General features: G+C 33.1%; 3 protein-coding genes across 7 annotated transcripts; 2 read left to right on the forward strand and 1 right to left on the reverse strand.

Annotated features, from left to right (window-relative positions):
• Positions 1-4,223: 4,223 nt before the first annotated feature.
• LOC140434589 (peptidylprolyl isomerase domain and WD repeat-containing protein 1) lies at positions 4,224-82,255 on the reverse strand. Its single transcript, XM_072522961.1, has 6 exons — positions 81,561-82,255; positions 78,585-78,808; positions 74,183-74,382; positions 65,242-65,521; positions 56,286-56,693; positions 4,224-4,560 (listed from the first exon to the last, which is right to left on the reverse strand). Exons 1-6 carry the CDS (start codon positions 82,103-82,105, stop codon positions 4,253-4,255), a joined length of 1,965 nt encoding a protein of 654 aa, XP_072379062.1. The 5' UTR covers positions 82,106-82,255; the 3' UTR covers positions 4,224-4,252.
• On the forward strand, positions 17,722-69,979 carry LOC140434592 (DNA-binding protein Ewg-like). 4 transcript variants are annotated; one of them, XM_072522968.1, is made up of 6 exons: positions 17,741-17,932; positions 17,996-18,037; positions 23,294-23,356; positions 34,293-34,387; positions 47,096-47,320; positions 69,872-69,979. In XM_072522968.1, the coding sequence occupies exons 3-5, from the start codon at positions 23,347-23,349 to the stop codon at positions 47,318-47,320; spliced, it is 330 nt and encodes a 109-aa protein (XP_072379069.1). In that variant the 5' UTR covers positions 17,741-17,932; positions 17,996-18,037; positions 23,294-23,346; the 3' UTR covers positions 69,872-69,979. The 4 variants fall into 4 exon arrangements, with proteins under 4 accessions (XP_072379066.1, XP_072379069.1, XP_072379068.1 ...); XM_072522965.1 differs by lacking the exon at positions 17,996-18,037 and having other exon boundaries at positions 17,722-17,874; XM_072522967.1 differs by having other exon boundaries at positions 17,741-18,037.
• A 145-nt stretch (positions 82,256-82,400) lies between the features above and the next one.
• Positions 82,401-89,749, forward strand: LOC140434591 (large ribosomal subunit protein eL6-like). 2 transcript variants are annotated; one of them, XM_072522963.1, is made up of 5 exons: positions 82,401-82,514; positions 82,895-83,181; positions 86,984-87,144; positions 88,183-88,367; positions 89,465-89,749. In XM_072522963.1, exons 2-5 carry the CDS (start codon positions 82,895-82,897, stop codon positions 89,624-89,626), a joined length of 795 nt encoding a protein of 264 aa, XP_072379064.1. In that variant the 5' UTR covers positions 82,401-82,514; the 3' UTR covers positions 89,627-89,749. The 2 variants fall into 2 exon arrangements, with proteins under 2 accessions (XP_072379064.1, XP_072379063.1); XM_072522962.1 differs by lacking the exon at positions 82,401-82,514 and adding an exon at positions 82,535-82,646.
• The last annotated feature ends 36,879 nt before the right edge of the window (positions 89,750-126,628 follow it).

Consider the following 126,628-nt stretch of genomic DNA (forward strand, 5'->3'; position numbering starts at 1 on the left):
ATACAGCATTATGTGTAAAGCTTATAGGTAAAGTTTGTTTAGCAGTAAATGGTTGACTTCAATTAGTACTGACCATAAACATCTTGGGTTAACCGATAATAGTATAAAAGGCCCGGTTTAAGGTAAAATTTAAATATGTTTCCTGGTAAAATTTGTCAATCTTCATTTCTTAATGTTGATTTAATTGCGTACAATCGAAACTCATTATAATTTCATTAATACAGATAAGTCTTATATTGACGAAACTGTACTGATACACAGTAAACAGAATTTAAATACAAGTTCTTGATAAAATTTGTTTGTCTTTATGTATCACGGGAAGTGATAAGTAGTATTACTGATTTTATTCATTACGTTTTCTATCATTATGTGACGTCCGTGAGATAATAATAATGGGGCTTCCTCTAGTGTTCCGGCAAGGAAGAAACAATTATCTGTAGATGCAAAGCAAATTGTAAAAACTATATACAATACCTTACTTAAAAGAGGACTTGACACAACTTCCGCTACGAGTGAAATATGCGATTTGACGAAAATATCTCTGACCACAGTAAAAAAAATTACATCAATTCCCAGAGAAACAAGAAAAAAACATAAAGATTCCAGTTCCACCAAATGTATGGACGAAGCTGATAAGGACTTGATACGTCGAAAAGTCTATACCATGTACGAAGAGCAACGCATACCTACATTAAGAGCTCTGAAGCAACGGCTTAATATTGACGAAACCCAAATAAGCTGTAGCCTCACCAGCTTATGGAAAATTTTGAAAAGTAAAGGCTTTCGATATCGTATAATTGACAAAAGACAAGTAATTATGGAATCTCATAGATTACAAAAATAGCGTTATGAGTATATAACTTCGATAAGAAAATTCAGTTCTGAAAATCGTCCGATAATTTACTTCGATGAGACATGGTTTGACACACATTCAACGCGACCTAAAGGATTTGCCGATTCCTCCGGTAAATGTAAGACAAAAGCTCCGTCAAATAAAGGGAAAAGAATAACGATTTTACATGCTGGATCAGAAAATGGTTGGGTTCCAAATGCCCTGTGGCTTTCTGCAAAGAATATTGAAGACTCCTGCGTCGACTACCATGAAGATACAACGGCAGAACTTTTTGAAGGATGGTTCAAAAATAATCTTATACCAAACATTCCTCAGAATAGCGTGATAGAAATGGATAATGCAAGCTATCACAGTGGCCAACTAAGTTAGGCTCCAAACTCAAATAATACTAAATTAGAAATTCAAAATTATATCGAGACGAATGATATGTATTTTGAAGAATGTTACACCAAACAAGAGCTTTTAGTAGTTTTAAAGGCATTTTCTATAAAAAAAAGTATATGTTTGTGATACAATAAAACAAAATAGAATTTCATATTCAAAAAATTATTTTCTAGTAAATTATTAAATGAAATAAACGAAAACATGGCACATAATTTGTTGCCAAACACATAACATGCTCGAATTTGTTCTTTTTCAGCTTTCTCTTTTCATTGTACAACTTACGGTCATAGTTTGGTAAGGTCAGGGGCTGAAATTTCCTCTTATCTCGTATTTCAAAAGTATTGAATATAATGAAGTTGATGGTTTTGCTACATTTAAAAGTTATTTCACTATCTAATTTTTCATATCGCATGACACAAATTTTGAGATGGTAAATTGGTTGTTCTTCCGTGAAGGATTTTTCACAAAAAAATGTTACATTAATAACTTGAAACTTTTGTTAAAATTATTAATAAACACCTTGAATTACTCAAAAAACAACAGCTTGATGCCAACAACAACACAACGAATCATAACGTATTTGACTGAGAACTGAGAGCACTGTGCAAAAACCAATCAAGTCCAGGACTTGACCAGTTTATGCAAAGTATCAAAATGCAGGCAACACATTATACACTCTACTATTGATCTTTTTAATCCTACTCAGTTGCTTTATGCACTGGAAGAAGTAGAATTTTATGTTGTGCATGAATAAACGCTTAACTCATTTGTCCAAAAAGTAAACTTGCCTGTTCTATGCATTGGACCTTTTAATTTAAAAATTATTTCAGCAGCCCTATAGAGTCACTTTCTTTTCAAGTGAAACACATTTTTCTTAACATGTATTTCATACACGTAAACATACAATAAACCATAATGTACGCATTATGGTTTATTTTTCAATCTTATAAAATTGTGTATTCTACCTACTTGCTAAATAAAATAAATATGCAAAATATTTACTTACTTGTTTCTTCCATTTCCAGTGCTATCGCTTCCCATCCCTTTTTTATTGTGACTCTATTATGATAGTTTGATGTTTACATGTTTGATACAACAACGGCTTCCCCGATTGAACACATAAAATTAGCTTTTCAAAGTTTATTTTAACTAAATCTTTTAACAAAATCTCAATTATTATTTAATACAGCCACAGGTGACTTTTTATATCGTTAATATCGTAAGATGTGCCGAGAAAAACAAACGCGATCGTTCTCGCCTAGTCGGCCGACATCGTACCATAACTTCCGACTAAAACGCAGTTAAGGTAAACGCACACCTTTAAATTAATAAGTTTTCAATGTAACTATTCTGTAAGTCTGCAACAAGAACTTTATTGATTATTCACATTAACTCCTATTTAATTTGATTCCTGCTCACGATTCTTTCAATGACTAAATAGTCCAGTCGTCAGAGATTTAACCCCCAAAAGTCATACGAACAAGCTAAATTTTGCCGAGAATATTAATTTTGGGGCCCCAAAAAAGTTGCAAAAAAGTTTACCACTTTTACACCCGTGCTTTCCCCTAAAACCCCCCAGTACAGGAGTAATAACTCAAAAAATGAAGCACTTTTTCTGTAGAATGAACCCATCCTCTCAGAAATAACGCTCGAAGCGACCGGTGATTTTGATGTCTATCAAGTCGACGGTAAAAATTCGATATCTTTTGATCAGAGTGTCCTATCGACAAAAATCAAAATGCGTTTTAAAGGTAATGAATGCAGCTTTCTTGTGAAATTTTTGTATTTTGCCGCAAATGAAGTCAGTTTCTATAAATCTGGTCAATAAATAAACGTTGCGCGATTTTTGCCTTTCTGTACAATTCTCGTGAGATCAATAAAATTTATCAGTTTAATAGAACGGTCATAGTGAAATTTCGATTTTTAGAGAGCAGTGTTTAAAAGCTATAACATGAAATTTGAATTTTGAGTTGTGGCAACAAATATGAGGCATTTGAAATATGACTAAAAAACGCAGAATTTAAACTTTTACATTCCAAACAATCGCACGTCACGGGAGATACCTTCAAGAAGATGGTTTTGAGTGTAATTTGTAGCAGAAGATGGATAGTTTTAAAAAACTTACTGGCGTAATTGAAAAAGATCAGTTTTAAATGTTTTAGATCGTTTGTAATGTGAAAGTTTAAATTCAGCGTTTTTTATGCATATTTCAAATGCCTCACATTTGTCGCCAAAACTCAAAATTACAATTTCATGTTATAAGTTTTAAAGATTAGGCTCTAATTATCGAAACTCCTCAGTGGCCGGTTAATAAAATGGATTAATTGTGTTGATCTCATAAGAATCATAAAAATTGGCAAAAATCGCGCCACGTATATTTATTTAATGCCTTTATAAAAACTCAGTTTATTTGCAGCAAAATACAAAAATTGCATACAAAAGCTGCACTACTTACCTTTAAAATGCATCCTGATTTTTGTCGATAAGACACTCTCATCAAAAGACATCGAATTTTTACCGTCGAGCTGATACACATTTTATTGAACATCGATTTCGCGTGCGTAACTGACATTCAAAATTGCTGATCGCTTCAAGCGTTGGTTCTGAGAGAACGGTTTATTCTACACAAAAATGCTAATGAACATTTTTGTTCAAAATTATCTTAGCTACATTTTTTATTTGAAATATTTTTTTCTATGACGTACAGGTTCTTGGTAAATCGATTTTTTCCGTTTTCCCCCCTCTACGAGGGGGGTTTTAGGAGAAAGCCCGATGTTAAAGGTGGTAAACTTTCTTGCATTTTTTTTGGCGTCCTAAAACTGACATTCTTAGCAAAATTCAGCTTATTCGTATGATTTTTAGAGGTTCAGTGGCATTTTGGTCTCAAAATTCAATATAGTCAATAGTCATTGCTATTTCCAGCTTTCTATTTTAGTAGCAAAAGTAAAAATACTAACTTAACTAAATAAATAATTCCTATTACAAATAATATTAAACAAATAATTTATTTACGTATTACTTAACAGTTACAGATACAATTCGAATATCATCATATGGCTTATCAGTTTTTACATTGGTCTTAACATTACTAATATTTTGAACAACTTCCATTCCTTTAACAACCCTTCCAAATACTGTATGTTTGTTATCCAGCCAAGGAGTAGGAGTTAATGTTATAAAGAACTGACTTCCATTTGTATTGGCCCCTGCATTTGCCATAGAAACTGTGTAGGGTCTATCATGCTTTAAGTGTGGTCGTAGTTCATCTTCAAATTCGCCACCCCATATACTTTCGCCACCTGTACCGTTACCAGTCGGGTCACCTAAAAATTATCAAAGCAGGATTTAATATTATATTAAACATTAACTTCTAAACAGAATTTATTTCTACTTTGTAAGTAAGTTCGTGTAACCTTCTGGCTAAGGTCTAGTGTTAAGCTTTTTAGGTCACGCAAGCGCCCCTAACGTGACTGAACGACCACTTACGTAGCCGAGACCGGCGGCTTTACTTGCCCTCCGAGCACGATGGCAGCTCAGTTAAATTATAAATTGACAAATTCGTCAGTGACGAGATTCGAACCTAGGACCTGCAGCTTGTTAAGGCGGTAACATAGCCACTAAACTAAGGTTGTCACAATGTACTGAAGCAATATTGCAAATTGTGCAATATAATTAATCGTCTACGGCTAATATTGAAGATTGTGCAATAATTGAACGAAATTTTGAGTGTTTAATTCTTATTGTCACATATTTCTCCATTGCATAGTGTAGGATCAAACTACAAACTATTCTCCGACTGAATACCAAAAAAAAAATTAACTTATACCCGATAATCCGTGATGCAATCAAATGAGCATTGGTGGTGCAAAACTTTTGCGGTTTATTTAAAGTTTATTTAAATTTTAAAAAATTGTAGATGTTTCAAAACCTCGTGGACCTCGTAAATAATTTTTACCACACATTCATATGAAATTGGGCGACAGGGTAGGATTTGCACGTGCTAATGATGTTGAGTATTTCCAATAAACATGACATATAAATATTTCGCTAATCTTAAACATTTCAATTAGTCATCGCATTTTTATTTTATCCACATTGAAAGATGTAATAAAAATTTACGACTTCTCGTCTTCACTGCCGATAAGAATTGCTGTGTAAAAATGTAAAATATTTACATTGCACTAATTTGGCTAATAACTTATAAATAAACCTTTTAAGAACTGAAAAAAATCTAGAGGACAAATAAATAAATAACAAATTAATGTATGATAGAAAAATAATAGGATTTTGGTTTTAAATTCAGCAAAATACCTCGAATTCCTTTCTTTTGGATATTCCGTCCATTGTTTAATAATGGAATTATCTGGAAATGTCAAACTAAAAACTCACCCTATATATATATATATATATATATATATATATATATATATATATATATATATATATATATATATGTAGGGTTTTTCTTTGTCGTCTAGGGTTTAATAATTATAGGCCACGGGTCGATCCGAATTGAAACAAACACTTTATTGTTTAACTTGTAAATTACAGAAATGAATAATGCAACTAACGTAAACAATAACTACTTATAACTTAAAATAGGTCCGCGGCTTAATAGCAAAAATATTATCGTCTTTCGTCGTACGTCGTATAGAGATGAGATGCCGTCATATGCATATCAACTCTTCGTCTTGAGTGCTCTACTTACACTGTGTACTCGACCCCCCGTCGAGCTACCATCATACCGCGTTTTATGTTTTTTCAGCCATGGTACTTTCGGCTTTCGGCTCGCGGTTCGTGATAAATAAAAGTTATTGGTAACGGAAATAACGGAAATGGAGTTTATTTGATGACGAATGTAATCCTACACTCGGCCATCCTCTTCAGAATCCGACTCGGATTCGTCGCTTTCATTGTCGACCCACGGTTTAAGATACTCAGCACACGTTGATGTTCGCATTGGTCCCTCATGCTCACCAATCTTAACAACATCGTAACGATCGTTATCTTTAACCTTGACAATCTCGTATGGACCTAAGAACTTTATCTTGAGTTTAAGTCCTGGGCCGAACTGGGTTCTTTTTATTGCAACTAAATCTTTTTCCTTATAAATTTTTGCACGTTTTCTTCTAGAATTATACCCTTTTTTGTTTTCAGCTTGTACCTTACATATTTGTTCTTTACATCTTTCTCGAAGTTCTTTTCTTTCTTCATCATATATTTTAATCACCTCTTCCTCTATGAGTTCTCTGATTCGAATATCATCTTTATTTTTCATTTTTACGCCAACCAATACTTCGAAAGGTGTAGTACCTATACTTCGTTGATAGGTAGAGTTCAATGCATTTTGTACCCTGTCAACATTTTTATACCATTTCGTAGGTTCTTCTAAACTCAATTTGGTAAGAACAGGGATGATTGTTCTATTCACTCGTTCAACCTGACCGTTTCCTCGTGGTACTCCAGTTGTCACTAGAACATGTTGAATGTTTTCTTCTTGGCAATATCTTTCAAATTCCTCTGATCGAAATGCTGTACCTCGGTCGGTTATCATTCGAGAAGGGTTTCCAAATATTCTTCGTTGCTTTTCAAGACAACTTATAACTTCTTTCGTCGTTGTGGACTTCGTCGGGTAAAGCCAAACAAATTTGGTAAAATCGTCTATAATTACAAGTATATGCTGATAATTCTTACTTGTAGACTGCAATGGACCCAAATGATCCGCATGGTATGTGTGCAGTGGACCGTCTAGTTTTGGTATGGGGTTAAGTGTCCCTTCCTTTTTTCCTTCCTTTTTGCTTCCCAGTATACATGCTATACAGTTAGAAATAACATTTTTAACTTTTTCTTTTATCTTTGGTATATAAAAGTCTTTAGCTATTACTTCCTCAGTTTTTTTCTCAGAAAAATGTCCTACCTCGTGACTTCTTCTTATTATCTCAGTCTGCATATTTCTCGGTACAACTAATAGTTTTAATCCATTGACATACTTGTATAATATTTCGTGCTCTAAGTAAAAATCTTCATATGCTTCTGTCAAAAGTATTTGTTTTATCGCCTTAATGTGCTCATCTTTATCTTGAGCCACTTTAATTCGTTGTATTACACCATTTTCTTCTGTAACCGTTAAAACTTTTGGATACCGGCTAAGGGTATCCACGTGAGACATCTGAGCACCTTTTCTATGCTCAATTTCATACTGGTACTCCTCTAGCATCAGTGCCCATCGTGCAACTCTTGTTGTAAGGTCCTTCTTGTCCATAGTTCGCTTAAAGGCGTCACAATCTGTAACAATTTTGAATTTGTTCCCAAGTAAATATATTCTAAACTTCTTTACCGCTCTTATAATAGCGAGTACTTCTAGCTCGTAACTGGTGTACTTTTCTTCTGCAGGTGTGGTTTTTTTACTCATGTAATATATTGGGTGGAGCTTGGAATCGTCAATTGATCGCTGTAGTAAACATGCTCCATAACCATGCTGGCTGGCATCAGTATGAAGTTCCGTATAAGCACCTTGTCGATAAATGTGTAACACCGGCTCACTTATTAGTTTTTCCTTTAGCGTTTCAAAAGCCTTTTTTTGCTTATCTTCAAACCTAAATTCTTCATCTTTTCTTAGTAAGTCACTTAACGGTTTTGCAATGTTTGCATATCCGGCTATAAATTTTCGAAAATAACCTGTAAGCCCTAAGTAAGATTGAACTTGTTTCTGAGTTTTAGGTTCAGGAAATTTCTTTATTGCTATGACCTTCGCATCACCTGGTTGAATTTTTCCGTCTTCCACAATAAATCCTAAAAATTCTACCTTTTTCTGCAGCAATTGGCATTTCTTCTTTTTAATTTCCAGTCCATATTCTTGTGCTAATTTCAATACTAATTTTAATCTATATATCCCTTCTTCTATATCAGAGCTCAGAATGATAATATCATCCATATAATAAATTACATATTTTTTAGCCGTCAATTCTCTAAAAATGTGAGCAATAAACCTCTGAAATACTGCTGGGCTGTTACATAGTCCAAATGGACACTTGAGGAATTCAAACTGTCCGCTGGGCGTCACAAACGATGTGTACTTAGTACTACTAAATTCTACGGGAACATGAAAAAATCCGTTCTTTAAATCAATAGTGCTAAAAATTTTTGCACCTTGTAAACAGTCAAGCACGTCTTCAACAAGGGGAAGTGGGAATCTGTCTCTTATTATGTTTTTATTTACTTTTCTATAATCGCAGCAAATTCTTGTCCGACCGTCCTTCTTCTTTACCAATACTATTGGGCTGGCAAAATCTGAGCAACTAGGTTTAATTATACCTTCGTTTAACCATTCATTTATCTGACTGTCTACCTCTTCTTTTTCAGAAACAGATAATCGTCTGGGTCTTTCATAAATCGGTTCCTCGCTTTTAAGGACAATTTTCATTTCAATTTCTGTCGTCTTCGTTTTCTTTGGTTCATAACTTTCCATTAACTGTCTAACAATTTCTCTGTGTTTTTCGTCTTCAATGTGTGCTACTTTTACTTCATCTTCTTTATCTTTTTCGTCAAGCATAATGTGCATAATAAAGTTTTCGTTCGTCCTCTTATGCATTACTATCCCATCATCTCTTATACTAACATATGCTTGTTGTAAAATATTATTTCCAATTATTGCTTGAAAAGATGTCGCGGCTTTTGGGATAATATGAAATGTTAGATCAAACTTCTCTTCGTTAACGTCAGCTTGTGTAGAGAATGATCCTAATGTGTTAACTTTCGCATTTTGTCCTAAGCCTTTCAAAATTATGGTGTTGGGTGTTAAACAAATATCGTTAAAGAATGTATCGTAAACATCTTCTCTTATCGTACATATATCACTTCCTGTGTCAAATAAAGCTGTTAGTGTGATCTGATTAATTGTTAGCTTAACCGCTGTTTTTGGCTGAACCTCAATTACATTTAAAGCTGTGTTTTCTGTAGTAGCCTTCGTCGAATTTTTATTGGGACATTTACTTGAAACATGCCCATATTTGTTGCAACCAAAGCACTTCGTTCCCTTAAACTTATCTGGGCAATCCTTAGATTTATGACCTCTACTTCCACAATTAAAACAAGTAATGTTGTTTTCTCTTTTCACGTCGTTCTTCTCTCTTTTGTCCTTTCTAACGATGTCTTCGTTTTTCTTAAATCCTTCTTTATTTGCTCTAAAGACTTGAGCTTGTCCAGTAGCCTTCTTACCGCGTATCCTCTCATATAGTTTAATTTTCTCCTTAAACTCTGCAAAATTTTTTGCTCCATATAGCACTAGTTTATTGGATGATTCGTCTTGTATTCCATCAATTATGTATTGCATAACAACTTCTTGTTCTAAGTAAGCTCTATTAGCTATTTCTCTCATTTTAATCATGTATTCTTGTACAGTCTCATCAAATTTTTTTCGTCTCGTCATCAACATTTTATGTATCTGCGCACTATTTACCTGTTCTCCAAATTCTTCTATTAAACGTCTCTTCAATTCAGGCCAATTTCTGATGCCTTTTTCTGACTGCACAAACAATTTGGCGAGTCCTTTTAAACATTTTTTTGCATAGATTAATTTTTGCAGGTTGTTCCACCCTGTTATCTCAGCTACTTCTTCAAATTCGATAATCCACGTGCGAATAGGATATTCGTCTTTTCCATCAAATGATCTTATGCTGTCCTCCACGTCTCTAAAACTTAATGCAAATGATTCTTGTCGTCTTATACCAGTCGCTCCAGTATTCACGGATCTAACTTCAGCGTCATTTCTTGCGCTATAACTCCTTTGTCCAATTTCTTCATGTATGTAAATATCTTCGTCATCTCGCCTTTCTTCGAATTTTCGTCTCTCTTCGTCATTATTTCGTTCATATCTACGTCTTTCATCACATATTTGTCGTCCTTCGTCATAATTTCGCCCTTCGCGTCTTCGTCTATCCTCGTCGTTTCTTCTCTCACGTCTTCGTCTTTCTTTTTCTTCACGTCTTTCGTCTTCCGAACGTCTTTCATCGTCTTCTCGTCTTTCTTCTTCTAATCGTCGTTTTTCTTTTTCACGTCTTTCATCGTCTTTCCGTCTTTCTTCTTCCAATCGTCGTTTTTCTTTTTCACGTCTTTCATCATCTTTCCGTCTTTCTTCTTCCAATCGTCTTTTTTCGTCTTCCAGTTGCCTTTTTTCGTCTTCCAGTTGTCTTTTTTCGTCTTTCAGTTGTCTTTTTTCTTCCTTTCGTCTTTCGTCGTCTTCATCCATATCTGATACGTCATCCTCCTCTTCGTCGTCTTCAGTTTCGTCGTCGTTAATAAAGGTATTCAAAAATGAACAAATACGGACAACCACGTCATGCTTTTCATTTTTATAATTTAAACCAAGAATTTGGCATACCGCAATTAAATCAGGAAGATCAAAATTTTCACTTACGTCTTGACATTTACTCAAAAATTGTTCGGAAGTGTCGTCAAGCCGAAATCCAGGAAAAGCACGCAAAGCTTTTCTAGTTTTTCGAGGTTCACCATCAGTGGTAAAACAAATATAATGTAAAATTTTAGCAACTCTCAATTTAGCATGAGTAATATTATAGCCAATATTACCGATAGAACCCAAAGTTGCCATAATAATAAAATATTTTTTTAAAAATATCCAACAATACCGAAAATATATGTAACTACATATAAACTATAAACATACAAAAAATGAAACCTTTTCAAAAATGATCATTGTCTTTTAATAACCATAATAACGCATATTTGTGCTATCAAACCTACATAAATTATCGTTTTCCTAATCTAAAACAGAAATATATCGTCGACAAAAAATAGGAGTAATAAAATTTTTATTATAATTGATTTCTATTTATTACGGAATTCACTCTTAAGACTCATAAACGTTTAAAAACCGGATACCATAAATGTTCAAATGTATCAAAATGTTTTTATTATAGTCACAAAATTAAATCTAGGTCAAATAAAAATAGTTCATTCATATAAGAAACACGTGCGTCTTTACTGAGAGTTCATCTACTATACTATTAATTCTGTTATATAATCAAATGCAAAACTTTCAAAACACAAATGTCATATAAATATAAATAACGTTATCTTCTTTGTCTTTATTTGCTTGGTAGAATGTTGAAAAATAACTCTTACCTTAGCAAATCATCTTTAATAGTTTTTTAATTCGTTACCATCTTTCATCGGTTGAGATTTTATCCTCTTTGCTCCTGTTTCTCGTTCTTGGCACATCTACTTGAGTTGGTATTGGTAAACAAGGCGTTGTTGTGTCGTCAATCATATAATATCCTGTTCCTCTATCCTTTATCTGCTATCCGCTATCTGCTATCGTTCATCGTTCATCGTTTATCGTTTATCGTTTATCGTTTATCGTTTATCGTTTATCGTTTATCGTTCATCGTTCATCCCGGTTGAGCCCCCAAAATGTAGGGTTTTTCTTTGTCGTCTAGGGTTTAATAATTATAGGCCACGGGTCGATCCGAATTGAAACAAACACTTTATTGTTTAACTTGTAAATTACAGAAATGAATAATGCAACTAACGTAAACAATAACTACTTATAACTTAAAATAGGTCCGCGGCTTAATAGCAAAAATATTATCGTCTTTCGTCGTACGTCGTATAGAGATGAGATGCCGTCATATGCATATCAACTCTTCGTCTTGAGTGCTCTACTTACACTGTGTACTCGACCCCCCGTCGAGCTACCATCATACCGCGTTTTATGTTTTTTCAGCCATGGTACTTTCGGCTTTCGGCTCGCGGTTCGTGATAAATAAAAGTTATTGGTAACGGAAATAACGGAAATGGAGTTTATTTGATGACGAATGTAATCCTACATATATATATATATATATATATATATAACCACAAGTTTATTATGGCTGCAGTCAGAAGGTTGGCCGAGATGTTAGAGAAACACTCTTTTGACTTTTTTTCGAGCTTTCGGAATGGTTTTATTCCTTTTTTCAAGACACTGTAATAATATATATATTGTGTTTTGGAGAAAGAGTTGTTGGTATGCTGATAGGTTGATACTTAGAACGGAGAAGGCTTTGATTGGTAGCCTAACATAATCAACAAGGGGGAGCTGTTTTGGTCGAAAGGAGACATCGTCGTATGTGAATTAAAAGATCAGTCAATAATTTTTTGTGACAGAATTTTTTTGTTTGTTTCAAATAAAAGACTCTATACCATCAGAAGATAAAAAAATTATCGCTATATTAGAATACCATAAATTTTATAAAAGTTTAAAAAAAAAGGTTTTCTGATTCACATTGCAAATATCATAAAGTTTTTTTAACGTCAAAGGATACTTATTAATATTGCTTAATAATTTTAAAAAGTTACTTTTTATAATATTCAGAATTTTACTTTTTTTTTGAGTACAAAAACATATGAACAAAGATTCCAATATTTCAAAATTTTCATAGGAAGTGTAATTATTTTACGAATATCCAAATTTCTTATTTATGTTGTTTTATCAATGTTATAAAAAAAAACAAACCGATAAATATTTGGTAAATTAAAATTTTTTATGTGGTACAATTTTCATCGGGACAGTTAAGCCCATGGAATTTATTTGATAAATTTTCATATTATTTCTTTTGATAATAAAAGATATTTGTATTTGTTTATTTATGTTATTTCTATTTATTTCCTTTTCCTATTTTATCCCGATAAGGAACAACTAAGAGATACTGGAAGCCACTAGAAAAGATAAGTATAACCTAAGCTGATTTATTTTTTTTTTATAATAAAATGGCACCCTGAGATTGTTTTTTTTATGTATGATTTGCGACACTTAGATAATTAATTAAATAAATAAAAAGTTAATATAAAAGTAAGAAAAAGCAGATCATAGTAATATATATATATATATATATATATATATATATATATATATATATATATATATATATATATATATATATATATATATTCTGATACGGTGAACTTTGTACCGGCTTAAAATTAAATATGTTTAATTAACAGAAAATAAAACAAAAAAAAACACAAACATATTATGCATGAAAAAAGTTGAATCAATTTAATACTTTTTGATAAAAATATTTTTATTTTTTTGTGTTAAATAAATACACAACGATGACGGTTTTCAGACATACGAATAATTGCCCAAGCGCGAAACACGGAAACTCTAAGTTAATTCTGCAAAATTCCAACGGTTGGCTTTGTAATTTGTTTACAGAAGCCAAATAATTTCTATCAACCCTGAAAGTTCCACAACCAAAAGTATTCCTCTCTAACAAACCTTTTAATAAATCAAATGAGGAAAAAGGTGTCAAAATAAACACAGTATCTCTTATACCACAAAGGCTCAATTAGTTGTAAAACAACCCTCTCTCCCAGGTGAGGCTCTGACATTGTACCTTGTTTTCCTTGATAAATCTAAAATGAAAGCATATATCCAGTCTTGAAATAAGCAAGGGCCCATACTTTTATTCCCCGTTTGATTGTTTTTTTTTCTGCATATGTTGCTTTAGTGTTGTTCGACCCTTGACAGCAACCATGCTTTCATGGACAGCTATATGTCGGTAAGAAGTAAATAACTTTTTAAAATTTTTGTTTATTATGTTACGGTTTAGAGGCCTAATTTTGTAAAGTTTGTCAAAATTAGGGTACCCTCCCTTGGACATCGTTTCATTATTGTTTATCTGCAAGAATCTTAAAATTTGTATAAATCGCTTTTGAGATATAAGCGATACTATCAACTTTAAAGTTTTGATCAGACGACCAGTACATGCGTAAGCTCGGTAATGTATGAATAGTTCTTCCAACGTTAGATTTAAAGTCCTTCCAGTCTAATTTGACTGAGCAACAATCAACTCCAAAGTGTCCAAACCAATGGTTTTTTCAAAAATCTTAGACGGCGAATATTAAGAAATATTCGTGGCTCCAGGTTTCTAGATGAAATTATAATTCAAAAATATTTTGGGATTAGTTGTATTCTTAGAAAAAATATATTTTTCTTCAGCGTTTCTATCCGCATCAAGGCGTTCATCCAATTCTTGGTCTGAGTTGCTTTCTGGCTCTTCCAGTTCTGCATTCAAGAGAACAGCTTCTTGATAGATAGATAGATATGGCATAATTTGGATCTTGAATGGAATCATCATAGAACGATTCTTTTTCTGAGTAACTTACTATGTTTCTTAACGAAGTGTGATTATCTACTTGACCTATAAAAAAATTAAAAATTGTATAATAAAAAACCTCTTTTATTGTTGACTATAATACCTAAAGAGTTATAAGTAAACAATGTTCTCCTATAAAATTCTAATTGTTCTTCCCCGTCACTGTCGCCACCCACATCCGAATTATCTGCTTGCTCATTATCAATTCGTTCAAGCCAATTGGCATTCTCATTGGAATCAAGCTTCGAAACTTGCTCCAAACTTATTTTAGAATTATTTTAAAAATTTATTTATTTTTAAAAAATAAAAAAAATATTTGGAATGGACCATCCTTACGCCTTAGGGGTATGAAAAATTGATCACGATTGATTCTCATACCTACCGAATTTAAATATAAAATTTCATCAAAATCGGTGAAGCGGTTTCGGAGAAGTATGGCAACTAACTCTGTGACACATTAAAAATAGGGGTTAGTAATAGAAGGTTGAAAATTAAAGGCTATTGTATTTCTAAATGCCACATCATAAAAATGTAAAAATAAAAATTGTTGTAAACAAAATAAAAAAAAAAATGTTAAGGGTGACTACTCTTACCCCTTATGGGTATGAAAAATAGATTACGACCGATTAACAGACTTACAGAATATACATAGAAAATTTCATAAAATTCGGTCAAGCCGTTTCGAAGAAGTATGACAACTAACTCTTTGACACTAATATGTCAATTAAAAATAGCGATTAGTAATATTAGGGTATATATTTGATAATATCATAAAAAAAAATTTAAAAATATTTGGGGTGGACCATTTGTATCACGTAGGGATATAAAAAATATATTACGACCGATTATCAGACCTACTTAATATATACGTAAAATTTCATAAAAATCTGTCCAGCGATTTCGGAGGATTATATGAAAAATATATTACGACCAATTATCAGTCCTACTTAATCATCACCATTGGTGCTACAGCCCTATAAAAGAGCCTCGACCTTCCCAAGTCTATTACGCCAGTCAGTTCTACCCATTGCCAATTGTTGCCAGTTTGCTGCGCCTATTTTTCTACCATCCTCATCTACACCATCCCTCCATCTGAGTTTTGGCCTACCCCTACTTCTACTTCCCACAGGTTGTGACATAAGGATTCTTCTAGGAGGGTTGTTCTGCTGTGATCTTGCCAGATGTCCTGCCCATCTTAGTCTTCCTATTTTTATAAGGGATATTACGTCTTTACCACCAAATATATGTTTATATCTGTGATATATCTCGTAGTTGTACCTCCTTCTCCAAACACCATTTTCACAAATGCCACCGAATATGCTTCTCAGGATCCTTCGTTCAAATATATGCAGGAGGTTTTCATCTGCCTTGGAAATGTTCCACGTCTCCGACCCATATGTCAACACTGGTTGTGTAAGGATTTTGTATATGGTTATTTTTGTTTTTTGGCTTAAGTTCCTTTTATCGCGAAATGTATGAGAGCACCGACGAAAGGCAAGATCAGCCCCTGCCCAAAATCACGAACCAGGGATCAGAATTAATGCCAGAAATATCTCCATACGAAATCAAAACGGCACTATTAGAAATGAAAAATAACAAATCCCCTGGCGATGACGGAGTAGTGATCGAAGCGATCAAACTAGGTGGAAATAAAATTATCCAGGCTTTGTTCAAGCTTTTCACCGAATACATCTACCAAGGAAAGACTCCTTCTCAATGGAATAATGCAGGCATTACTGTATCACACAAGACTGGATGCTAAATTAGACTTCTATCAGCCTAGAGAACAAGCTTAATTTAGATCGAGATACAGCACTAAAGACCACTTACTAGTGATAAAGAACATAATAGAGAAGTCTGCAAAATACAACAAATCATTGGCACTGATATTTGTCGACTACGAGAAAGCATTCGATACCATAAGCCATCAGAAAATGTTAAAAGCATTGACAGAATGCCGAGTAGACCATCGCTACACTAACATAATTAAATATATCTACCAAAATGCCACAGCTAGCGTAAAAGACTATCTGAACAAGAAACTAATAAATTCTGTATACAGCGAGGAGTACGGCAAGGAGACACAGTATCTCCAAAGCTATTCACGACGCTTTTAGAACATACTTGTTAGAAGGCACATCTGAACGAGCATGGTATTAACATAAATGGAGAGAAGCTCAGTCATTTGAGATTTGCAGATGACATCGTCCTTATAGCCGATCATACGGATGATGCAATAATAATGTTTAAAAAATTATATCACGCTTCTTTGGAGGTCAGACTAAAGATTAATATGAACAAGACGCAAATAATAACTAATCTTGTACTAAATCGAAATATTGCTGTTGATGGAAGGGATATTGTGCAGACTACATCGTATAAGTACCTAGGACATGAAATTCGGTTGGGCAGAGATAACCAGACATGTGAGCTCCCACGTCGCATAGGATTAGCCTGGGCAGCGTTTGGTAAATTAAACTATGTATTTAAATCGGATCTACCCATATGCCCCAAAAAGAAAATCTTTGACCAATGTGTGTTACCTGTATTCACTTATGGACATGAACATTAACCCTCACAAAAAAGGTAGTTCACGTGACTCAGATGGCTATTGAGCGCCACATACGTCGAAGAACAAAAACAACAGACACTATCGAAAAAATCGCGTCGTTAAAATGGAATTGGGCAGTACACGTCGCCAGATTATCAGATAACCGATGGACAAAAAGTATTTTAGAGTGCAGACCAAGGCAAGAAGCAATACGGAGCAGAGGACGCCCACCAACTAGATGGACTGACAACCTGAAGCGTGTTAGCAATAACTGGATGCAAGCCGCACAAGAGAGAGACAGATGGAAAGAGCTGAGGGAAGACCTATGTCCAGCAGTGGACGCATACAGGTTGATGATATATATATATATATATATATATATATATATATATATATATATATATATATAACATATGAATCACTATTTTTCTGGGCCACATCATAACTTGAGACCGACTTTACGAATTTCATTAGTCTTTTTTATGTTTTCTAGACCTAGAAGGATCTTATGGAGAAGAGAACATTGCGCTGAAAAAGTAAAAATTTTCAATTCATTTTCAAATTGAAATAAAAATGAAAAAAAAAGAAAAACGATTTTTTAAATTTTGCGCGTTTAATAATTTCGCGTTTGACAGTTGCCATGTAGCCATTGTCGCCTAATAATAGTAACCCAAAATATTTATATCAGCACGTTACAACACTTGACAAACGTACCCGGCACGCTTCCCACTTTTTCGAATCTTGCGATTGCGCAGCCAACAAATCCTGAACGTGCGCACCCAGCAGTGAGCAACCCCAGCTAAGGACTCACTTGTCTTCAACTCTTCACTCTTACTCTTGAGGTAGTGGTAGTGCATTAAAGCTCACTTTCTTTGAAAATCTCGAGGTGGTTGTGTTTTCCGGTGTGCTCTAACGTGGTGTTAATCTAGGTGATTAATCCAGGGAAATAAGCAAAATTTTCCGTGACCAGGACTTTGCAATAGCCAGGTATTTGACGAGTTTTTCAATTAATATACAGCTATAGTAAGAACACCTATACTTTTTCTGCAGAAGTTTCGGCGTTGTTAAGAGATAGAAAACCTTTAAAATTGTGTAAGTATTCTAAAAATTTCTAAATGAATTTCTTGTTCCAAAAACAGCAAAATCGTTAATTTTTTATAACTGTTATTTTGACAGATAACAGATTTCTTTTTTTATTATTACATAACTAATATTTCCTACTATTTTATAAAAATTATCAGGTAAAATCGCGATTAACATTTGCTTCGTAAAAAGAAATAATACAATTCTTTAGTTCATCGTTGGATTAAAAACCTTATTTTTCTCTAGGAAATAGACAGCTGATGTGGGATCACATCCAGTATAAATATGACCAAATCCAAGGAAGCACTTCAAATTTTTATGACTAAAACTAACCGAATCGAATATTTCTTTCTTTTTGCAGTCTTGCTACGTCAATTGTTTCTTTAATAAGGCAGGTTTATTTTAGTTTTCATATAAATTTAGTTTAATATAAAAAACTGATTTGATAAAGCTAATTTGTATAATAAAACAAATTAGCTGCGAATTTAAAAAAATGTACTTTTTACCTAATCGTTCTAGAATAACTTTTTTTTGAAGCGAAGCTTTACTGGCGTTGTATTAATATGAGTCAATTTACTCGAAAAAGAGGAGTTCAGTATAAAACATCTAAACCATCGAGCAAAAGACAAAAATCTTCTTGCTTCATGATCTAAACATTTCAGTGTTTATTGTTTTCATCTCTGCTGTTTCTAACATTATTTTTGTCCTCTCTGTGTCAGGTCTTGTTTTTGCCGCATATGTCATTATTGGTCTGATGACTGTTTTGTAAATCCTGCCTTTCGTTTCTTTCCCGATATTTCTATTTCTCCATGTTGTTCAATTTAGGCAGTCTGCGGCTCTGTTTGCTCTACTCACTTGATTTCGGATTTGAGCTTTCCGTAACTAAATAGTGCAATGCCTAGATATTTAAACTCCTTCACTTGTTCTATTATCTGACCTTCCAGCTCCAATTTACATCTTAGTAAATTTGCTGTTGTAACCATGAATTTTGTGTCTTTTGGGGAAATTAACATGTTAAATTTTCTGGCTTTTATATTAAATTGGTGCATCATACGTTGTAAATCATCTCCATTTTGAGAGAGTAGCATTGCGTCGTCTGCATAGCAGATTATTTTAAGTTGTTTTTCTCCCATTTGGTATCCTTTTTAGTTCCTACTTTTTTTATTGTCTGTTTGTTTATTGCCAGCTTTAATAGTGTTGGTTAGTTCTTCTACTTTTACTTTCATTGTGTTGTTTTATTGTGTAGATATTTTCGATCGTTTTGATTATTCCTAGAGGTATCTCTCTTGCATACAGTCAGTGGATAACGTCTTTTAATTTGACCCGGTAAAATCCCTTTGTAAGGTCCACGAAATATAGATATGCCGGTTTGTTGTATTCTAATGATTTCTTTTGCACATGCCTCATTATAAATATAGCGTCGGTGCATGATCTTCTCGACCTAAAACCTTGTTGTTCTTCTGCTAGTGTTTCTGATATAATTTCATTCAGTTTATTTGTTATCACTTTGGTTGTTAATTTTAGTGTTGTGTTTAATAAATTAATTCCTCTGTAATTTTCCGGGTCCAATTTGTCTCCCTTTTTGAAGAGAGGTATTAGGATGCTTGATCTCCATTCTTGAGGAATTCTGTTTTGTTCTATTATTTTTTTGATTAGTTTTAATAGTTGTTTGGTCAGATCTAATCCTCCGTACTTTAGTTCGTTCGTTCGGTATTCTGTCCTCTCCTAGTAATTTTCCATTTTTTAATTTCCTTAAAGCTTCCTTTACCTCTTCCTCCTTAATATTTATTTCTTCGTTTGTCGTCACCTCTGGTGTTGGTGGTTCATTATCGTCAGCTTTAGCAAATAGAGATCGAAAGTAGTCTACCCATGTTTCCTTCTGAATGTGTTTCGTTTTTATTAATTCGTTCATCTCTTTTCTTTGTCCTCAGATTGTTCTCCATATTTCTTATTGTCTTCCGTAGAAATCGTGTTCCATCTGTTTTGAGAAACTCTGCCAGTGTTCCTTTTTTATTTGCCTAACTAAAGTATTCATTTCATTTCTGATTCGTTTATAGTGGTTGTATGCCTGTTGTCAGCAATTCTGTCAGCAAAAATTTGCTGATTCTGTCAGATATTTTTCTGATAGTTTCTGTCAGAAACTATACTTAGCCTCCCTACAAGTAGGATTAAAAATCAACCACACAAAAACACAAATCATGACAAATCTTGTGTTAAGCGAAAAGATTTCAGTAAATGGCATGCATATTGAAGAAACCACCTCATATAAGTACTTAGGACAAGAGATACGCATAGGAAGAGATAATCAAACGTGCGAACTAAGCCGCCGCATAGGACTCACTTGGGTGGCAAGCTAAGCTATGTTCTTAAATCAGAACTGCCTATGTGTCTTAAAAGAAAAGTCTTTAATCAGTGCGTGTTGCCAGTACTTACATATGGTGCAGAGACATTAACAGTAACCAAGAAAGTAAGAAATAAAATTTGTGTTACCCAAAGAGCCATGGAACGATCGATGTTAGGCATTTCTCGTAGGGATCGGATCACGGACAAGGAAATAAGACGGAGAACAGGAGTGACAGATGCCATAGAAAGAATTATGACCCTTAAGTGGAACTGGGCGGGGCACATAGCTAGAATGTCGGATAACAGATGGATACAGCGAATAATACAGTGGAGACCGAGACAAGAAGCACATCGAAGTAGAGGTCGTCCACCAACAAGATGGTCTGATGACATATCTCTGTTGTATATCTCTGTTGGTTATCATAATCATATATCATCAACATAATCTATTATAGATCTTTGTCCACGGGTGTTATTAAATGTATATTTGTGTTGGTCTTTGTGGTCAAAAAATGTGTTGTTTATTCTTAGTTCGTTGTTCGTGCAGAAGATGATCATCAGTTCTCCATTTTAGTTTTTAACATTCTCGTTATGTTTTTGTTTAATGCCGGGTATTACTTGATTGCCTATTCGAGCGTTAAAATCCCTCAATATTATCATTTTTCCTCTGACTTGATCTACTAATTGTTGTAATTGGTCATAAAACGCTTCCCTTGTTGTTTGAGGCTTGTTATTTTCTGGGCCGTATACTCCGATGATATTTAGGTCTTCCTTCCCCATTCTTATCTTTGCTGTTACTATCCTTTCTGATATATATTGGCACTCTTTGATGTGATTTTGGTACCTTTGGTGTATTAGTAAGGCTACACCTTCTTTGGCCCTGTTTTCTTTTGCTACTCCACTGTAGATTAGTATGTATTGACCTAATTTTGATTGACCTTTTCCTTTCTTTTTTGTTTCCTGTAGAGCACAAATGTCTATTTCTTCCTCTTTCAGCACTTGCGTTATTTCTTGGTCAATTGAGTTGAGTGATCTGATATTCCAAGTAGTGGGTTTTGGATGTTTTTAGCTTGTCCTTATTTCTTGCCGTAGTCGTCTTCATAGTATCAATGAGGCTGTACATTGTTTCTTTGAGCAGTATTTGTTTTTACGATTGGTAGGTTGCTAACCTTGCCAATCACCCTCCACATTTTATCCGGGCTTGGGACCGGCTGTGGTAACAGCAGAGTTACTCAATCCACCCTGCAATCACCCCAGGCAGTGTTGAGTTAAACTTGCTGTATTAAATCAACAAAAGAAAAACAATGATTACATATTTTTATTTATTGTTTATAAACTTATTTTCAAAAACTTTTAACAAGAAAGTTATGAAAAATGTCCATTAATTGTTATTTTCAGTTAAAATTTCTGTATTAAAACTAAAAAAAATATTGCAAAATTGTGTTTATTAACCTATATTTTCAACAATTTAAATAGGAAAATTATTAAAACTGGCCATAATTTGTTGTTTTAAGTTAAAGTTTACGTAATAAATGTAAAAAACAAATAATTATTGTTTATAAACTTATATTTTCAGTAATTTTAATAGGAAAATTATCAAAACTGGCCATAATTTGTTATTTTGAGTTAAATTTTAGGTATTATATCTGAAAAACAAACAATTACTATTTATTTTAAAATAATTGTTTATAAACTAGATTATCAACAATTTTATTAGCAAAAACTATCAAAACTGGTCAGAATTTGCTTCAGCTTTATTAAAATCGATAATACGGATATTAAATAACAGTGGTTTTATGTAATTCCTAAATATTATTTTTGAAGCGAAAATTTAAATAGCTAATAAATAATAAAATTAGTTTATTCAATTTTAAAAATATTATTTAATATTTAAAAATGCAGAAAACATAGTACGAATCTTCGTGCTTGTCTACAGTACCGCATACTATACCACTTTTTATTTGTTTTTAAATTCATTCGTGTAATAATGTCAGCTTTTCAAATATGAAAAAATATTTCAAAGATTTTATTAAGTATAATTATAAATGATTTTAATACAAAAATAACAGTAACTTATAAAACGATTGTTAGTTATAAAAATGATTTTTAACTTTTTTTGGGCATATTAAAAATAAAAGTCTTCACCTTTCATACGGTACCCGTAGAATTACCGTATCTTCAGTATTTTATGTATTATTCAGCATTAGCCGTTTTGATGCACTACTGAACATAGGCCTCACGTAATAATTCCATTGCATCTGATCTTGATCCAGTTGTGCTGGGTGCGCTTGATATCGTCTGACCACTTTGTTGGAGGAAGTCCTCTTTTAGGATAAGCATCGTGTCTAGGTCTCTATTCTAAAATTTTCTTGGTCCATCTTCCATCTCGGACTCTGGCAACATGTCCTGTCCAGTTCCATTTCAGCGTTGTAATTATTTTTATTGCGTCCGTAACACCAGTTTTTCTTCTATTAATTTTATTTATGTCTTATGCTGTTACAAAAAATGACAACTTTGAAATTAACTGATAGACCGAGCTAGAATTTCGAAAGTTTGTTAACACTACAAGCCCTCCATTTGAAAGCATCATAAAAGTGTATGTTAATTTTTACGAAAGTTATAACAATTAACGATTTTGTCTCATTTTTATGTTTTTGGAGCACAAATTAATTTAAAAATTTTATAATACGCCGTTTTGGTGAATAAATAAATGTTTATATTTAAATATAAATAAATAACTTTTTTATGGTAATCAAAAATTCTAAAAATCGCATTTTTTGCAATAAATTGTTAATAATTAAAAACAACACCGATATTTCTTTTAAAAGCGTATACGTTTTCTTACATAGGTATATATTAACAAAAACTATTGTCAAACACCTGGTTACTGCGATTCCCTTTTAAAATAGTTTTTATTTACAGGTTCAAAGTTGAAATTATTATACAGTCCAATCACTTTATCTTCGTAATTAAGCATGGGAAAAGGTTAGTATACATTTAATTTTATTGCGGCCTTTTTATAATCGAGGTATAAAACGAATATGAAGTTTTGTTTTTAAAATTTTCACAAATGTGCGTTTGACAATGTAGATTTTAAATTATTAGGCTTCTTTCAGCTTTGATTTTAATAAATGCTGATTAATTAATAGTTGAATAGTATCTAATACATCCAGTTTAGTTTATGTTATCTACTGATTTACGATAAACGCTGAAAATGACACCTAATATAATTTGCGATAACCCATGGTCTCACCAAAACAGTATGAACAAGCAATTTCTTAATTTATTTTTTAATTCATTCTGCTAAATTTCATTTCAGCTGAAACTGACATCTAATATAATGCTGAGATAACAGCTGATAAAGTACTTTTACCCTATGACGGCCGATATGCAATTAAGATATGATCATATTTAATTCCGATCGCTTGAAAAGTAAAAATATTTAATTTCCTGTATTTTATGTTCAGTAATAATATTGGATTTTACTGTATCAAAGGCAAATAAAATGAATATAACATGTATACGAGGGTGGATTGATATAAAACTAGCCTAGGATAGAAAAAAAAAACAAGATTTTTGGAATTAAATCGATTTATTTCTCAACATAGTCCCCTTTTAGTTTAGATACACTTAGTAAGACAACGTTCCATTTTTTTTTATCTTATCCGAATAGTACTTTTGCTCGAGCTTCAAAATATGAAGAAGTGTCAGCGAAGACTTCATCATTTGTTGCGAAACGGCGTCCTCCGAGCCATTTTTTTAGGTTTGGAAACAGGAAAACATCGCTGGCGGCAAGATCTGGGGAATACGGTGGGTGTTCAACCAATCCATAGCGCAATTCGTGTAATTTTGCCATGGCGCGGGCCGATCGGTGAGCTGGTGCATTGTCTTGGTGAAAGAGCACTTTTTGCGTTCCAAACCAGGGCGTTTTCGACGCAATTCGGCATCGAATCGATCCAATAATGCTGCGTAGTATTCACCATTGATTGTTTTTCCTTTTCCCAAGTAGTCGATGTGGATGATGCCCTTCGCATCCCAGAAAGCAGTCGCCATCACTTTGCCGGCGGAATGTGCGCTCTTTGCCCTTTTCGGCGGCCCTTCGCCGCGTCTGCGCCACTGTTTCGACTGTTCTTTGGTTTCCGATGTGTAATAATGTACCCAGGTTTCATCAACGGCGATAAATCGTTTGCATTTGATAGATTGTCAGCAAACGCGGCACCCAACGCGCGGATAGCTTTTTCATGTGCAAATGATGGTAAATGATGTTGTGCACGCGTCCGTAGGAAATGTTTAGGACCTCTATTAACTCGCGGAGCTTAATTCGACGATCTGCCATAATCATGTCATGGACTTTGTTGATCATTTCCGGCGTGGTGACTTCATTTGGCCTCCCGGGACGCTCATCATCAAAAACACTCGTACGACCACGAACAAATTCAGCTTTCCAAAATTTTAATGTGGCTAACGAAGGTGCAACCTCACCATAAACTTCGTCCAGGTTGGCTTTGATTTGCACATTCATTTTACAGTTTTTGTGGAGGAACTTAATCACCGAACGATACTCGACTTTTTCCATTTCTCCGAAAACACAAAATTTGCTATCCGTTATGAATGTTGGCGATCATCATGACAATCTTTATCTTATCTGCAGCAGCGCGGAAAAGCTGCACAGATGTTGTATTGAACCTAATTCTAAAGTTCTTTAAACAAAAATTTCCTCTTCCTGGATCTCGCTTTCCAAATATTTTTCCTTGCAGGTTGGGTTGAAGGAGAGCATATCTGGATTCATTTCATATCATCGCAGCATTCTTACTTTTGTATCAAGGGAGAGGTTGTGACTCTTGAAGAAGGCCCCCATCCGATTGAAGGTGAATCTAGCTTTTCCGATGTGTGCTCTAATCTCCTGGTCGTTGGTCCATTCTTCATTTATTATGGTGCCGAGGTAGTTGTAGTGCGTTACTCTTTCTACAGGGGATTGGTTGACGTAGAGTTAACCTTCTGTTATCCTTTTCTTGCTAATTATCATAAGCTTTGCCTTCTTAACGTTTATATTGAGCCCATATTGTTGACTGTAATACGTGATTTTGTTCATAAAGACTTGTAGGTCTTCTTCTGCATATCTGATGTTGTTTAGCCGGTAACCATTTAGTAGAATACCTTTTTCAGTTTCGTGCAAAGCTTGGATAAATATTCTTTCAGAGTACAGATTGAAGATTGGATGAGACAAAATACAGACTTGCCTCACTCCACGCATGATTTTCACATAGTCGTGTTCACCTTCAACTCTGAGATTTGCTGTCTGATTCCAGTAAAGATTTCTAATTATTTTCAGATCTTGGTTGTTAATTCCTGCTTCTTTTAGTACTTGCATCATATTGGCGTGCTGTACTCGATCAAACGCTTTCTCGTAATCAACCATACATGCGTATACGTCTCAGTTGACGTCTCTGCATCTCTGGAATAAGACTTGTACTGAGAACAAAGCCTCTCTAGTACCAACAGCATTTGTGAACCCGAACTGGTTGGGGAAAATTTGACTTTCACACAGCTTGTAGATGCTCTTATGAATTATCTTTAGGAACAATTTTATTTGAGATGAGATGACTCATGAGGCTTATAGTACTTTATCGTTTAACTAAAACACACCACAAAGTCCGAATTGAATTCCCGAAATACTTTTTTGTTACTTCTTTTTAGCAAACGATTTGTCCTATTTACTGTCTGATATTTTACTATCAGAGTAGTCACTATCTGAATTGTCTATCCGAATAATTAGAGGCCGGACCTCATCTATAACTCGCTCGGTTTAAAAAGACTGAACCATTATGTCTTCCGTATGTCTAATACAATTTTGCCATTTAATTACTATTTAAATGGGAATAAGCCACAATTAAAGGTTAAAATACATTTATTGACGTTTCAATTTCCACTTCGGAAATCGAGAACGATTTCCGAAGTGGAAATTGAAACGTCAATAAATGTATTTTAACCTTTAATTGTGGCTTATTCCCATTTAAATAGTAATTAATTTAAAATGCCACAAGAAAATAGCTTCAGAACAATTTTGCCATTGTTCTGCTTTTATTTGTTCTAGCGATTCTTTCCATAAACTAAGAATGATAGCAGCATCTGTTGTTTTGGATGCATGTTTATCATAAAAATTTTTGGCTATACCCCAAACTAACTAAATTGCATTATAGTGGCAATGGTAGGGTGGAAGTCGAAGGACTTCATGGGTAATATTTCAAGAGCCATTTGATCAGTAACAAATTTCTTTTGAACTTTGTGCTCTCCGAACCTTTAAAGTAAATCGACTTTTAAAAATATGTCACTTTGATAAATTTTCTTTTCTGTCAACCACAACTTTATTTCTTCTTTTGTCCAGCTGCTTGAAGGAAATCTCTCTTCTACTCTTGAGTGGTAGGATGCATTATCCAACACTATTATGGATGAAGGCTCCATTTTTTTTAACAAATTTTCTTCAAACCATTCTTTAAAAATATTTGCATCCATATTTCCATGGTAATCACCTGTATTCTTTGTGGACGAAAAAATTTAATTAGCGTCAGGAATAAAACCCTCATCATTTCCAGTATGAAGTATAATGTAGCTTTTACCATTACCGGAACTACTAGAAGAATCACATTTCGTGTTGCCATCTTGCCAGGATGATTTTGACATATTTCCTTTAGCGAAAATCCAAGTTTTATCTAAAAATACAACTTGCTTCGGACTATCAGACATTTTATTGTTCATGTATTTTCCTAAAAAATGCCATGCCATGTTTATTATTTGTCTTTTTATATCGAAAACCTAAATGTTTCGGCACTCTCCACAAACTTGTTAAACTAATATCACACAGTTCCTTGTCTTTTATTTTTTGTAACACAGCACTAATTGTTACATGTTCTTTGGCTTTATACATATTATACACTCGCGATCATAAAATCCGGGTCATCTTGAAAATTTCAAGTTTCTTAAATATTTTTGCCTCTGGTGCAGTAATAACCTTTTTTTTGGCTAAGTTATTTTTTATTTGTCATCAATGTTTGTTTTGAAAGAAAAAAAAATGGTTTTTTATTGTTTTTATTGAAAAAAACAGAAAACAAATCAAATTGTTGATAAAACAGACATACGAAAAAAAAATGGAAAATACAGAACGTGGTAAAATGTCAGTGAAATTTCAATGACTAATATCGTGTATTGCTTCCACTTACTCTAATAACCTCTTGCAGACGACGGGGCATACTCTCAATTTTTCTCTGGATTACATGTTGTGGTATGTTATTCCACTCTCTCACTAACAGATCCTTAAGCTCCTGTGCGTTGTTAGGAGGAGGTGTATGGGTTTGAATATGTTTTTTTAAATCGTTCAAGAAATGTTCGATGGGATTTAGGTCCGGAGACCTAGCTGGCCAGGGTACCCTCGTAATTCCAACTTCGTCCAAGTATTACATACTGATCCTGGCAACGTGCAGTCGCACGTTGTCCTGCATAAAAACGGCGTTTTCTCCAAGCCCTGCCATGTTGGGGATAACATGTTCTTCCGGAATCTCCGTAATGTACGTTCGTGCAGTTAGGGACCCATTTTCGATGAAGGGTAATTCTGTGTGGAAGTCGGAAGATATACCTCCCCAAGCCATGACTGAGCCTCCACCAAATGGCATTCTTGGAGCAATGCAAGCTTGTGAAAATCGTTCATTAGTTCTCCTCCAAACTCTTACACGTCCATCGGATCCAACACTTTGATAAAATCGTTAATCCCCCAATGCGCGTATTGTCGAGCAAAAGCTAGTCGGGCAACTCGAGGCACCCGGCGAAGTGGCGGTCCTCTAGCCATTATCCGAGAAGATAGTCAAGAAGAACGAAGTCTTCTTCTGACTGTTGCAACACTAAAATTGCGATTTCGTACTTCCTCTAGACGATTTTGATGCATAACCGCAGTTGAGGTCCGGTTTCGCAAAGCCTGAAACACAAGGAAACGGTCATCTAGTGCCTTGGTCGTTCTTCTTCGTCCAGAGTCAGGTCACCTGGTTAGCAAACTTGCCTCCTGAAAGCGTTGAAGCACTCGTTGAACCGTAGAAAGGCTTACGCCAACAGTTCTTGCGACTTGCCGTTGAGTGTGACTGTCTTCCACAAGTGCAACAATTTTTGCCGTTTCAACAACAGCCAAAGGCATTTTGTCAAAAAATAAACACTAATAATAGCACTAATAAACACTAATGGTGGTAATAATAAACGTTTGTCCGTTGCATTTGAACAGAAAGTCGAAGTACAAACGAGACATTTAAAACAAGAGGAGTTACAGGTAGCGTTCATTTTGGGAAGTGTGCACTTTACTGCGAAATCGGCACTATTGGAATTCTTTGTTACAAAAGAAACCACAGCAATTCTCAGAAACATGCATTAGTTTGTATTTGTGTTATTATTATTTACGATAAAGCTCGTTAACAATGAAATATCGGTGATTTTCAAGGTGACCCGGATTTTATGATCGCGAGTGTATATAATATTTTTAATTGCAAGTTTAATTGACTGGTGCAAATTTAAAGTTTCTGGATGTAGACGATTTCTCTTGTTTACTTTATTTATTTCATCCTCACTCATTTTATTAATTCTTCGGAATGTCCTCTCTGAGATACCGCAAGCATCGCATGTGCGTTTCTTAACTGCCATAACAGATGTCAATGGACCCATATTATTTTTTTCCAAATTAAAATATTTTTCGAGTTTAAGAACTAAACGCCATTCTTCTGGAGATAACACTCTACGTTTCGACTGTATTTTATTTTCTTCCGAATTACTCATTTAACTTTAAAGTACCGCTTCACTACACTACTATAAAAAAAATAGGTACTTATATACAACTACTACACCCTAAAAAGGACGAGGGTTGTAAAACAAACGAAATAATCGAACACAAATTATTTAACAGCCAATGCTAAACAAGCATAAACACTGCATTGATTGTGATTGCAAAAACCGTTCGCATGTTTCAAAAAAGATTTTTGCTGATTATGTATTTTGCTAAATTATTAAATAGCACCAATACAACCTACGACCATTAATTAATTTTTAACGATAAACAGAATTGTAATATGATGAAAAGTTTGAATTTGATCTACTTTGTCGATAACAGAAAGATATTTTTAAATAGCATGAATCATTTTTCAATGATTGTGTGATTTTAAGAAAAACATTACTAAACCAATTTTTAAAGTGTGTATAAAGGAGATTACAATTATTATGACACATGGTACTCCTTATTTTTCAAATAATATGTTCTTGTAAAGGCATAACTTTGATTATTGGGTAAACCTACAGTATACGATACGCCAGAAGAAATTTAAAAAAATTAACATGTAATAAATTCACTGTCTAAATAAATATTTCGTATTCGTACTATTGCAATAAAATATTAAAACCAATAAACGATAACTTGTTGAGCAGCGCTAATTGACACAATAGAGCAGTAAAATTTTCTTCATAAAGGTAGTGTAAAATATATCGCCGCTTATCTGGCCCGCTAGTAATAAAGTTACCAGCATTTAATTGCAAAGCGGTCTTCTTAGGTAGAAAATACTTTATACACTTTTATAATTTTATTAATATATTATATATATTTTTTTAAAAACTCGAAAACGACTTTTAATTTCGATTTAAAATATTTGTATGAAATAAAATAAAATAAATTAAATAAAATTCAATAAAATTACATAAAATTAAATCAAGTTAAATACAAATAAATAAAATACACTTAAGTTATATAAAATTATAAAAAATTATAAGTTGAATAAAAATAAATAAGATTAAAAAAAATTAAAACTTAAATAAAATTAAGCAAAATTCAGTAAAAGTAAAATTGTAAAAAATTATAAATGATCATAAAAAATTATAAATATATTAAATTAAATTAAAGACAATTAAATAAAATTATGTAAAATTAAATAAAATCATATAAAATAAATAAAATTATAAAAATTCAAATAAAATTACAAAAAATATATAAAGAATTATAAAAATTATATAGATAATAATGAAAATGGATATGATAAATAAATTCTATATTATGTTAAACACATTTTAAGAATTATAAAATTATTTCAACAAAATTTTTAAAGAAAAAAATTAATTTTTTAAATTTTAAAGTACTTAAATATGTAGTGGAATTTCATTATCCTAGATATGATAATAACACACTATAAGAAGTATTCACTTCTGTCGTCCGGAACTCTCCAAGTGCCAGGCTATTTTTTTTTTAATTCATTATGCTATCAACAGCACATAACACATTAAGGGAAGTAGTAGCAGGGCTGCGGATAGTAGTACTTCATTTATCTGAAGTTTTTGAAATAAAGCATTTTTTTAAAACAAAGCTTTGCAGCTTTTGTTCTTGCAAGCAACTCAAAATCTTTCGAGAGGTTTTTAAATATTCAATTTTAATTTCACTCCTGTTAAGTCTCCCAAGGTATGTATTTTATACCCAAATCCTTCTCCTGCCTCCCTGCTAAAACTCTTCTTAAGCGAAGCACCCAGAATTACCTGTGAACGATACCTTGAGTGCTTCGCAGAAAAGTTATTCTTCTCCTTGCTACTTCTTCTTTATAGCTCTTAAAGTCTCTCATGCGCCTTCGCTTCCCTTAAAAAGTCATTCCTGCGTTTCTCATTCAGGCCCAGTCTGTTCCATGTCATTATTCCCAGTACCTATAGGTCTGTTTCCGCATCGTCCAGGAAGTGTTTTTGGTCTTCCGCGTGGTCTCTGTCTTACAAGTTTTTCAAACATCTATTTCGGAAGCATGTTTTTTCGGCAAAACTATCTAGGGCATATAATTTTTGAAGTGAATACTTCTTATCGCTAGGTATGATGTTTTGCACAGGCCAGAAATCCTATTTAGCGTATCTCGAAAAATCGAAACGAAAAATAAAATAAATTAAATAAAATTAAATAAACATAAGTGAAATTCTAAAGATATTAAGGTTAAGGAGAGAGACATCGATAGGAGAAGAGCAGTTTGGATTTATGCCAGGAACAACGGATGCATTGTTTACGTTGAGACAGTTGATTAAGAAATACAGCGAGAAAAAAAGACAGCTACATTTGATATTTATAGATCTTGAGAAGGCGTACGACAAAATTCCTAGACAAGAGCTATATAGATGTATAAGAGAGATGTAAGTAAGGCTCGTGAAGGATATTTATGAGAGAGTGTACACCAAAGCAAGGACTGCTGTTGGATTGAACGAGAGTTTTCCAGTGACGGTTGGTGTGCACTAAGGCTTTTCACTGAGTCCTTACCTCTTTAATGTTGTTATGGATGTACTGAGAGAAAGTAAGGGTCCATGGTCGATGCTCTTTGCTGATGATATCTTGTTAGTAGAGGAGAACAAAGAAATGTTGCAGGAGAAGTTGGAGCGTTGGAGAAGGGCTAATGAAGACAGAGGACTTAAGGTTAGTAGGTCGAAAATGGATTATATGTGGTTGGGAGGACGAGGAATGGTTGGGGACGTAGAATTACGTGGAGAAAAGCTAGGACGAGTAGGAGAATTTAAATACCTGGGCTCCTACATAACGGAAAATAGGACACTAGATCGAAAAATTGTCCACAGGATACAGGCTGGTTGGTTTAACTAGAAGCGAATGAGTGGGGTACTTTGTCATCGAAAAAGCGGGGAAGGGCTGAAAGGAAAGGTATACAAGAGTGTGGTGAGACCTACATTGATGTACGGCGGTGAATTGTGACTTATACAGATGATCCAGGAAAAGAAGATGGAGGTGACAGAAATAAAAATGTTACGGTGAATGTTGGGTAAGACTAGAAGGAACAGGATCAGAAACGAATTGATTACAGAAAGAGCCGAGGTGACTACAGTCTCAAAAAAAGATTCAAGAACAAAGACTGCAATGGTTTGGTCATGTCAGACGTAGAGATGAAAACTATATGGGAAGAAAGATAGAACTGTTAGAAGCTGATAAAAGAAGAGGTAGAGAAAGGCTTAGCTGAAGAAGACCCGATGGACAGAAAGACAGAAATGAGTGGCAACGAATAGTAAGGAACAGCGACTCCTGAAAAGGGAAAAGCTGAACAAGGAGAAGAAAAATAAATAAAATTATATGAAAATCATTAAAATTAAATAAAATTCGATAAAATTAAATAAATAAATAAAAGTATAAAAAAAAGTTATAAAAATGAAATAAAATTAAATAAAGTTATAAAAAATGATAAAAAAATTAAATAAAATTATATAAAAATTGAATAAAATTAAATAAAATTGAATATAATTGATTAAAATAAACAAAACTTTATTTTACATTTTTTTTTAGTCGGTTATAGATAAGTATTTACCAATGGAAAGTTTTTAGTGAAAATTAGTTAGGTAATATACCTCCCATTATTCATGATTCTTTTTAGAATATAATGATAATCAAAATGAAATAAATACAAGATAATAATGAAAATGTATATGATGAATAAATTCTATAGGTAGTATGTTTAACAAATTCTGAAAATTACAAAAAAAAAATTTTAAAGAAAAAATTAGGATTTTTTAAATTTCAAAGAACTTAAATGTGTAATGTTATTATAAAAAATATAACACGCTATAAGCAACATTCACTTCTTTTGGCACTTCCCAAGTGCCAAATACAAATGATTTTCCATTAAAAAGCTTTGCAGTTCAGCTTTCTTTGAAGATGTATTTGGTATCTTAGTGAGCTATCGAGTATGATATGAAGCGCTGTCAAGCACTATTACACTATTTGGCTCCAATTTTGGGATCAGTGTTTTTGATCCTATCTTTATCTAATTTTGAAAAGTTTTCTCATAGCAGCTCATGTTCCGACCGGTTGTTTCCAATTACTTTTTTAAAATTCCTATTGTAGCGTATATTGTAGTTGCCAATACTTTTATAAGAAGTATGGTTGTAGTTGGTTCTACCAATAATTTTTTATCGAAGCCGAATTTATTTCATAGTTTTGTGGCTTCACTGACATTGACACTTTCTACAAAACTAGTGTTGTTATCGTATGCAATTTTCAACCACATCGTCCCCCGAACGCCACATCACTATTCAAAATAATTAAATTTCAGCAAGTGACGCTCTACACTACTAACGAACTGCTTCCCAACTAAAACGCTTAGCACAGGCATCCAGGCGGTTGTAAAAAAGATAAGATAAGATGGGACCAAATTTCGTCGCATTTAAGGCGTTCTACAATATATGTTACCGCGACTATACATTTTTTACATATTTTGGATATACACAATAAAGTTTATTTTTTATCCAAACGAAATACTATACGAATACGAATAACCCAAAAATTATATATCAAAGAAAAAGAAACAATTAATACTTTTAATGGTCAAATTAGATTTAAACTTGACGTAAAACTACAAAAAATGTTGAAAACCTTATTTATTCAACTCTAGCCATACGCTGATTTTGCTCTGCAACAAACAAAAAACTTTGAGTAACATTTCTAGTCATCTTCTTATGTTATTTTGATGTAATTTCTTTCTAGAGTCTTTCCAGATTGGCAATGGGTGTTGAATGAGTTAGACTTTTTACAAAGGCCCGTACAAAATTATGGCGAATCGTTAAATCCAGTTAGAAGTGATTTCTATGGTATTAAATATTCTCAGCTGCATACTTAGGCCATTATCCACTTAAATTTTTTTAAACCTTTAAACACTTTAATCTGATATTTGTAAAAGTGTACAGAACTTGTGCATTTATCAGTATTTATGAAAACCTGTACAGAATTTGCTTATTTGCTAATATTGCCACTCCCTATTTATTTTTACGCGAACAGTCGAATGTAAACATTGGTATATTTTCGAAAATCTAGAACGTACTGTTATTATACCGTTTACTTTCTTCAATTATTTATTTTTCATTGAAATAAACTTTAAACAATTTCCAGAACTGGCTGGTGTAGCAGCAGCTGCCACTGTTTCATCGAAAAACAGCGAGAGGAGGAGAGAGCGGGAACGAAAGAGACTGTTAAGGAAAATAGAAGTAAGTTTTTTAATATTTAATATATATATATATATATATATATATATATATATATATATATATATATATATATATCTGTGGCTTGGTACAAGAAGTGCCTAAGTCACTTTTTTGCACTTTTGACATTTTCGGTCTAAGTGTCTTAAAAAACCCCAACGGTTTCAGTGTAAAACATGCCTAAGTCTATCTAACCTTAAGAATTACATTTTAAAATCAAGAAATAGGTACCAATCTCTTAAAGTCTCGTTTAAAATTAGTACTAGAAATACCTATGTAGACATAGTTTTTCTGGTTAAACTGAAACTTTGTACAAGAAATGTATAAGTCGACTTAGGCATTATTGAGATTTAAATTTTTAATGTCAGAACTGCCTATGTCGTAACAGTCACTTTTGCACCGGCAACATCGCAACGTTTGCATAAGGGTTATTTTATATTTGAGATTCGTGTAGTCTCTATGACAAATTTGAAGATAATAAAGTGCTCGGTTTGTTTTTGGTTTTTGCCATTAAATTGAAGTTATTTTTGTAACTAAATTAAGTTCGGTATAAAAAATTGAAATAGACAAGAAGTGTATACAATGTATTAACGAGGAAAAACTTTAGAACAAATTTGTATAAGGAATTCTGATAATGGTAAGTTGATTTGATTTGATCTCAACTGGATTACATTGACCATCTATAGATACTAAAACATACGAAGATTATGAGGACGCTGACGTGCACAATAATTTGTATTTGTCTGATAGTTCAGATGTTTGTGAACCATCCCATGCTTCGTCATCTGGTGATGAGTTAGTTGAGAGTCCTTCCAATACTCGCATAATAAAGGCAAAGGAAGAAATTTATTGACAAAAGAAAAGAAAACAAGGAAGAAAAAAAGAAATCCAAGTGATTGGAAGCGTAATAAGCGCCGGGATGCAAGGAATAAGGGAAATCCTTATTTTTCAACGTCAAATAAGTTTGTTCCTGGAAAATATCTAAAACCTGCTTGCTCATGTAAACAGAAATTTTATGCACTAGACGTAAATCCTCAAAATCAGTTTATTGTTCAGAATTTTAATGAAGTTGAAAAAAAGACTCCGACACAATCGCCAAGCAAACACAGTTTACACATTTTTATTTTGTAAGTAATGAGGGACAAAAAGTTAAAGTTTGCCGTACTATGTTTTTAGATGCTCTCGATATAAAAACAGGAAAAATAAAAGTATTAGCTAAGAAGAAAAGAGACTGTACAAGTAGTATCTGCTCTGAAGACCAAAGAAGAAGGCATAGACGAAAACAGAAAGTCACTGACGAAGCAGTTACAACAATGGAAGACCATATTAAAAGTTTTCCATCGTATGTAAGCCATTATTCAAGATCGCATTTTATAGGAAAATATTCGCCGAAAAATTTAACCTGTCATTTCACCCTCCTTCTAATGATACTTGTATAAAGTGCGATCGGTATAATTCATTAATTGATACAAGTTATGATTTGCAAGAACAAGCAGTTCATAAAGACAATTATAGCCAGCATCGTGCCATAGCAGATCAAGCATACAAAGAGAAGAGTCTTTTCTATTGTGGTAGTTAACAATCTCGTTTATAGCGTTTTCGTATGGCTCTTTCTTTTTCCTTCTAAACGTCCTTTTTTCTTCTCGTCTAAGATTTTCCTAGTCTTCACAAAACAAAGCATAGTAAAAAAACAATTTTGAAAATAAAAAACTTTATTGCGCTTTTCTAGTTAATAAAAAGTTGTAACTACAGTGGGTTGTAAATAAAGCCATGTTTTTCATATTAATTCTATTTGGATATAGATGCGTGGCACTGCATATCATTCACAAGTATTTCATATGATGGTACGTAATTACGGAGGGCCAAACGCAAGCATGAAGAGAGATGTTCGTCAGTTAGCCGATTACGATATTTTGATTTCACTATCTTCATTTGGGAAAATGCAGACTCACATAAGTATATTGATCCAAAGAATGCTGTGAGCTGCAGAGCTACCTGTCTCAAAGACGGATATTTCTCAGACGATATGAAAGACCAAAATTTCGTATCGGTCGCTCTGGATTTAAGATGTACCGGGTGGTCCAATAAGCCGATCTCTCGGCTATAAATCAGAAACTATTCATGTTATAGCTTTAGGAGAAAAAATTCCTTAGTAAAAGTGGCCAAGAGAAATCGCTGGAAATAATTTCCAAGTTTCTGGGTTAACCGCTAGGGGGCGTAACCTGTGAAGAAATCTTTGAAAAACAGTTTTTTGGAAAATATGCCCAATTATACCAAGTGATAAAATAAGTAAACTAGAAAGAGGCCTAAATTCTGCATAAAGTTGTTCAAGTACTTTTTTTTTATTTTTTCAAATAAAGGGTGAGGGAGAGTGGGAAAGTATTTGTGGATAAATACCTATAACTTTTGTTTGGATTAACCGATTTTAACGAAATTTGTGTCATTAGAAAAAGTGTGGATGAGTTAATTTATATCTACTATTCGCTCCGTGCGTGACCATGGTAGGGGTACTTTGAAACGATGCCAGCGTGCGTAGCGGCGAAATATGACAAAATTGGCCCTACTTTTTTACGCATAAATTTTATCAAAAATGTGTGCAAATACATATTGCGTATTTAATTGTGCTAATAATAGCAAAAATAGTAAGTGTAGTTTTTATAGGTTCCCAAAGATTACATATAAATTAGAGAAAAGAAAATGATGGATCCGTGCTAATAATATGAAAAAGTAAATATCACAAAACTTCATTTTTATGCAATTAAAATAGGACAAATTTAAATAATCTATCTTAAATGATATTTTATAAGGCTTCAAGCTAACTGCAGAGTGCCTGATGACTTTAGCTTTTATATTATAACTTTTACTATTACTGTTTTTAAATATATGATCTTTCACTTGAAAAACTTGATTTGTCAGTACTAGATTTTTCCCTTTCTTTTCCGTTTGTGGTTGAAAAGATATATTATGATGAATTTTGAGAAACCCAGTTTTTAATACTACATTTATTTTGTACATAAACTAAAAAATATAATTAAAAAGTTAATTATTAATAACTGTCAATTTCGCATATATTTAACAATGTCAAACATATGTCATATGTTTAACCTGAAAATTGGTATGTAGGTCCAAAACTGTCAGATGAAGGCGGAAGGTGTCGCGTCAGTCACGCACGGAGCGAATAAAATAATTGCATTTAGTTTTAATTGTCATAGGTATAGGGTACTTTCAAATAGAAAAAATTAAAATTTGTTTTTTTTCAAAATTTTTAATAGAAATACCTATTTATTGTAAATTATAATGAAACTGGATTAAATTCATAATAAAATGGCGCAAACCACATGTTAATATCTTTTGTCAAACTCGAGATATGGATAAAAACGCATAAACATAAGTAGGTATTGACTCACCCTGTATTATATATAAAATTAAAAATAAGTCAGTAGGTACTTTCAAAATTTTTTATAGCAGAAGAATCTTAATGTTGATACCTATTTTGACCATTAATATTTCATATGATTAAAAATAGTTTTTTCGAAAGTAAGAATTTGACGGGGAGTTTATATTGTTTATTTATTGACAGCAGTCAAAACATTGTTAAGAAGTGTTATATATTATAATTCGAATTAAAGATTGCACTTTTTTCAATAGATATTAATATTGGTAATATTAGTAATTAATTACCAGTATTAATAATTCATGATGAGTATATCAAATGCAGAATTGTATGATATGATTGGAGTTTATTTCGAATGTCACCAAAATGCCCCTATTGCCTCACGTATATATTCTGTAAGATATCCTGACAGGAGACGTTATGGCAAAGAAGTATTTGAAAGAAAGGCAAGAAGATTAAGAGAAACTGGTAGTTTTCGTCGTCCTTTTTTTAAACGACGTAGCAGAAGTATGACCGAAGATAATTCAATCAATGTTCTTGCTTTAATTCAACAGAATCCACATATAAGTAGTAGGCAAATCTCTATAGAATTAAACATACCTAAAACTACTGTTCTAAGGATTTTAAAACATCACAGGTTGGTTTTTCATATTATAAAGTGAACGTTTAGGTCACAAACTTGGAATTCCCTTTTAACTTTAGAATCAACTGTTATTTTAATATTCGGATAAAAACGGCAACACGGCGCTTTTATCCTTTTATCCGTTTTTTAAAAATACTTATGCACGATTTATTTTGTGAAACAATTGTGGATTTTTCAAGATTTTTTGAGTTTTAGTAAATATAGTGGTTTCTGTTTCACCAATATTTGTTGTTCTGTTTTTTAGACTGCATCCTTATCATGTAGTTCTCCATCAAGCTTTACTTATGAGAGAGATTTTGATGCAAGGCTGGATTACTGCAATTGGATGTTAGGTCTACTAGAAGAACAACCGCATATCATGTCAAAGATTTTGTGGACAGACGAGGCTACGTTTAATAGTGCGAGTGGTGTTAATCTGCATAATATGCATTATTGGGCTGAAGAAAATTCGCACTGGATACATGAGGTGCAGGTTGAAGGTAGATGGAGTCTTAATGTTTGGTGTGGTATAGTTGATGGAAAGATCGTAGATCCATATTTTTTTGATAGAAGTTTAAATGGCGAAACATATTTGGATTTTCTGGAAAATCAGTTGCCTGTTTTATTGGAAGATATTTCGCTTCAAACAAGAAGAGATATTATATTACAACATGACGGGTGTCCTGCGCACTTTTCCAGACGAGTTCGAGATTATTTGTATGCAAGTTATCCAAATAAATGGATTGGAAGAGAAAGTATATTTTCATGGCCAGCTAGATCTCTAGACTTAACATGTCTGGACTTTTATCTATGGGGAAGATTGAAGGGCTTAGTGTACCAAACTCGACCAACTACGCGAGACGACACGAAACAGCGCATTATAAACGGAATGTACCCTGTACCCTGTGTAGGAACCCTGTACCTATGATAATTAAAACTAAATGCAATTATTTTATAGTAGATATAAATTAACCCATTCACACTCTTTCTAATGACACTAATTTCGTTAAAATCGGTTGATCCAAACCAAAGTTATAGGTATTTATCCACAAATACTTTCCCACTCTCCCCCACCCTTTATTTGAAATTTTTTTAAAAAAGTACTTGAACAAATTTATGCAGAATTTAGGCCTCTTTCTAGTAAACTTATTTAACACTTGATATAATTGGGCATATTTTCCAAAAAACTGTTTTTCAAAGTTTTCTTCACAGGTTGCGCCCCCTAGCGGTTAACCCAGAAACTTGAAAGTTCTTTCCAGCGATTTATTTTGGCCACTTTTACTAAGGAATTTTTTCTCCTAAAGTTATAACATGAATAGTTTCTGATATATAGCCGAGAGATCGGCTTATTGGACCACCCGGTATATCTGTCAGTTTTTTTAAATCAGCGAATCGTCTTTCAAACTCACCATGAAGTGTTTGCAGCTCCGTTTTGTAATAAACATAATTTAAATAAGCGGCTACCCTTTTTTTCAACGATGGAAAGTTGTTTAAATCCTTTCTGCTAATTTGATTAATCAATAATTTCAATTTATTGATAAAAGACTGTATTACGCTCATCATATCGATAATTGTTTTATTTTTACCTTGTAGTTCAAAATTAAGGAGGTTTAAATGATTTGTTAAATCTGTTAGGAAAGCTAGAGCACTGAGCCATTTTTCGTTTTGAAGTAGATGAGTGTCGACTCCTCGTTCTTCTAAAAAATAAATTATTTCGGGAAGTAGCTCCTGGAACCTATCTAAAAATTTTCCACGGCTCAACCACCAAACATCTGTATGCAGAAGTAAATCAGTGTGTTCTGCAGAGTCGCTATCTTCCAATTACGCTTTAAAATGACGTCGTTGCAAGTTTCGCGCTCTGATTGAATTCACAATTTTTGTTGTCATCTTCATGATGTCGTCCATATTTAAAATTTTGGAACACAAAACTTGCTGGTGAATGATGCAACGAAATGAAAAAAACGATGGAAAGTCATCGTTAACTCGACATAACAAATCCAATGCAACAAATCCATTGTTAACGTCAGTCATGGATGTTGCACCATCTGTTGTATACACACGAGTTCGTAAATCGGTAGCTAGTATTGTTTCACAAAATTTATAAAAACGTTATATATATATATATATATATATATATATATATATATATATATATATATATATATATATATATATATATATATATCTTCTCCACGAGTTTTTTCTTTCAGAGGCAGCGTTGTTAACAATTCTTCTTTAGCCATGATGTCAGAAAATACCATCCGACTGAAAATACACAACTGGGCGGTATCAGTCATATCGGTTGACTCGTCAAATTGCAAAGAAAAGTACATACACTTCATAATATCACTTTTAACTTGGCTTTCCAAATCTTTGCCCATGATTTCGATACGTCTAGTAACCGTTGGACGTGATAACTGGACTTCTTTGATGGCCGACATAATATCTGAAATAACTAAGTCCTGAAATAACACATTCGCAGCCTCCATGAATGCTTCCTTCACTACCTCTCCATCTTCAAATGGTTTTTTATGTTGTGCCAATATATAAGAAATTTTGAACGACGCAATTGTTGCAGCAACTGATTGTTTAACAGGCCTAGTGAACATTGATTGTTCCGTCTTCAAACTACTTTTAGAGTCTTGTACTTTCCGTTTTCTAAGCAAACTGTTTTGCGGAAAATCATTTTCATAGTTTTTATGCAAAGTTTTATAATGCCGTTCTAAATTTCCGCGTTTGGGCAGAGCAGCGGAAGACCGACAAACAAGACAAACACACTTATCTTTCACCGTAGTAAACAAGAATTCTTCTTCCCACGCATTATTAAAATGATATGTTTTACTCTTTTTCGCAGCACTCATATCGAGTTTCAAATATTAATGTAAAGAATAAATATATTACAAAAATGTATAGTAATAACTTACTAATGAATGATTAATGCTTGACTAACAGCAATACAATGCCGATATAGCACACTCCCAAATATATTACAAAAATGTATAGTAATGATTTACTAATGAATGATTAATGCTTGACTAACAGCAATACAATGCCGATACAGCACACTAACAGTTAAAATTTATCAGCATTATCGCAACTTTCGGGTGAAGAGATAGCATCATAATTTCGGTCATGCACGTGTGGTGAGTCAGGATATTAGGCATTATTTTAGTTTCGTTTATGTGGAGTATTATCTTCTTTTTATTCTTGAGATTTTCAATTTATATTTTCCCATTTTCTAATATTTGCATCTAATACAGTTCTCGTATTTTCTCTGTGAATCGCGATCGACTTCAAAAACTTTGGCGATCGACCGGTCGATCGCGATCTAATATAATCGCGTAACTATAAAATCAACTGAAACCTTTAAATAATTGGGAGTCCAAACAAAGAAGAAGAAATACATTCCAGAAATACAACGAAGAATTGACCAAGCAAGATCAGCCACTAGAAGACAGTTATATACACAAACTATTTTGGAATAATAAAATAACAAAAGAAAATTAAAAATTTATAAAACAATAATAAAAAGTATTAAAAAAGGTTGTACGGTGCCGAACTCTCGGAAATAAATAAAGAAACAAATCAAAATTCACTCCATGAAAATTAACTATTGGATACGATGTTGCCAGATCACTAGACTTGATAGGTGTGGAACTAAATTTTGTTCTGAAAGCGATACTTTTAATTAATAATGCTGTATTAATTACATATTAACATAATTAATAATTAATATTAATAATATTTTTAAGGTAGAATGTAATACAAAATAATTTCAAACTTTGTTAGTTTAGATATAAATTCCTAACCCCATCTGAACAAAGAAACCTGAATTAATTAATTTTGTTGAACATTGCTAAAGATATAGGTTACTGTAATCGTAAGGTAAGATCAATGACGCATAATATAATATATTCATTATATTTCACTGGGTAATATAAACATACACTTACTATAAAAATAAAATGACGTTTAAAAAACGTCAACGCTTTACCAAAATAAAATTAAATAGAAAACTAAATAAAATTAAATAAAGATAGATATAATTAAATAAAATTAAATCAAATTAAGCAGAATTTTATGGAATTAAACAGTTTTTGAGCGTTTTGTGGTGGGGGTAGAATAGTTCGTCGGATCGTGACGTATGATACATCATTGGAAAGCAGACGCGGTAGCGAACATATTGGTACAGAAAAAACACTCATTGCGCTAAGAGGGCATTTCTGTGTGTTTGGTCAGATTGGAGCGTGTGATACGTTAAATGAAAGGTAAGAATATCACGAATATATTAAGATAGAAAAAACAAACAAGGCGACTACCAAAAGGGTACGACACCGTATCTTCATTATTAATGAACTATAGATACAAAATAAACAACTGATCGAATCCCAACATCTTCTTCTTTACGTGTCATCTCCGCGACGAAGGTTGGCAATCATCACTGCTATTCTAACTTTTGACACTACAGCCCGAAAGAGTTCAGTTGAGCTGCATCCAAACCATTATCTGAGGTTTCTCAGCCAGGACATTCTTCTTCTACCTATGCTGCGCTTTCCTTGAATCTTTCCCAGCAGTATTAGTTTTAGGAAGAATTCATATCTGTCACCACGTGTTATGACCCAGATATTGTAGTTTTCTGATTTTGATGGAATCCAGTATCTCCCTGCTGTTCTCTATTCTTCTTAGTACTTCTTCATTGGTTATTCTGTCTGTCCAGGAGATTCTCAGCATTCTTCGATATGTCCACATTTCAAATGCTTCCAATTTATTAAGACATTATTTATTTAAAGTCCATGTGTCCACACCATACAAAAGAACAGAAAATACATAACACTTTAGTACTCGTTTTCTAAGATTTAGGCTGAGGTCTCTATAACATAATATTTGTTTCATATTATTGAATGCACTTCTAGCCTTTTTTTATCTTAACTCTAATTTTCTTGGTATAATCGTTTGTGTCATTAATGTTTGCCCCTAATTTTGAACTCATTCTATCGTCTTATTATTAACGTGTAGATTGATGTATCTAATATTTTTCTTTGATATAACCATGAATTTTGTTTTCTTTATGTTTAGTGACAGATCAAATTCTTCACTCTCTGCAACAACCTTATCTAAAATTTTTGGTGGATGTGTAATATTTTCTGCTATTAGTATTGTATCATCAGCATATCTAACTTCACGTATGGGTAGGCCATTTGTTTTTATGCCTGCTACTTCATCTTCTAATATTTCCTCTGAGTATGCATTAAATAGTGATGGCGACAAGGCACAGCCCTGTCTAACACCTCTTTTGATTTTTAGTTTATTAGTTTTTAAATTATTTATTCTTATGACAGCTTCTTGTTCATAATACAGAATATTTATTATTCTTATATCCCGTGTGTCGATGGTCTTTGTTCTCAGTAGTTTCATAAACGGATTATGTTTCACTTTATCGAATGCCTTGTTATAATCTAGGAAGCAGATATAGATGTCCTGGTTTACATCTAAACATTTCTGTATAAGCACATTTACTGCATATAATGCTTCTCTGGTTCCTTGGGCATTTCTAAATCCGAACTGAGTTTGTCCAATGTCTTGTTCAAACTTTTTATATATTCTACGATGAATAATCTTTAGGAATACTTTTAGTATGTGGCACACATACTAAAAGATAGACTGATGGTACGGTGATCACAACATTGTCTGACGTTTTTCTTTTTCGGTATAGTCACGAATGTTGATAGAAGCCATTCTTTAGGTAATATACCTGTTCTGTATATGATATTAAATAATTCGACAATAACATGTATATTACAGTCGGCGATAAGTTCCAATATTTCTGTCGGTATTTCGTCTGGTCCTACTGCTTTCCCAGTTTTCATTTCTTTAATTGTGTGTTTTACTTCACTTTCTGTTATTTCTGGTCCTGTCTCCTCAACGAAATATTCGTTATCTATTTTGTCTCGTTGGTCGTTAAACAGCTATTCTATATAGTTTGCCCATACCATCAATTTATTTTCTGTATCCATTACTGTGTCTCCCTTTTCATCAACTAGTATATTTTTTTTGTATTCTGATCTTCTAGTTAATTCTTTTATTTTCCTGTGTAAATTAAAGCTGTTATGTTTATTTTGTAGCATTTCTATTTCAGCACATTTTTCTTTTAACCAATTTTCTTTTGCTATTCGAATTTGTCGCCGTATTCCGTTTTGTATTTGCTGATACAATGATTTATTTTTGTCCTTATATGCTCTTCTTTTGTTCAGTTTAGTATTTCGTCCGTGATCCAATCTTTTTTCTTTTCTTTGGTTTTGCGTAGATACTTTTTTGAAGGTTCTATTAAGTCAGTCTTTATTTTTTCCCAGTTTTTGTTGATGTTTTCTTCATTGCATTCCCCTTCAATCTGTACGGTGTTTAGACGTTCATATTTATTTTTTCTTTGATATTTTCTCTGATTTCTGGATCTTTTAGTACATTTATATCAGTTCTTTCTTCTTTTGCTGTCTTCTTATTTCTTTTCTTTTTAATTTTTATATGTGCTACTAAGAGATTATGGTTAGATGCTATATCTGCTCCAGCTTGTGTTTTGACTGCAGTAATATTATTCCGATATCTTTCTTTGATCTTTATGTAATCTATTTGATTTCTCATTATCTGATGTTCATTATCTCTTGGCGATTTCCACGTGTATAAACGTCTATTAGGTAAATCAAAGAACGTGTTTGTAACAATCATAATATTATCTTGGCAGAATTGTATCAACCTATCTCCTCTTTGATTTCTATTACCTAATCCAAAATTTCCCATTAAGTTGCTTTTGCTACCCTTTCTAATTTTGGCGTTCAGGTCACCCATTATTATTGTGACGTCACGTGCTTTGGTAGTTCTCAATGCCCCTTGAATTTGTTCATAGAACGATTCCACCTCTTCGTCATCTTTTTCGGCCGTTGGGGCATAGACTTGAATTATGTTTATTTTTCTGTCTTTCGTTTGAATTCTAACATGCGACATAACAAATAAAAGGGGAGGATATAAAAAATATATTCAGATAGAAAAAAACAAACAAGGCGACTACCAAAATGGCACTACACCGTATCTTCATTATTATTGAACGTATAGCGACATACGAGATATCATAGGGCATAAAAATAAATTTACCATAAGATAAATTTTGATTTATTGACTTTAAGAAGGCCTCTGACTGTATACAATATAAACAACTAATCGAATCCTAACATGGTAAAAAAGAAAAGAAACAAGGCAACTACTAAAAGGAAAATACACAGTATCTTCATTATTAATGAATGGATAAAATGGATTTACTATTAAACAAATTTTGATTTATTGACTTACAGAAGGCTTCATGCTGAGTACAAAATAAACAACTGAAAGAATCCTAACATGCAACATAGCAAATATATTCAGAAAAAAGAAACAAACAAGGCGACTACCAAAAGGGCACTACACTGTATCTTCATTATTATTGAACGTATAGGGACATACGAGGTATCATAGGGCACTATAGATAAAAATAGATTTACCATAAGACAAATTTTGATTTATTGACTTAAAGAAGGACTCTGGTTGATTACAAAATAAACAACTGATCGAATCCTAACATGCGACATAGCAAATAAAAGGGGAGGATATAACGAATATATTTAGATAGAAAAAACAAACAAAGAGACTACCAAAAGGGCACTACACATCGTCTTCGTTATTATTGAACATATAGCGACATATGACATATCACATGACACTATGGATGATAATATGACATATTTGCTTTATATATAAAGCGTAAGGTAAATATTAGTAAATTCGCTTTATTGACCTGAAAAGGGCCTCTGACTGATTACATAAATTACATAAAATTACAGCGTGCCATCAATAATATATATATATATATATATATATATATATATATATATATATATATATATATACAACGTATAGTAAAAAAATCATGATGTCAAGTCAGAAGTGCACTAGATCATAATTTATATTTACTTGGATTATATGCAAAAAGTTTATTATTTTAAATTTTAAAAATTTAATGACTAATGTAAGTAGGTATGCGACGGGCAAATTTACTAGTTCATTATATTATACATTTCATATATTATACGTTTTAAATTAGATGACTTTATAATGTGCGTTGCGTTCCTGAGACGAGTTTATTGGAAGATAGTTCATTCGATTACATGAAATCAACAAGAATATCCGTCAGAAAAATCATAGCATGTTTATTTGTCGTTTAAAAAACAACCACATGCAATGATGACAGTAAAATTCTCCTGTCAGTGATCCCATAGTAAATTATGAGGAAAACCAAAAAAACAACTCACAATACTATCCCGACATGGCAAATATTTGTTCTTATTTAGTTTACTTTCAATATTAATATCAAACTCTAATTTTATATAAAACATAATAAGAGCAACTTCTTTGATTTTCCCTATTTACCATAATCTCTTAGTCTATCTATCACATCTTATTCTATTAATTTTTGGGTAGAGCTCTCCTTGTTTCCTCTGCTTTATCCAGTTTCCATATCATCCTTCCTGCTCCAGCTTGTGTTTTGCCTTCTAACAGTCAAATTTTTGCTTAGTTACTAATAGTTGTTGTATTAAACTTTCCAAATATTATATGTAGTTAGAGAATATTACGAATTCATAATATTATATATGATTCGAATGATTATTTGCAGGAAACAGTTCACGAATTGGCAATTAGAACTGGCGTACAAGTTGCAGTGCTATCAACTGATCTTAGAACTCGAAATACTAGATGTTTGGTCCCAAATGAGACCTTTAGAACCAAACATCTAGAAGACGTAATTAATAATGTGATAAGTAGGATCATACAGAACGAACTGGAGACTGCTGTTTTAACTCAAGCGCCGCCACCGATTCAAGAAGATCCTGCACAATAGGTAATGTATATTTCGTTAATAATTGAGCATATTAGGGAAAATTTTTCAGGTCTTTCAAAATGTCACAAACCAAAAATATTAGACTATCAAATAAAAATCTGTGTATTCACTGTTAAAAAAAGGTCCTTCGATCAAAGATTTGTCAAAGGAATAGGGTGTATAACAACAAGGATTGCAAATGCCTTGTTCAGCATCACCTACTATTACATCTATCATCGGATGTAAGCCACCCTTAGGTGTGTCGATTAGACTCTACTGTTTGTTATTTGCATTTATTCGTGACCAGTAATTTGTTTGATATCATCAAGCTATCTGGTTTCAGGCCTGTGTCTATTATAATACTCTGGTGTGTTCTTGGTCATCATTCAACAGTTCGCTGTGGCCATCGGTTGTGCCAACTTTTTCAACAACAGTTTAATCTGGACGAGTAAAATATGGTATTCGAACAGGTAGATCAGAAACTGTAGATTCAATACAGAGTTTTATTGAAGATGCACATACAACATCACGAAAAGTTGCAAAAATACATGATGTAGGTCATTCTTAAGTCTTGCGTGTATTAGATAAGAATTCAATTTAAACCCTACAAAATCCAGTTGTTGTAAAAATTAAATGAAGATGACTACAAGCGTAATTACAGTTTAGTAGGGTAATGATGAATAAAATTGTAACTGACGAAAATTTCGTTAACAAGACATGTTTTTCAGACGAAGCAATATTTACACTGGGAATGTAAATCGCCAAAAATTTAAGATATTGGAGTGAGGTAAATCCACACTGGATCCGTAAACACCATACTCAAAGAGCACACAAACCAAATGCATGGTCAGGTATAGGGAGTATTTAGTTAATTGGGAAGTTTTTTATAGAAATAAATTTAACAAGCGACAATCATGAAATGCTACTTACAAATGAAAAAAGAAAAACAAGTTTGGAGCCAATTTTAATGAGAGATGGTTTCAGCAAGACGGAGATTCCGCTCATTTTATTGTAAATGTTTGACTTTATTTAGATCAAACCTTTCCCGGACGATGGATTGGTAGATTAGGTAGTATTAAATGGCCTCCTCGCTCCCCCGGTTTGAATCCTAAAGAATTTTTATTGGGAATACTTGAAAAGTAGAATTTATAAAACTAAATCAGTAACAGTTGCAGAGCTAAGGCGAAGAATTATCGATGAATCCATAAGAATTTCTAGAGAAACATGGTGAAATGTAATAGACGTATTTTACCATCGTTTAGGATACTCTCAAATTAACAACGATGCACATTTTGAACACTTGATTAGATAGACATTAATTTAGAAATGTAGTATCGGATTAAAAAATATTTGAAAAATATTCCAACCCAAAAACGACACCCTGTACATTAGATTTTTTAAAAATGGATTTTACACTTGAAAAGAGGATGAAAAACTAAATTTAGTTTTTCTACTAATACTTTGAGTTTTCGGCAAAACGTTTTTTCTGGTAAAGATTTGAATTTGAATTCTGAATGTGAACTGCAAGAGCTCGAAATAGAAAAAAAAATTAAGGTGACTTGATTTGAATTAATACTATTATATATTCTAAATTGGTAAAATGTTAACGTTTCAGTGTTTCTTCAGTGTTGCGACTAATAATTCGTAACAAATATTCATATTTAATTAATGAATAAATAATAAAGAGTCCACAAAACATCTTCTCATGGTGCCGTCTCTTTTCGAAGGTTGGTTAAGAACCGCAAAATACCCCAATACTTGAGGAGCAAAGTGTTCAACCAATGCATCCTTCCTATCATGACATATGGATATCAAACCTGGACTCTAACCAAGGCAAATATGAATAAACTAGCCACAACAGAAAAAACAATGGAAAGAGTATGGTATGGTATGGTACAATGTTAGGTATACGACTGTCAGATAAAAAGAGGAACGACTGGGTAAGATCCAAAACAAAAGTCGAGGACATAGCAACAAAAACTGCCAAACTTAAATGGAGCTTCGAGGGCCACACTGCTAGACAAAAAGACCAACGTTGGAATACTTTAATACAACATTGGAGACCTTACGAAAGTAAACGACCAAGAGGAAGACCACATATGAGATGGGTTGATGACAATAAAAGAATAGCAGGAACACATTGGAAATATGTTGCTCAGGATAGAGACCGATGGAAGGAGTTGGGAGAGGCCTATGTCCAAACATGGAGAGACAGAAGGCTAAGAAGAAGAATTATTCTTAGTAATTCTTTTTGTTTACACATGCGACGAAGTACCTCAACATTAGTAACTATTTGTACCCATTGAATTCTCAACATTCGTCTGTATATATACATCTCAAAGGCATCTATTATTTTTTCTATTTCAGAGTCCATTGTCCAACTTTCACAGCCATACAGTAAGACAGAAAAAACGCAACATCTGATCATTCGGATTCTAAGCTGCAGACTAAGGTCTGATCTTGTAAAAAATGTTTTCATGCTCATGAATGCTTTCCTTGCTTGTTCGATTCTTGATAGGATTTCTTTTTTTGGATTACACTATTGATATTTGCCACCAAATATTTGATGTCTTTGAAAATATTAAAGTTTTAGTTTTGGAAACGTTTAGATGTAAACCGAACATTTCGCTGTGGTGAACTACCGCATTTATTATATTTTGTAGTTCTTGTACGTTGCTTGCTTTTAAGACGGTATCAGCATATCTGATGTTGTCTATGCTGATTCCGTTAATCTTAATTCCGCCTTGGACCTCGTCTAATGCTTCTCTGAATATAGACTCCGAATACAAATTAAAGAGTAGCGGTGATAAGACACAACCCTGTCTCACTCCTCGTCGGATTTGTATATCTTCGGATGTTTTGTGCTCTATTTCAATTGTTGAAATTTTTCCACAAAACATACATAACTTTAAAAAAGTCTTCGCTAGACAGTAGTGTAAGTAATTTGCAGAGCATGAATAATTCGTCGGGTACTCACTTTTGGCTTAATTTCAATTCAATTAGAGGCATCATTTTCCATATAAACGTTTTGTCTTTAATCACATTCTTGTGGGCTTAAGGTTTGTAATTGACGGTGTGATCTGATGTTGTTGCATTCTTGTCTTCAACGTCAAACCAATGATTTTTACGGGCACCATTTTCTGTTCCTATTTCATCTTTCGCTGCTGTCTTCCCTTATTCTGGTCCAGTAGGAGTCTATATCTGTCTGGCCTTCTTCATTTACATTTTGATTCCTTAGCATGTTGGTAATGTTTTCCGGATACCCGTCTGCAATTGTCGCATCTCTCAACATTTGCACATTCCATTTTTTTTTTTCTATCAATTTTATTTTCTTCACTGGTGTTTAAAATTCTAGCACTCAATGTTGAGGTCACTAGGCAATTATCTGAGTCTATGTTTGCGCCTCTATAACTTCTACAGTTTATTACGTCTGTTCCATGCCTTGAATCTATTAACATGTGATCAATCTGACTCGTTGCTCTTCCATCAGGACAGCTCCAGGTTATCTTGTGTATGTTGTTGTGTACCACCACGACATCATCTAGTTTTCTTAATTCGATTAACCTTATATTTTTCACCAAGACATCTAGCTTTTTTAATTCGATTAACCATATATTCTTCTGGGTAACGAATACCTCTCTTTCGCTTCGTGCTATCTGCTTCTATTTCAACGACACTTTAACTTCCTGACAGTATTTCAAAACATAAGTTAAATCACTTTAACAATAACTGAAAAAGAATATTTTATTTTATTATTTAACAGTTAATTATAACGTAAAACAACAAGAGGTTAAATAGTCTCTAAACAGTGAAGATCTGTCAACAATCAACTGGCTGCGCAATGTTACCAACAGTGCTTTTAGTTATAAAAAGCCCCTTGTCGATGACATGAAGCCTTTTATAAATAAAAAATAATTTTAAAATAAAATATTTGGTAAAGGAATAACAAGACATATAGCTTTTCATGAGCAAACGATGTGCAAACATATGGGTTATCATTTTCTGAGTTAAAAGTTAAAAAAAATGACACGAGGCCTTTCATAAATAAGCGATTTATTATTATATATATATATATATATATATATATATATATATATATATATATATATATATATATATATATATATATATATTGTTTGTTACTTTCCTGACCGTGAATTTTTAAATAGAGACTTTTAAAACGAATAAAAACTACAACAAAAGATGCATATTGGAGATGATTCACATAAGAGATTTAAAATCTATCGATAATAAGACTGATATCAAAGATCTTTCCAATGTGTATCACAAATTAATAAATTTAGTTGTTTTTTAAAGAACCTGTCAGATGTATGTGAGGGTTAGATGCCATTTCTGCATTTCATGTAAAACCACCAAATAGTGTAGAAATAAAAAATATAATTGTTTCCTCCTAAAACCCCAATTGTAGAGGGGTAAAAACGCAAACAAATCGATTTATCGATAATCTGTACGCCATAGAAAAAAATGTTTTGAATAAAAAATGTAGCTGAGATAATTTTAAACAAAAATGTTTATTAGCACTTTTTGTGTAAAATGAACCGTTCTCTCAGAAACAACGCTTGAAGCGACCGTCGATTTTAAATGTCAGTTACGTGCGCGAAATTAATGTTCAATAACATTTATATCAGCTCGATAGTAAAAATTCGGGTAATTACTTACATTAGTGAGGGTAGTCGGATTAGTCTGAAATTTGGACAGTGGATTATGTTTTATTTTTTATTCACTTTTTATTCATTTCGCATTTAAAAAACTGATATTTTGACATAAATTTCAAGATGCCGCCGCCATTACAGCTGCTGTCAATGATGTGCGTGTGCGTAGTACATACTTCTTGATCCAATGTTGCCACACTTTTAAAATATATTGTTTATTGTGAAAATATTAATTCTCAAGTACAATCATAAAGGAATAACGATAATGAGTATCATTTCCGTTTTCTGTTTCTAAGGGATTCATATAACTGTATTTCATTTGTTATTCACTTATGTTATTACATATAGATTATAGTTTATTTCGTTTTATGTTGTATTTAGTTGGATGCATTAGCTATATTATTAGCTATATTAACTTCGTTATTAATTTACATTGTTAGATGCGATTATATTAAGATTAGGTTTTAATTTGTTTTTTTTTTATTGGTACCCCATTTTGCTTATTTAAAGTACGCCGTAGCGTGTTTAAATTAAACTTTTTAGAAATGCGCGTGTTTTAAAGTTACCCTGGCAACATCAACAGTTTTACATATTAAGCTGACCTGACAGGTGTACATAACTTGTAATGTCAAATAAATAATATAGGAATAAAATATTACTAACAAATATTTCAAAAGCTTTATTCAAATATTTGGAAATCTTAATCGTCTCAATCTTTTAAATGAATGTGAAAAGTACAGTTGTTGGTATTGTTTGAAATATTTATACTGCCGTTTTTTCAATCAGAGGAAATGCTGTTCAAATTTATACTACCGACATTCTCGGAAGCCAATAGGGTTGTTCTTCCATTAATGGCACTCTCAATAATGTTTGAAATATTCTTGTTTTAAGCAATATACAACCAGTAATAACAATTATTCTGATATGACAGATTGTGAATTAATTTTTGTTTTTCTCATTTCCATAATAACGAAAGGTATACTGATGTACATCAGAAATTCAACCATTTTAGATTATTAGCTCTTATTTCAATTTTTTGTAGTAATAATACACGAATTTCAAAGTGTACCAATAAAAGAATAGCGTAGAGTATTCGTGGATGACTGGTCCTTTAAAACACTTCCTATATTTCGCGCGTGTTTTAAAAACCTCAATATCCACTTATACTTAATATACCATATTGATAACGAATTTTGCAAAAATACTAATGAGTCCAATTTTCGTTTTCCCATGCCGTTGCCTTCAAACTGGTGAGTATTACGTTTTATGTTGTATTTATTTTGTTGGATGCATTAGTTATTAACTTCTTTTTTAATTTAAAGTTTTAGATGTGATTGGATTAGTTTAGATTAGGTTTTATTTTGTTATTTAATAGTCAATAATGATTTTTACAAAACACTAATTCTGCAACTTGACAACAGTGTTTAAAACTTAATTTCAATATATTTACTCCGCAAAAAACAATATTAAGTCATATGTGGTATACTTTTATTAAAAATTAAAAATTTAAAAATTTACTCATATGTATATACTCTTATTAAAACTTAAATTCGATATATTTACTCTGCAAAAAAACAATATGAAGTCATATGGAGTCCCTTATTAAAATTTAAATTCAATATTATTTACTCCGAAAAAAACAAATGTATATGTGGCAACATTGAACCTGCACAGAATAATTTATATTGTGCGCAAACGCGCTTGACTTGTTTTCCCAAATAAATGAATTTTGGCCATTTTACAATATTTTATATTTTTGAATAATTTAACGGGGAAAATGATTGGTATTTAAAATTGATTTATAAATTTTATGTAACTACTATTTCGTATTTTGATAACATTTGTCTCTTGTTAATTTTTGATTTTCTATACTTTTTATGAACTTTTTTCAATTTTTTTTTTTACATTTATTCACTTTTTGTATGTTTCGGTAGACGTAAATATAAAAATTTCGCCTTTTTTCTATTTTTCAGACTAAGTCCACCAAAAATTCGCATTTTTAGGGACCCTTACTGATGTAAACAAATACAAATATTCGATATCTTTTGATCTAAGCATCTTATCGACCAAAATCAAGATTCGGTTTAAAGTTAAGAGAGTTCAGCTTTCGTTTGCAATTTTTGTATTTTACCACACGTAAACTTAAATTTTATAAAGGTGTTAATTAATAAACGTGGCGCGATTTTTGCCATTTGTTACGATTCTCATGAGATTAATACAATATATCCCTTTTATTGACTGGCCACTATAAGGTTTCGATTACTAGAGCCTGACCTTTAAAACATATAGCATGAAATTTTAGTTTTGAGTTTTGGCAACAAATGTGAGGCATTTGAAATATACTTAAAAACGCTGGATTTAAACTTTCACATAACAAACAAACTAAAACGTTTAAAACTTTTATTTTTCAATAAAACTAGTCATCAATCAGCCAATCCCGTCCACTGCTGGACATAGGCCTCCCTCAGTTCTTTCCAGTGTTCTCTACACTGGCCGCTTGTAGCCAGTTTCCCGCTACTCTTTTTATGTCGTCGGTCCATCTAGTCGGTGGTCGTCCTCGGCTTCTTTTATAATTTCTGGGCCTCCATTCCATAATTCGTCTTGTCCATCGCCCATCTTGTGTTCTGGCTAAGTGTCCTGCCCAGTTCCACTTAAGTCTCGTGGTTCTTTCGATGACGTCTTGAACTCCTGATCTTTGCCTGATTTGTCGGTTTGTTATGTGGTCTCGGAGGCTCACATTCAGCATTGCACGTTCCATGGCTCGTTGTGTAACTCTTAGTTTATTCGCAGATTTCTGCGTGAGTGTTAAAGTCTCTGCTCCATAAGTTTGTACAGGCAAAACACATTGGTTATAAACTTTTCGCTTGAGACATATGGGAATTGAACTTTTTAGAATATGGCTTAGTTTGCCAAATGCTGCCCATGTCAGGCCTATTCGCCTCTGTATTTCATTTGTTTGATTGTCTCTGTTTATTTTGATCTCGTGTCCCAGATATTTGTAAGTGTCTGTTTGTTGTATGGTATTATTGTCGATAGTTATATTTCCACTCATTACGAGATTTGTCATAAGTTTAATTTTCTCAAAGTTTATCTTTAATCCTGCTCTTTCAGACAGACTTTTAAGCGAATGTAGCATAGAAACTGTATCCTGTAAGTTATCTGCGATTAATACGACATCATCTGCAAACCTCAAATGATTTAATCTTTCTCCATCTATATTGATGCCCATATCTTGCCATTGGGTGTTCTTAAATATTGACTCTAGAGCTGCCGTGAACAATTTTGGTGAAATATTGTCTCCTTGTCTTACTCCTCGACCTAAGCTGAATTTTTCTGTGTCTTCGTGTAGTCGTATACTTGATGTAGCGTTCTCGTAGATGTTTTTGATTAGTGACGTGTACCTGTAATCTATTCGGCTTTGATTTAGGGCTTCCAGTACGGTTTCAAACTCTACAGTATCAAAAGCCTTCTCGTAATCGACAAATGCAAGAACCAGTGGTATGTTGTACTCGATGCATTTTTCTAAAACTAGTACGTTTTTCAAAAGAAACAAACTTCTGTTATAGACGACACCCAAAAAAGTCTTCTTAAAGGCATTTGAAATGTAAAACATTAAATTCTGCGTTTTTTATTCATATTTCAAATGCCTCATATTTGTTGCCACAACTCAAAATTGAAATTTCATGTCATAGGTTTTAAAGATTGATCTCTAAAAATGGAAATTTTACTACAAGTGGTCAATGAAAGTGATCAATTTTATTGATCTCACGAGAATCTTAAAAAATGACAAAAATCGTGCCACGTTTATATATTTCACACCTTTAAAAAAACTGAGTTTATTCGTGGCAAAATACAAAAGCTGCACTCTTTACCTTTAATATGCATCTTGATATTTGTCGATATAATACTTGGATCAAAAGATATCAAATTTTTACCGTCGAGCTGATACAAATTTTATTGAACATTGATTTCGCGCACGTAACCGACATTCAAAATCGACGGTCGCTTCAAGCGTTGTTTCTGATATAACGGTTCATTCTACACAAAAAGTGCTAATAAACATTTTTGTTTAAAATTATCTCAGCTACATTTTTTATTTGAAACATTTTTTTCTACGGCGTACAGATTCTTGGTAAATCGATTTTGCCGTGTTTTATTAATTAAATTACTATTCTCGTCAAAATTCAGCTTGTTCGTATGATTTTTAGGAGTCAACTCTCTGACGAGTGGATTACTAGTGCATGCGTTATATTTGATATGCCTAAGATACGTAAAGAGTTACTATTACTACCATACAACTATGAGACTAGTACCTGTTTGTATCATAAATCCTTTAATAACTCTATGAAATATATGTCCATTGAAATATCCATTTTTGCTATGGACACAGAAGTTTTCTACTGTCTTTGGCGTATCTTTTATAAACAGTTTTATATGAATATCTCCAAAAACGGTGTGAAGAATAGCATTTTCGTATAGCCTTTGGACTGCGGGATTTTCGGCAGTCGCTAGAGAATCCTCTTTGGAAGGTTTTTCATTAAAAACGTCTCTATCTTGATCACTCTGTAAATCGTCAGGTTCTCTACGGCTAAAGAGGTAGAATCTAGATTTTTTGTATGCGGTACAAATAAGAGTTGGATCTGGAAGTATGGCGTCTAAAGTTGGGTTGTTTGAAGCTTCAATTTCTAATGTAACCGCTGCTTTTGACTTTTTGGCTGAACCTGCAATATTAATAATGTATTAGAGCAGGAACCTTTTTAATCTGCGAGCCAATTAACATTTTTTGACGGGCCGCACATAAAGTATCACTTAATAATTTACAAAACTTTATTTATAATAAACAGAAAAAAATTATAAAATTTAAACAATAGTAGAGTTTTCATATACAACTTAATGTAAAATACAAACAAACAAGAAAAGAACACAAATTTTTTAAAATGAATTTACTTGAAATGTTTAATGAGAAATTTGACATTTTTCTTTCGATACTAGCTCAAAGCCCTGAATTTTATCATACAAATTGTGAATAAAGACGATTCACATTAAGATTTTTTACCTTTATTACCAAAATGGGGGAATAATCCCTTCATATCCAAAACAATTTTATTTTGTTTTTTAAGTCGTATACTCTTTTTACTTCGGTATTAAAAACCAAGTCGCCATATTTAGTTTTTAATTCTTTCAGATATTCTTTAAATTCACGGTGATTTAACGCGCGCGACTTTGTGTAACATGTGGCAAACTCTACCTTTCCGTACATAAATTTCCCTGGTGAATTATGCAATGGTTAATAAATATTTCCCTTTCTGTGACCTTTTTAATATCGTGGAATAGACTTCACGGAACTTTTACCTCTTTGCTTGTCATTGCTCGTGCTCCATCTGACGATATACCAAGAATCTTTTTTAATAAAATTGAAAAATTTTCGAACACAGACGTTAGTCCATCGTACAGGTCTTTGCCGGTTGTAGTCCCTTGCATTGGAATCAGTGAACACAATTCTTCGGTAGTATTAAATTTGATGTAAATACCACGTAAAAATATAGCCAGTTGGGCGGTATCGTTAATATCTCGACACTCATCAAGTGCCAAAGAACAGTATTCGAATTTTGTAATGCGTTCACAAAGCATTGTTGCTATGTTCTCGGACAAGTCTTCTATTCTCCATGTAATGGTGAATCTTGATAAACTAATGTTTGAAATATTTATTTTATCAGAAAATGCTATTTCTGCAACAGCAGTCAGATATTGTTTTATAATTTCTTTTACCTAAAATAGCCTGATTTTTAAAAATTGTTGTTTTCCCAAGTTTTTCTCTATTTGTTAACTTTTTATATTGTTGTTCATGTTTTGTACCGCAATGCCTTTTTCTGTTACATTCTGTTAATGTCGACATAGTCTCAGCATATTAAGCATACAACTTTATCTTTGACGAAAGTGAAAACATGATCAAATTTCCACTTTTTTTCAAAAAGCCTGTGCCCATCCGCAACCTTCCGTTTTTTGTTTTGTTTTCCAACACGCTATCATGGATTCAAAATTTAATTAAGTTTGAATAAAATAACTCTATCACCTTTTTGACAATTCTTGCTAGTTAACAGCTTATCAGACATTCACGACTAAAAGAGTTTATAGTCGATACCAGCCGAAGTTATGAGCGCTATCAGGCTTTTGCGGATATACCTATATTTCCCTTTCACTGTCCCTCCAGAAAGTGTGTCTGTTATAATCAGTCAAGTTTAAATTTCCAGACTCCTCGGATGTCATTAAAATATATATTATAACAAACTACATAGATAAAAATCTAACAAACAACTTTTACTATATTATTACATTATATTAATTTATAACATTAGTGTATGTGTTTATATCTTATATTCGGTTGTATTTATATTTTATAACAATATATTGATGGGAGAAAGACGATAAAATTCAATTTTAAAAATGCTTGGCGGGCCGCATACTAATGTTTAACGGGACGCAAGCGGGCCACGTGTTACTTATCCCTGTATTAGAGCAATTTTTTTTCATGAAAAGTAGCATTTCATTTAGTTTTTGGGTATCTCTATTTATCCAATCTGTTATCAAAAAGCTTAAATGACCTAAATATACTCTTTCAACCATTACTACAATGATTTATTATTGATTGGCATATAATTAGAATTGGATGATGTTACATGTTTGCCGAAGTAACTTCTTTTCTTCTCTTTTAAATACATCATCTTCATCATTATTGCTACAGCCCTACAGTAGAGCGTTGACGTTCTTATAGTTGGTCAGACTATGATTGTAATGTAAACATAGCAAGGAAATAAAGAAGGAAAAATTAAGGGGTAATTAGCCTAGAAAAGAGTAATAATTATTTAAGTAATTATTACATATTCCAAATTGATTAAAGAACAAATAAATTCATAGTACGTAACATAGTTAATGTAAACATTTTACATTAAACAAAGATTGAAAACTCGACCCAGTTGAAATGTATTACACGAGTCTCAAATATCAGGTCACCGCGGTTGTTTAAATCACGTTTAAAAAAACATAGACCTCCGCTGAAACACGGGGACTCAGTCAGCAAAAAACAATAACGCGACCTTGGTACTACGACTGAAAATTGAGTATACGGGCTCATAAAAAACCGAACAAGCGGGCCAGCCAGGACTAGTGGGAAGTTGGCACTCTAGAGCGCCCCACGCAAGAAGTGCGGAGGTCGGACGATACGCAGCCAGTGAGCGCGCTATTTAACTCGACGGGATAGTGTGACGTAGAAGTGCCGGTATCTGGAGATTCGAAAGTTCGCGATAGCGCGCCGTTTTGACTTCTTAAAACTGACGGATCTCGAATCCCTGTAGGACTGGAGGCGTATTCATTAGCTAGAGCCTAAATACGCGAAGGTAACTAAGATCTATATACTAACCCAAGGTATATCTAATATACGGAATTGTCCGCCCTTTAATTCCTTGCTTTGTCTCTTCTCGTCTCCCTTCGCGCCTGATCGAAACATTATTGGTCATAACTGATATTTTGTAGTATACAGTCTATTTAATACATTGTAAACTCGAAATTTGTTTTTTTTGTTATTCCCGGCCGTTACAGGTAGAGACTAGAAGAGATACACATTTTCGCTATTGCAGTGCTCCGGCTTCTAACGTAAGCCCATAGCCTCTCACTCTTTGCAGGACCTGAGACCGAGAAGTCCTTAATCCCCTTCCTCCCAAAATCTCCCTACCCTCTTGTAAATCCGCGAGGGCGGAACCAGTCAGTCCAGGCTAGTGGAACCAGTAAGCCTTGCCCCGCTCGCAGGGATAAGTATCCCCTAAGAATTGTAGATGCATTGATAAGGATATTGAGACAGACGTCTTCTACAATGGTGACAGCTCTAAAACCATGGTTTAGTGGGGCTCGGACTTCTTCTGTAATGTGGTCCACATATTTTGTTAGTGTTTTTGGCCGGGTTACCTGGGATGTCACCTTCACCAAACCATTTCTACGCACCACATAACCAAAGTAAGTGAGGATCGACTCGATTATTCCTATATGTATCTCCTTTGCGTATAATAAGTAGATAACGTCCTTTAATATGATCATGTCAAATGCCTTCTTAAGGTCCACGAAACATAAATATGCTGATTTGTTGTATTCTATTTGTTAGTCTACTCCATTTGTTAATTTGAGTATGTATATAAAGTAGATTTTTTGAACTAAATATTCAGTGACAGAACAAAAACGAGTTCATATTTTTAATAATATACAAGGTGGGGTATTAGTGTGAGGAAGTCAATTACTCATTTTGTAAAAGATACGAAAAAACTTATTTAGGTCAAAGTTGAAGCATAGATAGGATCATACTTTAACAATATTTTCAAATACACAGGGCCACTCATATTGACAGGGCGAAACAACCTTATCTTTTTTAATGGAACACCCTGTATATTTGTACATTTTTGGACTCTTCCCGATGCGATGTTCTCTTTGTTTTGCAATACAAGGTTTTGTAGTGTTATACGAGGTAGTTTAAAAGATAATTACGTTTTTTATTAATTCTCTAGCAAAATTAACAACCAGTAGAATTCTAGAAATCTGACATTAAAAAATCGATTTATCTTCAAAAGATTTCTAATGTAGTCTACTATTGTCCAATATTATTAACATAGCGAAATATTTAATTTTAGTATGTATACGGTCAAAACTTGAAATGATTTTTTTTTCAAATAGAACAGCCTATTATTGTATGGTACTTTATTATTACTTAAGCATTCAATATACCTAACTGCTTTAATTTGTAAGTTATTCGTGATTCTTTGAACCAAACATTAATTGGATGGTGTTCCGCAATAATAGTCTAAGCCACATAGAAAATAAGGCTTTATTTTCACATTTTTATATTTTAATAAATTACAGGCTACGTTAAAAAATGTACAAAGCAAAATAAGTAAAACCAGTTCATTGCAAAAATAACTTAAAGCGGCTTAGACGGTTTTTGCAAAATTGTAAAAATATAAGTTGGTCATTTTGCAATAACCGTCTATCCCTCCGAAATGGTAAATACATAGAAAAAAACTTCGAATTCGAGTTCATTACTAATAGTAAGTAACTGTTACCGATTAAATTCCTACTCGATTTGATCTTGATCAATTTCGGAATTAGGATTTACCCCAATTCCTTCCAAATCTTCATAGCTGATGTTGTTTAAAAATCCATAAAAAGGCATGGCATCTTGGGGTATTAACTTAGACAAATATTTAAGGTCCTTTATTTTTTCAGCGGGCAGTGGTTTGCCATTTGGCCACAAGGTCTACATTCTTTAAAACAGTTTTTCGACCTTTACCTGATTTTTCAATATTTACCTCCGAAAATTGTTGATCTCTCACATGTTTTTTCATGTACAAAACTGTAATAGGTACTTTCCTTTGTAATATGTATTACATGTGTTTTAAGCCAATTAATAACATCCTTATTTATATCTGTTTTGCGATTTGTTATGGATTGTAGCAAAAGACTAACTAAAACCAATTCTTCTGATCTTAGACGGTTTACAACAAATTTATTTTTTACTCGGCAAGATCTCATTATTTCTATGTAATCGTTGTCAGTGTACAGTCTTTGATGGGTTTTAAGAGTGCATTCGACATCTCCGAAATGTGAACACTAGCTTAATACTTCTACTCTGCCCCCACAAGAATCACACCATAGAATTAATTTCTTTACGGGTGTCTTTATATTTTCATTAATATATTTACGCAGACATGAACAGACTTCTTGTGTTCCCCTGCCTGCCTCTTGCTCTGTCCATACATTGAAAATACCTCCTTTTGTACTGCCGTCATAAATATCTAAATTAAGTAAATTTAATTGTCATTTGTAATATGCGACTCCAGTCGGTATTTTTGGTAAAGGATAAGTTTTTTGGAGATCAAAAGTCCGGGTCTTAAGTGTTTCATCCTCTTGAGCGCATATTAGATCAGCCTTCACTTCACTCCTTAACTCATTTGCAATTTCGAGATGTTCCCTGCGATTTCTTTCTAGATTCTCCTTCTGTGTAGGCTGTGCAGAACTAATTTAGGCTTTGTACGTATCACACATTCGACATGTATCCTTATGTGGTGTCTTCAACTTCAAATTAAAATTTGAATAAAAGACGCTTTTATACTTCATAAGATTCACTGGGTTTTCTGTAGTATCTGTGTAGAACTGATACATTTTTGATATATTCAGGTCAGGATTTAAAAAATTTGTCCGTAAATGTAAAAAAGGAGTCCGTTTAATTGCGACAACATCTTAATATTTTCAATTCTTTCTTCATCAATTGCATTTTTTCCACCTCTATGTATACCCCTTTTATCTTTAATAATATTACTTTTTATTTGATCTAATGCTACGCGGATTCTATTATGGTTGATCTGAAGTGTATTTAAAAAGGTTTCTTTGCAAACGAGATTGCCATCTATAAAGTATTTTCTTGACCTACTTCTTCGTGATGTTTGGTTTTTTCTGTAACATCTTTTCTTGTTGCCTCCTTCAACATATTTGCCAAGTAAAGCACAGCGCCCTTCACATGTCCCTATACTCCAAAACTGGTCAAAAAATCTTCTCGTTTCAACATTGTGACATTTTCTTGAACATGGACAAGAGTAATCTTCATTAACCTTTTTAGGTAATACAGTTTTGTTTCTTGCCGAAACATATTTTTGGTTACAATTTGCAAACTTTTTTCTGTCTGGTCTTTATTGATTTAGTGTTTTTATTGATCTTCCGCGTTTCTTTCTGCCATCATTTTTTGTTATATTTAAATAGATTTCCATATCCTCTTGACCTCTCGTTTCTTCTGCAGAATCAGTTTCCTCGGATTCAGGAAAATATTCATTGCCAGAGGACTGGTATGGCTCATCAAAATCCATTTTAGCAGATATATTTTTCTGAGTACTACAGGAACTACTTGTTTCTTGTTCTCGAGGATCAGTGGTAAAAGTTTGTTGAAATTTTTAAATCCCCAGGTTCGCTAATAGCTTTCCTCTTGAAATATCCATCCTCTAAAATAAAATCAGAGTATTAGGCACTCACTTAAAACATCCACATTTAATATATTATTGTATATATTCAGGGATTCTACAGTATTCACTACCTTCCCTCGCTCAACCGTTTCCATCTCTCTTTGTTGTCCCATTCTCCATCATTTAGGCCTCTCTTACTCATGGCGTCGTCTACTTCGTTCCTCCAGGATTTTCGGGGTCGTCCTCTTTTCCTCATTCCTATGGGGCTCCATTCGGTTATTCTCTTTATCCGTCTGCTGTCGCTAGTTCTTCGTACATGTCCATACTACTTTAGTCTTTTTTGTTCTATATATGTTAATATGTCTGTTTCTATTGATGTTCTTTGCTTTATTTCGTCATAATAATATATTATTACGAAGTAAAAATGTTACATTTATAAAACATTTTTTACAACTGCTATAAAAAAATAAATTTTGTGTTATAGTGCAGTTAGCAAAAAAGATCTAACGCCACTATCCCACTAACGTAGCTAATTTTAAACTCGATATATTTATATTTCTGTATGTGCAAGTAATATAATATGGGTAGCTATCATAGGTCCAAATTAGTTTAACTGCCGTTTGTTACTCCTTTGTTACAAAGGCATACAATATTTTGCTGACCAGAATTTTGACCATCAAGCAACTGTTAAAATATTTTATATAATGAACAATAGGATTCGTTATTTGATAATTCATTTGTTTGTCGGCATTTATGACACAAACATACGAGTAATCGCAAAACATATTATGTTACTTTTTCCGTACACTATCTGCGATAAAAGGAATTTAAAAATTTCTTTAATCAATTGCCGAGCTGACAATACAGAAAATTCACAGTTTTAAATAATATACTTTCGTATTTTACCATTAAAGATAAAGCATCTAGTTCGGTGCAATTTTATTTATTTAAATAAAATTGTAATATTAGTGTATAATAAATTTCTCGTCTTTTAATAAGTCAAAATAAAGATTTGTTCAATTTAATATTTTGCATCTGATGCACACAATGAAAAGACGGTTACAAAGATTTGCAACAAGCGTCTAACCCACTATAATGAAAACATGGGTATTACCCACTATTTTTACAAATTTCATATTATTTGTGTTTATATATGTTTAAGAGACTTATAAATCAGTATTGTTTTTACCATATGATCACCTGAAACGTTACAACAAAATAAAACAGTTAACCTGTCCTTTGCTGCTTTAAAGCCTGGTGCAAATTTCTCATTTTCCGATATGAGGGTACAGTTTGTCAAACGTAGGAAAAAGTTTAAAAATCTCACAAGCCATAACACTGCATGGCGATTGTAAGATTTTCAAACTCTTTCCTACATTTGACAAACGATACAAGCAGGCATTCTTTTCCAAAAAACGGCTGTTTCGTCGGCGTTAAAAACTTGTTTCGGCTTATATCGCTCACTTTCTTTGAGTTCTTTAAGTTTAGCTGGATGTTGGACGCGTCTTCGTCTGCTGAGGCTGATGCTCCCTCAATTTTGCGAAGAAATTCTTTTTTTAAATCTTTCGAATCATCTGTTACTTACTTGGAAACTTGAAGATTCATTGTCAGCCTTTAGATTATCGTAAAGAGGAAGAGCATTTTTTTGTATCAATTGTGTGCTAATTGGCATCCTCTTTTTTGTTTGATCTTCGATTCAAAGGCCCAGTGCTTTTTCCATTTTTACTAAGGTTTGAGATCACGAAAAAGAAGTTTCTTTGTTGCTTGAACTAGTGCCATACAAAACACTCGAACGAATGGTTTTCTCACTATTTAATAGTCCTTGCAGTAGATTCATTCACTTTAAACTTCTTTGTGGCACTTCCACATGATTTTCCTACAACTAAACAGTCTAACAACTGAATTTTTTATCTAAACTCATTACACATCTTCTTTTAACAAACTTTTTACTATTCCTTTCAGGCGAAGAAACATTTCAGTATAAAAACTATGTACATTGAAACGAGAACGAGTATTGTATGATTGCTGTTACAGTACGCGAAATGCGAAGAAGTAGATTATGTATGTACATATCTGTGAAATACCCCTACTAAATGTGACGCATAGGAGTGATATCATCGGACGCCAGTGAATTACCGGGTAGACTGGATAGAGTGGAGCATTCGTCAAAAGTCGATTGGGCGGATATCGAAACCGCGGATAAGCGAAACCGCGGTTGATGAGTCCGCGGGTAACGAGGGATTATTGTACTACATTCAATATTTTTAATACCACTTACCCTGGTAGAGAGCAATATTTAACATCCGCAAATTTTCATTTTTTCCTATGATTTTAACACACCTATTAGTATGTATATTTACAAGTTTAATACCCAATAATGTGGCGTACATAATAAAATATCCACTTTCATCGAATATTATATTGGCCAACTCAAAACTATCTGACTTTTCCAAATCCCTCTCTACAGCCATCCGTCTACCAAATTCCATGTTTGGCAGTTGTTGGGTTTTGTGCTGATGATCTGAAAACCTCGGCAATGATTCATCCAAAACTAAAATCTAAAACATTGTATTAAAAAAAGTAATGTCTAAGAATATATAACAAAAATTGCTAATCGTGGCTGACCAGTTAGAAAATAACCTTATTGCTATTATTCGGAAACTAATTTCTTATGGAATTTTAATATTATTTACTATCTTTAATGGGAATTAACCTTAACCAAATTATTTCCTCAAGGAAAACTAAATTTCTGTAGTTGGCGGTATACTTAAGTTTTATTTAAAAATCCTTTATAAAGGGTATATAATTAAAAAGACAAGTGTACATGAGTAAAGCCACTAAATATTTGGGTAAAAATCCTTAATATAGTAAAACTTTTGTTATAGAGATCGTATTGTTCTGAAGCTATTTTCTTGTGGCATTTTAAATTAATTTATATTTAAATGGGAATAAGCCACAATTAAAGGTTAAAATACGTTTATTGACGTTTCAATTTCCACTTATTTAAATGAGAACGATTTCCGAAGTGGAAATTGAAACGTCAATAAACGGATTTTAACCTTTAATTGTGGCTTATTCCCATTTAAATATAAATTATAGAGATCGTGTTTTTAACAGATACTCTACATGGCAACGTAAGGCTCCCAATGGGGTTGCTGCTGACTCTTAACCAATGTCTCTGTATGGACTCTAGATGGCAACTGGCTCTAGATGTTGCTGGGGGTTGCTGCTGACCCTGAGACAATGCCTCTGTATGGGTTCTTGATGGTAACTGGCTCTAGATGTTGCCACCGAGACCCCAGAGGCATTGTCTCAGGGTCAGCAGCAACCCACATCGAAAGTTTTACGTTGCCATGCAGAGTATCTGTTAAAAACTTTAACATCAAACCGTCTTTATTACAAAAATATAACTGATACCAAATTTTTTACCAGTTTAAGAGTTTTTACCCAAATCTTTAGTAGCTTGCCTAATGTACACCTGGGAAATACAATGATAATGAACTTATTAGCCCGAAAAGGTATTTTTAATTACAAACCTTTTATAAAGAGTTTTTAAAACTTTTACAAATTATTTATTTAGATATATCTCAAAATAATTTGTATTTTCATACCTGGAATTGTGGTTAGTTCCTATTAAAGATAGTAAATACCATAATGTTTATTATTTGTTTTAATGCTAAAATCAATTAGAAAACAATGGTAAATATTTCGAATTTTGATTTAAAAAATATACACTTTTTTCAAAGTAGTACTGAATGTAAATGAGGTAACACAATGAAAATTTTTGACAACAGCTACATTATAGAAATGTAATCGGAGTGCTTATAGTGAAAGGCGACAGAAGCATGATCTGTTCATGAAAATTAATGTAGTTTACCTTATACGTTGCATTAGCTATGACAAGACATATACAGGACACACTTTACAAACTCTGAAACACAGAATTATGAAACATAATAACGACTGTAACAAGTCAACGTTCTTACCTACTAAACAGTATCCAAACAGATACCCAATATATGGCACAACATGGACCATGACAATACAAAGTTAATTAACATCCGCACAAAACAAAGGAGTAAACATTAATTAATACAACAAAAATGATGATCATCCTACCACACACACTATTTCATTAAACTTAAAACACTTGATATGTCACACCAAGAAATTTAGAATATAATAATATAAGTGTTATTTGCTCCCGCACTGTAAACATTCAAATGACATGTGTGTGAAGGTTTTGACTTACCACTAACGGCTCTAATGGTGTTAGATTACTTGGTGATATTTTTATATTTTTCTAAAAACATCAATATAAGCGAATCTGTCTTAGTGTAACGTTTTTCAAAAATGTAGCTGTTATAACAACTAACAATTAACACTAAATTGTGTAAATAATATCTATTAATTGTATACCTTGTTTTCTATTTAATTTCAGACTTGAATATATAATATAAATTGAACTATGACCCGGTATTATTAGAGCTTATAAGGCGTTATTTCTGCATAACCTTGCTTCGTCAGAAAAGCTCTCTATCGCTTTGATGAATGAAGTTCAATATATGGCATAGGCGAACAATTTGTCAACCTCTTGTATCAACAGAGTGCTATGATGCCATTTCAGCATCCCTGCCTCATTAGACACTCGGGTTGAATACAAAATCACAGACGCTAGGCCAAAGAATGTTTCCTGATTATTTCCCACTTAAGTGGTTAGTTTACAAAGGTGCTATCTACTTTGATAGCAATGACCGAAAACGATTTAGTAATATCGTTTTCTATCCTTTGTGCTATACGAACTTTACAAAAGTTTACATCTTTACAAACAAACAAACAAAACATTAATTAATATAAAGAATATCTTAATGTTATACTCCTCAATTATTTTCAGTATTAGAAACTCAGCAGTTCCAGAAACTTTACAAATTTTAAATTTTGAGTTTGGTATCCCTGGTCCTTAACTTTTCGTTTTGTTCTACATTTATTCTTTTTGATATGCTTTAATAGAGGGGTATAAGTGCAGCATAATGCGATGTATGTATATGTGGAGAGATTTTCGAAGTGTGTTCATTAACCATAGATCTTATTAACGAAATATTACTGACTTAAAATGAAATGTATTGTAATATGCCTATTTTTAAATATTTTCGTGACTATCTCAAAATTTGTTAAGCTATTTATGCTAAAGATTTTGTTTTGTTTTCCTGAGAAAATCAATTAAGAGATCATACACTGATTTGTTGAATGAGGCAATTAAACATGATATATTAACTGGCTCGTATATATTAACAACTCATATACAACACCATACTTAAAAGTGTAATCACATATGGCAGCGAAGTTTGGCAAATGAAACAAAGAACAGAGAAACTGTTACTAGCAACAGAAATGGACTTCTGGAGAAGAGCAGCAGGAAAATCAAGAAGAGATCGGATACCAAATGAGAGAATACGTGAAATGATGGGAGTCAAGCATACAATAGTTGAGGACATAAAAACAAAACAGTTAATATGGTACGGCCATGTACAGAGAATGCCAGATGACAGGATTCCAAAACAGATTTTGACGTGGACACCACAAGGGAGAAGGAAAAGAGGAAGGCCGAGAAAAAGCTGGAGAGAGGAAATTGAAAAAGAACTAGAGGAAAGAGAAATCCCTCCAGGCCTATGGCTGAATAGAGAAGAATGGCGGTTAGGAGTCGGAAGGCGTCGGAGAACGCTGTAAACCGATAGTAGTAGTAGTAGTAGTAGTAGTAGTAGTAGTAGTATATTAACTGGACCCGCAATGTGTAGTTTGTACAATTTGGATAATAACTCTTCGGATGATCCCATGATTTAAGTCTCCCACTTTAAGTATTGCTACATTCACAAAAGGGGCTTTGAAATACGCTACAATACAAAAAAATGTTTGTAAATCATAGAACATATATTATAACATTATGCAATTTTAAACTTTAAACTTTTCGCCATTCGTGTCGCTTCTTTCACCATCTTCTTCGTAATTTTCTATTATTGGGGTATTATTAATGCAATTATCACCAAGTTGGGTTACAAAATAACCCCAGTTTTCTGCAGCTACATGAGACACCACAACCTTTCTTGCAAAAATATCATTTTTAAAAGTTCTTCAGGAGCAGGCGACTCTTTTATTTATAATGGATGCAACGATCCATCTTTTGAATACCACCCCTAGTCAGTTGGCTGAATATTTTAGTTTCCAAGCCACTCTGGTCCTGGAGGTAGGTCCTTTTTGAGTGGTCATCTAAAGCATCTACAGTAGGCACGAGTGATGACAACTTGACGGCGCTATTTTTCTTAGTGACTTTGATGAATGACTCATAGCGCATTCTCCCAAGGAAAACTTTTAAGTCTCCACTTTTTTTAATTTATTGAACTCTTATTGAAATTTTTTTTAGTTTCAGCAGTGTTACTGTAGAATATTTCCTTCTTTCTCAAGAATCAGAAAATAAAAAAAAATGTTTGCCTTTATTGTTAAAAGCCAAAACGATGTCACATCCAGTGAATGCATGTGTAAAAGCTATTCATTTTGAACTGTTTGGGTAATTTACTTCAAAACTTTCATTAGAATATATTACTGATAGTGCATTTTGTTTTCCAAGTTTAAGAAAATAAATTACCTTGTCTTCTTTGGCCTCGGCAGTTAAAATTAAAAGTATGTCGACATCTTCCGCTACAATGATTTTCTGCAAATCTGATTCTTCCTACATCGCTGTTTCAACTACTAGTTCATCAGCTTCCTTTTCACCTTGACAGCGGCGGGTAGATTGTTTGTTAAATTCTGCCATTAGTTGCTCGATGAATTTATTTTTATTTTTATAATTGGATAACTGTAATAATATATAATGCAAAAATAATTGTAATATTATTGCCAAAATTTCTTTTTAGGAAAGACTCTTGGAAAACCTGTCCAAATCTACAATTTGATGGCATCAATAAAATATTTAGCATTATTTTTATCTAACATGATGTCAATATATTGAAATAAAGTGTATAATGCTGATTTTGCTGTTTTCTTCATTCCTACATCGTTCAACAAAGATAGAGAGTATGGTGCCAATGCTTTTTTTTTAGAAAGTAGAAAACATCTGCACTTGTAACAATGTTGGGACTGTATTGTGTGATTTACAAACGGTACAAAGTGCGCTAAATTTGCAAGTATCTTCTTCGTACTATGAAAAAAAAAACTAAAGAAGCTATTTTTTTTTCGGATGACTGCAATTACCAAAACAAGAAATTCAACTTTGAGTAGTGTTTATCCAATTTTGTAACAGCAAAAAACTTTTAAATTTACCAAAACTAAATAAAAAAAATAAAATAGGGACATTTATGCACCTGGCTGTTAGGTGCAAATTTGTAAAAATGCAAAATTACATCATTCTTATGATGTTCATTACGTAGATCATAATTTCTTTAAAGATTATTCCTAGAATGAAACATAATCAAGAATGAAACTCAATTCGTCCAGGTAAAAAAAGGTAATAAAACCTCGAAAGTTTAATGATAGTTTAAGTTGGCTTTTTGACAAAAAAAAACAATATTACTGAATTTTACTCAATGGTAATGTAATCGTTACCTAAAAAGAACCCTACGCACAAAAAACGAAGAAACTGAATGTTAAATAAAGAAGCCAAAATGTTTTTTGTCTCTCATCTAAAGTTGCATAAAACTGACTTACGAGTTTTTACAGTTTAACTGTCGATTTTTTTTTCGTATCTCTAATGCTAATCTTTCTATTTTGAAGAAAAGGGCATTTTTTAACAAACTACAAAAATTGGTCATTTGCTTTTAACTCCATTTTTTTTAAACCAATCATTCTAAGTCGGTCAAACTTCTGGAATGTATTAATAATACATAAATAAAGAAGATTGAGCAAGACCAGCAACTAATTTTAATTAGGGATTGTTTCCGCTCACTTTCCCGCTGAAGAAAATAGGGACTGACTGACTCATCATATGTCACTCAATTTTTGTACTAGTACTAGAGACTTTTTTTAAAGATAGGTCTTCTTTTTAAATAATTAAAATTAGTTTCTATAAGTTATCCTCGAAAAATGCATAGTTTTCCCGTCGTTTTACTTTGAAACCCCAAAATTTAGCATTCGACGAAGAAGAGTTGACATACATCTTATTCAAATTGCATATTCCCAGCATCAACAAATTATCGAGTCTTAACACGCACGTGTTCGGAGAGTATTCGCCTTCTCATTCGCCAAAAGACTATTAAATATGATTTATCGCCTTGGGCGAGCATGGTTGTCATTTTACAAGTCCAAACTGCTCAGTCTGATTATATTCAAATTATTTGTTGGTTTATACATTTTTTACATTATAAGTTAATACATTTTGTGTTTTTGTAACGTTATTGTTGAGTTATTTACTGGCCGTGTTATTTTTCATGTTTTATAGTGTTTAGTAAATTTTAGTATCCAAAAACAAAGTATTTATTCATAAAAGTAAACATTGCTTATGATAATCCCTTGGGTAAAGGTAAGAGAAACCAATATTTTAATTTATGGATGTTTCGAAAAGTTTTCTTTTCTTTTCTGGACTAGAAGAAGTATACATAATGCAGTTTCATTTTGATGATGCTAGTTTTATTATAATACATATTATTTTCCTTTAGACTACTTTGACCTTCTCTTAATCAACTTATTTGAGACAAACAGGACAAGAAAAATGTCAAGCACTGATACAGCAGACGAACTCCTTGAGATTGATGTAATCTTCAGTCCACCTAAAAAAGACCCGTAAAGGGACATTTTGGAGTTAAAACGAAGGAAATAATCATAAATGTATTTAAAACGGAAATGCAGGAGAACCCTACAAAGTCGAAAAGGGCAATTTCTATTAAAGTAGCAGGCAGATAAAACAGGTACTGATATTGTTTCTCCATTATTTTAGAATGAGCGTTTTCACTTTATTTAATAAGTATTGTTACTTTCTATATATTTTACATTGTCGACACCTCAACAAATTGAGTATCGTAACTCGCTTGATGAATTTGACATAGAAGGTGTAAGAATAATTCACGAATTAACTCGTAAGTAGCTCTTTTCTTAGGAGACAAAACCTCGTAAGTTTAATGACAGTTTAAAATTTTAAGTTACAAAACCTTGTAAATTGCTTTTTGAAAAAAAAAACATATTACTGAATGTTAGTTAATGGTAATCAAATGTAATTGTTACCTAAAAAGAACCCTACACACAAAGAACGAAAAAACCGAATGTTAAATAAAGAAGCCAAAATGTTTTTCGTCTCTCCTCTTAAGTTGCATAAAACTGACTTACGAGGTTTTGCAGTTTAACCGTCGATTTTTATCGTATCTCTAATGCTAATCTTTCTATTTTGAAGAAAAGGGTATATTTTACCAAATACAAAAATTCGATATTTGCTTTTAACTCCATTTTTTTAAACTAATCATTGTAAGTCGTCAAACTTCTAGAATGTATTAATAATACATAAATAAAGAAAACTGAACAAGGCCAACAACTAATTTTAATTAGTCATTTGTATGACTAACTTTTGCCGGTACTCCTAACATTCATAGTTGTTTTAACATTTTTTGTCTATCTACTCCATCAAACGTCTGTTTGAAATCAACATACAATCTGTTTAACATATGTATTTGGTCTATAGTTGAACTCTTTGGTCTGAAACCACATCGGTATTCACCAATTATTTCTTCGAAAATGATTCAACCTGGCTATATATATATATATTTTCTGATAATACCTTGTGGGCGCCATTTAATACTTTTATGCCCCTATAATTTTCGCACACTCGTTTGTCTCCCCCTTGTACAAAGCAACTATGATTCCTACCTTCCAATCGTCTGGGAAGACTTCTAGTGTCCATATGTGGCAGATTAGTTTATGGATACGCTTCCATAGCACATATCCATCATTCTTTATCAGTTCTGCAGTTACTACATCTGTGCCAGGCGCTTTGTTATTTTTCAGATGTTTTATGACGTATATAGTTTCTTTCAATGTTGGTTCCTCAACTAGTTATTCTGCTGTGTGATGAATTATTTCTTCTTCTTGGTTTTGTTCTGTTTCTGAATTTAAGAGCTCTTGAAAATACTCCTTACACCTTTTCACCACTTCTTATTTCTCGATGATAATTGCCCCGTTTTTGTTCTTACACACTGTTGTTCTTGTCATGTGTCTTTGAGTGTATCACCTAGTCTCTCTTGTTATTATAGTCTGTAATTTGTTGTATTTTTCTATTCATATGCTCTTCTATTCAATCGGGAATTTCTGTGTAGACATTTCTGCCTAGCTGTAATTTTGCTAGTAGATCTCAGTGTATTGGTTGTTTTAAATGTTGTAATGTTGTACTTATTTCCTATTCTTTTTAATTTTTCATTTACATGGGTAGTCATTTTTTATTAAAACCTTTGTTAGCAGGTTTTTTCTTCTTGAAATGCCTTTTAATTAGAGCAGATGTTTAGGGCTCTATTATATAATAATTTGATGATTCCTTTTTTGATGTTTAAGTTGTGATTTGAGTGATAATTTAGTGATAATAATTTAGCAAATCCATCAGCAGAATGTAGCAGGCTTTGGTTGCCAATACTGAAAGGAGTCAACAACAAGAATATACCAACAATAGCGGATTAGAAACTCTGGCACACATCGTCTTCAATCATACACAATACATATTGCACCATCCGACACATATACACAATACATGAATACTCTCACACACATAAACGCTTATAGCACATATTAATAAGGCAGAACACTTAGAATAATCAGAATTTGAAGTTCCATGGGGTAAAAGGAAGGCCACGGAAAAGGTAAGAGGATGAAATGAAGCTAGACGTAAGAACCTGGAGAAGATCGACGCGGGACCGGCAAGATTGGAGGCATTGTTTGGAGAAGGCCAAGGCTCGATTTGGGCTATAGCGTCATTGGAGAGAGAAAATGACATAATCTTGTCAACAACTATGACGTCTATACACTCTTTTTGACAAAATTTTTAAATAATCTTTTTTGAGAACGATTTCCGGCGTGTAAATCGTTACGTCAAATTTTTTTAGTTAAAAATGTGATTATTACAATCAATTGTGGCTTAATCCCATATAAACACAGTATTTACATCAATCACAATGTATATAACTATTTTCTCATTTTGTTAAAATTTAAGTCAAAACAAAGTATAAATATATAAATAAGAAAATGCAATCACTTACCAGTTTACCCTTCAAAAAATTAAATACTCTAATTTTTCTATCTGTTGAAATTGTTGCAAACTTTTTTCCATCATTTGAAAAAGCTAATCCTGTTGGAACAGTCTTATTTTTGGCAAATTCAAACAGATCTGTATCAAGTTTAGAATCAAATCCTATATTTTTGGGAAAATCATAGTCATGTTTGCTTCCATGCCAGTATTCTAGAATAATTCATAACTGAAGTAATCATTTATGATGCATTCCATATGTATGACAAAACTTGTTGGTTGTTTGAAAAGATATATAATTGTAAATAATAAACTATGGTATAACATATGTGCATATAGTAATACAGCATTGACACACAAAGAAATAAGCTTACAAAGTCGAAGAACTGAAGATATAATCATTCAATACCATGATATATATCATCATAGTATTGAATGCTACGTTTCCACATGTAATAGACATACATCAAGATACAGAATTATTACAAGAGATGTTCACCGAGATTTCCCCTTTAGTTAACAACAAATTTAATATTCTCGAGTAAAAATGATATTTATTACCTGTTAAGAAACTAGTTCTTATCATAAAAAATTCCGATTTTTGTACCCCTACAGGGGTACTCTGATTTGTGCCACTACTGAAATGCATTAATCATGTTCGGGTAATCAGATAGCTAAGGAAGCAGAAACTGCTTCAAAAGTAGTTTAAAAGTGTTAAAAATACGTCCCTATTAGCCTAAATATGTCCACCACACTCAGCATAATGTATTAAGATACCAAGAATGAAGTCTTGTGTGTTGTGAAAGGGTGAGGAATAGATTTGATCGGGATTCAAATTGTATCTCTAACATTTTATTTACAAATAAAAAACCTTTTTTCTTTAATACTGGTCAGGATACAAAGAACATAGTTTATTGATATAGAAGAAATTAGTATCCTGTACAGACACAATTTCCCATAAATTAAATGTGTGATGTGGTATCATTGGGCCAAATAAATTCGGTCCATTTTCAATCAATCAATCAGTTTATAATGTTTTACACCGTCTTCTGATTTCCAGTCTTCATTTATCTCGGTCGTTCCAAATGTTTTCTTCAATTCCCCTCTCCCTTAAGTCTTTATCGATTCCTTCTCTCCAACTTAATCTCGGTCTACCTTGCTTTCTTGTTCCATGCGGTGTCCAGTTCAATACTTTCTTTGGTATTCTGTGTTCATCCTTTCTTTGGACGTATACAACCACCTTAGTTGATTTATTCTGATGTCCTCTATTATATTCTGCTTAACACCCATAATTTCTCGTAATCTTTCGTTTCTAACTCTGTCTAATCTTGATTTTCCAGCCGCTCTTCTCCAGAAGTCCATTTCTATTGCTTCTAATACTTTTAAGTTTTTTCCTTTCAGTGGCCATATCGCACTTCCATATGTAACAATGCTTTTTATAATACTGTTATAGATTTTGTGTTTGTTTTCTTTGGAGATTGTTTTGTCCCACAGTACACTGTTTAATTGCCTACTGGCTTGTCTTCCCTGGTTATTTCTATGTTTAATTTCTTCGTCTAATTTGCCAAAGTTGGTTATTTGCATGCCTAAATATTTGTATTTTTGACAGTGATTTATTTCTCGCTGTATTTCTTCCAAGATTAGATTTTGTTGAATTCCCCCAATACACATGTATTCAGTTTTGTTGATATTTACTCCTAGCCCCCATAGTTCATATTCTTCGACAAGTTTACAGGTCATATATTCGAGTTCTTCATAGTATTGGGCCATCACTATCAAGTCGTCTACAAAACTCAATGTATACAATATTGCCTCGTTTAGAGGAATTCCCATGTTTCTGCATTTTCTTTTCCACGTCTTCATCGCTTGATCCGAGCAGATCTTAAACAAAGTAGAAGACACGCAGCATCCTTGTTTGAGTCCTTTGCTGATAGTGAAACCCTTGGATACCTCCTGACCTTTCTTTATTTTACTTGTGTTGTTCTTGTAGAGGTCTTGATTAAGGTTACACTAATATTTGTTTTCTCGAGAGCTTCACAGAGTTTTTGTTGTGGCACACTATCGTAAGCTTTGTTACGGTCCACGTAGAGGAGATGTATTGGTTGATTTCGTGCTACTTTTTTTTCGATTAGCTGGGTAACAGTAAACAGATGGTCAATAGTTGATCTACCTGCACTAGAGCCGGCCTGTTCTTCGGCCTCCACATCAAAGAATTCATCTTCCATTCTCTATTTGATGAGTTTCCCGTAAACTCTCGAGATGGTATTAAGGACTGCGATTCCTCGATAATTGTCACATACATCTTTACTTATCTTCTTATGTATTGTCGTGATAAACGATGTCCTCCACTCCACCCCGTATACTCTCTTGTACTCTTTGCTTGTACCATACTTGAGTAGCTCAGGTGGGATATTGCCAGGGCCTGGTGATTTTCTGTTCTTTAATGCTTATCATACTCGTGCTACTTCTTTGTCGTCAATCTTAATTGGGGAAGCTATTGTATGTACTTGCACCTCTGATTGTGTTTGAGGTGTTATATTCTGCCTTTTCTTCCGCCAGTAGATTTGCGAAGTATTCGTCCCATTTATCTAGGCTGATCGGTGAGATGATGTCTTTAGTCTTATCTTGTTGAAGAGATCGAAGTATTTTCCAGCTTTCTGTGCTTCTGCTACCACCCAAGTAAGTGTTATTTCTGGAGCAGTTTCTTTCCCAGCTTTCGTTTTTCTTTTCAGTTATCGCACCTCGTACGTTTCTTTGGGCTGTTCGATATTCGTTTTTACTTTGATCAGTATTTATATTTAAGTGTTTGTGGTATTTATCTCGTTTAGTCTTTATTTTTTCTTTGATTTCTTCATCCCACTAATATGGTTTTCTTCGTTCGGTTTTTTCATATTTACCCAGGACTTCTTCTGACGCACTTTTGAGACATTGTTTTATGTAATTGTAATGGTGCTCAATACTATCAAAGTTTTCTTGTAAGAGATTTTCATCGAGTCGCTTTTTGTACAGTGTCTTTGTGCTTTCATGGTTGAGGCTATCCAAGTTGTATTTGGTTTCTATTGTTTTTTGCTCTTGTTCCTGTGTTGTGTTCTTTTTTCTTGGATAGTCGTATGGGCATCATTTTAACCTTTACTAGGTAGTGGTCGTTTCCACATGTCTTGTATGTTGAGTTGCGTATTTTGTCGGGCGATCACATAGTCTATAATGGATTTCAAATTTGTTGATTGTTGGACCCAAGTGAATTTATGTATTTCTCGGTGCTGGAAAAAGCCGTTAAGTATTCTCAGGTTGTTTGTTCACATTTGTTGATAAGCCTATCTCCATTGTCATTTCTAGTATCTTCCCCGAATTGACCAACTATGCCCGTTAGCTTTTTTGCCCGTTCTCGCATTTAGGTCTCCTAATAGGAGTATTTCTCTTGATATTTCGTAAAATAGTTGCTCAAAGAACTCTTCGTTATCTTTTAATAAAGCGTCCTCCTTTACTGAATAGATGTCAAGGATGGCAACTTTACTACCATGCAGGGTCAGGTTAAGTTTGATGATGCGCTGATTCACTGCTTCCCAGGATGTTATGCACCTTTTAAGTCTTTTTCTTATAAGTATGGCCCCTCCTTGCTGGGCTCTCTGTATTCCTGAGAAAAAGTTGTCGTATTCTCCTAGGTTTTCTGAACCTTCTTTTTAGTCTCGGTAAGTACTAAAATATCCATTTTTGATTTATTGGCTTCCGAAGTTACGTCGTTGAATTTATTGGAGAGCCCTTGCAAGTTCCAAGTACCAATATTCATAGTCCATTTTCTAAGCTTAAGTCATCTTCGTTTGTACAATCGTTTCCGAGGCCCGTTACTGAAAGTTTTAAACTTTTAAATTTTTAACAAGTATCGAAGGGTTAACCTGATGCCTCAACCCCCATCCTGGAGGACCGGAGTTTTGATTTCGGAGTGCCGCTCCTAGACTGGTTGCTTTCTCTATGGCTCAAAGAGACCTGTCTTCCCTTTATTCCTTTATTTCATCCCCTAAAGGTTGGGTTGCCACCTCCGCCTAGAATCTGTGGAAGGCAGGGATCGATTCACTTTCCTTGATAGGACTATCTGAAAAGGAGTTCCTACCCGCTACCTAATGATTTTAACCGGTCCATTTTGATTAAAGCAAATTTGGCTGTATTGTATTACTTAAATTAACTTCAGAATAATGCTATTTCTGTCCTCAAACATTTGAGAATAATAACTGGTTACTATTCATTATTTTATAAGAAAAGTTAATACTCGCAATATCAATGATCAAAAAAAAACTATACTGTTTAAAGCTTTGGAGAGGAAACTTTCAAATCAAAGGGGAGAATAGCACATTTTATGAAAAATGATTATATTTTTTAATATTTCCCCACATCATTGTAAACATTACTTTATTACCTACCAATCATGCCCTTCTTGTCAGCTGATATCACTACATCATATTTGGGGTTGTACTTGATCAATGTAACAGGACTGGTATGAATTTTTTCAAAAACTGTAAGTGCCTTTCCATCTTTTCCATCATATATATGGATCCTAGCAGTGGCTTTGTCAGCAACAGCCAAAGTATGTATAGGTTCTCCAGATCCATGAATCCACTCAATTGTTCCAGGTACAAATTCTAACCTAAAAAGGGTCTAACATAAATACAGTTTTTCCATTTACTATATTTATTTGTTTATAATATGGTAATTAGAAATTTTGATACAGATTTTTATGCAAAGGCAGGGGAGATTATCAATAATAGTTCAATTTTTAACGTCAAAACACTAACATTTCATTGTTAGATTTTTTTTTTCATTGAATACAAATTTCTGTTGCTGTTATATTATTCTCAGAATTCTACTAGGACAAAAAACAGACATACAATCAATGGTTAGTTTAAATGAATGTAAAACTGTTACAAAGTTGCAACAAATTAATGGAAATGACAATCTCTAACTATAGATTCAAGTGCTTCTTGATACTGTTGAAATTTAATATAATATTCCACATATTTTTATTTTTAAAAGTCCTTTGTTTTTATAACTGGTTGTCCTGCAACCAATTGGCCTATTGTACATCTTCCATTGATGGAAGGTACCTTCTAGCTCAGGTTTTAGTGTTAATGACTACTTACCTAGTAAGTGATGATGAGTAAATTACCAATTTACATAATTTGAATTTGAATTAAATGCTTCTAACATTTTTCATATGCCTATTTTTGACATCTTTTATATTGGAGTTTTTCAACATGTTGAAGACTTGATAAAGTGTGTGTATACATGCACATCTTTACACACAGATAAGTTTCTGGTTGAGAATGACAGTAATGCATAGAAAAACATCAGTAAAGAAGTTTGAGAATAAACTACCAATTAATAAATAAACAACATTTGTTCAAGTTCAAGAAAAAATAAAGGGAAGGAGAAAATTATATAAGCAGTGGCAAGAAAATAGGTCAGACACAAATCTTCAAAACTATATGGTATCTGAAAAGAAAGTGAAAGTAACAGTAGCAAAAATTAAAACAGAAGTTTATACAAATTAATACTTAATACCAGGGAAGGTGAAACAAAGATATATAAAATAGACAAACATAGACCTCCTCGAGAGATTCTGTGGTGTGTGCACAATAAGAAATGAGTTCCTGGTGAATATGTCTGGGAAGATTGTTAGACATTATATATATGAGGGTGTAACAACTAGCGTTAGGCCAGGTGAGGGACAGACTGATAAATTTCATGTGAAAGTATGATTGCACCAGGGCTCTGTGATAAGTTATTATTTATCCCTAATGCTAAAGTGCTTAAATACATAGGATCAGTATTACAGAGTAATGGGGAAACAGATGAAGATGCATGCAGTAGAATAAGGGTGGGATGGATGAAGTGAGTTGAAGCAAATGGTGTGTTGTGACAGAAATATTCCAATTGAAGGGAAAATTGTCTAAACATTGCCATAAGACCAGCTATGATGTACAGAAATGAATGTTGTCAAATTAAAAAGAGGATAACAAATGCATGTGACAGATTTGGAAATGCTTCAATGGATGAGTGGAGTGACAAAAAAGGGTAAGTATCAAGAGTGAATATATTAGGGGAAGTCCAGGGGTGTAAGTGGTTGGAAATATGATTGTGGCACTAACTGATGCCAAAATGAGCTAGAATACATTAAGATGATTCAGACATGTTAAATGTTGAGACATTGATCACCCAATACAAATAATGGCTGATTTGTACTTTCCTTGGTGTAGTAATAATAGTAATAGTAGTTATAAAATCAACAATATTTTGCATAGTATATGATCTTTAGAAAAATTCTAATTCGTCATACAGACATTATAATAATAATTGATATTATAACTCATAACACTCCCACTCAAATGGTGAATAATTACAAATTCCTGGGGGTTATGATAAATGAGAAAAGAGATTAAAATATAGGGATAAAAAGATGTATTGAAATTGCTATAGTTGAGCCGCTGAAAAGATGAAATGATCATGTGAATGGCACGCACTCTTAAATATTCCTCTTCCTATGTTACCACTTTTCCCACATTTACACCGCTCAACAAAAACGAACTAACAATGTTGGTATAATATATTTATACCGTTTTTTAGAGGTTATTGATTTACATTAATTTTAAACATTTTCACAAAATTCACCAGCCAGCGAAAGTGAAACACAAATCATGATACATAAAACATTTAAGTTATAGTATCATGACACAAATAATGACAGTGTAAACAGTTTTCCATAAGGTCTAGTTTCGAGCGCCTGTTGATGCTTGCATTGAGTGATCATGCGACCTTGGATTCCATGTTTTAAGCAGTCAGGGTATAGGTCTATTTTCATAAAAATGAAGAAACTGTTTAATAATTGTGATATCAGTATCTCTCTATAAATAAATGTTAAAAATATATGTATTTAGTACCTTGTTTTATGGCGTGGAAGCATGGACTCTCAAAGAGAAAAATATAAAAAAACCCTAAAAAAGAGTTTCAAGATGTGGTGCCATTAACCAATGTGGTTGAATATTAAGAATAAGTTAAGACTACTGAGTCACAAATAAAGAAGTGTTGCATTACAGCAAACGGACAAGAGGCCTAAAGTAATACTTACCATAAAAAATTGGAATACTTGGCCATCTAGTCTAGGGAAAGATTGAAGGATTAAGGAATTCAGGCCACATAAGAATGTCCTGAATGAGAAATCTAAGAGCTGTAAATAAAATTTGAATGGCATAGATCATATCCAATCTCTGATAGGAGAGAAACAGAAAGAAGATTATTATTCTATTATTCTTATTTAATTTTTAAAGTAGGTATAATAACTATGCCACTGTTCAGAGTAATAATTCAACTTTTACCAAAAATATCAAAATTTTTATAAATACCTAATCATGTTGATCATATCAAAATTTACTACATCAAAAATCTTGAGTGATCTATCAACAGATGCTGAACAAAGTAGTGTTCCTTCACAATTGCAGGCTATTTTCACAATGGGTCCTAAATGACTTCTAAAGTGTTTGACAAACTCTATACCATTTTCCATTTTTTTCCAAAATTTTATATGACCATCACAACTAGCTGTGATGATAAAATCTGTACAAGTTACCACAATATGCGTAATCACGTCTCTGTGCATGTAGCTTCTCTCATATGATTCTGCAGAGGGTAAACTGTCCAAATAGAGCTGTTCATGTGGTAATACTTTACGTTTTTTGGGCTTTTCAGCCTCTGGTAGGGCAGGCCCGATAGCAACATCTTCATCAGATTCGCCTGCTTCTTTATTTAATCGCTTTTTACCTTTTCTTTCTTCAAAATCATTGTTTTGTAAATGTTTGTGTCTTTTGTGTGAATCTTCTGACAAATCCTGGTCTGAGTCCTTGTCTGATTCATTTGATGAACTTTTAGCTATACCTTCTGATTCATTCATTTTTAACTGTATTTATTAATATTCAAAATAATATATTTATATTTAAACAATTTAAAAATATTTTATTTCTTAACCTCACCTTTTATTATCAACAAATACTTGTCAAATTTAGAAATTTAGGGATCTTGACAGTCATACCAACATATACATAATCTTACCAGATTCAAATATTTTTCTTTAACTTGTTTCAATGTTGGGGAATGCATTTTTAACACCACTTTTAAATAAACATTTTTAACATATTTTTATAAAATTTAATAATACATTTAAGCTTTAAGTTAAAACATTTTTATTTATTGTCCAATTTAAAATTTAAATCACCCGCTCAACTTCACCATCTTTATTTTTGCAAGAAGACAACACTGACACGCATGCGATTGTCCACCTTTTATATTTGACATCCTGAAAGGTGAGTGCTAATGGAGAAGAGTTTTAATAATTCTTAAATATTTAAATCATCTTTTACTAAAAAGTAATTTTGAAAAAGGAAAAACGTATCTGGCAGTTCGTCTAATTAGTTTTAAGTGATATATTTGTTGAAGTTAGTGTTGTTATTGAGAAAATTTAAGATCATCCGTTTGTTGCTGTCTTTCTTAAACTTCAATAAATTTACAAAAATGTTTTTTTCAACATTCAGTGTATTATAAAAATTTTAACATATTTACAATTGTCTTTTCGTTTTATTTATTTTGTGTTCAAAAAACTCCAGATCAAACAGTTTTAAAACATAACCTTAAAATTTATTTACACGCTGTTTAATTCAATATTAATACTTACTTATTTTTTCAGATGGTTGAGAAAAAGGCTGCACAGAAGCCCGCTGGGGATGCACCAAAAAAGGTGCACAAACCAGGAAAACCTAGAAACTATGATTTGGGAAATGGAGTACTCCGGTTTTCTAGGTCTAAAATGTTCCACAAAAAAGCATTGTACAAATTTGTTGGCAAGAAGGTAGAGGCTACCAAGAAACCTCAAAAGCCCCAAGTTATTGAAAAACCTATTGGTGGAGAGAAAAATGGAGGAAAGAGATTTGTTTTGGTCAAGAAACGTAGGGCATCCTATCCTACCCAAGACAAGTAAGTTACAATTTATGATATTGGAATTGCTATGATTAAAACGTGTCCTATCAATTTATCACAAAACCTTAACCATTAATTTTCTTAGCTGAATAAGACCTGCTCATAAACATGTTGAATTGAATAAATATGTAGGTACTTTATTTCCAAACTAGTTTCTGTATTTTTTTTAGAGTTTTTAATCAGATAAATCGTTGTCTAATAGTTAATAGTGCTAAAGTCTAGAAAACTTAAATGAAGGAAATTTTGTATTTGGTGATGTTGCCATGTCCCTATAATAAATCAGGAAAGAGCATGCAATATAATATTAATTTAGTTAAACATTGAAAACATAAAATGATAAAATAAGGAGAAAAATAATACATATTTTATTTCACTATAAATACTAAAGGATAAGTTAAATTATGCTGTAAAGATTTTAATATATATTTTTACTTTGTTATTATCTATGTGAAAATAAGCCACAATCCTTCACAAAATTATTCAGTGTAACTTTTCAACCACATGAACTGCAGCTGCCACGAAAATAAATATAAGATTTACAATTTCACATTTGCCAAACACTTGCCAAATTTATCCGCTAATCTATCAAAGGGCAATTACAAATTTTTTTTCTAATAACTAACTGCAACTAATATTGAAAGAAACAAGTATTTATTCTTTTGTACTTTATAAAACTTAAAAAAAATTAACAAAGACCAGATTCCGTAAAATAATATAATAATAATGTACTGTTTCTAACCTTTCTCTGTGTATATTGGAGGCATAAACCATATACATAATAAGGGCATGGCAAATACTGCAAATGCAAATTTGTGTTTTACTGAAGTTTTGTAGCTAAATTCATTTGGAACATTCCCTAGACTTTAATTTTTTAGAACTGTTAATAGTAATAAGTATTTTGTACTGTGAATTTTTGAGCTGATTGTCACAATACATATTGCATAATTTTCAATCATTGCAAAAATTCTATATAATATATTTTACAATATTTAGCACCTACAAAGAGCTGCTAACTTCTGACACTAGATTCTCTTTGGCATTTCTTATTGCAATAATATTGTCATTTGTAGTTTTTAGTTATATTGTTTATATTAGGCACCCATGTTGTAATATGCATATTCATAATAATCTATGCTCACCATTATAACAAATGAGAAAAAGTGACATATCATCAATGCAAAAAAAGTCATTTTTATACATTCAACTGATCATATAAAAGAAAAACTTAGATATTCAATACCGACAAGTACTAAATAAACAGGATGTCCCACAATCAATTAATTTTTAAACCTTTTTGGATTGTTGTTACAGTAGGACTATATAAATACGTGATAGATACATGTCCTTTGAAGCATACCTTTAACAATGTGATTTTGATTTTTGTGAATATCAATACTTGGCAAAAGTATAGAGAAAGTGTCGATGAAGTTAGCTACAAATGATCTGTCAAATTTGTGTTTGCGGTATTGCCATGTCCTTATTATGTATGTTTTATGCCTCAAATATGCTTTAAAACAGTACATTTTTATTATATCATTTTATGAAATCGTGTATTTCTAAAAAAAATTAAATTTATATAAAACACCAACGAATGAATATTTGTTTCTTTTGATATTAGTTGCAGTTAGATATTAGAAAAAAAAGTTTATAATTGGCCTTTGGTAGATTAGCAAGTAAACTTGACAATACTGTCAAAACTTTCAAAACACTAGTTGCCAGATTGCAATAGATGTTCAGCAGATTTCAATTTTATGACTATTTTCTTATAATTTTGGGATGAAATGGTACCTGAATAAAAAATAAAGTTAATTTAAATTATAATAAATTAAATTTAAGTTTATTAAACTTCTTTTAAAAACTTAAAAAGAATGTTTAGTAACATTAATATTATATCGCATGCTCTTTCGTGATTTATTTGTGATATGGCAACACTGCCAAATACAAATCTGTCCCTCATTTGTAGCTAACTTCATCGGCACTTTCTTTATACTTTTGCCCAATACTTTTTTGATTCTTTAGTATAACATCATTACAATCAAAGTGTTCAAACCATTTGTTCTTAGCAGTTTTTTTTTTGTTAAACCAAATTGCATAGAGGCTCGTCTTTCTATATGTAGTATATATGATGTTACAGGTAAACCCCAAAATTGAGTAAGACCAGTTTTACCTGGATAGGTACTGTGCATATTATCTAAATTGGCAAGATAAAAGGCAAAGGAAATTGATAACTTTTTGATTTATCCGGAACATAATCTACTGTTAAATATCAGTTTAGGGCAATGAACATAACCTTTAAGATTTATTTGGCTTCTGAATATGTTTACGAAATTATATTTTTTGTTATGAGAAGCTACAATTTTTGAGTTTATATAAAACAGCATACATATATTTTTTACTTGAAATACAGCTAAATATTGTGAATTATCTTGTCAATTTATATATTTGATTTTATGTATCAGTTTATCTTCATTTTTTAACAATTTTATTAAACTTCTATTTAAAAACCATTAAGATTTATCCTCTTAAGTTTCTATAGTTTGTTCATTTTTATATAATTTTCATTTTTTCAATTTTTTTGTTTTGTTTTTGATTTTTAATTCATACATTAAGTGCTGTTAAGATTTAAGAACTTAAGAATTAAGATTTTGAATTTTAAATGTGAGAGTATGAAATAATTGTTGATATGGCAACACTGATGTATGTTAAGCTCACATTGAAATTTCAATTATATATAGGTTATGTTCATTGTCCTAAACTTATATTTAATATACATAATTTAAGTACAAAAGTACAGTATTATTGTCGAAAAGATATACTTAAGCATTGAGAATTTGATATAACTAACAGTGATCTATAACTAATAAGATCATATTCATGTTTACTCCAAATTAGAAGCAGGTATCTATTTTAACAGGATAATACAGTAGACTCCCTCTATAACGAGAACTGAAATGACAGACTAATTACCTCGTTATAAGCCGATCTCGTTATATCAGACAATAATAATACTGTGCATACATATGAATCTGTAATTTTCTAAACCATTAACTTCCTATAGTGAAGCCATTCGGAGCAATATAAGATGCTAATAAATATTGGTTAAATGGCGTTTTTGAAAAAAAGTTATTTACTTTTATTGTCAATGAAATATATTAAAACATAAAAGAGTTGTTTACTTTTATTATCAATGATATATGTTAAAACAAAAATCTGTACTTATATTTGTTTCCAACTACATAATGTATAAAGCGTATTTTCAAGGATAACATAAACTATTGCTTCTGCAATTTTAAGAACTCTGTCATTTTTAACTGCTTTAAATGGTCCAGTATCATATTTTCTAAAGATGTGAAACAGTTGTATTTATTCATTGTAAAGAAGTTTATTGTGGGCTGCAGTTAAGTTTATTGAGGGGCTGTTTGAAAAGGTATTTATTTATAGCCATGACCCGACCAAAAACGTAAAAAACACATTTTTGAATCTTATTTTTCTCTCGTTGTAACCAAATTTGCCTCACTATAGACGGGACATCTAATGTATCTCGTTATAAGCGAAACCTCGTAATAACCGTGTTCGTTATAGAGGGAGTATACTGTATAGTATTAAACAGATAAATACAGAATACAACAAAATATTCACAAATTTGTAACTTTATCCACTATGCTTAGATAATTCTCAATCTATCTGGATAATTCTAGTATTACAACGTATTTTTGTTTTAACCTTGTACACACTTGTTTTAATATGTACACTAAAAAAAAAGCACTCAACATCATTTAAATATTTTTAAAATTTTAAGAATTAAGGCCAGGCCAGCTAGGACATCATTTAGCCAGCACAAGAGGTCTATTAGAAATACAATTACTCCTGGAACAGTTCTCATCCTGTTAGCTGGTTCTCACAAAGGAAAGAGGGTTGTATTCCTTAAACAACTGTACTCTGGTCTACTTTTGGTAACTGGTAAGTAAAATTTACTTTATATGTAATTTAAAATATACCATGTCCTAACAGGATGCTCTTTTACTTTTTACTTCAGCTCTGGTACACCATATCCTAAAGATATATACATTTTTTTTTTACTTCAGTCCTAGGGTAGTTTTATATTTCTTGCTTAATATTTTCTCGTCATTAAGATAATACATAATATAATAAACTCAATTCATTTATTAATTTCTTTACTATTTTTTTAAATCATTATGATTTGGCCATCTCCCTTCTACCTACCCACTATTCTCTTTTTGTTTCTTGATCTATTTGTTTGAGTTTAAGTTTAATTTGTTAATTAAAAGTTAAAAAATGTAAGAACAATTTCTTTTGGTAATACATATAATAATTTTTATATTATACCTACTTTTTTTGTTATTTGTTAAATTTCATGCCTATTAGCTTTGTCAATGTATTCACAAATATTAGCTAAAATTGTAAGTTATGTTTGAAAATGTCAAACCAGATATTCCCAAAATTCAGCCATATTTTGCTTATTATGATTACTCTATTAGTATGCATCTTCTAAATATAAGATTTTGATTGATTTCTAACAATTAAAGAATTAAAGCAAAGAACATTGCGATTCAATTTATCCATTCAATTTTCTATTCATTCTTATGATTCTAAAAGATGTTATTGAGATGATGTAATGATACACATTTCTATGAAATTTTTGTTTTTGAATAAAAAAAGGTAAAATAAAAAGAATGTATTAATTTAATATGTTAATATATATGCAAAAAAGTGTAAAAGTCATAAGAGAAACTCTTTTATATCAAAAAAGTTGCGTTTCACGTTAACAAAATAATATAGTTATTATTAAATTATTATTAAACGAAAAAATTTAAAATATTATTGGCGGTGAGAGTGTTAAAAACTTTTATTATAATGAAACATTTTTTATTTATTTATCAACTTCAAGCATCATCTTCTAAATATTTTTATTAACTTTTTGATTTTTGTATAATTGTGGGAATAAAAATATTAACATTTTCAATATTTTTGTTCCAGGACCTTTTGGAATTAATGCTTGTCCATTGAGGCGTATTAGCCAACGTTATGTAATTGCTACCTCTACCAAAATTGACATTAGTGGAGTACAGCTGCCAGAAAACCTTAATGATGAATATTTTGCAAGAAAAAGGCAGAAGAGGTCCAAGAAAGAAGAAGGTGATATTTTCCAATCCAAAAAAGAAGTAAGTAATTGAAATGCATATAAATTTGTTAAATATTTCATTGTGTTAATTTGGTTAGTTTTGATATTATAATATAAATCCTATAATATACCTCTACATGTCTTATTCACATATACATTTAACATTTTGATAATTTGTATAATTCATCATCATCATCATTGGTGCTACAGCCCTATAAAAGAGCCTCAACCTTCCCAAGTCTATTACGCCAGTCAGTTCTATCCATTGCCAACTGTTGCCAGTTTGCTGCGCCTATTTGTCTACCATCCTCATCTACACCATCCCTCCATCTGAGTTTTGGTCTACCCCTTTTTCTACTTCCCACAGGTTGTGACATAAGGATTCTTCTAGGAGGGTTGTTCTGCTGTGATCTTGCCAGATGTCCTGCCCATCTTAGTCTTCCTATTTTTATAAAGGATACTACGTCTTTACCACCAAATATATGTTTATATCTGTGATATATCTCGTAGTTGTACCTCCTTCTCCAAACACCATTTTCACAGATGCCACCAAATATTCTTCTCAGGATCCTTCATTCAAATATAAGTAGGAGATTTTCATCTGCCTTGGAAATGGTCCATGCCTCCGACCCATATGTCAACACTGGTTGTATAAGGGTTTTGTATATGGTTATTTTTGTTTTTTGGCTTAAGTTTCTGCTTCTCATATGTCTACTCAGTCCAAAATTTGTATAATTCATGTTCCAAAATTGCATTTATGAATATGTTTGATTGCTCAAAGAAATTCATATTTGAAATTATTCTCTAATTGTAATGGTTAATATAGTATTCCTGCATTTATTGTTAAATGTTTGGATTCAGTGGGCTAGTTCACTGACTAAATTCTTTCTAGTTGATCTAAAACATATCAATCTCAAAAATTACTTTCACAAAATTATATTTTAATAGTATTCTAGTGCAACCACTGAACTCTGTCAATTCCAATTTTTTCTTCTACCTCAACATTCCTCCAGATTATACAAAATTTGTTGTTGCTAGCCTGCATATTCCATACAATTCCAATTCTCCAAGTGCAAAGATACACAATATTTATTTCCATTTTAATTCTAGAACTATATTTATATATTTTTATTCTAGGGTTACAAAGTAAGCGAAGATAGGAAAGCTGATCAAAAGAAAGTAGATACACAAATTCTGGCTGCAATCAAGAAGCACTCAGACCGCAAAGTACTTTTAGCTTATTTGTCAGCCATGTGGGGACTCAGATCATCACAGTACCCACACAGATTGAAGTTTTAGATAAGAAGATACCATAAATTATTTGTCTTGACTTTGTATAGAGAGGAAAGTGATAAATAAATTATGGATTTATAATGAGGTTTTTTTATGTGACTGTTGTTATAATACAATAATTTAATTCTTTATTTTTTGTTTTATTAAGATGTAAGATTGATAAATAATTAAGGAACAAAAAGTGTTGGTTTGGAAGTACTTTTTCAGTTTTTTTACAGGGAAGTTATTAGATACATGGTTACCTTTGTAGCGAGTCTCTTGAAACAGTAACATGATTTTGTAGAGATGATCTTAATAGTGAAAATAAAAATGTATTTGATGAAAAAATATTTTAAAAACAATGGGAATTAGAAAAATGATAAAAAATATGAGATTAAAATTCATTTAAACTTCTCACAACTTTACTTAATTTTTCAATTTTCAATTCCTTTGTTCCATCACGAAACAATAATATAAAGATGAACTGTGCAAAGTTTCAGCAAAATTGGTCGATTTCATTCTCGAGAAATTATGCCTACCGCAACGAAAAAACAAAGTTTCAATAAAAACATATGTGAAGTTTTTAAACTGAGAGCGAACATACCGACAGCGCCCTATTCAAATTTCCTCCGGTAATACTGCTGAATATACATAAAATTTGGTGTGAATACTCTTATTACTAGTACTATACTTTGATATGAAATAAAAAAATACATCGATTTTTTTTTTAAATGCAAGACCTATGTAACCACTTAAATCACCCACAAGTTTTAATAGAAAAATTGCAAAGATTGGCGTGGGAGTTCCTCATAAATCTTGCTGGCGATTCAAATATTTTAGTGATAATGGGGGATTCTCTCAGAACTCATTTGACATTCCTTCTGATACACAGATTTGCTCAGAACTAGTTAAATTAAAAATTAATTCCAATACTGACAAAACCAGTTTTTTGGAAGCACAGCTTTCTTATCGTGAGATACAGATGGAATGCATTGATCAGTTCAATGGATTGTGCAGAGGTGTAAAAAATAAAAACAACAGAAACACAGTGTAAAAAGATCGTGTGACCACACACTATGTGGAGCAGTAATATTCAAACAAAATTCGGGAGAGGTTATATTGTCTAAAAACAGAAACTCTACGTATTTATATTGATTGCAATCTGGCTTTGACAGAACTTTTAGCCACTTTTTGCAAGGTCAGTACAAATTGTTATTCATTTAGGATAATGCCACAAGTGGCTCTTAAGTGCTCTAAAGTTGACAAGATGTCTCAGTTGCATAGTTTGTTAATGCATTATAAAAACCTTTACAAAAATTGCTCCTGATTTTGATGTTGCAGATTTTGCTGCAAATCTTAAATTAATTGAATATCCGGTAAATTTGTTAATTTCGCAAAAGATAAGTTAGAAACCTCTACAACAATTTAATTTTCATTCCTCGTAATAAATATATTCATAGTCTCCCTGTGCATGTAAGTTACTTTGCAATAATTTTATATTGATATGCAAAAAGGTAACATTTTACCTTTCGGATCTAATATAGATTCACAAGAAGATAACTTTCATTACCTCACACAAACATCAAAACTTAAAAAAACTTTTAGGTTAACAGCGGTGCCCAGCCAAACAGTCGATTCGTTTGCGATCGAAACAGTTTCTGGTGTCGATCGCAAACGAATTTAACAATATTTAGATCCTTATCGAAATATTCCAGGCTACTGAGGCAATGTGACCGCGCGACGTTTTGCATATGTTACCGAATCGTTCTCGAGTGTCTGTTTCTTGTATAACAAGCAATGACGAAGCATTATGTCAGTATGTATTAAATTACGAAAAATAGAAATTGAAAAAGTAAAATATAAATATTTAAAATATGAAATGAGTATGGAAGAATATCTCACATTAGGCTTACAGATTACGTGCTTGATTAGATGCCTTAATTATAGTTTGTACCTATTTATAAGCATTTACAATAAAAGTATTTTCAGAAATATACGTATTTTAGTATCTAGGCTCCAGTCTAGTTGTAGCAGTCGGTAGTCGATCGCTTTCTTGTAGTCTGAGCGCCCCTGCTTTGCGGTATTTAGATAGTACTGTTGAATCAAACTGTATCTCGGTGTCTCTTTCAGATCTCTTTAGAAGATTTGTGTCTCGAAAAATAGTGTTTCTTATGCAGTAAAGTATGTATTCATTCATACCATGCCGGACTGGCCCATAAGGGAGGCGAAAATTACTCTAGACAGAAAAAGCCAGTTCCCCTCTCCTAATCTTTTTAAATTAAACTTTTTGAAATCATAATACATGTAAATTAAGATTAATCTAAATCAATAAACTTTAATATACAAGGCGAGAAGTTTCTCACTGTCCCTTATAGTCCGTTATACTCTTGTACTCCCTGGATACTACAATTAAATTTTAAAAAGTATAAAGTAAGTAATTTTTTAACTCCTACAGAAAAATCTAATCTTTTAAAAAAATTGAGAAAGATCATTGTGATTAGTGGTCAATACAACCTTACTGATTTCTTTAGTGTGCTCCAAAGCCCCATGAAAAATACTTTTAAAAATGGGAATATTTTATTTTATAATTTTGGTTGCCAGCATTGAATACTCGCGCATGTTCAATTTCTGAAACTCTACCATCAGTAGTTTCATACAATTTACAGAGTGAGTCATATATTTGAAATCTGACCAAAAAGTCTATGAATTTGTATTTTTTATATTATGATGTATAATGAAACAATCAAAATTGAATGATTTAAATTAATACATTTAATTATAATTACTCCTGCATCTTATGGAGCTTAATATTTATAAAAATTTAATTAAATTTAAATATATATTTTTTACACATGTATTCGAAAAAATTTTTAAAAATAAGATATACTAGGTATGTGACAGAAATCTAAACAGTCATGTTATTTTATTTCAATAAAATCTTGTATACAGGGTTACTTGGCAAAAGCAATAAATTATTAGAATTAGGATTTCATTTTTTATTCATTCGTGGAAGGGTCCATCCGCACGCAGTCCTCTCAGAGGAGTCATGCTCACAGATGCACCCATAACTCGCTGCCTACCAACTAAAGTCCATTCCTCAACCGGACTACTCATGCGGTATGTCTTCTCCAGACTGGTGTACCCCATGAATAGCACTTCCTTTTTCACTCTATCTCTCTTACCTTTGCTATCCCTCTCTAGTATTTCTTTCTTTCTGGCAATTTCAGTTACTGCCTCCAGTATTTCCCCTTATTGCCACTTGAATTATTGTATTTTCGCTTACTTTACTTATCTTCCTGTGTAATTCGTTTTTGTCGTCATTGAACATTCTGCACACCAGCACCATGAGGTCATCTGCATACGCTATTGCCTGTACACCAATGCTCAGGTCTTCCTCCAAAATCACGTTGTATAGAACATTCCAAAGTAATGACCCCATGACGGAGCCCTGTGGCACTCCCGCCGTGTCCTCATAACAGTATTAAAAGCAGTTCTTATATCGAGAAAGAAAGCCACCACCCATCTGCTCTTACATATGGATATCTCCCTCTTGATCCTGCTCACGGCGTCTACTGCAGATTTTCCTTTCCTGAACCTATACTAGCGGTCGGATATGCCACCTTTCTCCATTATCTCCCTCTCTAGCCATGTTTTCACAAGAATGTTAAAGACCTTGCCCAAAGTATTTAACAGGCGTATAGGTCTGTACGCTCCAGGCTCCTCTAATTCCTTTCCTGGTTTCGGGATAACTATGAGGTTTGCCACTTTCAGATCTCCTGGGAACTCATGTCTTCTTAGCAGGTTATTTATTTATTAGGTTGTTCATAATACCCTGCGACCATTGCGTTCCTCCTCTATTATGATTTTTGTTATCTCAAGTGCTACCTTATCAGATCTAGGCGCTTTTCCTGCTTTGAGCGTTTTGCCAGCTTTCGTCACTTCTTCCCTTGTAAATTCAATCACAGGTGTCTCCACTTGGAGTGGCGTAAAGTTTACTTCCTCCCTCTGTGGAAAAAGGGCCTTGGCCAGTACTTCCCTCCGACTCTCCTTAATCTTAAAGAAGCCGCCTGTTCCTTTAAAACTCTTCTATTCCGTAGGCGTCTCCCCAGATATCCTTTTCAAGATTTTAGCAAAGTTTCCAACATCTTTTTCGCTGTTTATTTTTCGCACTAGCTCTTTCTTCATGGCTTTTTCTTTCTTATATTCTCCTAGTGTGATATTAGAAGAGATATATGTTGCCACTATTGACGGTTTCAAGAACCAAGATTAGGAATTCCTCTTTCCTGAAGTTTGCATATCAGCTCTCTGTTTCTAATATAAACTGCTTCTTCTTCTTTAAGTTCTATCTTCCATCGAAGGTTGGAAAGCATCATGGCTATGCGGACTCTGTTGACTGCCGCTCTAAAAAGTTCTGCACTACTGCATTCAAACCATTCCCTTAAGTTCTTAAGCCAGGATATTCTTCGGCTTCCCACATTTCGCGTTCCTCGGATTTTGCCTTGCATAATAGGTTGTAGTAATGCGTACTTTTGCCCTCTCATCACATGTGCTAAGTACTCAAGTTTAAACTGCTACATCGTGCCTTTTGTCCGTGATCCAGCCTCCTTGGGCCGTAATCTTTTTATTTGGCTCAGACTCTACCAACAGGTCCGCTTTTAATTCCTGTCCCCTAATCCTCAGCATATCACGTGCCGCCTTACATCTCCCCAAATCGACCTATATTACTATCAATCCTTTAAACCCATCCCTAGTATAGTTGAATTTAATGGCCTAATCTTCCTCCTACCGATGCACTTGCGTCCGTTCCCCTAGAGTCCCTTTCGGCTACGAGCTTCCTGAACTCAGAACAATTTTCCGAGTCTGTCCTGTGGTTCTCGCTGCGGATTCCGCAATGTGGCGCATTTTTGCACGTCCTAGCGCTGTGCCCTTCCTCCCAGCGGTTAATTCGTTTGTCTCTTGAAGTCTTTTCTTTGCATTAGTCCAAGGTATGCCTGAAGAGCAGACACGAGTAGCAGCGTATTGGTCAATATCTGGGTGCCATTAATTTATAGCTCACCAGTCCTATCAGGACCTTTCTTGCCGCACCAGTGTGTCAGCCGCAGTTTTACTAGCTTTGATTACTACCGTATCTCCCCCAATATTGCAGATTTTAGTTGATCCTCCTTCCTCTCTTGATTCCGCAGTGTTCGCCAACGTCCTTATGACTTCCGCATGTTCCAATATTTGGTTAACGTCGTGTATTAGTACCAGCCTTTCCTGAACTTTCGAGTTGACATCCAGATCCGTTTTCGACGAGATCTGCGTCGACAGTTCCGTGATTCTGTGGTCCTATCAGCTCTAGACGTAGGTCTCCTTGTGCTGTCTTTCTCATCTCCGACATTTTCTCCGCTTTCTGTCTGACCTCTTTTACCTTGTCCGCGTACAACTTCTCGTCCCCTTTGAGATAGTAATATTTGACATGGAAGGTGACAGTAAGGACCTGAGTGTCTTCAATTTTTTGTCAGGGATTGGTACAATCAAAGGAAGGTTTTTTGGGAAGGAAGGCGCAGCAATTGGGAATGATTGTTACGCCTTTCAGCGTCTGGCAGCGTAGTTCGGCGCCCAGCCGGTGCACCGACTTCAGTTTGGGAGTCTTACGTCGCCATGAAGTGAATTATGTTTAAAACTTTAACATCCTATAAAATTATCAGCAACAATGTAATATAAAACCAATTTACTAACATATAAAGGGTTTTTACCCATATATTTAATGGCTTCACACATGTGTACCTAGTAGCAGCACTGATGATGTGTAGTCATTAAGAAAACGTTCTATGATGTAGCCCGAATGGGTTCTTTTAAATAAATATACCTCCTTATAAAGGTTTTTCAATTAAAATTTTGATTAATAACACTTGTAGTGCTATATGAGGCAGAAGCTTAAACCCTTACAGCAACCTTAGAACAAAAGGTATGGTCTATAAGAAGCAACAACGAAATGGTCATGATATATGAAGAACTTGATCTGGTTGGATTTAAGGGAAGCCATGCTAAGGTAGACAGACCTCATGAAAAGAATTCCGTTATAGTCACCAGTGAATAAGCTCTACCGAATAACCCCCGAAGATAGACTACATTGGGCAAGACCCCATATTTGATTGATCGACTGTAATGAAGAGGATCTGAGAAAGTTACCAAAATGCACTGTAGCGCTACAGAGTAGTAGTAAACTAAAAAATAATTCTTCATAAGAGAGTATATTTTTCTGTGTAGCCTATTAATCGTTTGTTTCTGTGATTTAATCAATGATTTCTCCCGCCTCTTTAAATTTTCTGTACATCTCAATTATGGTCTTACTCTGCTTTTTTTTATATTTACAAGGCCTCCATTTAAGAACTACAACATTAAAGGGGTTTTATTATTTCATATGGTAAATGGACCCCCAAATATAAAAAACCGCGGAGTGCTACCATTTAATGGGATGCGTTTTTGAGAAAGGGGTGAATTTGTCCCTATGCTCTAGGGTGCATTTGGGCGAATTCTATGCAGTTTTCGTACATACATTTACAGAAAAGTTGTACAAAAGTAAATTTCCTATCGAAATGTCACTTTATAAAGTTAAACATATTTTTTTTGACAAAAATATGTTTAAAAAATGAAGCAAAAAAAACAGACACACGCGATTTTTTTTTTGTACGGGAGTATAGGTATACGCATTGCTTTACAGAAAAAAACTTTTATCCTTCCTCTTCAAAATAACATTTATTGTTAAAAATATCGAAAATCGAGATACGATTTTTCAAAGCTCGTCACTCACACCATTTTTGGGCCATATACCTTAAGACCCGTTTACATGGGTAGAGTAATGATGCAAGTACTTGGTAGAGTAGAGTAACTCTACCCGTAAAAACGCTCAGCGCAGTAGAGTAGCAAGTAGAGTGCATAGTACGTGGTAGAATAGAGTGACTAGCAACATGTGGCAAAGTAACTCTACTCTACTACCACCACCACCGCCAAAATATCTACTAGCCTGCGCACTCTACCCATGGAACGCGGTCAATTCTGGTATAGTAGAGTAGGTAGGAGAGTGCATAGGGACGCTGTCATTCCGTCTGGAGTTGTGTTTTGTGTAAATAGTGAAAATGAAGTTCACCGAAGATGAACTTCATTTCACTTTCACTTTAAAACTTGTAGAGATGTATGGCGAATACTAGTGTTTATGGAATTTAGGTAGTGTACACTACAAAAATAAAAGTATGAGGCAAGCTGCGGAGGATGAAATCGTCGAAAGAATGGCAAAAGGGGGCTTTGGAGTAAACTAGCTCAAGCAAAAAATTAAGAATATAAGGTGCACTTATAATCAAGAGTGTTTAAAAATACAAAAATCAAAAAAATGGGGTTCAGGTTCAGCCGATGTATACGTTCCGAACGTGAAATGGTTCACTCCTATGGAAGCAATCATGAAAGGTGCATAAAGAAACAAAAAAACTGAAGGCTCACGGGCAAGTTACAGGTTTTTATTACTTGTTAATAAAAAATAAAATAAGAAATAAAAAATGTATTCTCATCAAGATAAAACAGCTGAGGCCCGTGTGTATTCCTTCTTTTAAGCCACTCTCTCATCCACTCTTTTCTTTGTTATACAGCGACCTCAGTTACAAATGAATTTGCAACAGTAGCTAAACAATTTTGAATCAATTTTCTTATTCTTGAATTCATTTTGTACTAAACAAACACCTACTCCACAGTATACTAGCATAAGTATTATACTTGTAACTCTCCTCGTGTGAACGGTATCAAGCCATTTTTGGTAGAGTAGCGAGTAGAGTCGACTCTACTCGCTACTCTACTCTCCTCACAACTTTACTCGTGTAAACAAGTCTTTATTCTTTCGCAAAAATTGTTCTATAACTCTTTTCTACGCAGTTTTACGTAGATGCAATGGTACATTAAATAGAAATAAAAAATAATTGCCTGTAAAATGGTCTCCTGTAGAAGAGTCTAGAACTAATTTAAGCACGATACCGTTCTTCAAAATTTTCTACTTTTAACTATTTTTGCTATTCACAGCAAAATGCAATAATTGCGAAGGAAAGATGCGCCCTTTATCTTTAAAACCCATTTTAATTTTTGTCGATAGGACACTCTGATCAAAAGCCATCGAATTTTTACCGTCGTCGAGTTGATACAAGTTTTATTTAAAAAAATTGATTTTGCACATGTAACACATTTAAAATGGCCGGTCGCTTTAAATTGGTTCTACAGAAAAAGTGCTAATACACATTTTTGTTCAACGTTATCTCAGCTACATTTCTTATTTAAAACATTTTTCTCCTAGGGGGAAGCCCGGCGGTAGGAATGGCAAACTTTTTTGTATCTTTTTTGGAGTCTCAATATTGACATTCTCAGTAAATTTAAACTTGTTCGTATGATTTTTAGAGGTTCAGTGGCATTTTCGTCTCTGACGACTGCGACTGGAGTATTCTTTCCTTGTACATTTAGATATATATAATATTTTCAAAGAGACCATTTTAGAGGACAGAAAATTATCTTCCCTTTTTAATTTGTAATCATCATCATAAGTGGCTCGACAATCCGTTGTGGATCTTGGCCTGCTCACAAAGAAGTCGCCACTCCTGTCGATTCCTGGCAACTTCCCTCCATCTTCTAACCCCTAGAATCTGTAGGTCTTCTTCCACATCATCAATCCATCTCATTCGTGGTCGTCCTCTGCTTCTTGTGCCCTCTGGTTTTGAAAATGTTAATCTCCTCGTGTATTCGTGATCTGACATCCTAGCAATGTGTCCAGCCCATCTAAGTCTCTGCACTTTAACGAATTTCACAATATCTGGATCGGTGTATAACTGATACAGTTCAAAGTTGTATCTTCGACGCCATAGCCCATTTTCATTTACGGCCCAAAATCTTTCTAAGAATTTTTCTCTCAAAAATACCAAGAAGTCTTTTATCATTTTGAGATAAGATCCACGTTTCAGCCCCATATATCAAAACTGGTCTTATTAAGGTCCTGTATATATTAAGCTTTAGTGCACGTTTTATATTTTTATTTTTTAAATGTCTCTGGAGGCCGTGAACAGTTCTGTTTGCTATTGCTATGCGTCTTTTTATTTCGTCGCTTGTCGTGTTTATTGCGTTTACTAGCGATCCAAGATATGTAAATTCTTTGAATTGCTCAAAGGTATGGTTGTTAATTTGAATTCTTTGTTGGATATTTCGAGGGTTTTTAGAAACCAACATATATTTGGTTTTTTCCTCGTTTACCACAAGTCCTAATTCACTTGCTGCGTCCACAAGCCTTTAATTTGTAATGCATATACCTAAATGTACAAGAAAAAAAGTTAAAATGAGAAATATAAAAAATAGCGGCAAAAATCGTTAAAAGTAGAAAACTTTGAAAAAACGTATCTTGCTTAAAATTAGTCCTAGGAACTTCTAATATAGACCATTTTAAAGGTAATTAATTTTTCTTTTAATTAAATGTGCCACTGCACATACTTAAAACTGCATAGAAAAAAGTTATAGAACAATGTTTGCGAAAAAACAGGGAAAATGGCCAAAAAATGGTGAGTGGCGAAATTACCCTGTAAATCCAAAATACTTTTACCCATACGTCATTTTCTCACGTATATTCCCGTTTTTGTTTTGCTTCGTTTTTTGAATATATTTTTGTCGAAAAAAATTGTTTTTGACTTTATAAGGTGACATTTTGATAGGAAATTTAATTTTAAATAACTTTTCTGTATATGTATATGTACGAAAACAATATAGAAATTACCCAAATTCACTCTAGCGCATAGGGACAAGCTCACCCCTTTCTCAAAAACGGGTCCATTGACCATATGAAACAATAAAACCTCACGTTGGTCAACCTAAACTTAACGTTGTAGTTCCTTTTAGCCGTATTTGTTGAACATAATCAATAGCCTACTATTAGAAATCTTCTTCTTCTTATAGTGCCATGCACCTATAGTGCTTGGGGAAATAATCTTAAGGCCAGACGTCTGTCTTTTGCGGCATGCAAAAGATAGCCAGTGTTATTTATTTTGTTATTTAGAAATCTATAAAGAGTATTTAGAAATCTATAAAGGAAGAACATTTTTTGTAGGTAAGGGTAAAATAAAGACGGTATCAAGCGCTTTCCGATATCACAAAATGTGAACTTTAAACGCACTCGCACTCTAATACGTTAAAATTAAAAAGATTAGTAGTTGTTTGACTTAAGATTTTCACTAAAAATTTTATATTTATAAAATGAATTTAACTTTAATGTAATAAGTCAAGCTTCCACCGAAGCTTTTTCTCAGAATAGCGGTTCGGCGCTTCGAAAAATTTCCCGATCTCCCATATGGCCAGTCCAAGCCTGTCCTGAAATATACAAAAAACATAGGTATGACTTTGATACATCAGAGCTTACTTGTAGAATTAAAGTTAGCAAGGATAGAATTTCTTCTTTCTTGGCTTTGGTTTATCCAATTTGTCAGACAAATCACATAATGTACAAAAAACCGTTTTTTCCTGAATAAGGATAGATTTAAAATAAATATTGCAGGTGTATATTTAAAAGATAATATTTTATTTTCGGGTCACTTTGTTGTATTTAATAATTTCGTTCTTGAACAAAATAATTACCTAATATTAATTCTAATCTTTAGGATTTTAAAATAAATTGTAGACATAAATCAGACATTTATTTGAAGATTAAAAATAAATTGGTCCTATATCACAAGAACTGTTGTCTTAAATATTGATATCGATTTTTAATTGAAGCGAATAACAAAGAGTTCATTGGTATAAATTTAATTTTGATTGTTTTGATTGACACAAATTGGTTACATTAATATACTGGGATTATTGTTTAAGTTATTTTTCTATAGTGAAAATATATAAACTTTTTCAAGTTTCCGCACTAGCTTTGTCGAATTGTTTTCTTCTTTTAGAATCACGAACTACACGATTTTGTACTTGTCGTGTTATATACTATGTTGTTGTAGATGCCAATTAGGGAAATTTTATGATTTTTAAGTTTAAATTAATGTTATTGGCGGCTACTTGATGATAATTCATGTTAAATAAAACATAAAAATGTTGATATCAACTAAACAAAATTTAAATATTAGCGCCATATGTCATTTATAGGAAGTTAAGATTAGTACAATGTAAATTGTCAATTGTATTTACTTTTGGAACAAAATAAAATTAGTCTGTAAATAAAGTTAACTGTGTACTGATACTCAACTGATTCGTTTCATTTAAGGTAAAGTGCCCAAATACCGCCCCTCTAAGCAAAATCTTAAATTCTGAAATTTGATTTAGAGTTAAAATAATGGAAAAAACTGATTTAAGTAACTTAACTCTATGTCTAAGAGTTTTGCTAGTACGATTCTACTAAATAAAATTTCCTGAAGTTCAAATAAATAAATAACAAAATAAAGCAAATTTCGGTTCTTTAAAAATGGTATCCCAATTCCGTCCCGTACCCATTCCTAGTTAAAATGTATGATTTTTGTAAAACATGATTTAAACAGTACTAATATCTGTTATAATAAATTTATTGAGATAGGAACATATTTATACATTTCGATACATAAGTTCTATCTATTTACACCTCTAGACACAAATCTCATGGCACCACTTGAAGCTTTCCGAAAACCTTATCCATTTTTTTCCTCGCGTCGTGTCTTCTGAAATACGTTTTCCACAAATGACACATGGTGCATCTTCACCAGAACTATCCTCATCATCGGTTGATACCAGTGGAACTTCTGTTTCGTCCTCAGAGTCACTTGAATTTAAATCCCACTTCGTTGTTTTCTTCTTGGGACGTTTGTTCAATGATGTGCCAGGATTTTCTTTATCTTCCATGATGAGACATTTCTTAGCCTTTGACTGCCTCTTCTCTTCTGCCATTTGTTTTTTTTTTGTAAAGAGATTTTGAGAGAAGTTTTGTGAGGAGATCCAGTTACCAAGAATGAAGTACAGGCTCTAGTAGATGTGGAAGGTTCGATAACTGGAACATTCTGGATGTCTCGTGGACTGACCACTTGAGGTGGGACTGAAACATTCTGGATGTCTCGTGGACTGACCGCTTGAGGTGGGACATTCAGGTTGTCATTATCCCGTCCATTGGCAGGCACCTCTTGCTGTTCAAGTTGTCTAGCAATAAAATTATGCTCCTGAAAGACATCAGAATTAAATGGATGGATCCCAGTCTTCCTAAACCCATTGACGGCCGTTTCAAGAGTAGCTGCACGAAGATACACCTCACAAAAGAGACTGGATATTTACAGTTTCTTGACAACTCTATTTGGGTTACTAGCCAACCATTGTTCTATAGCTTTTGCGTATCTAGTTTTCAAAGGAAACATAAACGATACATCCAAAGGCTGTAGCTTGTCTGTTGATTATGGAGGAAGGCAAACTATAGATACTCCTGACTCTCTTGCAATGTCAATAAGTTCGAGATTTCTAGTGTGGGAATAGTGACCATCAAGGATAAGCACAGCAGGATTCTCTTTTGATGGGGTCACAATGGAACTGAAGTGTTTAAACCACTTAAGAAACAATGGACCAGTTACCCAACCTGAATCTGAACATCCACCTATCGACCCCGGAGGAGCTCCGTCAAGCAATTCTTCCTGCCACCTTTTAAGTGTAAATATTAATATGAGTAGAATATACTGGCCTGCTGCTGACATACAGGTTATAACTGGTTGTGGATCCACGTTCAGCAGATGAAAGTTTATCCACTTGCTTTTTCCCCTACAGGTTACTACTCCAGTAGCTTTGTGCTGGACTACAGATGTCCCTGTTTTGTCTACATTAAATATTTATGAGGGGTCAAAGTTTATTTTCTCGAGTTCAGGCTTCAGGATAGAGAAATACTTGTCAACATTTTCTTTTGTGAATCATTTAGCTCTAGCCATTGACAAGTTGTGTGGTCGTCTGAGGGAAAGCTCTGGATGACGTTTGAAAAACAGTCACCCACTTTTTGCCAGCAGCCTTTGATTCATTCGAGAAAGGATGAGGTACTTGGTTTAAAATCGCTAGCTGGTAAGCCAATCGCCTCAGGTCAGAAATAGTCAGGTCAGGTCCATAATAATGCTGCTCCATATCCAAACAGTGTTCGACAAGACTTTTCTCGAGGTCAGCTGTAAAAACTGGCTTCCTTCCAAATTTTGATTTCACGCATTCCTCTGGTGTGCGGTCAGATTTGACATAATGTTTTAAAGTAGCTGTCGGAACACCAAAGGTCTTAGCAGCTATTTTATATCCCATTTCGTTATCTCTCACATGAGTGATAGCTCTCACTATGGCATCAGGATTCCACACTTTGCGTTGTGGCATCTGAAAAAATTTTGACATTGTATTGATTTATCAATTTACGCAATTCTTAAAATTTTCATCTTTTCCACAGAACTCTAAGTTTAATAACAACATTACTGTTCAAGACTAAGGTGTCTACATGTTAAAACTATTAAAACATATCGAAAAGTGATTATATATCTATAAAAAAATAATTTAAGTAGTTAGGGAAAATTAAAATTTATTGAAAGAAAAATATAGTTTCCTTACTCTCTCGCAAGGTTGCAGTACTGTCCGTAGAAGTTACAGTGGGGGACGAAATTAGGACAGGGGACGTATTTTGGGCACTTTACCTTATAAGTTTTAAAAGTTTATGGGCCCAGACCATTTTTTCCGTCGGTAAATAGATAAACGTCTTATACTAGTGAGTTTTAAGGTTTAAAATGGCAGTGAATTACATGTCTACGGTGCCAAACTTGTTAGGCCGCGAAAATTACGATGATTGGGCTTTTGCAGTGCAAAATTATCTTGTTCTAAAAGGTTTGTCCACGTGTTTAGACGAAACTGAAACCAAAGTAGACAAACAAGAAAAAGCTAAAGCCAAGTTAGTTCTTTTGCATGATTCATCGTAATATACATATAAAATAAGCAAAAACCGCGAAAGAAACTTGGGACGCTTTAAAAACGTTATTTGATGACTCAGGGTACGTGGGAAAAATCAGTTTATTGGGAAGTCTAATTTCAACGCGATTGGAAGATTGCAGTTCAATGGCAAGTTATGTGAACCAAATAGTTGAAAAAGGACAAAATTTGAGTGGAGCTTGTTTTGAAAATTGACGATGAGTGGATAGGTTCGCTACTTTTGGCGGGATTACCTGATCGTTTTTCACCAATGATAATGACGATCGAATATTCGGGAAAGTGATGTTGGTAACACTGGTAGTGCGTTTGCAAGTGGTAGTAGTAACAGAACCAATCACAACAGACGATTTAAAAACCACAGAAGTGATGACGACGTAAATCACAAGAGAGACAGAGATCTGCTGAAAATCAGATATTATCATTGTAAACAAACTGGCCACTATAAAAATAAATGTCCGAAGTTGAAAACATCCGAAAAACATGCATTTATGCTGCTTTTCTCAATGGAGACTTAAAAAAACTGAGTGGTACGTGGACTCGGGAGCTAGTGTTCATTTAACGCCAAATGAAAACTAAATTAATAATAAAAGAGTAAGTGATACAAGTGGCATTATAGTTGTTAACAAGAACACAGATAGCTAAAGTAAATCAGTAAAGTAGATCAGATGATTTGGATTTAACAACTGTTGTTGGTGAGAATCATTTTAATATTGTAGTTCAAAATGCTCTTTGTGTTCCAGAACTTACAACTAACCTTTTATCTGTCAGCAAACTAATAAAGAATGCGAACTAAGTTAAATTTGAAAATCATTGTTGCAAAATATTTAACAAAAGTTCTGAACCAATCGAAAAGGCTGACTTGATAAATGGTGTGTACAAATTAAATATTAAAGTTAATAAAGATTTTGAAAATAGTTTATTTGTCAATGGCGAAACATGGCATTGAAGGTTTGACCATATAAACAGTGTTTATTTAAATAAAATGAAAGATGGAATAGTAGATGAACTGAATGTGACTGAGGAAATTGACATTAAAAAATAAAACTGTATAGTTTATTGTGAGAGCAAACAAACACAGTTACAGTTTTCACAGCAAAAATACAGGTCAATAGTTTATTGGAGATCGTACGCACTGATGTTTGTGGACCTATGGAGAACAGATCATTAGGGGGCTCCAAATATTTTGTTACTTTTCAAGACGATTTTAGTAAAATGGTCTTCATTTATTTTATTAAAATAAAAAGTAAAGTTTTTAATTATTTTAAGAATTTTAAAAGTATTGCTGAAAACTAGAAGGGTGTTCATATAAAAACTCTGCGAAGTGACAATGGTGGGGAATTTTGTTCAAGAGAATTTGAAAGATGTTTAAGTGTAAATGGTATTATACATAAAAAAACCAATCCCTACACTACTGAACAAAATGGAGTATTTTAACGTTTAAATCGCCAATTGTGGAAAAGGCAAAGTGTTTTTTGTTTGATGCCAATCTTGAAAATATTTTTTGGGCTGAAGCTGTTTACTTAAAAAATAGATCTTTGGCTTCTGTTTTAAACAAAACATCGTTTGAAATGTGAACAGATAGTTAACCTGATGTTAGTCTCCTTCGAATATTTGGCAGCAATGTGAAAGTACACGTTTCAAAATAAAAAACGTCAAAGTGGGAGAAAAAGGCTATTTTGCACATTTTAGTAGGGTATGCTGAAAAAACAAAATGATATAGGGTGTATAATCCAACCACCAAAAAAATTATAGTAAGCAGAGATGTACAAATTATTTACATAATTACATAATTACAAAAAAGTTTGAATTGATTCATTTTGATTTAAAAGATGAACATGAGGCAAAATAAACTCTAGATTCAGTGGGGGAGCAAAATAAAGATAATGTTGAAACTGAGACTAAAAATAATGGTAATATTTTTAGTGACGAAGAATCTAGCTACTATGATGAAGATAACTGAAATGATAAAGACTTTAAAGTGCCCAATTTACCTGAAACATTACAAGAAGGAATAAAAAAAGAAAAGACTTTATTGACTATGTATCATATATGTGTGCGGAGACAAGTGACATAGATGATGTTCCATTAACAGTCTCGGATGCATTACAACGTCCTGATGGATCAAAGTGGAGAGAAGCCATGATGGATGAAATCCAATCTTTCCGCGACAACAATGAATTAAATGAACGATTAAACCTCTTGTATAATGCTCTAGAACCCGTTTTTGAAGCCCTATATATTTTCATGTACAATCCATTGTCGTATCCCTGGATGCGTATTTCTTTAACTTTGAGCTCTATTTTCTTGTGGTGGCATCTTAATGTAATTACTGTTTTTATTGGGAATAAGCTACAATTTAAGTTTAAAATAAGCTTATTGTTGGTGTATAAATTTCTACTTCGGAAATCGTTACTCAAAATACGCTACTCAAAATACAAAATATTAATAAATTAAACAAATTTTGTTTTTGTTACTTGCTGAAAAGATCTAATAATTTAGTTTTATCTGACTTATTTATATTGACAATTCAGGCATATATTATACATTTTAAAGTAGACTACTTTAAAATGATATTGTCAATATTGCTGAGTTGCATTCCTGGGACGAATTGATTGTAAGATAGTTCATTCGATTACATGAAATCAACTTTAACTTGATATTATCCGTCAGAAAAATCCTAGCATGTGATAAAAATCATACTATGGAATCACCAACAGAAGAATTTTGTCATCATTGCATACGGTTGGCTTTTAAAGACGAAATACTTGAATATTTGATTTTTTTAATTGATTTATGGTTAAAATTAGATTTGGACTATGACCGCCCTTTGTTTTGGGCGCCCGAACTGCACTACTGCTAGGATCGGCTCTGCTCTGGGTTAAAGTAGGTACACAGTGGAGTAATTGGAAACGAATTAGTGGACAGTGTGGCAAAAAATACATCTGAGATATCATAAATTACAAACATTTTCTTTTTTAAAGATCTTTTTTCTATTATCAGAAGTATTGGCAGGGAAAGAGGTCAACATATAAAGAGGTCCAGAAGTTCTAAAAACCATTACTTTTCTATTCGTTCATGCTTACCAAAAAATATTCTCCATTTTAATTTCAACTATAACAAAGTACATTCCTCGTTTATAAGCAGGCTAAAACTTAACCACGGCCTCTTTCCAGAACATTTGCATAGGATTGGAATCTATGAAACTCCCTTCTGTCCGTGTAATAATGAATCTATCGGAGATTTGAACCACGTATTTTTCGGTTGTTTAATCATAGGGAACAGACTTGGAACCTATATTTAGGTTTAATCAATCTCAACATTAGCCCACCAGATCAGACTATCTACCTACATCAGCAATCTGTTATCTTATTCAGACAAATGTGTATATGATATTCTAATCAAGTTTATAAATGATTTAAGATAAAAATTTAAACATCCCAATAACAATTTTCTGTGGCAAAAAGATTATTTGCTAATGCCATCTCTCCAGAGATATGTAAGAGATATGTCTTACATATCTCTGCATCTCTCTCTTCACGCGCACACACGACAAGATGATAATGTCATTGATTATAATACAGATTGAAAATCTATTGATTCACAGCCGAAGTACAATTAACATTCCTCCTCCTCTATATTTTCTCCTTCGTAAGGATGTAGTGGCGTCATGTAATTTGTTTGACTATTTCTGTCCAATTATCTCTCTCTTGTGCGTGTTGTTTTGCTCCGGAGAATGAGTAAGTAGTCATGTCCTTTATTTGGTCCTACTCTACCATCGTACTGGAGATCTTCCTCTGGATCTTTTACCCGCTCCGTTTCCTTCAACTATCATTCGCTCCATGCCTTCTCTTCTTCTAGTTATATGTCCAAAATATCTCAGTATATTTTGGTTGATAGTTGTGATGAGTCTAGTTTTTTATGTTAAGTTCTGCTAGAATTCAGTTATTTGTGCGATAGCCGGTCCATGGTATGTGCAACATTGTACGGTAGACCCACATTTCAAATGCCATTATACGCTTTGTCAATTAACATTATAAGGTAATAAAACTTTTACTATCGTAAAACGGTATTTTTTGATTGATTTTTTCATTATTTTTACCTAAGCTTTAATGGTCTAAGATTTTTACCAAAATTACTGAATAAACTGAGAAACCCAGTCAAAAACGTTATAATGCCAATAGCAGTTTGCATACTGAAAGTGAGGCGGTTGAGTATTACCTAGAAGAAGAAAATTATTAAATAATTGATTGCCAGTTTTTACTTGGTTGACCGTCTATTTTCCATTCTTGAACATAACACCAACAGATTAAAAATAAATGAGACAGTGTTTCAAATCTTTTTCGGTTTTTTAGAAGACATAAGTACTCAAATAAGGTGACCCCATAAATTATTCCGAAGTAATTCATACTACGTATAAATACCATTTATTTAAAAAACAGTCTGGTCTGCTAATTTAATCATAATTTGTCATAGTTTTTATTGCCTACTTATTTTCCATTTCTAATTTAAAAAATCTCAAACATATGTTAATAACACACGTGTTGACTCATATATGATGGTTGATTTAAGACCTAGATTGCGATATATGGTAACGATGAAAGACTAAAAAAGCCCTGTTTGTATGTTGTACAAACAGATTTATTTGTACATTTTAGTACACAAAATAGTCAGGACTTAGAAAAAGATTTTACAGGTCGTCCCATTTCCTTAATGTTACAATTATCTAAAATATATGAAGAAGAAAAGCAAAAGGTCGAAAGTTAACGAATTTGCCAAAACAGGAACAAAGAGAATAATTGAAACATATACAAATCTAAAATATCTAAAAAAAGAAAACAGATATGTAATATGCTCGGCGGCCTTAGACACCCAGGAATTATTTTTTGGGTGTTTCTAAATGGAATGACTGACGGCTTCTTTTTAAAGCAAGAGGCTTGCTGAAGAGCTGAAGCTTTTTTTATGGCATATTTATTTATTAAAAAAGGCAAGATTGCAAAGCTGACCCAATTTTTTCAAATATTCTTGACAATAAACTACATCTTGTCAATTAAAAACCCTTATTATATATTTTTTTGCATCTCTGTATTTTGCAATCTGTTAAAAATTAACAATAAACCAAAGATATAAAACAGAAATATTTTAACTTCTGATAAAATCTAACAAAACACAAGTTCTTCTTATATTTTGTAAATATTAGTGGATGTTTAGTGTCGATGAATATTGGTTATGATAGTTGTGTATGATGGTTTTCCAGTGTTGTTATTTTGTGTATGTTTTACGCTGATTCTCCATTTTCCTCTATTCTGGGTTGCTCTTATTACACTCATGAAATGTATATATATAGATGTTCCGCTGTACCATTTTATCTGGTGTGTGATCGTGCTCTGCTTTTCATTCCCTCCAGTTTTTACTAAACCATCAGCAACAATTGGGGTTGCTGCCTGAGACGTAGTCTCTATATGGACCCTAGGTAGCAACTCAATGTATCCTATCGGCTACCTTCAAAGAATGCGCAACGAATTTTTGCAGTGAATATCTACCTCAAGTATCCGAACAAGTTTCATCTTCAAGTATCTGAACCATGAGTTACATAATATACTCATATTATATATATTTATATATTGAGTTATTTGCATATATGTTGATTTGGCGTTTAGCAACAGCAAATGTAGCGTTCGTAGCTCAGAGGTGACTGTATCCTTATTTAGTGCCGAATGATGTGGGTTGTATTACCACTCCAAAATCAGAAAGTATGGCCAAGGTTGCCACTTCATAGACACTGACAAACCACGAAATTGTAATCTGCCTACTATAGCTTCTCTACATTTAGTCGTCCGAAGTCGATATCTTTTTTTTTTGCCACCACCTTGTCCTGCATCACCTCGCGCTGCAAGCTTCGTGGAACAGAGATAACAGTTCCAGTTGCAGTAACCGATACAGAAGAATAAAGTCAAAGTAACGGTACCAATAACGGTTCGTGTAACTGGTCGCTTGGAATCCCCAGAGGGTAGTTCCGTTAACCGTCCCACCCGGGTAACGACCGATGTGACGGCTCCAAAAGAATGATTCGCGTAGAAACATACTAGTGGTACAGAATTGTTTGAGTTGGGATATCTTGACACGTGCATGGAACCAGCCGCTTGTTAGACTCCGGAATCGATTTTTATTAAAAAACATATAGGTGGAAAGAGTCTGACAACATTTGGTACTGAACTGGGGGATCCTCGATATTGGTGTACTCAAAAACTGGTAGATGTATAAAACAATAAAAAACACATACAACAAAAATGACTGCAACAAAAATGCAAAGAAATGGATGAAAGAAAAGAAAAAAATAAATCCTCCCCCATGATCAACCCAGCTCCTCTGACCAAAACTCACTCATCCATTCTTTAACCCAAAAGAACACGTACACTAATCACTCACAAAACCCTAAAAAAACATGCTCCAATCAAAGAATCCTTAAGATCAATAACCTTTACGGAGAAATCCCTTATCCTCTAGATGTTCAGGCTCCAGAATAGCATGGTCCAGTCCCTCAATCAATGGTGAATCCAATGGAAAGAAGACCTTAAATCCTGCACAGAAACAGCGATATGGACATATCCAAACACAAACCAATAGACTTATTCAACACAAAAAAAACCTCCTAACGACAAAAGCATTAAAACCCTTTCCTTTCAGACCAAAACATAACTCCCACTCATTCCTTACCCAGACCACTCTCTCGCCTTCCAAACTCTCTGCAACAATAACCACACCAAACATTCCTTCCCGTTCACCTCTTACTAGACAAAATAATATCAGAGAACCTTCAGCTTCTCCTCAACTTCATTCTCAAAAAAATGGCCAGCAGCGATGATTCTACAATTTACCAAAACCAACAATCCCTTCCAAACAATTTAGACTCATTAAAAGCCTTCCCCAATCAAAAGTCAGCTTCTCTTCGAACGTTTTATCAAGTAGACCTCTACAATAATCTAAATCCCACTCCAATACTTGATCAGAACAACTTCCATTTAGTTATTGCCGGTGAAGACAAAAATCTCTCCACAAAAGATATCGAGAATAGCTTATACGAGATTATATTTCTTCTTCTTCTTCTTCTTCTTCTTCTTCTTCTTCCTCTTTATAAGCAATTCTGCTTGTTCATTGGCGGATTAATACCTCTATGGAAGTTTGTCACCCCATCTTTTCTCAGGTTCTCCCCCATTCTGCATTTGTGGTTATTCCATTCTTTTCTTTTATTTTGTGTCCATTCATTTAAACACTGTAATTTTATTACACATTTCCTATAACTCTTCTCAGTACTCTCATCTCTACCGTTTTCAGTAGCCTTTGTGTTGTGGCTGTATCGGGTCTTCTTTCTGAGGCATATGTCATTATTAGTCTTCACTGGATTTATAAATTGTTGACTTTATCTCAGTGTTAATGTGTCTGTTTCGCCATATAGTGTTATTAAGGCATCCTGCCAGTCTATTTGCTTTTTGTACTTGATCTCACTTCTTTTTCCAGGTCTCCAAAGCTGGATAGTGTAATTCCAAAGTATTTTATTTCCAATTCTTGTTCAATACTAATGCCATCAATTTCTATTTTACATCTGATTGGTTATTTGCTTATTATTATTGTTTGAGTTTTCTGAAATGAGATTGTCATATTAAATTCTTTTGCTCTTATGTTAAATCTGTGGACCAGTCTTTGCAGACTATCTTCATCTTGGGCTATCAATATTGCATCGTCTGAGTAACAGAGTATTTTTATTTCTGTGTTTCCCATTCTGCATCCTGTTCCTTTGTTAACGCTTAGGGCATAGGGCTCAATGAGTCCCCTTGTCTTATTCCGTTGCCTATTTCTATAGGGTCTGTAAGTTGTCCATCTATTCTGACTTCCATTTTGTTGTTTTGGTAGATGTTTTTGATAGTTTTTAAAATATTTAGGGGAATTTCTCTATTATACAGAAGATGTATTACATCTTTGAGTCTTACTCTGTTAAACGCTTTCTTTAAGTCAATCAGACACAGAAATGCTGGTCTATTCTACTCTAGTAATTTCTCAGTAAGTTTTCAGTGCAGTATGAATAAGTATATTAATAGCATATAGAGTTGATAATAATTGACCTCTTTAAAACAAATAATGACAGACTGAAAGACTAGAATTAACTTTCACACAACAGGCGAAAACAATATCAAAACTGAAAATATCCCCAACAAACAAGAACCATTCCAAAGAACCTTACTAGAATCATGGTGGAGAAGTATCGCATTCTAAATATGGTTAGAAGAAGGATTCATTCGAGAGTACTCGATATGACGAATCGCCAAAAGACCGAAACCATGGGCGAAAATGATCTGTACAAATCTCTTGAAATAAAGCAAGTGCGGAAAGCTGACCATCAATGAAAACAGAACTAAAAATCTAGTTCAGACTAAGAGTAAAATTATTATTGTGTCCAGACCTCAACAGTAAAATTTTGTTTAAAGAGCTAAATACCCATACATACTCCGTGCTTTACTATTTATTTAGTATATTTATCTGGACTAAAATAGATATGGAAGGCGTACAAGGATCATCTTCGAAATATGATAGAACGAACAACACTGAAACATTAAAGAGAAAGAGGATTTCTAGATATGCAAGCCATTAGAAAAATAAGTTGCAAATTTATCATCTTATTTCAAAAGCTGTCTGAGACGTTTATCTTAGACTATATAATTAGCGTAATAAATAGCATCACTTAAACTAAGGCAAAAAGAAATGCGCTCTCACCATCTATACAACGTAGAAAAAAACTCCATTTGGATATTGAACTTATTAAATGTACAGCATCCTCATGATGTCAGACAATACAGCATTGAACTATTGACTGTCATCAGAAAATATGTGTTTCCTAGTTGTCAGTCAGAATCAGGTAATTGCAACCAAAAGCTAAATCATATTGTTATAAAAACATATCATCAAAGATTTTCAGGTACAAAAGGAGCGTGAAGCCCAAGAATTCATCCAATATATTACTGGTATTGATACAGATACTCCAGTATATCGGGTTTGGATACCAGTATTAAGGTTCGATAATACGGAAAGGGTCACCAGCATTAAATTCTTTTGATACCCAAGATATCTGATATGAGTGAATTTTCCTCTTAAATGAAATGGGAACAAAGACAAAAATGTATCTTCTCTACAAAAGAAAAAATACTTTTATAGATAATTAAAATTCATTTGACGGGAAATAAAATAAATGCAGAACATTTGACAGAAAAATGTAATCACTTGAAGGGGCGCTTGCCGATATCAGTATAGTATATAGTAACCTTGGAAAAGTAAAAAGGCGAATTATATGCAATTTACCTATATGAAACATATTTTGGAATAGGGTATATGACAAATTGATCTTCTTCTTCGTGTGCCACATCCTTTAAGGACATTGACGATCATCATGGCCCATTTTACTCTATCTGCAGCAGTTCTGAAAAGTTCTATTGTTGTTTTTCCACTCCACTGCTTTAAATATTTCAACCAGGACGTGCGTCGTCTCCCCGGTCCTCTTTTTCCTTTAACTTTTCCTTGTATAACCAATCGCATCAATATATGTTTTTACATTTCTTAGTATGTGACCAAAGTAACTTATTTTGCTTTTTTCGTAGTGTTTAGTATCTCGTTTTCTTTTTTATCTTTCTTAATGTTTCGGTGTTTGTTAAGTGTTGTGTCCATGATATTTTCTATATTCTACGATAACACCACATCTCAAATCTGGCAAGTCTGTTTTCAGTTGCGTCCATCATTGACCAGGCTTCAACTGCATATAAAAGGGCAGGGAATACGTAGCATCTCAATACTCTAGTTCTTATTTCTATTCCCAGTTTTCCATTGCATAATACTGCTTACATCTTATTGAAGGCGCCATCTCAATGCGTCGTTTTATTTTAAGGCTGCGGTTTCATTGTTCATTAAACTCACATCCCAAGTAATTGGATCTGGGTACTTTTTCTAAACCTTTTTCTTTAATGTAGAGTGTTTCATCTTCAATCTTGTTCTTACTGAAAATCATACTTTTTGTTTTTTTTTTGTGTTCAGAGCCATTCCATACCTCTCTCAGTACTGCGTAGCGCGATCAACCAAAATTTTCAGCATTTCTCTGCTCTCCGCAAAAAGTATTGTATCGTCTGCATATCTGAGATGATTCACTAGTGTTTCGTTAATTGATATGTCTTCATTGATGTCTTTTAGTGCCTCTTTAAACATCTCTTCTGAGCACATATTAAAAATGATTTTCACATCTTGATCATCTATTTCTATGTTTCGTAATATGTTTGCAAGCCTACTGTGTTGTATTTTGTAGAAGGCTTTCTTAAAGTCAACTAGACATATAAATAGGTCACAGTTGATATCTCAACACCATTCTATGAATATCTGTATACTAAATAATGCGTCTCTAGTGTCTCAGCCTTTTCTGAATCCCAGTTGGTTTCCTGTTATTCTATCGTCTAGTTTTTTTGTAGACACGTCCATGTATCACTCACAAGAAAACTTTAAAACATGGTTTATCAAGCTGATCGTTCTATATTCTTCACATTTTATTGCGTTTGCGTATTGGGATGAACTAAGATATTAGTGATTCTTTCAGAATTTCCCCGGTATAGTAAATTTCATTGAATAATTCTACTAGTATATCAATATGGTTCTCTGTTAGCAGTCCCATAGCTTTCTCTATTAGTTTGTTCATCCAGTCCCATAGCTTTATTATTTTATATACGTTTTAGTGCTTTTTCAATTTTCCTTTTGGTCCATTAAATTGTAGGTCCATTTTTACCTCTTGCTCTAGTGTCTCCATTCTTTAGTGGTCTTTAAATAGCTCTTTTATACAGGGCGTTTCAAAAAGGTATGTCATAAATTAAATCACGCATTCCGGGGACAAAAATAAATTGATTGAATCCAACTTACCTTAGTACAAAAGTGTACACAAAAAAAGTAAGCACACAGAAAAATTTTAAGGGGGGTGTGCAGCCCTAAATCCCCCCAAACTTTTGAGTACGTTCAAATCAAATGAATTTTGTGGCATCATTAGTGTGGGGTGTTAACAAACAAATGTACTATTACAAATTAATAGTACTTAATTAACAGAACTATTCCTTCGATAACTCTGGCGAGAAAAATGGACTTTTCCTCATTGGTGCAAATAATTATTAAAATTTAAATGGTTGCAATAAACAATCAAAGACAATTTATAGGTTTAGGTAAAACTAGGTAAAAACTTACCGCTGGGTCTAATTACCAGGGTTTGCACTACAAAACAACGAACGAAATCAATTCAATATGCGTGCATGGGTTCCCGTGCCGGGTTGCGTCTTTTCTTTTCAACGACTGGTGCTCTTCTCCCGCGATATGTATTTCCGAGCCCTCAGCGGTACTATTAGGATCGGATGAATACAGGGGAGGAAAAATGTAATGATTAATTTATACAACCATATTTGAATTTAAACATTCTCCCCCCTTTAAAGGCCATAAGGTCTTTAAAAAACAAAACGAATTCTAAAATTTTAAATACTATCATTACTTAAACAACTAAAACGATAATTAATACAAACAATTCCTATACAAATCTTAAACAAATATTCAAAACTTAAACTACAATAAAAAAATTAAAATTAAAATGGTGGTTTCGTCGCGGTTATATTGACAAAAGCCGAACAAAACAAAATTAATAAAAACGTTGTAAAGCGGCCAAAAAAGCTTCCGCGGTCAAATCACTAGCTAATTCAAGATTTAAAGCCTTAGTAGCGCAACATATAAATAGACACAAATAGGGCTTTTGAGTTCTAACTCCCCTGTAACGAGACATGGTTATCGAAAACGGTCCACCATAATCTAATCCACAAATCGAAAAGGGTGTAATGGCACCGAGACGAAATTTAGGCAAATTACCCATAGGGGGTTGTAAGTTTTTAGGAGATTGTTTCCAACATCTAATACATTTGGACAATACCGAATTAACGGCTTGTTTAGAAGACATTATCCAAAACCTTTGACTAACCAAAAACTGAGTACTCTTAAATCCAGCATGTAAATACTTCTCATGATAATGACGAACTAGAAGAGTAGTAAGGCGAGATTTTTTTGGTAACAAAAACGGGTGTTTTGCTTCATACGATAACGAAGACTGAGATAGACGACCACCTACTCTTAAACACTGAGTACTATCATCTAAAAATACTCCCAACTTACGAAATGGTTTTGGAAAAGAATTTGATTGAAGATGTTCTTCAAAATACTTTTCTTGTGTAAATCTGACGAGGATAATCAAGGAGTCTTCTAATTCTACAAAAGTCAAGGGTCCTGACCGTTTCGACCTTTTATAACGAGAGTTGTGCGCGAATCGCAACATAAAAGCCAAAATTCTTTGGATCGAGGTAAAAGACGATTTATTTTTCAGCAAACAAGACAGAAAATGTTCCTCACGAGTGGAAACAAACACTAAAGCTTTCTTTATCTCTTCCAAAGAGGATTTTTCCTGCAATGAGGGAGGAACCTCTGGAAAAATTAATGGAATATTATACAAAAACGAAGGACCTGTTAACCAGTCTAATTTTGATAGAAAAGCGGCCGGTAGCATGCCTCGCGAAGGCGCATCGGCTGCATTATTTCGAGATTCGATATAATGCCAAGAATAATTTTGACTATGGGACTGGATATACGAAATGCGATTTGCGACGAAAGTTTTGAATCTCGAGTGGGAGCTTTTAATCCAGTGCAATACAATTTGAGAATCTAACCAAGCATACACATTTTGAAATATTATATGCTTCCACGACTCTAACACAAACGACATAAGTTTTACCAAATGAACAGCAGCTAACAATTCTAATCGAGGTATAGTAATCTGTTTTATTGGAGCTACTTTCGATTTGGCACACAGTAAATTAACTTGAACTAGGTTACGAGTATCAACACTACGAATATAAACGACACAAGCATATCCCTTTTCACTAGCATCGGCAAATCCATGAAGCTCTAAGATGGGACATGAGGAAATATTCAAAAAACGAGGAATTTTGAACTGTGAAATAAGAGATAGTTCGCTCTTATATTGTTCCCATACCCGAATTATTTCCGAAGGAGGACGATCATCCCATTTAAGACCGGTTGCCCAAAGTTGTTGGATTAAATGTTTAATAAAAAAGGTAATAGGTGTTAAGTAACCACAAGGATCATAAATTCGAGCTAATTCGGACAAAAACGATCTTTTGGTACAAGGGACGTCTTGCAATTTGACTGAAAATTGAAGGACGTCGGACTGTGCAATCCACTTCAAACCAAGGATTTTTAATGAAGGACCATTTGCTTCTGGATCAAAATTAATGGAGTGAGGATTAATATGGGATTCAGGAAATTGCGACAACAATTTGGATTCATTCGAACACCATTTCCGTAATTCAAAGCCTCCTAACTTTAACAAAGCGACTAATTCGTCAACTAAAGTTTGTGCTTCTTCGAGAGTCGAAGCACCAAAAACAAAATCATCAATATACGAAGCGTGACGAATAAGCGAGACGGCGTTAGGAAAACGAGAGCCTTCGTCTAATGCTAATTGCTGGAGAGTTCTTAAAGCGAGATACGGCGAAGATACTATTCCAAAAGTAACAGTTAATAAACGATATTCCTGAATTTCCTCAGCGCTAGAAAATCTCCATAACACGCGTTGATAATCCGTGTGTTCAGGAGCGACTAAAATATTACGATACATCTGACGAATGTCCGCACACAGCGCAAAACGATTAAGTCTAAAATTCAACAAAAGCGACACTATGTTCTGTTGCAGCTTAGGACCGACCAGTAAATAGTCGTTCAAAGATTTACCACGACTGGGACTTTTCTGAGACGCATTATACACAACTCGAATTTTATTTGAAACACTATCTGGTTTCACAACGCAATGATGTGGAATATAATACTTTCCCATTTTCTTTTCGGCATTAGGGACTAACTGCATATGACCTAAATCAAGATACTCCTGCATATGAAAAGAATATTCTTTTTTCAAACTTGGTTGACGAGATAAGCGTCGTTCTAATGATAGCAATCTATTTAAAGCAATATCATAGCTATCTTGCAAACAAGGCGCCGATTCACGAAAAGGCAAAGATACAACATATTTACCCGAGACGTCCCGATTATGCGTTTCCAGATAAATGTTCTCACACAGAACGTCTTCTGGTTCTGAAACTGGCTTTTCCGGTACGTTTTCCAGTTCCCAAAATTTCGTTAACGAAGAATTTAGTGGGTCTTCAATATTTGAAAGACAAACAAGCGAAGTCGACGAAAGGTTAGGTGTGCTAGTAGGTCCTAACAAAATATAACCAAAAACGGTATTTAGGGCATCTGGTTGTCCCGCTTTACCTTCACTTTTACCTTCTAACAACAGCTTCGAAAATATGCTACAACCAATTAACAAATCTATAGATTGACTACAGTTAAATTCGGGATCGGCTAACTTCAAATTTTTAATATAATTCCACGTCGATATGTCAATTTTGGTGCTCGGCAAATCCGAGCAAACCCGATCTGTAATAATAGCCTCCAAGTGAAACACCGGTGACTCCTGATGACGAGGTTGGATAGAAAAACTTATTTGACCTTGATTCAGTTTCGTTTGCATCGAATTGAGTCCGTTAACTTCAAATGAACAAGGAGTTTTAGGCCAACCTAATCTACTGGCAGCTTTACGACTAATGAACGAACTCATTGAACCTGAATCTAGCAGACATCTCAAGGGCTGTTTACACCCCTTACTATCAATCGCGTGAACTAAAACGGTACCGAGCAAAATTTCCTTTTTTGTCTCGTTTTTCTTCCCTATAAAACTAGCAGCACAATGTGATATTTCAGGCGAATTTTGTTCGACTCCCGATGCCCCTGGATTATTAGTATTTTCTATGGACGACTGACTATTGGAACGATTTCTATCAAAATGCAACAAACTATTATGAAGGTGACTATTACATTTACTACATTTAAAGGCCTTTGGACACGACTTGACAGAATGATTAGCCTGATTAAGACACCTAAAACACGAGGAAGATTCTTTACAAAATTGGTATCTTTCTTTTGGAGATTTTTTCAAAAACAACGAGCAATGGTTAAGAAAATGACTTTGTTTACATAAAGCACAACATATTGACGACGAATTTGTAACAAAGGATGAACTACTATTATGCCTTGACTCATTGGAATGTTTATAATTACACTTTGGCTCCGAATAAGTTGGAGCCCTCGACGATTTCTTAGATTCACTTAAGCTACTATTCAAATTATCGTAAGCAATGTACTGAGTTTCAATAAACTCTACCAATTTTTGAAATGACGGGATTTTATTCGATTTATTTTCTAACTCAAATAACTTTACTGAATCCGCGTCTAATTTCGACAAAAGTAAATTAAACATAATAAAATCCCAATGTTCTGTCGGAAGACCTAATGTTTTCAATGCGGCTAAATTTTCTAAAAACGTATCTACTAATTTAGCCAGATTTTTCGAATTAACTACCGATATTTTCTGTACGCCCAAGATCGCATCCCAATGCGCGGTCGCACAACGACGAACATTTGTGTACCGTTTAACAATTAGATCGTAAGCAATTTGATAATTATCGCTATTTATTGACAAATTACGAATCAAACTAAGTGGAGTCCCTTCTAAACATCCTTTCAAATACTTAAACTTTTCTACGTCTGCTAGGCCTGCGTTATTATGTACAACCGAATTATATAAGTCTAAAAACGAACTAAACTCCTTAAAATCACCCTTAAATTTAGGCAGCTCTATTTTAGGCAAGCGAATATTTGATTGTGGAACTACTACTGATCTAAACGGTTCTGGAGTTTCAAATTGTGGCTCAGATAATTCCGCACTAAATAGTTTTATTTTATAAAATTGTTCCAAAAATAATTACCGAACATTTTCTTCAACCCTCGTATCCGCGTCTGGTACAGAAAGAATATTACTAATAATATTAGTGTGATGTTTTAAGAACTCTTCGCGAATCGAATCTAATTCTTCTAGTCTAATTTTAAATAAAGGGCGAATAGAAACGTCTGAAAGGGCCTTAAAACCTAAATCGAAAATTAACTGAATATCATTTAAAGCAGTTTTTCTTAAAAATTTGAGCTTCCTATTCTTTTCTTCAAGTTTTTCCATTTTAAATTCCTAACAAGTTCCAATAATATTATACAAACGAAAATGTACAAAATGTGGTCTAAAACCCCGAAATTACCGATTTGTAATTCGATACTTTATTAAAACGAAGATAATTCCCTTCTAAAAAGTCCCATATGGTCGACTTTACAAAAAGGTCATAAATTATTCTCGAGCCACGACAAGAGACGCAAACTTAAGATAAGAACCCTCAAAACGATAAAAAATACGACGAGACGAAACCAACCATTCAAATTTAAATATAACAAAAAATATTTTTTCAATAAATGAGTTCAAATCCGGCTCGAAGGACCAATGTGGGGTGTTAACAAACAAATGTACTATTACAAATTAATAGTACTTAATTAACAGAACTATTCCTTCGATAACTCTGGCGAGAAAAATGGACTTTTCCTCATTGGTGCAAATAATTATTAAAATTTAAATGGTTGCAATAAACAATCAAAGACAATTTATAGGTTTAGGTAAAACTAGGTAAAAACTTACCGCTGGGTCTAATTACCAGGGTTTGCACTACAAAACAACGAACGAAATCAATTCAATATGCGTGCATGGGTTCCCGTGCCGGGTTGCGTCTTTTCTTTTCAACGACTGGTGCTCTTCTCCCGCGATATGTATTTCCGAGCCCTCAGCGGTACTATTAGGATCGGATGAATACAGGGGAGGAAAAATGTAATGATTAATTTATACAACCATATTTGAATTTAAACAATTAGTTTAACACATTATTTTTAAAAATTTTTTTCCTCCTATCACTTTTTTCAAAAAACAGTTTTTATTGAGTTACGGCCCTTTTCATTAACCTTTAAAAAATTGCGTGCATCGTTTTAATAAGGAAAACTGAATGCGCTAAAAAATAATATTTTTCTGACGAAATTGATTTGCAGCTTCAATTATTCTAACCCTCAATTGTTGTTCGTCCTCTATTGTTACAGAATACACTTTCTCTTTCATAAACCACCAAAAGCAAAAGTCCATGGGGTTAAGACCTGGACTTCTGGGTGGCCAAGAAATAGGTGCGTCACGACCCCTTCCAATCCACCGACCAGGATACTGCCTTCAAAGGTATTCCCAGACTTCATTACTGTGATGCGGTGGAGCGCCATCTTGTAGAAACCACATATTTTGCCTTATTGAAATATTCATTTCTTCCAAATACCCTTGTAAATCGTTTGCTAAGAACTGCAAATAATTATCACCATTTAAATTGTTGGGAAGAAATACTGGGCCTATTAGATTGTTATCCACAATTCCTGCCCAAACATTAACTTTGAAAGTCCTTTGGTGATGAGTCGTTTTTTTGGCGTGAGGATTTTCGTCGGCCCAAATTTGCTCGTTATGATGGTTTGTTATTCCATTTCTACTGAAGGTAGCCTCGTCTAACAACCAATCGCAAAATCCAATCCTTTTAGGATAATCTTCAAAGAATAACTCTTGAACCGTTGTTAAGTGATAGAGTTTAAGCAGCTGAACCTTCAAACGCCTCCAAACCCTGACGTGAGGAACATTTATTTGAGCAGCTATTACCCTTTTACTTGTTCCAGGGACTTCTTCAATGATTTCTAAAATGTCTTCATCAGTTGCATCCATTATTGGACGACCACTATTGCCAGCAACTTGCGGTTGGAATGTCCCCGTTTCCCGTAAACAACGATCAATGGTCAGAAATAATCGTCTATCGGGTATATTTCGATTAGGGTATTTTACTGCATAACGCCTTGAGGCTGCTGCACTATTTCCTTGACATTCACCTACGATATTCCCGATAGTTTATTGAAATCATAATTTAACCTGATCCAACTTACCCAAAGTTAAATCTTAATCTGCCATTTCCTGAAATGTGTAGACCATTGTAATATCAAAATTTTTAATATTAATCTTATTCACACAATAAATGATAGCTTCAAATTATTGACTATTATTGATGGAACTGTTTGTAATTATTGTATCGTATAATTTGTATTGTATAATTTTATGGCCAACTAGGAAAAAACTAGTTTTTCGAAAAAGTGATAAGAGGCAAAAAAGTTTTAAAAATAATGTGTTCTAATAACACGCGGTTCTTGTCAGTTAAGACGACACAGACCAACTGCTGACACTGGGATTTTCCCATTAATTTTTTTGTGTATACTTTTGTACTAAGGTAAGTTGGATTCAATCAATTTATTTTTGTCACCGGAATGCGTGATTTAATTTATGATATACCTTTTTGAAACACCCTGTATATTCTTTCCATCTATATATTTTCTCTGTACTTTGAATTATTATTTTGTTGTTTTTGTCCATTATGTTTCCAATACCTCTTTTTTTACATATGCCAGCTGTTTCTTTAAATTTGCTGTATATGTTAAAGCTGTCATGTTGTTTTTTAATCTTTCTATTTCTGCACATTTTCCTGATAGCCACAATTCCTTCGCTCCTTTGATTTTTTATTTGTTTAATTTACGTTTTTGTATTGTTCTTCGTTTTAATTCCTATATTTCCTCCATTACGATATCAATGACTTTATTTCTTGTTTTCTATTGTTTACTTTTAAGGGATGTATCGCCCTCCAATTGTTGTTATATGGTGTTCCTCAGGATGTTCTCTAACTCTCTCTATTTTTCTGCAGCGTTAAGTTGCCCTTGCCTTTCTACTGTCTAAACTTCCTCGTGTATTTGTTTTTTGGTCTGTTGCCACAGATCAGCTTCATTTAGTCTTCTTAGATTAATTCTACGTGTTTTGGTGGCTTTTTTATTTTCTTCAGTTGGAGTTTTATGTCTGCTAAAACAAGGTAGTGGTCACCTGCTATATCTGCCTCTGAGTAAACTGTAATCGAGACTATGGCGTTACGGAATCTTTCGTTTAGACTGATGTAGTCAATCTGGCTTGTTAATATGTTTTCACCGTCATCTCTAGGGGCTTTCCAGGTGTATATTCTTCGGACTGGTAGTTTGTACCATGTGTTCTTGATAATAAGTTCGTTGTCCTTACAAAATTGAACTAGCCTCTCTTCTCTCTCATTACGTGTTCGTAGTCCATATTCGCCTACTACTTCTCCATCTCTTCCTTTCCCTACTTTCGCATTGAATTGGTCTAAAATAATAACTTCCTCTTTTTTTGGTATCTTCCAGTGTGTTATCTAATTCATTGTAAAAACTGTATATTTTTTCCTCTGTACTATCAGATGTCGGTGCGTATGATATAATGGTGTTTATATTGCCGGGCATAGCGTTTACTTTCATAAACCCTTTGATTGATATTTCGGTTTTTTTGGCGATGGTAATAGCTACTCCATTGTGATTTTGTGGGGTATTATCTCCAGAGTAATAAAACACGTAGGTAGTTATCTATTACACTTCTGCCGCTGTTAGACCATCGAACTTCACTACATCCAAGGATGTCTATTTTTAAGCGAATTGATAAACCATAAAATTAAAATGCGCAACTAATCAAACATTTTTAAACATAAAAATTAAAGAAAAAATTCCCAGGTGAATATACTAGAAGAAGACAATTGAGATTGTAGAAATACTCATAAAGGATTAAACCTACAATTAGTTAAAAAAATATTGTAAGCAAAATTTACGACGACCAAGAATTACATGGGTAGGTAGGTACTATATAAGAAAGAAAAAAAAACGAAGAAACATCCAACATGTAAAAGAATAAAAATAAATAAAGTTATTTACAACTGTCTAACAAGCCATAAAAGTAAATAAAATGCTAATTCTTCTTGATATATAAGGGGGATGGTAACAGAAATACAATAAAGCATTGATATTTTAGAATACATTTTAGAAATTTGAAAATGGTAAACATATCTAGCATCATTTTTTGCCCTTATGCATTTGTTACACATTTAAAACAAAACAAACCAAATTACTTCCTACACCACAGGATTTTTCCCAAGTAGGCGTTTCAAGAAGCATCTGGTAAAATCATTGAAATTGACTAATTGCCTCAGCATGCGTCCAAACACTTGTTGCTTTGCTTTGCTTATTCTTTTCAAACTATTGACATAGCCAACAAAATCTTGTCAGGTACGGACTTCTTTGCAATTCTCCAAAAAAGAGGAATATTTTTTATTTAGACAGGTTCATATAATTTTAAGATTTCGTTAGGTTTAAAACATTCATATACGCAGATAATATAGTACGAAAACAAAAGAAAAATTACTGCCAGAAAAAAGATCGTAAGAAGGATGGTTAAAAAAACGCGATCAAAATGTGCAGGTTTAAATAGAAAAGAAAAATGTCTCTATCTAGTTCCATCGCTACTTGTGGAATATTGGGTGCTTATGCGTTACTTGGCCAAAATATTGCCAACTGGCAGAGTCAACGCATCTTCTTTCTTGTCTAATCTCTGGATAAACTGTGTACTAGTTCCTTCTATTTCTTGCTTTGTCTTTGACTTAAAATTTGCAAGTTTTATTTATATTAAAATTTTATTTATATTAAATAAAAAATAAGCAAATAGGAACTAAAAGCTGTGAGAACTTTAAAAAATGACGACTCCATAAGTATCCTACCAGCAGACAAAGGGAATGCAACTGTGATAATAGATAAAATTCAATATAAAAACAAAATTAAAGACCTAATAACAAACCGACCTTATACAAAATTAAAAAGGATCGTCGGCCTTGGGTCCGAAGGATTGTAGTATCATGAATTCTCCTTGTAGTAAGCTGTCAAAATGTTTATTAAATATTATACAACCATGTGCAAATAAAAATGGCACATTAATAAAATACACAACATTTTTTAAATAAATTATCGAATATCGAATTTAATTCAAATAATATTTTAGTAAGTTTTGACATAAATAGTTATTTGCAAACGTGTCATTGGATAAGACTTTAAATATAATCAAAACAAAATTAGAGAATGATGATACATTGGCAACTAGAACAAGACAAATTGTATCAGCTATAATGGATTTATTGACATTATGTACTGATAATACCTATTTTCAACTAAATAATGAATTATATAAACAATTATACAAACTTTTGGTCTAGCAATGGGCTCTAGTTTATCTCCATTATTAGCCAATATATTTATGGAAGATTTTGAAACAAATATTATTTCTAAACAAAATTTAAAACCCATAGTATGGTAAATATATGTAGATGATGTATTATCAATATGGCCTCATGGATCAGAGTTGTTGCACACCGTCCTGAATCATATAAACGATAAAGAAGAGACAATAACATTTACCATGGAAAAGGAATAAAATAACACACTACCTTTCCTGGATGTACCAGGAAACTAACATCTAACAGATATCTAAATTACAAATCAAATCCCAACATCAATATTAAAAAGGGAATTAGGAGAAACATTGTACTAATCGATTGAACAGAACAACTTAGTACGGGATCCTACTGCATCCACAACGAATAATAAGAGGAAAATAACAGTACCGTACATAAAACGATTATCAGAAAAACTTAAAAAGATAGGAAATAACTTCAACATTGCAACAACATTCCAAACAATAAACACATTGAGATCTATTTTATCTAAAACTAAACCTAACATTGACCAAAAAAGAACAAAGAATTGTATTTATAAAATACTTTGTGAATGCGATCATTTTTCTTTAGGTGAACCGTCAAGATCATTAAACGTTAGAATAAGTGAACATCAATCTTATATTAAAAATAGAGAATTCGATAGATCTCAAATATGTAAACACGCATGGAAAAGTGAACATAGCTTACATATAAAATCAGAGTTTGTTGTTTATTGAGAGTAAAGTAAATGTAACATCAAATACTTACCATGTGGGGATAGCACTATAAGGTTTTTTCCTCATAATTTACTATGGAATCACCAACAGGAGAATTTTACTGTCATCATTGCATGTGCTTGTCTTTTTAAAGACGAATCACATGCTATGATTTTTCTGATGCGTATTCTCAAGTTAAAGTTGATTTCATGTAATCGAATGAACCATTTTACGATAAAGTCGTCCCATGAACGCAACTCAGCAATATTTGCAATATCATTTTAAAGTTGTGTTCTTCTTCTTTCAGTACCCTGTCCGATTATCGAACTTTGGCGATCATATTGGCAATAATAACTTTGTTTACGGCGGCTCTAAATAAATTAGCGGTGGTCTCTTGATACCATTCTCGGAGATTTCGGAGCCAGAATGTTCTTCTTCGACCTGGCCCCTCCTTCCGGCGATCTTAGCCTGTATTATGAGGTGTAGAAGGTTATACCTCTCTGGATGTCCCATTACATGCCCGAAATATTGTAACTTTCGAATTTTTATCGTTTTTGTTATTTCTGTGCTCTTTTTCATTCGATGTAAAACTATTTCATTTCTTATAAAGTTGTCCAGTGTAAAATATTTAATTATGTCTGAATTGTCAATATGAATAAGTCAGATAAAATTAAATTATTAGAAGAATTTTTGACCAAGTAACAAAAAACAAAATTTGTTTAATTTATTAATGTTTTTTATTTTAAAAACGATTTCCGAAGTCGAAAAAATCGAAATCGAAACGTCAAAAATAAACTTATTTTAAACTTAAATTGTGGCTTATTCCCAATAAAAATAGTAACTGTCTTTGACTTCATCCCATCGAATTCCAATTTTTTCGTGTTCTCTCGTTTTAGTTCTTTTCCAGCTGTTGTCTCATTGTCCTCTCTTTGTCTTCCCTCTGGTTGGTATTCAAGTGCTTGTCTCGCTATGTTGCTTTGATTTTTCCTCAACGTATGGCCAATCCATTTCCATTTTTTCATTGACTGTAGTAGATATGTTAGTTTGCTTTATTCTTTCTCATAGTTTTGTATTAGTTATTCTGCTGGGCCAGTATATTTTCAGGACTTTTCTTAAAGATTTATTTACAAAAGTTTGCATAGTTTCGTTCTGTTTTGAGC

This window comes from Diabrotica undecimpunctata, chromosome 2 (assembly GCF_040954645.1).
Source record: "Diabrotica undecimpunctata isolate CICGRU chromosome 2, icDiaUnde3, whole genome shotgun sequence".
Taxonomy (NCBI): domain Eukaryota; kingdom Metazoa; phylum Arthropoda; class Insecta; order Coleoptera; family Chrysomelidae; genus Diabrotica; species Diabrotica undecimpunctata.

Coding starts and splice junctions, on each gene's coding strand:
- LOC140434592 (XM_072522965.1), top strand. Junction 34,388..47,095: donor GACTGTTAAGGAAAATAGAA/GTAAGTTTTTTA, acceptor GATTATTTGCAG/GAAACAGTTCACGAATTGGC.
- LOC140434589 (XM_072522961.1), bottom strand. CDS start 82,105: ATGAATGAATCAGAAGGTATAGCTAAAAGTTCATCAAATGAATCAGAC. Junction 65,522..74,182: donor ATTTTTTGAAGGGTAAACTG/GTAAGTGATTGC, acceptor ACAATGTTTTAG/ATTTTAGTTTTGGATGAATC. Junction 4,561..56,285: donor AGGATTTATGATACAAACAG/GTACTAGTCTCA, acceptor GATAATTTTTAG/GTGACCCGACTGGTAACGGT.
- LOC140434591 (XM_072522963.1), top strand. CDS start 82,895: ATGGTTGAGAAAAAGGCTGCACAGAAGCCCGCTGGGGATGCACCAAAA. Junction 87,145..88,182: donor TGGTCTACTTTTGGTAACTG/GTAAGTAAAATT, acceptor TTTTTGTTCCAG/GACCTTTTGGAATTAATGCT. Junction 88,368..89,464: donor TTTTCCAATCCAAAAAAGAA/GTAAGTAATTGA, acceptor TTTTTATTCTAG/GGTTACAAAGTAAGCGAAGA.